This window comes from Balaenoptera acutorostrata, assembly GCF_949987535.1.
Source record: "Balaenoptera acutorostrata chromosome 6 unlocalized genomic scaffold, mBalAcu1.1 SUPER_6_unloc_4, whole genome shotgun sequence".
In the NCBI taxonomy this organism is placed as follows: domain Eukaryota; kingdom Metazoa; phylum Chordata; class Mammalia; order Artiodactyla; family Balaenopteridae; genus Balaenoptera; species Balaenoptera acutorostrata.
The window spans coordinates 16,691-138,586 of record NW_026645493.1 but is presented as its reverse complement, the minus strand read 5'-3'; the positions used below and the strand labels follow the sequence as shown (position 1 = coordinate 138,586).

General features: G+C 40.3%; 2 protein-coding genes across 11 annotated transcripts; one reads left to right on the top strand and one right to left on the bottom strand.

Annotated features, from left to right (window-relative positions):
• Nucleotides 1-1,233: 1,233 nt before the first annotated feature.
• Nucleotides 1,234-20,042, top strand: LOC130706607 (ninjurin-1-like). Of its 2 annotated transcripts, none has more exons than XM_057539295.1 (2): nucleotides 1,234-1,684; nucleotides 19,855-20,042. In XM_057539295.1, exons 1-2 carry the CDS (start codon nucleotides 1,492-1,494, stop codon nucleotides 19,890-19,892), a joined length of 231 nt encoding a protein of 76 aa, XP_057395278.1. In that variant the 5' UTR covers nucleotides 1,234-1,491; the 3' UTR covers nucleotides 19,893-20,042. The 2 variants fall into 2 exon arrangements, with proteins under 2 accessions (XP_057395278.1, XP_057395276.1); XM_057539293.1 differs by lacking the exon at nucleotides 19,855-20,042 and adding an exon at nucleotides 1,808-2,007.
• LOC130706606 (caspase recruitment domain-containing protein 19-like) lies at nucleotides 8,785-110,846 on the bottom strand. 9 transcript variants are annotated; one of them, XM_057539288.1, is made up of 6 exons: nucleotides 110,664-110,846; nucleotides 13,525-13,580; nucleotides 12,567-12,709; nucleotides 10,932-11,085; nucleotides 9,667-9,726; nucleotides 8,785-9,419 (listed from the first exon to the last, which is right to left on the bottom strand). In XM_057539288.1, exons 3-6 carry the CDS (start codon nucleotides 12,675-12,677, stop codon nucleotides 9,262-9,264), a joined length of 483 nt encoding a protein of 160 aa, XP_057395271.1. In that variant the 5' UTR covers nucleotides 12,678-12,709; nucleotides 13,525-13,580; nucleotides 110,664-110,846; the 3' UTR covers nucleotides 8,785-9,261. The 9 variants fall into 9 exon arrangements, with proteins under 9 accessions (XP_057395271.1, XP_057395269.1, XP_057395273.1 ...); XM_057539286.1 differs by lacking the exon at nucleotides 13,525-13,580; XM_057539290.1 differs by lacking the exon at nucleotides 13,525-13,580 and having other exon boundaries at nucleotides 12,567-12,704.
• Nucleotides 110,847-121,896: the final 11,050 nt, after the last annotated feature.

The window sequence follows — 121,896 nt, the reverse complement described above, 5'->3', positions numbered from 1 at the left end:
TGTTATTCTAGATTAAATTTAAAAGACATAATGGAAAAATGAAGACCCCGCCCTTCTGTAGTTCTGTAATTTCCATGGTGAAATATCTCCAGCTGCAGAAAGTAGAGGCTTGCCCTCCCCAGAACCCCCACCTCCCATCCCTGCATCTTTCATGACTCTAGAAACAAGATCTGAATGGCCCCAGGAGGCCTAGTGGCTCAGGGATTCCTGTGGACAAGTGGCCAGGGCTGAGGGGTACAGGTTTGTCCTGGGAGGTTGGGGAGGGGCCTGGCCAGGGGCAGCTTGAGGAGGGCAGATGGGCTGGATACAAAGAGGAGGCCTGGCAGCTTAGAGCTGGCTTCAAGTGAAACAGCCGCCCCAAGAGGTAAACTCCAGTCCTGGGAGGGGTCTTTGTGGCCTGGACTCCAGCCTTGGAGGCAGGCCTTCTCCTGCCTAACTACCCTCCCCACTCCTGCCCCAGGAGAGAAGAGCCTATCCAACAGGGGGAGTCAGCTCTGGGTGGGGCCTTGGGGCATGGAGGGCACTTGGGAGTGACAGGGGCCCTGGCCTTGAGGACTGGGGATGTTCTCAGGCAGAAGTGAGGGAAGAGGTATCAGAACTTGTGTTCCTGTTTTATCAACGTGAACGTGAAGGCAGAATGAGCCCTGGAGGTCGACTGTGCAGCATGTCGTGACCAGTACAGCACTCTAAGGGTGATATTAGTATTATCACAAATACTAATAATAAAGGGTCAGGAGAAGACTCTGGATGTGTGGTGGCCTGGATGTGGTGATGGTGTCACGGTACACATTTAGCTCCAAACTCTTCAAGTTGTTCACATTTATTATGTACAGCTTTTTCTGTGTCAATCACACCGCAGAAAAGTGGTTTTAAAATTTTTTTTAATAAAAATTAAGGAAGAAGCTGAGCTCAGTTGCATTGTAGAATGCAGAGGCATCTATTGAGCACCTGCTGTGTGACTGCACAGCTGGGAGATGGCCTGGGTGGATCGGCCATCCCAGGAAGACTTGTTGCAGGTCTGGGCGAGTATGCAGGAATCTGGGATCCAGCTGCCGTCACGTCATTTCCCGCCCTGGCACCAATCACCTCCTGGAAAGGAGGGCAGGCAGGGGCACGCAGGGAAGGCTACCAGACGGCCCCGCCCATGGCAGGCAGACAATTGGCGGCATTTTCCCATCTAAAACCAGGGTGTGTGCTAAGGTTGTGTTTTGTTTCCTTTCTCTTCCAGGACTTGATTCGTAGGGTGGGTCTTGCAGGGGCTGCACAGCCTTCTCTGGGCCTCTTGTTCTATTAATAAGCACTTCCCTTTCGAGCCCTCATCTGGGCCCTCACCTGCTGATCCGATCAACCCCCACATCCCTGGGAAGGAGACCAGGCTCAAAGGGGCGGACACCAGGGTGGGCCCAGGCCTGCAGCCCCCTGCCACAGAGCCCGGGCTGACCACCCCCCTCCCTGCAGGCACCCCGCTGGGGCAGGAACCGGCCCATCAACATGAACCATTATGCCAATAAGAAGAGTGCGGCAGAGAGCATGCTGGACATCGCACTGCTGTTGGCCAACGCCTCCCAGCTGAAGGCTGTCATCGAGCAGGGCCCTGGCTTCGCCTTCTTCATCCCCCTGGTGGTCCTCATCTCCATCTCCCTCATGCTGCAGATTGGTGTGGGCGTGCTGCTCATCTTCCTTGGTGCGTGCCTGGGCAGGGGGCCCCAGCAGTGGGAGGGCCCTGGGGTACCCCTGCCCCACGGTCAGCTGATTCTGCCTGCACGCACCCTGGGATGCGTCACTTACCCCACTGAGTGTTTTCCAGGCCCTCACAGAGCTGCAAGGAGGCCCCGGCCCTTCTCACTAGGCACGTGGTCCAAAATGTAGCTCCCATCGTGGCCCCCAGAGGGACCCCCATGTCTCCATCTTTCCACTCACCCAAGCTGAGGACACAGGAAAATGTCATAACCACTCTCTGCTCTTCTGAGTGTCTGAATGTCCCATAAAGAAGGTTTTTAAAGGTGATCCACACATGGGATGAGGTCCATGAAGAAGCAAGACCAGCAGGTAGGCAGTGGGTGGACACATGTTCCCAGAGGATCCAATGAACCTGGGGCCACCCCAGCCAGAGGGGTCAGATGCAGAGCTGTGCAGGTGGCTGGGCCCTGGGAGCAAGTGGTACAGAGGACCACCCCTCCTGCCGCTCACTATGAGCACATCTTACCTTGGCTGTCTTGTTATTGCCAGGAAGCAGCAGAGGTCAGGCTCCCGGCTGTGAACCTCCCCTACCACCTGGCCCTCATGGTGGGTCCAGAATGGTGTCCGGGCCCATGCCCCCAGGTCCAGCCCTGCCCAGGGCCCAGCACAAGTGGATGCTGCCCAGCCCTACATGCCTGGTGTAGCCTGAAGCAGTCTGTGGCCTGTGGTGTGGGCTGGCTGGCAGCCATACCAGACGGATGCCAGCCTGTGTGGACCATGGACGTGGCCAACAGATGGCCTAGTTCCTCCTTTGGCCAGGACAGGAAGCTGGCCCAGATGTGGCCAGAGGTTAAGCCCCAGATGGCTAGACTGGGTCCCTGGTCACCAAGCCAGGCTGGCCTCCACGGGTGCTAGGGGCATTGGGGACAGGGCATGACAGAGGGTGGGTCTGTGCATCCCAGCCCCCTACAGCCCCTGCCCCAGCTGCTCCCACAACAGGTACACATGACAGCCCCCCACCTGCCCACCCACCAGCACCCAGGCTCATGTCTCTACAGTTCCGGCCCCCTGACCCTCACTCCAGATGTATTCCTGTCTCAGGTCCATGGCATGTGCTGCTGCCCTCTAGGGTCAGGGCTGTGCCCTGAGGTCTTCCCCACTGGCCCTCCTGACTACCACTGCTGGTCACTGTCATGGTGGGCCATTTGGGTTTACTCTGCCTTTGGTGCCATTGGCTAGCGTCACTGCCCACAGTGTCCCCCTGGGGCCCATATCTGAGCCCTGACTACCCTTGCACCGTCTGGCCCAAGACCAGGGCTGCTCCCTGAGAAGGAGGGTCCTGCCCACCAACTCCCTGAAGGCTGAGGGAGCTCTGCCTGAGCTGGGGGAGGAGGTGGACCCCTACTCATACTTGCACTTCTATTTGGTCTGACCTGGCTCTCCCACCGGTTGCAACCACCCACAGCCTATGTCCCCAGCACTGTGTCTGACATACAGTAGGTACTTAGTAAATATCTGCAATAGATTCACTCCTCCTCGAGTTCCGAGCCTTGTGCATGTGTCACAGTGGCCAAGGGATGGACAGAAAACCGAGGCCCAGAGAGCGAGTCAGGGCCAAGCCAGACCCAGGGGGTGTGACAACCCTCAGGGAGTCCTCCTAGACCCTAGCACATCCACTGCTTGTTAACTACCCCCTCTGCCCTACCATGCAGCTGCCCCACCCGGGGACACTTCTCTGCCCTCCCTGGGGATGGCAGAGACCCTTAAGGAGTAAGAAACAAGGAAACATATGTGCCAAGTTGGAGGACTCCACAGAGGGACACACAGGGAAGTCGAGAGCTGGGGAGCTCTCAAGACCGATGCTCTAGGACCCAGGACCGGGAGGGAGCCCCAGGAAAAGACAGGCTGTGGTGCACGAGCCCTGAGGCCACGTGAGCTGGGGCTGGCTTTGAAGGAGTGTGGGGTGGTCAGTGCAGCGGAGGGGGCAGTCATGCAGAGCTTGTTGAGCAAGCTCTGGGGGGACTGTGTGCTTAACCTTCTTACTGTAAAAGATAGAGAGATGATGGCTGATGGATGGATGACGAAAAGATGATAGATTGATGGACAGATGGATAGATGATAGATAGATGATAGATGATAGATAGATAGATATAGATAGATAGATGATAGATAGATAGATAGATAGATGATAGATAGGGGTAGGGATAGATGAGTCATCCCCAGGTCACCCCTGGCAGAGTCACCAGATGAGGAAGTAGCTCTGTGCCAGTGGAAGCCCAAACAGGACCCCTCTGTCCCTCCAGGAACCCTTGTTCTTGTCTCCTCATTTCTCATGTCCCCTGCATGTGTCTGAGGACACCACAGTTTATTCCCACCTGGCTCAAACCCTGGGAGTATTCTAGGTCCGTTTCACTCTACACGTTCTCCTTCCCTGACTCTCCATCCCCACTGTCCACCCTTCAAGGCCATGGCCCACTTGACCTGGGTGGGGGGAGGACAGGGTGAGTCAGGGGGCTCTGAGGAAGGTAGGCCAGGATGGGATGGGGGCCAGTGGACCAAGAAGGTGGACTTTTGCTGCAGGATTGGGTCATTCCTCCTTCCCACACCTGCCACACCCACCTACCCATTTCCCTCCCCTCTTAGGTGCCTTCTCTCCCACCTGCCTTTAATTGAACTTAATTCCTCTTTTCTCACCACATTATTTATAAAAATCAAGGAGCTGAATGTTTTAACAGTTTTCTTCCTTTTCTCTCAAGTATTTATTTCAGGGGAAACTAAGCTAAGCTGCTGGATCTGTGTGTGGCCCAGGGAAGATGCCCCATGGCAACAATGCCCCCCAGGCCCTGCCCCAGCCCTTGGTGTCCTCAGAGGGGAGATGGGGCACCAGTCCTGCCTCTAGGTGGAATAAGAATTGAGGTCCCAGCTGCCACATGGCCAGCGATGAGGAAGGGCCCCTGCTCCGTGCTCCCAAACCCCCATCCAGTCTACAAGACTGGGGTCCCAGAGCCCAGACAGCAGGGACCTGACCCAGGGCTTGGTCAGGCCTGGGGTTTATGCAGAGGTTTTGGGGGCACAGGGTGAGCAGTATCTTCTCTGAGATAGTCCCCAAAGCACTGACCTGGCGAGAACTGGATATAACAACCCCGGATTCCAACAGTGTCAGCACCCCCACCTGGACCCTGTGTCCTCCCCCCAGAGGGAAACCCTGCATTGTGCAAATTGCAGTTGCATTTCTGGTTCCACAAACCACCCCGTCCTGTGACCTCATCCGGCCTGAACCACATCACTGCTGGCAAGAGTATCTAGGGCCCTAACTCCCTCCATCACAGGACCACTACTCTTCACACACACGCCTTCTTCTTCACAGACACACTTCTCCCAAATGCCCGCATCACTTCCGTCCCTCCCATCCTCCTCACACCCTCCCTCATTCCTCTCCCTACACATGGGAGTTCTTCCCCACCCCAGGCAGACTGGAGATGGGAGGCATCCCAGCACTGTGGTAGCCAGGATGAGGAACTACTCTTTTCTTACTAGAGTTTTGGGGGGACTTTCCTGGTGGAGATGGCATTTTACCAAAGACCCAGGTTGAGTAGATGGGGGGTGGAGGGCGGATGGTTAGTGAAGAGTGTTCCAGCCGAGGGAATAGCATGTGCAAAGGTGCAGAGGCTTGGATCATGGGCAGTTCCAGTTGTTGAGCTATGGAGGTGGGGACAGGGGACAGAGGGTCAGGGGGCCAGCAGGGGAGATGGTGGCCCATGGTGTCTTTCACACCCTGATGAACTTAATTCATTCCAGGTCATGGTCACTGACTGACAAGGTGGTTGGCAGGGCATGGCCTCATGCAGGGAGGTACTGTGCCTAGACATGGATGCCCCATTGTTCTACCTCCCTCAGTCCCAGCCCAGGAGTGGAGGCATTGCATGGCAGCGACCAGCCAGGGGCAGGCAGATGGGAGAGGGGCCTGGCTGCTGGTCTGGGCTGTTGTTGCAGACTTCAGCTGCAGGCATGGAGTCCAGGCACAGTCGGGGAAGGGGCCGTTGAGGCAGGGATCCACGGAAGGGTCCAAGAACAGCCTGAGCTCGGGGGCTGCTTTGGACCTCCAGGGCAAGGCCTTGGTAGGTCATGGATGGAAGGAGAAAGTCAGCAGTCTCAAGAAGTAGCCCAGCTCGAGCCAAGGGAATAGGTGTCCTGGACTATCACAGCTCACCAGACGGGTCCTGAGACCTGGGACAGGCACTCACTGCCCCTCGCTCAGGGGATGGAACCCTGCCACAGGGCCTCACAGGTCTCAGGGGGTGGACAGTACCCAGGCCTTCCCTGCCACAGGCCTGCGGGGCCACAGTGGTCTCATTTACTTTTGCCCAGATGGCTCTATCACCTACAGTCAGGCGTCTGTCACCTTCACCCAGTAGTGCCCTTTACCTAGTTGTGTCTGTCACTTTCACCGGGCATGTGTCACTTTTACCCAAGCGTGTCTGTCAGAGAGCAGGACAAGCATCAAAAATACCCCAGGCATCTGCCCAGGAAGCAATTACCCTCGGAATCACAATCTCGCTCGCTCACAATGGGTGGAGGGGCTGCAGACTGGACAGGACATGCTGGGCTGGGCCTCAGGAGTCTGCTGACCTCGAGAACCCCTGCCACCTTCTGAGCTCAGAGTCCAGAGCAGGTGCAGGGACTAGTCCCCTGGTCTGGCTGGCCAACCGGGAAGGTGGCCTCCAGTCAGTCTCTGCTGCAATAAGAGCCAGTTTACATGGGGATCTGTCTGCAAGAGATCTGGAGTGCGGCGGTGCACGTTCACAGCCCTGAGGCTGGAAGGGAGTGGGCACGTTCACCGCATCCCTAACCCTGGACTCTGAACAAGATCAAGAGGAACCTTCACAGCCATTGGGGGATCCGTTCAGCCCATTCAGCTCAGGGCGGCACCTGTGTCCTCCCCGCTGACCACTGGCCACTGCACTCCTTTCACCCAATGGGAGTCTGTCCCAGAGAGAACATGCATTAGCTGTGCCTTCCAGCAAAGTGGTAAATTCATGAAGCAATTTCCAGAGAACAGTACTTGGAGCAGTGCTATCCAGCTCAGGATAACCATGCTCAAGGAGGGGTCCCAAGGTTGTGTCCCTTTTTACAGATGGGTAAACTAAGGCTCAGAATTTGGAGACACACACCCACAGCCTGCAGTGCAGAGGTGGAGGAGCGAGTGGGAAGCTGCACTGTCCCGGGCTTCAGGGTAGAAAGGAGAGCTCTTATGCCTGGCTCTCCCTTGCCCTGGCCCTCACTTTAATGGCTGGGCATGCAAATGAGTGAACTAGCCCACAAGCTGGCTGAATGAATCAGCCAGAGACCATGTCCTGAAGCTGATTCCTCTGCCTCCCATCTTGTCTCCTTCCCACATGCCCTGAGAGGCTAAAACCTGGGAGTGGAACCCTTCCTGGGGGCCCAATGGTAGCGTCATTCCTGGAGTCAGGCTGTGGGTTCCTCCAGAAACCCCCTATGGAAAATGCAAGCTCATGATGATTCTTGGGTTGACAAACATACTTCTGTTTCCCCAAAGAGGCTGGAGAGGGAGGAGCTGACGGGATGGGGGCAATGGGGAGAGGAACCCATCAGGGGCCAGGCCCAGGCCCCGGCAGCCCATGGCTAGTGCGGTGCACGTGTGTCTCTGAGCATTGTGCACGTGTACATGTGCACACTTTTCGTGTATGTGTGTAAGCCTGTGTGTGCACGTGCACGCGCGTGGGGAGGGCACTCTTGGCAGCTGTGTGGTCCTGGGCTCTGAGCTTCAGCTTCCTCATCAGTAATGAGGGTGGTGACAGGGGTCCACATAAAAGACAGGTGCCAGACAACCACAGCCTGCAGGAGGGTAGTAGGCACTGGGGACTTGGCTCACAGGGCCCCCAGAGCCAAAGGCAGAGCACCCTCTTGGACATGTACACTCACCCTCTTGTGTCCACGAGGGACATTTCCATGACGAGATCCTACGCCTGAGGCCGGCAGGTGAGACAGATAGGTACAAACACCCTGGTCAAGGGGACAGGCCCATGTCCCCAAGACAAATACAGGGGCTCAGCTCTGAGGAGGACAAGGTGCTGGGTATGGCCAAACCCCAGGCTGTTGGGGGAAGGTGTGAGGAGCCAGAGCCCAAGACTTCAGATGGCACAATTACATTTTTCATCTCTAAAAGTTCTAGAAGTTTTTGTGGACTCTTTTTTTTCTGTCTCAACCTCCTCTCCACCTGGGATCAGGGACAAGACTTCGTACTTATTTCTAGGCTCTGACCACATCCGTGTCAACTGAACCCTCCCCAGACCCGCCAAGCGCAGGTCATCGCCTCCCAGGGGGGAGGGGCTCCATTTCCAGGATAGTAGTCTGCGGGGCCTCGAGGGCCCAGGAGCTGGGTGTTGGCTCTGGTGACTGGACAGAGACAAGGGGGATGATGGGGGAGGGGGTATCTCCTTGGGACATGTCACAGGAAGGGAATGAAGACGGTGGTGGAGCCTCTCATGCACTGGGCCCCCCTCTCCTGGCTGAGTGATCTCTCCTTTCAGTCTTAGATTCTTCATCAGGAAAGCAGGGGCAGCAGCCCACCTCCTGGGGCTGCTAAGAGGAATCAAATTAACACATGCTGGTACTAGGTATCGTGAGGCATTTGGCTGGCGCCCCTCCATGGCCCAGGGCTCGGGTAACAGAGCAGCCCAGTGGGCCCTGTCCCTCCTCGCCACCTGGGGCTGAGGGCTAGGGAAGGAGGGAAGATGGGCAGGGGCAGGTGTGGGGACCAACAACACCCAGGCAGGGGATGGCACGAGGGGTTCAAGGTAGGGAGTTCTGGAGAGAAGCAGTGGAAGGCGGCCAGGGAGGGAGGGAAGGGAACACGTGGCGGGGGATATCTGGACGTGGGCACTGGGGGACACAGCAGGGGTCATCTGGGGCAGGTAGCCCACATGGAGGGGTGAGGCCCAGGCCCACAGGGGTCTGAGAAGGCGGCCTGAGCAGGACCTGGGTCTTGGGTTGGACTCGGGAAGCCAAGAGCCCACAGGGTCAGCCCCAGCTAGACATGCTGTCATGTCTTGTGTTGGTATCATCTAGAAAACACTCCTGAGAGAAGGGATAAGACTCAAACGTTTAATATTGTTGAGCACCTCTGTACAGTGAAGGTAAAGTGCTTGTTACATAAGTTATAAACAGTGAAACGTAAACACTTAGAAAAGCCTGCCAGCCCCAGGGCAGCAAGCAGCCAGGCGGGCAGGGCTGGGATTGGTCAGAGCCCCCCCAGGTCATCTGTGAGGAAGGTCAGCAGGAAGCGGCTGACGTGCCTGTCGACGATGACAGGGGAGAAGCCCAGGACACGCTGGGCCCCTGGCAGCACCTTGGGGTCTGGAAGACAAGGGGGTCTCAGAACCCATCGAGAAGGCGCCTTCTCTCAGCCTCATGGCATTGCTAGCCCCACACCTGAGTGATGTGGGGTCCCCATGCCGAGTGGGCCTGCTTGCCACTGGCTCCCCACACAGGACCTTGACAAGGTCAGCATGGCAGGAAAGGAACCGCAGGGCTGCCACGCTGGGCCACAAGTAGGGGGCCTCAGGTGTAGGCCTCCGTCCATCCGGCAGGGCTCTGCCCCATGGTCTGGAGAGGACTGGGCTGAGGCTTGGCCAGGCAGCACCCATCTGGGGGGCAGCAGTAGACGAGGAGTGCCAGCCCTGCGGCCAGGCCGAGACAGGTCAGGAAGGCCACGGGTCCTGGGGAGAAATGCACGTGAGCAGCTCCCCGAGCCCAGGAGGGCGGGGAGGGGTCCAGAGGCCTCGAGAGACAGGCTCACACCCTGTGCTGTGGTCAGCTGGGCAGGGACGTCCCCAGTAAGCACCCTGAGGGGGTCTGTCCAACAGGAAGCCAGGAACAGAACCCGACTTGGAATGGAGAAGCCCCCGAGGCAGAGATGGAGCCCTGGGTCGGGGAACAGAGAGAAGGGACATGGGAGGCGGTTACCCCTGTCACTGAGCTCACGGCTTGCGGTGCCCGAGTCTAGCTCTGTGCAATCTGAGTTCTCTGGAAACAAAATCACAGGGTGCAGTTAGTCGTGGCTGGGCCAGAGGGTAAGGTGGTTGCCCCGCCCTCGGGAAACCAAGGGGGCTGTCGAGCCCCCTCCCCCAGACCACCCAGGCTTCTCAGGTTGTACCGGCGCTAAGCCCTCCAGGCTGTGTTTGGGGGGAGTCAGCGCCAGGGAGGGAACCCTGCACAGTTTTGTGTCTTCTCCTTTTGTCCACTTCATGAGAACTTGAGGACCATGGAGTAGGGGGTTCACTGTTCCGTGGCAACCACAAGGCACCAAACACAGCGCAAACACCTGCCTGTCCAAAGTCTGATGATGTTGATGTGAGGGCAGGGCGCTCTTTCTCTTTCCCCAGACCCCACTGGGGCTCCCCCTAACCAGCCAGCTGCCAGACAGCCCTGAGGGCACCCTGGTAGGTACTTGACTCCAGGCAGGGCTGTGGGGTCCTGACAGCTGTGGTGACAGGATCGTCCCATGCTGGCGCTCAGGGCTCAGTCCTGCCAGCCTGTCCTTGGGGCCAAAGACACTGGCCCCAGGTCCAGCTGAGTGGCCTGAGCTGAGCCACCTCTTCCCTCCCGGCCTGCAGCCTCTCATCCGAGGACTGAGGGACAGTAGCCACTCCTCCTGGGGACCTGGGTGCAGAGGCCTCAGGACTGAGCTGCCATCCCCGCTTGTACCTTCCCTGCACCCAACCTGGCAGCTCAGAGGATCCCTCGGGGCTCACAAGCCTCCCGGGCCCACAGGCCAGACCTTCTAAACCAAAACACATGTGTCTTGGACCAGCCATCTGTGTTAGAAACTGTTCTACAGAAACAGCCATGCCATGAGGATCTACCTGGGCAAAAGTGGACGCAACCTGCGTCGTGGGGGTTGGGGGGGTCAGTTCACTCAAGGCTGGTACAGCCTTCAGCTGCGAGCTATTTCTGATCAGAAGTGTAAGGGTTCCCAGATTCATTAGATTACAGAGGGAAAGGCAGAGCTGCATGCAAGAGATGCTACCTTTTGTGTACAAATTGGCACAAGAAAAAGGGAGACAGAGGGACAGAGGGACAGAGAGACAGAGAGAGGGAGACGTGGAGACAGAAATATCTATATTGTCTGAAATACTCTGAGGGCCACACAAGATGCAACCAGAGGGCAGTCTCTGGAGAAGGGCTGAACAAGAAGATGCCGAGGCCTGGGGACTGGGACACGCACTTACGCAGGGTGTGCCGGCTGGGCAGGCAGCTGTGCAGGGGCTGGGCATGGATGTACAGGGCCCGGTAGAACTCCTGGCAGTCCCGCTCACCGCTCCGCTGCAGGTGGCCCAAGAGGTCGCAGAGACGTACTCGCAGAGATACCTTGGGGTTCCGGAACTGGAGGAGGAAGGGGCACAAGACAGGTCAGGCTGGAGGACTCTGGGCTCAGCACCCAGCCCCAGCTTCCTCAATGGCTGTGATACCATCTAGGTGCTTGGAACACCCACGGGGAGGCAGCAATTGCTACCACAGCCTCATGCACTCCCATGTGGCACCCAAGACTGTGCTGCATGGCCACTAAGCCTTGCACTCCCACTGGAGGCCAGGACAGGTCAGCAAGAAAGATGGCGGTGACATTATTCCAAGTGTGGACATTTAGTGGCTTGCTGACTTGGTTTTCCCATTTGTAAAAAGGGAATAATAAACCCACATGGTAGGGTCATTACAGGGAATCTCTGAGGTAATGATAATTTCTAGTGGTTTACACTCTACAGGAATGTGATTCAAGTTTTAAAAAATAAATCAAGGATTAAGGAGAAAAAAAGGGTGGCTTTTTTGATGTGGTTGACTGAAAAATATGTGGTTGTAAAGGTCAATGGACAGGGTACTTGGCATTGACCCCCAGAACCTGGAGGCTATGGCTCGGTGCTGCCACCTGGTGGTGGTGTACCATGCTACAAGGAACTAGAATCAAACCACAAAGGTACAGAAGCTGCAAAGCAAAGGCAGATGTGCAGCAGAAGCCATGGGTACCTATGAGGAAAGGAACTGTAGTTTTGTGTGTGGAGTTTCCTTTTTCTCATGTAAACATCTGAGCTTTTCAAATTGTTTTTTACAATGAATGTGTATTCAACTTTTAATGACAAGATATAAATTTGAGCCCCTACTTTTTAACTCACTGTACTACTTCTGTAACTTAAGAAGCATCTGGGCCAGTAGCAGGGTCTCTGTTGATTCTAGTTCTGTTGAGGATCAATCTCACCTGTCCCTAGGAGAGACCACCAACCCTCCAAATAGCCCTGCACGTGGCACTGTTACTCTGTGCCAAGGCAGGAAGCTCAGCTCCAAGAGGAGAAGGACTCGCTCAGTCACCCAGATGGGAGGCAGGTCCTGCACCCCAAAGCCCGGGCTGGTCTCTAGCACCCACCCCAGCCCCACGGGGGAGCCAGAGAAGTGGGTGGGGCGAGCAAGGAGCACTCACTCTCACCCAGTGTCCCTGAATAGGATGGGCCAGATTACACCCAAAACGTTTGCCCACTTTGAACTTTTGGAAGATGCAGAGTAAAGAGCCCTATGGCACTGGGTAGGGCCTATCTGGTATCCCTGATCCCCTCCCACCCCAGCACTCCCCCTGTTCCCCCTTCCAGGTTTGTCTCATGTTGTGGCATGTTATCACATGTCTCCTGTGATCCTCCCAGCATTTCTGGAAGGGGCCAGAAGGCCTGATGGCATATAAAGAGACTAAGGCTCAAAGAGCTGATGTTCTGGGCCCAAGGTCACCCTAAGGAGACAGGTTTTCACCACCAAGCTGTCCTGCCCCCCGCTTCTCCCAGCCCAGAGAGGAAGGGATGGGAAAGCAGCCTCAGGTTCCTTGGCACCTTTTCCGCATCCTTGTTGCTGAGGATCTGGGGGTAGTAGCGGTTCAGCTGGAGGATAATCCTGTCCACCTGCTGCTCACTCAGGCGCCCAAGGCCTGTGAGGAAAGGCATGTCCTAGACCAGGCGGTCACAGTAGGTCTGCTCTGAAACAGAAGCAGAGAACACAGAGGGAATGAGCCAGCTCAGCCCAAAAAGGGGGTGGCGAGACCCACACACCATGATGCAGCCATGGCAGGGACCCTTCGCAGCAAGGTCCCCATGCCGACCGAGAGGTGTACCAGCTGTAAGCACCTGGACAACTGCTGACATCCCAGCTCACGCACAGCCCAGAGTTCCCCCATGTCATGCCAACACCCTTGCCAGAAAGTGGGGTGGGTGAGTGCAGTGATAAAGGTTCATAGTGCTCAAAAGCAGAGCAGAGCCTCTGGCTCCTATCTTTTATGCCTGAGAGCTTATCGCAAAAAAAAACTCAGAAGGGCGAAGAACCTGCTGTCTGTTGGGCTCCCTCAGTGCCCTCTGGAAATAGCCAGGCCCGAGGAAGAGCACAGGCAGCCTGGAGAAGGCCCGATCTCGAAGCTCCTACAGTCGCTGTTGTCATGGGGACAGGAGACACAAAGACAGGAGCACAGGGTTTGGAATGGCCTGTGCTGGCATGGCCACCAGACACAGTGTATCTGCAAGGCCTTGAGAAGCTGCCACCAACAGCAGACCAGCATGCTTGCTGCCCAGGAGGCTGGGGAATGCCTTTTCTTTTGTTTTTTTCTTTCAGAATCACCATTAAAGCATCACTGTTGCACTATCTTTCCCATTAAGAATGTCCCTTAGAATGACAAGTCTTTAAAGGCAAGGGGTGGGGAGAGGTCGGTAGGCAGTTGACAAAGAAATCTCTGAATCTCTGAGGGAGGGTCCCAAGTTCCTGCAGCACCAGCTGCCTGAACAAGTGCACCACCATACCTACCTGTGGCACCTTGTCCTGTTTCCTGGTGGACCCAGGGGATGGGGGGGCAGGCAGAGCTGTATAGGAGGAGAGTTTCTGTATGTGACTGAAGTTAAGTTGGTATCAATTCAAATTAGATAGTTGTAACTTTAGGGTATTATGTATAATCCTCATGGTAACCACAAGGAAAATGTCCATAGAATATACACAAAAGGAAACCAAAACGTGTTACTACAGAAAATCAACACAAAAGAAGGAAGGGAAGAAATGAAGGAAAAAAAGCTACGAGACAGACAGAAAACAAACAGCAAAAAGGCAGAAACAAGTTATCCCTTATCAGTAATTACTTTAAATGTAAATGGATTAAACTCTCTAATCAAAAGACATAGATTAGCGAAGTGGATTTGTAGTATCGTGATTTATAATAAGAAATACATATTTGGTCTTTGTCCCAAGTCCTGGCACACAGTTTCTAAAACCCAAGGAATTTCCTAAGTGATGAGAGCTGTGAAGGTGAAAGGATAGCTTTTGTTACTCATAACAATCCCTCTCCAACCTCATCTGACTTTGTATTAATGAGGTGATTTTGGGAAAGCCCCTAAATAACCACAGGGTGGGAGCTGATTGCCAGTGGAACCAACCACGTAATTCGAGGGGTGGAACTTTCAGTCCTCCCCATCTCACTTCCCCTTGCAATGTCTGGGGCGGGGAGAGGGGCTGGAGGTTCAATCAATCACCAGTAGCCAGTGATTTAATCAGTCATGCCTACCTAAGGAAGCCTGCATAAACCCCCCCAAAAACGGGGTTTGGAGCACTCTAAGTTACTGAATATGTGGAGGTGCTGAGAGGGTGGCCTGCCTGGGAGGAGCATGGAGCTTCCATGCTTTGCTTCTCACATGCTTTGCCCTATGCATCTTTTCCATCCGGATGCTCATTTATATCCTTGAAATATCCTTTGTAACAAACTGGCAATAGTGTTTTCCTGAGTTCTGTGAACTATTCTAGCAAATAGGGTCACAAGGAGAGGGTCACGGGAACTCTGATTTACAGCCAGTCAGTTAGAAGCACAGGGGACCACCTGGACTCGTGATCGGCATCTCAAGTGGGGGCAATCTCGTGGGACTGAGTCTAAAGTTAACCTATGGGATCCGACGCTATCTCTGGATAGATGGTGTCAGAATTGAATTAAATTATAGGACTCCCAGTTGGTGTCCACCAAAGTCGCGATTGGAATCTCAAGTGGGGGCAATCTCGTGGGACTGAGCCTAAAGTTAACCTATGGGATCTGACGCTATCTCTGGATAGATGGTGTCAGAATTGAGTTAAATTATAGGACTCCCAGTTGGTGTCCACCGAAGAACTGGAAAATTGCTTGGTAGGGGAAAAAACCCACACATTCCATAACCAGAAGTGTCAGAATTATTGAGAAACATAAGCGTTGTATGTAAGAGTAGAAGAGAAAATGAATTTTTTCCTCTCAGGATTTAAAAAACATGATTTAACTATATACCGTCTTCAAAAGACTCACATTAGGTCTAAAGACAGAAAAAGGTTGAAGGTGAAAGAATGGAACAAGATATTCCATACAAATAGTAACCAAAAGAGAATTTACATTGCTATACTAATATCAGAAAAAAATAGGCTTTAAGGCAAAAGCTGTTATGAGACAAAGAAGTACATTATATATTAATAAAGTGATCAATCACCAAGAAGTTAGAACATATATGCACCAAATATCAGAGCCCCAAAATATTTAAAGCAAACATTGGCAGAATTGAAGGGAGAAATAGAAAGCTTTATGATAATAGCTGGAGACTTCAACAGACCACTTTTCAATAATAGAATAACCAGACAGAAGATCAATAAGGCAATAGAGGATGTGAACAGCCCCATAAACTAATGATACCTAACAGACATAGACACAACACTCCCCCCAACAATGGCAGGATATACACTCTTCTCAAGTGCACAGGGAACATTATCCAAAATAGACCACAAAACACAGTTAACCATAAAATGTGTCTTAATATATTTTAAAGGACTGACATAATAAAAGGATCTTTTCTGATCACATGGAATAAAGCTAGAAATCAATAACAGTAGGAAAAGTGGAAAATTCACAATTATGTGGACATTAAACAACAAATGCATCAAAGAGGAAATCACAAGAGAAATCAGAAAATACCTTGAGAAAAATGAAAATAAAAATACAGCATCCTAAAATTTAAAGGATGCAGTGAAAGCAGTACTGAGAGGAAAATTTACAGCTGTAAATGCACATACTAAAATAGAAGATCTCAAATCAATAACCTAATGTTACATCTTAAGGAACTAGAAAAGGAAAAGCAAACTAAACCCAAAGCTTGTAGAAGGATGGAAATGATAAAGATTAGAGTGAAGATAAATGAAATAGAAAAACAATAGAAAAATAGAAAAACAAAACCAAAAGTTGGTTCCAGAAAGATCAACAAAATTGGCAAAACTAGGGAGGGAGATGCAAGAGGGAAGAGAAATGGGAACATATTGTATATGTATAACTGATTCACTTTGTTATAAAGCAGATGTTAACACACTATTGAAGGCAAATATACTTCAATAAAGATGTTTAAAAAAAAAAAAAATTGGCAAAACTTTAGCTAGATTAACAAAGAAAAAAGAGAGGAGATTCAAATTACTAATATCAGAAATATTACTATGAATTTTACAGAAATAAAAAGGATTATAAAAGAATACTGTGGACATTTATACCAACAAATTGGACAACCTAGATAAAATGGACAAATTCCTAAAAACACACAATCTACCAAAGCTGAATCATGAAGAAACAGAAAATCTGAAAGGACCTATTACTAATAAGGAGATTCAATCAGTAGTTAAAATGGTCTCAACAAATAAAAGCCCAGAATCAGATGGCTTCACTGATGAATTCTACCAAACATTTAAAGAACTAATACCAATCCTTCTCAAACTCTATAAATAAAGTTACCATATGATCCTGCAATCCTACTCCTTAGCATATATCTGGAGAAAACTCTAGTTTGCAACCCAATGTTCATAGCAGCACTATTTACAAAAGCCAAGACATGGAAGCAACCTAAATGTCCACTGACAGATGAATGAATAAAGAAGATGTAGTATATATATATATATATATATACACACACAATACAATATTACTCAACCATGAAAAAGAATGAAATAATGACATTTGCAGCAATATGGTTGGACCTAGAAATTATCATATTAAGTGAAGTAAGTCAGACAGAGAAAGACAAATATCATACGATATCAGTTACATGTGGAATCTAAAAAAATGACACAAATGAGCTTATTTACAACACAGAAATAGACTCACAGACATAGAAAACTTATGGTTACCAAAGGGGATGGGGGGGATAAATTAGGAGTCTGGGATTAACATATACACACTACCATGTATAAAATAGATAAACAACAAGGACCCACTGCATAGCACAGGAAACTATACTCAGTATTGTGTAATAACGAATAACATAAAAGAATCTGAAAAAACTATATATATATGTATGTACATATGTATAACTAAATCACTTCTTTGCTGTACACTTGAAACTAACACACACTGCAAATTAACTATATGTCGATTAAAAAACTTAAAAAAAGGAATAAAATACTTAGAAATAAATTTAACCAAGGATGTGGAAGACTTGGACACTGGATCTACAAAACATTGCTGAAAGAAATTTTAAAAGACACACATAAATGGAAAGACATCCCATGTTCATGGGCTGGAAGACTTAATATTGTGAGTATGACAATACTACCCAAGGTGATCTAGGAATTCAATGTAATCCCTATCCAAACCCCAATAAATGTTTTTTGTTTTTCATCCTAAAATTCATATGGAATCTCAAAGGACTTTTATGGCCAAAACAATCCTGAAAAGGAAAGAAGGTGGATGACTCATACTTCCTGATTTCAAAATTTACCATAAAGCTACAAGAATCAAAACTGTGGTACTGACATAAGGACAGACATAGAGACCAATGTAATAGACTAGAAAGTCCAGAAATAAACACTATTTTGAGTGGGGGAAAAAAAAAGACTGAAGACAACCCACAGAATGGGACAAGTATTTGCAAAGCATATATCTGATTAGGCATTAATATATATAGAGAGAGAATATAAAAAGAACTCCTACAATGCAACAACAACAACAAAATCCTATAGGGCTTCGCTGGTGGTGCAGTGGTTAGGAATCTGCCTGCAAATGCAGGGGACACGGGTTCGAGCCCTGGTCTGGGAAGATCCCACATGCCGCGGAGCAACTAGGCCCGTGAGCAACAACTACTGAGCCTGTGCGTCTGGAGCCTGTGCTCCGCAACAAGAGAGGCCACGACAGTGAGAGGCCCGCGCACCGCGATGAAGAGTGGCCCCCGCTTGCCGCAACTAGAGAAAGCCCTCGCACAGAAATGAAGATCCAACACAGCCAAAAATAAATAAGTAAAGAAAGAAAGAAAGAAAAGAAAAAGAATATAAAAAAAAAATCCTATAAAGTAACCAATACAAAAATGAGCAAAAGACTTGCATAGGTATTTCTCCAAAGAAGATGTACAAATGACTACTAAGCATATGAAAAGATGCTCAACATCACTAGTCATTAGGGAAATGCAAATCAAACTACAATGAGATAACCACTTCATACACATTAAGGTAAAATAAATACATGGAGAGAGAGAGAATATGAATATGAGGATGAGGAGAAACTGGAACTCTCATGCATTACTGGTGGGCATGTAAAATGGTGCGGTCACTACGGAAAACAGTATGGCTATTCCTCAAAAAGTTAAACAAATACTTCAGCAATTTCATTCCTGGGTACACACTCAAAAGAACTGAAAGCAGAGACTCAAACAGGTATGTGCACACCAAGTTCAGAGTAGCATTATTCACAAAAGCCAAAAGGTAAAAACAACCCAAGTGTCCACGGACAGATGAATAGAGAGACAAAATGTGGTATACATACAATGGAATATTATACAACCATAAAAAGGAATGGAATTTTAAAACATGGATTTGACAACATGGATGACTGTGAAAACGTTATGCTAAGTGAAATAAGTCAGACACAAAAGGACAAACGTTGTATGATTCCACTTACATGAACTATCTAGAATAAGCAAATTCTAAAGACAGAAAGTAGAATAGTGATTACCAGGAGCTGGGGGTAGGGGAGAAAGGGGAGTTATTGTTTAATGGGCACAGAGTTTCTCTTTGGGATGATGAAAAGTTCTGGAAATGCATAGTGGTGACAGCTTCACAACATCGTGGATGTATTTAATGCCACTGAAATGGTTCAAATGGTAAATTTTATGTTCTGTATATTTTACCACATACATACATATAAAGGTGAATGGATAATATATTAAACTGTGGTTCAGTTTAGTAAGTTACAATGGAATATAATTCAGTGATAAAAAGACCTATGAAGTCACAAAAAGACCTATGAAGTCACAAAAAGACATGGAGGAAACTTAAATGCATTTTGCTAAAGGTTAAAGAAGCCAATTTGAAAAGGCTATATACTATATGATCCCAAGTATATGATATTCCAGAAAATGCAAAACTATGGAGAACAGTAAAAAGATCAGTGGTTGCCAAGGGTTAGGGAAGAGGGAGGGATAAATATGTAGAGCACAGATTTTTAGCCAGGTAAAACTACTTGTATGATACTGTAATGGTGGACACAGGACATTACGAATTTTTCAAAACTCATGCAATACACAACACAAGGACTTTAGTTAGTAATACCTAAAGTTATTAATATTCTATCAACATTGGTTCATTAAGTGCAACAAACATACCACACAAATGCAAGATGTTAATAATACAGGAAACGGGGTGTGGGGACCCTCTGTGCTATCTGCTCAATTTTCTATAAACTAAAAATGTTCTAAAAATAAAATCTATTAATTAAAAAGAAATCCTCTTTGGAAATTCCGTAGCTGAATTTTAAAGAAAAAAAATGAGAGTCACAGAAAGCAGATAAATTCTTGGATTGGGTGGGGTTCCCTGGAAAGGAGCATGAAGGAACTTTCTGGAGTGATAGAAATGTTCTGTCTTGATTAGGCCTGGGCTAGTTGTTCCATGGGTGCATTCATTAGTCAAAACTTATAGAATTATTCACTAAAAATGAGTGTATTTGTAAGTAAATACTACCTCAATAACGTTGATTTTTTAAAAATAGGGTCATTGAGGTGGAACAAGTGGGGCCTCCTCCCTGGTTTCTTCCATGAGGCCAACTCAACAGACTGTCTTTCTCATCTCTCTCTCCTGATGCTACCTCCTCCTGGATGGTCTTTTCTCCCCCAGAATATGAATTTCTAACTTCTGATCCTCCGAGCCTCTGAAAGTCAACCTTGAAAATGGACTTGTCAGCAGCTCCAACTTGGTGAAGAAGCCATGGACAGGGATGCAGAGAGACCTGCCACCACCACAAGGCAGGACCCTCCTGGCCACCTGGCTTCAGCATCTACAACCTCTCTGATTAAAGAGTTAACACTGGCCATAGTTCATGGAGTGTGCCCCATGCTTGGGCATTCTGTGGGCTCTAGGCATACAGATAATCATCATTCTTCCATCAGCTCTGCTACACAAGCATGACTACCACCCCCATTTTCAGAAGAAGAAACTGAAGCACAACGAGTAGACTTATCTAAGACCTGCCTGAGACCTCAACCAGCCAGGGAGTGATGTATCGAGGTCAGGACCCAGGCACAGTATTGGGGCCAACTCTAGACATCTAAATTTTCTGCCTCTCTAATCAACCTACTAATTAACTATGCAATTAGCTGCATCATGTCTGTTCCTGGCCAAGCCACAGGCTGTCTTGCCCAGCACTGCCAGGGTGTGCACCTGTGCACAGAGCCAGCACACACTAAGCACTAGGGAAGTTTGGGAATGAATGGACGTAGGTCCAAGGCTCAAGGGCGAGGGCTGTCAGTGGATGGTGGCCAGCATCTTGCAGTGGCTCCTCCTACCCTGCAGGCTGCTAGCCAGGTGGTGCCTCCATCGCCTGCAGCTGCCAGTCACCTGGCACGATGGCACAGCCTGGGGGCCAAAGCTCTGGGCTCTGCTGTGCGCTGTGCTTCCTGCGGTCTTTGTGAGCTGTGCACACAAACCACACCCAAGCAGCCATTCAGAGGCATGAGAAAGCACAAGAAAGGAAACCACTTTGGTCCCAAGTGCTGATAAACAGTCCCAGACAGTTTTTACAGGACAAAGGAAGAGGAATGCTCTGGCATAAAATTCACCAGACCTTCACCAGCAACCTCTGCTAAGCCCTACCTCCCCCATCATCTTGCCCTCCTGGCAGCACCACAACCATAGACACCCCCCCCCCCCCCACCTGTTAGCCTGGCTTGGCAATCGAGGCCCTGTGGGAGCTGGCCTCACTTGCCCTCACCGGGCCTCCCAGGCCCCTGAGCCATCCCTGCACAGCAACCCCCAACTGCAGTGTACTGCCCAGGATTCCCGCCCTTGGCACAAGAATACCTGTCCCTGTGGTTTCCGCCTGGCTAACTCATGCTCACTGCCCTCCCGCCAAGAGACCTTCCTGAGCTCCCCTGCCGCCCCACCCCAAACAAAGTCCAGATGCTTGGACCTCAACCTCCCCTCCCAAATTGAATCTCCCAGAATCCCCTCCTGTCCCAGTGCCCAACCTGGCCTCAGGCATGGAGTTGAGATGGCGCACTCCCCAGCACACCACAAGGCAGGGACTGGTTCTGCAGCAACAGCAATTGCTGCAGTGACACTCGGCCAGTGCTGGCCCTGAGCAGACGCATCAGGCCCCACACACTCACTCTGCAACCCTTTGTAGAGGCCCCAGAAACAACACGAGGCAGGTTCCTGTTGGTGCATGGAGACAGTGAGCCAGGAACTTGAGGCCCGCAGCCTTGCAAGCCTGCCCATTTGACCCTCCCAGGCCTGTGCTCTCTGGGCCCCAGTTCCCCATACCAAAAATGAAGGGCTCTGAGGGAAGGGGTCTCTAGAGGCCCAGGACACAGAGATGGCAGGGAGAAAGCGGATTGGTGGGCCTGGGCAGGGTCTAGTCCTGGCTCTGCCACTGACTGCCCCAGCGGTCTGGGGCACCTGCCCAACCTGACACTTTATTTCCTCATCCACACATAGAGATATTCCACTTTTCCCCATAGAGCAGTTCTGAATGGGAAGCACCTGATGCAAGACCATGTGCACAGTAGGTACAACAGACCCTGGAACAATGCGGCGGTTGGGGGCGCAGATTCCTGAGCAGTCGAAAATCCACACATTACTTTACAGTCAGCCCTCCATATCCATAATTTTGCATCCAAGGATTCAGCCAACCTGGGGTCATGTAGTACTATAGTATGTATCGAAAAAAAATCCACATATAAATGGACCCTCACATTTGAAACCTCAGCTCAAAGGGTCAACTGTACTCAGAAACAGCAGCCACAGATAAAAGAATTCAGAGAGATGACAGGGGAATGCACAGCAGCTGGGGTCTCTTCTGGCTAAGGTTGGGACACTGGTGTCCTGGAAATCACCAGGTTCCTGCCCATGAAATCCTACTTGTGTGCAGGACTCAGGCTGGGACTCCAGTGAGTGCTGGGGAGAGAACAGGGGCTTCTGGGGCCTCCCTGACCCCGTGGGCCACCCCTAGGTAACTTCTACCTCATGAAGCAGCCTTACCATGCTGTCATGGGCTCTGTCACCAGCCTGTCTCTGTCATGGAGCTTCTCCTGCAGGGAAAAATCCATAGAGAAGGGTCACCCTGCTCAGTTAGGGTCAGGAAGGTGGTGGGCGGGTCCCCATTCGAGAGGCCCTTGGCGGATGGCTGGGCTGGAGAACCCATCCTGGGAAAAGAAGGAGGGTACTGGGGCAGTTCAGTATGGGGCACAAAGCCTTCGGGGACCGAGTCTGTGTCCACAATTCCCCTGGGCCTGTCGCTGGGCAAGGGGTGCAGCCTGGGAGGCACCACAGAGTCCCACGGGTACCACGCACTGCCCAGGTATGCACCACCTGTTGGGCATTCTCCTCAGGTGGCTGTGAGGATGGAGTGTCTATATTCCCTGATAGAAGCACAGTAGAATCATTTTTACTTTCACCTCCCACTGTCAGGCCTCAACCCCCTCCCCCCCCCCCCCCCCCCCGCCACTGCCCATGCAGCATCTCCCCACCTACAGACGTGCACTGGTCCCTGCCCTCCCGGAACCACCCACGACGTGGCCCCCACCCACTAGAACCTTCCATGGCCTGACCTGGCCTCACCCCACAGAACCATTCCAGGCCTAGCCTCTGTCCCCCAGAACCCTCTAGGGCCTCACCTGGCCTCGCCCTCCAGAACCCTCCAAGGCGGGGCCCCCAACGCTCAGAAGCCTCCAGGACATGGCGTGGCCTTGCCCAACAGAACTCTCCAGGGCGTGTCCATGGCCCCCGCCCCCAAGAACCCTCCAGGACCCGGCGTGGCCTCGCCCCCCAAGAACCCAGCCCCGGGCCGCGAGCTGCTCTGCCGTCGTCTAGTCGACAGGACACTCAGTCACAGGCAAGGTCACTCGCCGCCGCGAGGAGCGGCCCCCGGTGTGGCATCGGGACACCCGGACCCTATGGGCCACCGTGGCCGCGCGCCCGTCCTTGTATGGCAGGCACGACCCCGGACCGCGCTCACCTGTCATGGCGCCGGCACGCCGTGCACCCAGCTGGCCCGGCCAGTCCCCCTGCCGCCGTCAACCCTCTGGCTGGCCGTGCGCTGCCCGTCGACCCCTGTGACGGTCGCCCGCTCTTTCCCTGTGAGCCCCGCCCCCGGCATCATCGCGGCTAAGCCCTAACCCCGCCCTCACTGAGCCCGCCCCTTCCCGATAGGCCCATTCTGTAGCGTCCGCTGCGTAGCCTCGAGGGCTCTAAATCCCCATCCCTCACTCGAGCCCCGCTTCCGAACGCGTGGGCTACGAAAGCTGCCGAGCCCTTAGCCCCTCCCCTCACTGGGCCCGCGCGGGGCATCGGCTCTGTCACCGCGAGAGCTCTAAACCCCGCCCGCATTGAGCCCCACCCTCACGGACATTAGCTCTGTCGCTGCCACAGCCCTTGAGCCCCGCCCCTTGCTGAGCCCGGTCCTCATCAGTTACTGGGCCTCTAGAAGCCTTAAGCCTTGAGCCTCGCTCCCGCCCGCAAGGGGTACCCTCAGCTCCGCCTCTCACTGAGTTCCGCCCCCGCTGTCCTGGGCTACGTCACCACCAGATCCCTGAGCCCCGCCCTTTTCCACGCGGCCCCGCCCCCGCCTGCGTCGATGGCGTCGCCGTGACCACTCTAAATGCCGCCCCCATTCTAGCCCCGCCCCCTCCGGCGCCAGCTAAGTCGCCACGCAGCTCTGTGTCCCGCCCCTCACGCGAGCCTCACCTCCATCGCTCGCACAACCTCTATTATAGCCTATGTTCTCCTCCTTGGCCTTTCCCTGCTTTGGACCCGCTCAGTCTTGGCCTCCCGGGGCGGCCAGGGTCCGTGCCCGTGCGCAGACCCCACCCCCACCCCATGAAGGAACTGGAGGATGGGTGCAGCTGTCGGATGGAAACCCCAAAACTCTTGGGCCGAGTCGTGGTGGTCACCACACGGGAACCATCCCCGCTCCGAACACTGAGAGTGAGTCTGGCCCGGCTTACTGGAAAAGCCCCGCCGGGTCCTACCCCAGTCCGTGGGACAACACGGGCAGTGCCTGCCTGCGGCAGGAGGGCCGTATAGCATGACCTGGGGGTGCACTAGGGGAAGTCCAAGCCTGCTCTAGGTCCCACGGCCCTCCTCCTGGAGGGGGCCTCCTGCCCACCAGTGGAACTGGTCTGACCCCCCCTCCCCCATTACTCTGCATCCCTCATGCTGGGTCATGACTCTGCAGACAAAAAGTGTTGCCTGTGACATCCCAGTAAACATAAATGTTATCCACTATTAAGCCATTAGGCACTGCAGCAACCCCCCTTGAGGGGAATTCAGGATGAAGAAAAACAGGATACAGGCCCCAGATAGTTGAGATGCATATCTAAGGAATAATTTCAATAAGCCCAGATTCTTGTATCTTCCCAAACAGAAAAGCACTAAGATCATTAGCTTGACATGTCTGTTTTTGTGATTAGTAATCTTTTGATGTTCGACTACATGGGTTTTTTGGGGTTTCTTTGGGGTTTTTTTCTTCAGCAAAAACTCTTGTGTATCCTGGCTCCTCCTTAACTCTTTGAAACTGTCAACTGAAAAAAATGCACAACCTAAAAGTTGAGAATTATGTTTTATTTGGTAGACTTTCTGAGGACTTCAAGCCTGGGAGGTAGCCTCTCAGATAGCTCTGAGGCACTGCTCCAAAGAGGTGAGGGAGGAGCCAGGATATATAGGAGTTTTGCAACAAGGACCAGGTAGTTGGAACATCAAAAGATTACTGTGTAAGACTTCCCTGGTCGCGCTGTGGTTAAGAATCCTCCTGCCAATGCAGGGACACAGGTTCGAGCCCTGGTCCGGGAAGATCCCACATGCCGCGGAGCAACTAAGCCCGTGCACCACAACTACTGAGCCTGCTTTCTAGAGTCCGTGAACCACAACTACTGAGCCCACACGCCACAACTACTGAAGCCCCTGCACCTAGAGCCTCTGCTCGGCAGCAAGAAGCCAGTGCAGTGAGAAGCCTGTGGACCGCAATGAATAGACCCCGCTCACAGCAACTAGGGAAAACCCGTGCGCAACAGCCCAAAAATAAATAAATAAATAAAATTTATGTTTAAAAAAAAAAAAAAGATTACTGTTTCTTAAAGAAAACCAGGTATCTCAGGTTGATGAATTTAGTGCTTTTCCTTATATGGGAAGATGCAAGAGTCTGGGCTCATCGAAATCATCCCTTTGATATGCACCTTACCTATCTATGGCCAGTATCCTTTTCTTTCCCATCCTGAGTCCCCTGATGGTGCACCGCTGGGGTTGGCTGCAGTGGCTGAGGGCTTGGGGGGTAAGGGGCAGCCTGTTTGTCTGCATCCTGAGTTCCCTCAGCGCTCTCCATAGGAGGCAGTGGTAGCGGCTGATGACTGCAACATCCTTTTATGTTTACTGTTATAGCAGGCAACATTTTTCATTCACAGAACAGTTCCTCAGAGCTACCTGAGAGGCTGTCTCCAGGGCTATAGTCCTCACTAAGGTCCCTGAATAAAACATAACTGGCAACTTTCAGGCTGTGTGTTTTTTAAAAGTCAGCGGCTCCTAGCATTTACTTCTCTCTGTTCCTTTCACTTTCTAGGAGTAATGTCAGTGGCATAAGTGTGAGATCTAGATGGACAGGGGACACAGTGAGGAAGGGGAGCTCCTAGGCCTGACTCTTTCCTGGGTGGCCAGCATTCCATGCCACTCCCACCAAGGGACAGATAGGGAAACTGGCTCAGAGCAGCAGATTTCTGGACCTTGCCCCTGTTCAGCAATGACAGGGCCTCCGAAGTACAGGATTTGCTAGAGGGACCCCACTCCCTGGCAGACAGGCCCTGTGCCCCTCGGGATGTGCATGCCAGGCAAGCTAGGGCACGGGATCCCCACCCTGTGAGTGGCAGGCAGACGCTCAAAGGGTCAATGGGTGGGCCCTGGGCACTCCCCTCCCCAGATGGGGTGGGGGGTGTGTGCAGTGTCTCCCTCCTTGCGCACTGCCCCACTGCCACTGCACGATTCGGATCGAAAGTGAGCACTCAGGAAGTTGGGCCATGTAGGGTGGGAGGGCGGGCCTCCTGGGGACCCTCCCCAATCTGCTGAACTCTGTGGGTCTCACATGCAGAGGGAAACAGATGGCCCTGTGTGGACTTACTGGTGCGAACTGACGTTGCTCCCCACCTGTCCCTAAACATCCGGGATGCACTGACCCTGACCCTCACCCCCACCCCCACTGCTTTCACTTCTGACTTTTGCTTCCATAGAATTTTGTAATCCTGGCATGCTTTATGTGATCAGAAAGTAAATACAAGTTTAAGTCAGGTAGGGAGAGCTCGTCCCACATGGTGTCTGCACTTGCCACTTGCCTGATCTCCTCAGGGCTGCCCTCCCCTCCAACATGTAGGCAAAGTCAAAAAGCAAACAAGAAACTGGGACATGTTAGCAACTCATCTCCCTAATTAATAAAGAGCTCCTAGAAATCAGAAAGAAAGAAGTCAACATTCCTATATTCAGAAAAAGAGGAAATGCCTAAGGAGCTGCTCAATTTCATTCATAATAAGAACATCGTGTGCCATGGTTACAACTGACACAAATCCAAGATCCTGATCAGACCTTCTGTGGACCAGGCCATGGGAACACCTCACCACAGGGCACCACCACAGGCTCCCCATCCTGTCCCCCCAGGCACTTCCGGCTACCCATCTCCCCACTAGAGTGTCAGTTCCTAAAGGCAGGGCCATGTCTACTTTGGTCACAGTGCCAGACTTACAGCAGGTGCTCTGTAAATGCACTTAGAGCCTAACTAGATGAGCTGAATAAAGCGGCAAGCACAGGCCAGAGGCAGGAGGAATGCAGTGTGTCTGTGGGCTGAGAAGCAGCCTGCCTGGGTAGAGCTGACCATGCGAAGGGTTGGGGTGGGTGATGAGGGGCCTGAACACTGAGGAGGTGCAAGGGCATTCTCCTCCCACATTCTCATATGGCCAAGGGCCACAATTCATTCATTCAATCATTAATTTACTTAATAAATATCTCCTAAACACCCGCCATGAGCCCAACCAAGAGGTAGATTGTCACTGGGAGAGCAGAGGAGCCCTGATCCCATGGAGCTTCCATCAATAGCAGCAAAACACATCTGAGTGCAGGTGCTGAGTGTTGTGAAGAGCAAGAGGCTAGAGGCTGCCTGGGGAGGCTGCCAGCCTCCAAGATGGCCCCTCACATTTTTACTGAACTCAGGTTTGGCTGCTCACTGCTCAAAAGTCAGTAATTGAGGACCAAGTGTCGATAGAAAGAAAAGGTGCTTTATTCTGAAAAGCCAGCAATCTGGGGAGAAGGTGAACTCTTGTCTGGAGACCAATTCCAAAGATTCTGCTCAGCCATGACAACTTTTAAAGGGAAAAAGGGGAAACGACCTCAGTTAATCATTAATGTAAGAGGTCAGATTCATCGTCATTTTTCCATTGCGTGCAGACCTGCTGACTTCTCCTGATCTTCCTTTGGATGCTGTCTTGCTCACATGGTCCCCCTAGAATTGGATGTTCTCTTGCCCATGTGGTCTGCCTTGCAGATGTAGCAAGGGTAAGATAGAGCTAGAGAGTCAGTCATTCTTTAACTACGTAATTCTTCATTCTTACTCCTTTTAATCCAGGAATGAACACATTAGGCTAGGCATTGTGTACATCCAGTAAAGCAAAAATCAGGAGCTGGGTTAAATGTTGCCTAGTGATCTCATCTTTCTGATTAAGGTCTGAAGAAAACAGGGATGAACAAATGGAAAAGGGGCAAAAGAGCTGCTTGCAACATACTGCGTCACACCCCTGTGCAGTCTCCTCCACAGAAAATCAGGCTAGTCTTTGGTGAAATGTGGCAGAGGTGATGATGTGTGACTTCTTTGGCTGGGTCGTAAAGGGGATTGTGGTTCCTTCCTTTCTCTCCTGGATCACTCTCTCTGGGGGAGCCAGCTGCCATGTCATGAGGATGCCCAAGCAGTGCTGAGGAGTATAGGGAGGAGCTGGACCCCCAGCCAACAGCCAGCATCAACTTGCCATGAGGGAGTCCCTGGCTCCAGTCAAGCCTTCAGGAGAAGGCCTGGCCAACATCTGACAGCAGCCTCAAGAGAGATCCAGAGACACAGCCACCCTGCCAAGCCTCACCTGAAACTGTGAGAGATAATAAATGATGATTATTGTTTCGAGCAGAAGGGCGAGGTCAGGTGGTGACAGGCAGGTCACACAGGGTAATACAGGCCAGGCAGCTGGGAGCGGACAATATGAGGGTTATGAGCTGGGGAGGCGGGTGGGGGAATGGAGATCTGCTCTGATTTATCTGTTCTAAAAATAACCCCCTGTACACACAAAAGTATTGAAAGCAGGGTCTCAAAGAGATCTTTGCACACCCCTGTTCAAAGCAGCATTATTCACTGTAGCCAAAAGGTGGAAGCAACCCAAGTGTCCATCAAGGGATAGATAGATAACCAAATGTGGCATATACATAAAATGGAATACTATCCAGCCTTAAAAAGGAAGGAAATTCTGACACATGCTACAACATGGATGAACCTTAAATACATTATCCTAAGTGGGATATTACAATTTATAATGAGAAATATATATTTGGTCTTCATTCCGGTTTCTAGCACAGTTTCTAAAACCCTCAAAATTTCCTAAGTGGTAAGGTAGCCAAAATTCAGTCTCTGTACCCTGGTACCGAATTGAATCGCAGAAACAGAGTTTTGGGTGAAGTAGAAAAGAATAGCTTGTTGGTGAGAATGTAAATTGATACAGCCACTATGGAGAACAGTTCCTTAAAAAACTAAAAATAGAACTACCATACGACCCAGCAATCCCACTACTGGGCATATACCATGAGAAAACCATAATTCAAAAAGAGTCATGTACCACAATATTCATTGCAGCACTACTTACAATAGCCAGGACATGGAAGCAACCTAAGTGTCCATCGACAGATGAATGGATAAAGAAGATGTGGCACATATATACAATGGAATATTACTCAGCCATAAAAAGAAATGAAATTGAGTTATTTGTAGTGAGGTAGATGCACCTAGAGTCTGTCATACAGAGTGAAGTAAGTCAGAAAGAGAAAAACAAATACTGTATGCTAACACATATATATGGAATCTAAAAAAAAAAAAGGTTCTGAAGAACCTAGGGGCAGGACAGGAATACAGACGCAGACGTAGAGAATGGACTTGAAGACACGGGGAGGGGGAAGGGTAAGCTGGGACGAAGTGAGAGAGTGGCATGGACATATATACGCTACCAAATATAAAATAGCTAGTGGGAAGCAGCCGCATAGCAAAGGGAGATCAGCTCGGTGCTTTGTGACCACCTAGAGGGGTGGGATAGGGAGAGTGGGAGGGAGACACAAGAGGGAGGAGATATGGGGATACATGTATACGTATAGCTGATTCACTTTGTTATACAGCAGCAACTAACACACCATTGTAAAGCGATTATACTCCAATAAAGATGTTAAAAAAAAAAAAAAGGAGGGCTTCCCTGGTGGCGCAGTGGTTGAGAATCTGCCTGCCAATGCAGGAGACATGGGTTCGAGCCCTGGTCTGGGAGGATCCCACATGCAGCAGAGCAACTGGGCCCGTGAGCCACAGTTGCTGAGCCTGCGCGTCTGGAGCCTGTGCTCCGCAACGGGAGAGGCCGCGACAGTGAGAGGTCTGCGCACCGCGATGAAGAGTGGCCCCCGCTCGCCGCAACTAGGGGGAGCCCTGGCACACAAACGAAGACCCAACACAGCCAAAAATAAATAAATAAATAAATTAAAAAAAAAAAAAAAAAAAAGGAAAAGAATAGCTTTATTGTTTTGCCACGAAAAGGGGGCCACAGCAGGCTAATGCCCTCAAAACTGTGTCCCAACCTGGAGGAGATAGTGAGTTTTATAGTAATGGTTCAAAGAGGAAAGTGTGATCATCTTCTGGATGAAGCCCTTCACTTTAAACCGTCTCAGTATTTGCTTCTGAAGCCCTCACCATGCACAAGACACAGAACCCAACACACACAAACTGTACTTGCTCTCTCAGGCACTTCTATTCTCAGCTGTTATGACCGGGAATTATAATCTGCTTTTAGTGGCATTATACATTTTTAATTAGTCTAGAATTATTTATTGAGAATGTCATGATGAAAATGGCCAGAATATTCTAAAATTTATGGTGTAGGACACTGCAAAGACTTAGATTCTATTACATTTACCCATTCAGGTCTCGGTTTACATGTGTAGAAATAACTGTCCTGATTATCAAAGTTGTCTCTGAGGATTAAATATGAATGTATTTATAAGTGTTTTAGACATCATCAATTGTTATTTTTAGCTCTTGATCAGAAACTGCCACTGCCACAAAAATGAACTGTTTTCTTTAGTTTGTAACTTGAGGAAATATAGACAGATGCTCAAAATATTTTTAAAATGAATACATTTCTCAGGTCTTTACTCCAGATTAAGTTGCTCCAGCTGCTGCCCTTGTACCTGCTACTGATTTATCTCTCTCTTATATTTAAATATTAGGAGTTCTCCTATTTTAATGGCAAATGCCAACTGCTACAGAAAGCTTTTTTTAACCCCTCCAGCTGGACGGCACAAATTGATTCAATATGTATGTTGAGAATCTGCATTGTGCCTGACCCTGTGGCAGGGCTCTGTATTCTTTTTCTGGCCTTCCTTAGTATGTTTTCTATGCTTTCTTTAGGAAACATGTCCTGTTCCCCCTCAAATTATTTACTAAAGCACATGTTTCATTTCTTACTGTAGTGCATGAGTTCCTGAAAGCCAGACTCTGTGCTTTAATTTATGTTTAGATTTGCTGCAACATCTTTTACAGTATTTCACAATGAATCCTTAATAGGAAGCCCCTGAATGTATCAGTGAATAAATGGATAAATCAATGTGATTCCTTAGCTTCATTTTTTCCTGATATTTCTACCTCCAGGCATTGCTCTGTTTTTATTCATTTTCCAACATATTAGAGTAACACTCTTAAAATGTAGATTAGCCTCATGCAATACAAAAACATTTCTTTACCAAGGTCATTTTTATAATTAAAGTAAGTTTCCTCCCACTTTTCTGACAGTGTCCTCTTTCAGGCTTTTCTTTCTTAGCCTACTCTTTAAATTTCAATGTTTCTTAGGGTTCTGCCTTGTGAAATTACTTTTGCTTTTATTCCCATAATTCTCTGAGAGTTTTCACCCATTCCCATTTTCAATTATATTTATTTAAGAATGAATTTCAAATCTCTAATTCAAATCCAGATTCTTCTCCTAAATCTTTCTGTTTATCCAACTCCCTACAACCCAGGATCCCTTGCATGATCCAAGGAACATCCTACACAACATGTCAAAGTGGCAAATCATCATCTCTGCTATCCCCCAGCTCCCCATTGCTCTTCCTTTTCAAAGTCTATTCTGCCAGGGAATGACACACAGACTCGCCAGTCAGTTGCCCAAGACAGACCCCGAGGCACCTTTCCTAACTCTGTATTCTCCCTTTCCTACTGTTAACACTAATATATTAATATATCTCTGGAATCCACTCACCTCACTCTACTCTCAGTGATACTTTACTACTTAAGGCCATTATCATCTCCTTCAAATACCACATTAATCTCTACTAACTATAGTATTGTATTCCTCTATGATAGACCCTGATCTCCTATCATTTACCCCACTAGAGCCAAGGAAATGTTCCTAAAGATAAAATCTGATTATGAAGCTCCGCTGCTTAAAAGCCTATCACAGGGTCCCTACTGTGCTTAGAATAGAGTCCAAAAGCTTTCTGTGGTTTACAAGATCCTATGTAATCTACCATCTATTTAATTCTATTTATCTATTTATCTTCCCTCCTTACCGGTTTCCCCCAACGATGCTCACAATTTCTCCTAGTTCCTGGAACACATCCTGCCACACCACATGTGAACCCCTGCCTGCTCCAGGCTTCACTCCCACCCCACCAGATCATGGACCCCATGTCACTCTTGCACTCTCTGTACTCCTGATGTACACTGGGTTCTCCCATAAACGTAGCTCAAGTTCTTTAAAGTACTTCTTGTTCATTATTGCCCACGTTCTTATGCTTTTCACTTAGTCTTATCTCTATCTTCTATATTTACATTATAGAGTTTTTCTTAAAACACTAATTGGTACTGCATGATAGTTACACTTCATTGTATCTGCAGACACATTTGTATTGTTATTTGCTCAGTTGATATATGGTTATATAATATATATACAAAATAATTTAAAAAACATAGATTCCTTATGAACTCATATTATTGGGCTCACACAGACTACTTAATGATTAATTGTGGTTAGTATCAAATACATTGGTTTATAATTTCAGCAATTCACCATTTAACAGTTTGGAAAGGGCATTTTTAAAATTATGAGAGATATACCAAGTAATGAAATGGCATTGCATTTCTGCCAGGGAGTTTTCTTAGACATTGAGAATAAATTTTAATTGTAAAATAATTATAACTTTTCAAATTAACCTATTCTGGAATTTAGAATTTCCATCTGTCATTTTAAGATACATTCAATCTTAAGTACTGAAGGAACCCTTGTTCGCTTCCCTGAGACAAATTGATGATCATATTTTCTACCACTCAGCATTTCATAGCATAATCTTATGCAGTTTTATAGGTTCAGAATAATTTGCACAAGTGTATATGGCTAAAAAAATGAGTAAAGATGAAAATTTGTACATGTTGCCATTTTCCTCTTTTCTTAGTTTAGGGTAAAGCTTCTCTATTGTCTTGAATAATTCAGATTTCTTTTTCTTGCAGAAGAAAAACGAGAAAGGTGATTCAAACTGAGGCAGACTAGGCATTTCCAATTGACAGCTATAACCTTGTGTAACCAAATCCATCAGAGGCATCCTGTTATAGATAAAGTGCTGAATGTTTTCATTTCCTTTTTTTGTAAAAGAGGTCAGAGTGTCCAACTGGCAGTATCTTGGAGCCCAAGGGAGGTTTGTAATGTTATTCTCCATCTAGTAAGATGTATTAGGACTCTTTATTGAAACACAGAACAAGGTCTTGACATTTTTTGACTTTTTAGAAAATTTTATTTGGAGATAGAGTAGAAAAATGCCTACCAAACTAAAAGTAACTAGAACATATCTGTCAGGCTTACACATTTTGTGTGCTGTAAATCCTAGAATATGTTGAGTTGAAAATATTTAGTAAGATTAAGGAATCGCAAGATATTTTCACCTTGGTTCAGTAAGTCACTAATATATAAAAATACATAAATATAAATATCTTTTTGAATAAACTTTATGCCATTAAATTACTGAATTGAATGCATATGGTATATCAACATTACTAAAGAATTGGATTGACAGATGCTTTTTATTTTAGTCACAAAGAAGGTATATGATTTCAGTAATAGGAAAAGTTTTTTTTGTTTTTTTTTTAAAGCTCCCGTTAATCACAACACCATGGAGAAAGTTTTCAGGATTCATTTCTACGTACACATGAAACACTCAAAGTCAAAATGCTATTTTAAACTAATGAGGAAAATCAGGACAAAAGAAATGTTGTTTTGAATCTACCAAAAAAAGGATACAGGAGGATCAAGATCACAAAAATAACTAAAGGCGGCATTGCTGAGATAAGAAAATCAGCATTATGCCCTGCAAAGCAGCAGTGCCCTTGAAAATTTAACAGCTTGGATTAACTATATCTACTACATGGTGACTAACATAGAAATCCTGAAAACAATCTTTATTCTTTTATAGGAGTGCTGGTTATAACTGTTACCAACATGTGAGTCTAGAAATTCATTTCATGGAAAAGAATAGCAATATGCTTCCCAGAAAGAAATCACCTATTTTTTTTAATAGGCTGATTGAGAAAGAAGAATTAGGGAAAACGAATTTCTAGAACTTCCTCCCAAAAAAGGATCATTATATCTGTTCTAATCTGATAACGCTTGCAAAATTTCAGCATGTTAAGATGGAGAAAAATGCTATTATAAACATTTTGGTTTCATCTTTTATCCTCATCTTTCTTTTAAAAAAAACTTTCCAAAGCTCCCTTTTGCATCTTATATTTCTCAGTTAAATTTTCAGCACTGTCAATTAGTTGATGCTACCCCAGGTGGTGTATAATTTGTTTTTTTTTTTATAGTAAATAGGATTAATATCTATAAATTAATTGAAGTTATCATGTTGGCTACAAAATTCTAAGCACTCCACAGGCAATTTTGGTCCAGAGCTCCCAATCTTAAATACAGCGCTATAAATGACATTGCTTCTTTGGGATGTGTGGTTTCTTCGATTTTTGTGATAGGTATTCTGATTGTACATATTGTAAAACTGTTGTTCAGGAGTGAAAGTCACTTAGCTTGGGAGTGAGTCTGGAGATCAAAGAGACATTTTTGGTCTTTTTTTTTAAAAGTATACACGAGTTCCTGTGACCTAATAAATTATTTTTCACTTTGTGTAGAGTGGCTCAGGGAAGAGAAATAACTGAAATTGATGGTAATGCAAATTATTGGAAAGTAAAGAGGTCAGACAGGTGATGATTTCTAGCTAGAAACTTCGCTTTTGTATTTTAAAGACAATTAACTGTCTGAAGAACTTTCATAAATTTTTCAGTATTTATATCCTTGAATTTATGGAAGGTAAAATGAACTGTAAGTGGCATTTGCAAATTTTGTGAAACTTGAAGGTCCCATCAATATCAAGTTTATTCTCTCTCAAGCCATCTTCTATTTACTCCCAGATAAGCTATATTAATCTTTTTTATTCTTGTCACCTTGTTTGGATTTTCCAGTTTCCTTCAGTTTTTCAAATCTTATCCATCTTTACCTCCCAGCCTTCATTTTTATTTTTCCTTGGCTCCAGGAAAGATGAATTACATGGCTAAGCATCTCTCCATTTTTTACTGAGAACCTCATTCTCTGAATGATTAAAAAACAACATTTGCCAGAAATGTGTGTGGTGTGTGCATGTGACCGTGTATTGATTTCTACGTTTTTTCCCCTTACTAGATTATAAGTCCTTTAAGGGCAGTGTCCATATTGCATTTTTCTCTACTGCTCAGGCTGGGGATGCTGCTGGTAATTTCTAAATATTTTTAAATGATAGATTTATAAAACAAGTAGAACTTGGGTTATCCATCTTAATGAATCCTACTTCAATGAGTCAGGATGAATCTCACCAGGGTAGAAGCAACTCTCATTTTAAATTCAACATGATTTTAGTATTCAACAGTAGCTTTGCCTTGACCTTTCCTTGTAATTGCCTGAAGACATCCTTAATGATTACAGGGTTCACTCTGAGGCATTCTACACTAGTGTCCCATAAATCATTGATCTTAAGAGTAAAAAACTGAAAAACTAAAAAGTTTGCCACTTTGTTTTATAAAAGTACAATGACTGGGTGATTCTATCCAAAATCAGAGTGGGTGGGTGGGTGTGTGATGGTTAATTTTATATATGTCAACTTGTCTGGGTCATGGTGCCAAGATATTTGGTCCAACATTGTTCTGGATGTTTCTGTAAGGGTATTTTGGGATGAGATTAACATTTAAATCGGTAGACTTTGAGTAAAGTAAACAATTTGATACATATTTGTATTGCAAAATGATTACCACAATAAGGTTAGTTAATGAATTCTTCACTTCCCATAATTACCATTTTGTTGCTGTTGTTGTTATGATGAGAACATTAAAGCTCTACTCATAGCAACTTTAAAGTATATGATACAATATTGTTAACCATAGTTACTATGCTGTAATTAGATCTCCAGAACTTATACATCTTATAACTTAAAGTTTGTACCCTTTGACCAATATCTCTCCATTTTCCCCACCCCTCAGCCCCAGGCAACCAATTTTCCAATCTCTCTCTGAGTTCAGTGTGTTTAAATTTCACTTCTTATAAATGAGATCATGTGGTATTTTTTGTCTGTCTGACATATAAATTAGCATAATGCCCTCAAAGTCCATCCATGTTGTTGCAAAATGGCAGGATTTCCTTCTTTCTCATGATTGAATATATATATATCACACATTCTTTATCCATTCATCTATTGACGGACAATTAGGCTGTTTCCATATCTTGGCTATTGAATAATGCTGCAATGAACATGGGAATACAGATATCTCTTCAGATAAGGATTTTATTTAATCTCCTTTGAATATATACACAGAAGTGGGATTGCTAGATCACATGGTAGGTCTATTTTTAATATTTTGAGGAATCTCCATTCTGTTTCCCATCATGGCTCTACCAATTTACATTCCCACTCACAGCACATCAGGGTTTCCTTTTCCTTGCTTGATTCCTCTGGCTAGGACTTAACAGTACTGTTTTGAATAGGAGTGGTGAGATTGGGCGTCCTTTGTTTTATTTCTGATCTTAGAGGGAAAGCTTCAACCTTTTTTACTCTTGAGTATGATGTTACCTGTGGACTAGTCATATATGGCCTTTATTATCTTGAGATATGTTTAATCCACTTTGTTGAGAGTTTCTATCATGAGGGATATTGAATTTTATTGAATGCTTTTTCAGCATCTATTAAGATGATCATATGATTTTTATCTTTTATTCTATTAATATCATGTATCACATTTATTGATTTGCTTATGTTGAACCATCATTACATTCCAGGAGTAAATCCCACTTGAGCATGGTGTATGATCCTTTTAATGTGTTGATGAATTCAGTTTGCTAATATTTTAATGAGAATTATTGCATCCAAATTCTTGAGGGCTATGAGCCTGTAGTTTTTTTTTGTTTGTTTGTTTTTGTTTTGTTTTTCTTTGTAGCATCCTTATTTAGCTTTGGTATCAGGGTAATGCTGGCCTTGTAAAATGAGTTTGGGAGTGTCCCTTTCTCATCAATTTTTCTGGTAGTGTTTGAGAAGGAATGGCATTAATTCTTCTTTAAATGCTTGGTAGAATTCATCCATGATATTATTTTGTCCTGGACTTTTTGGGAGGTCTTTGATTACTGACTCAATCTTCTTACTTATTATTGGGCTGTTCAGATTTTCTATTTCTTCATGATTCAGGTTTCTTAGCTTGCATGTTTCTATGAATTGATCAATTCCTTCTAGGATGTCCAATTTTTCACATAATATTCATAGTAGCGTCTTGTAATCCTTGTGATTGTGATTATGTTATATAAGTCTCCATCTTTGAGACTGGAGAGACAGATTCTCTTGTTGGCTTTGAAGAAGTAAGCTACCATGTCGTTAGAGGGCCATACAGAGAGAAGCTGATAAGTGTTGAGAGTGGCCCCCAGTCAATAGCCAGCAAGAAGATGAGGGCCTCAGCCCTACAACTGCAAAGAACTAATTTTGCCAACAACCTGAATGCACCCTGAAGAGGGTCCTGGACTCAGATGAGAACACAGCTTAGCTGACACATTGATTTCACCCTTGTGAGACCCTGAGCAGAAAATCCAGTTGTACTGAGCCTGTAACACTGACCATGGAAGCTGCGATAACAAATGAGTATTCTTGTAACCTGCTAAGCTTTAGTAATTTGCTATACAGCAATAGAAAACTAATACATTATGTAAGGACTTTTTCTAGCATTTGCTTTTTAGAGCACTAATTTCATGCATAAATTATCAGGAAAGGAAGATAAGATCAGCAATTATGTTCTAGATCATAGTTCAGACATGATTAAGGCAACAGCCTATGTTGTTTGGTGATTAGAGCCCACATTCCTGAATCAGATCTCTGCAGTCTGAACCCTGGCTTCACCAATTAGTAACTCTTCCACTTTGGGAAAATTGCTTAATTGTTATATCTTTCAGTTTCCTCATTTAAAAAATGGGCCTAAAAAAAAAAAAAAAAAAAAAGGGCCTAAAATAATAACATCCATATCACAAGGATAATTAATTATTAAATGAGATAAAACATGAAAACATTTACAAAGTCTTTCAAATTGTAAAATACCAATAAATTAGTGATTATTTAGAAAAAAAAGGAAACTATGTCTCACCCAGATAAGCCAGGTAAAAAATGAACAGGGAATTACAGGGGGCAGGCGATAAGCAGGTAAGAAAAGTGAGGATGACTGATAGATATTCTTAAAAAAAAAAAAACTGATAAATAAGAATTGTAAATGACTAACATTGAGGGTTGTTATGGGCTGAATTGTGTCCACTCAAAATTCATATATTGGAGTCCTAATTCCTAGTATATCAGAGTGTGTCTGTATTTGGAGATAGGTCTTTAAAGTGGTGATTAAGTTAAAACAAAGCCATTAGGATGGGCCCTAGTCCAATCTGACTGGTGTCCTTATAGGAGGAGGAAATTTGGACATACAAAAGGACTCCAGGGATACACACACAGAGGAAACACCATGTGAGGACACAGTGAGATGATGGCCATTTGCAAGCTAAGGAGAGAGACCTCAGAAGAAGACAACACTGCTGGAACCTTGATCTTGGACTTCTGGCCTCCAGAACTGTGAGAAAATAATCAATTTCTGTTGTTTAAGCCACCTAGTTTGTGGGACTTGGTTATGGCAATTGGAGCAGACTGAGACCAGGATATGTGATTTCTTCTTCACTTTGCCTCTCCAGATGCATTCCTCTCTACCCTGCTCTGACCAACAGGCAGCTTCATCTCTTCCCTGCTTCATCTCTGAATTTCTCGTTGGTGTCAAGGCTCCAGCTCTCACTGGACTCCTATCTTTTCTTTGACCCTTCCCCTTGGATATTAGTAAAGGCCTTCTGCTTTCCTGAATTTCTTGGTGCCTCAACCTCCCATGTTTGTTTCTTTACAACATCTCACACCACCTGAGATGATCAGAACCTGACTAAGAGAGAGGGGAAACTTAGGTATGTGGAGTAAGTGGTGGGCAGAGAATATAAAGATAAAATGCCATTTGGGGAAAACGGGTACAAGCAAGTAGAATAATTGTCTTAAATTGGTGGAACTGAAGGGGCTATCAGTAAGGAGTTTATTAGCTGACCTGATCCATGTGGGGAGATAATGAATTATTGAAAGGCAGCAAAAAGAGTTCACTTTTGCTCTCTCACCCCACATTTACTCCTTAGATTTTGTCATGAGTCCCAAGGCTTTAAATATCATATAAATATATATATGTACAAGTATATATGTGCATATATATGTACATGTGTGTGTACTTAAGACTTATATCAGTCAGGGTTCTTAGCAATGAATAATAGAACCAAGTTAGCTAGTTCAAGGAAAAAAATATTACAGGATATATAGTTGCTCAAGGAATCATCTTTGAGACCTGAGAACTAGGCTTGGAGGCTTCCCCTGGGCCCTAAACCACAGACTTCTCTAGAGGATAGACCACTACAGCCACACCTGTGCTTACACTGCCATCCCTACAGGCACTGTGGGTCCTCTTGGAGCTTTTTCAGGCTTCCTCTGTCTCCTACACTTCCCTCACTTGGATGGATCCCCTCAGCATCTGCCTCTTTGTCATGATCAGTTCTGTGGTTTAGGGGGTCTCTCTATTCTTCCAGCACCCTAAGTTCATTTCCAGAAAGTCATTCCCCTTTTCTTGACCTGACTCACTCCTTTAAATCTCCCAGGTCTTAGATCAAACATTACTGCCACAGAGAATTCTTCTCTGAACATTTTAACTAATATCTGTGACTTAGCCGGTGATTCTCCATCCCTTTATCCTATTTTTTCATAGCAATTATCACCATCTGAAACCATATGACTTTATTTTTTGTTTATTATTATTATTATTTTGCCTATCACTGCCTGAATATTTAACTTCTATTAGATCAGTTCTAATAGGTTAGATTACGGTTCTTTTCTGTCTTGTTCAGCTCTGTTCTCCCAGCTCTGAGAATAGTGCCTAAGATGAATGGATGCTCCCAATATTTTGTTGAATGAATAAATGAAGTACTCTAAAGGCCCAGGGGAAGCAGTATCCAACTCTGGTCAGCTGCCTAGGAGTGAGAGAAAGACTTCTCATGGGTGCTAACATTTGAATTAGATTTTAAAGAATCAGGAGTTTTTTCAGACAGAAATAGAAAGGTTATCAGGGAGAAAGTAACACTTGCACATAAGCCCAGAGTGATGAAAGGCACAGAGTGAGATGCTTAGTGAGTAGCTCAGGGTGCTGGGAGCAAAGAGTGCATGTGAAATAGGAATGGCCGCCAAGAGTCTAAAGGCAGCTGGCGTCCAGATTGTCAAAGTTCTGTACATCAGGTTTAAAGTGTATTTGTTTGACAGTAGGACAAAAGATGAAAGTCTTTAAAGCAGGGGTCTGATATGGTCAGATCTGTTTAAAGGCAGTGATTCTCAAAGTGTGGTCTGTGGCCCCATGGGAGTTCCTAAGACACATTCAGGGGGTCTGCAAAGTTAAAACTTTTTTTTCGTAATACTGACATTATTTGCTTTTTTTTCACTGGCTTGCTATTTGCACTGATGGGTAAAAACTCCTGGTGTCTTAGCCCACATGAAGTTAGGAGTACCAAATAGTACTAGTAGTCTTTATATTCTTGCAGTTAAAAACAAAGATCCAGTGTCACTTAAGAAAGTCCTTGGTGAAATAATACAAATTATTGATTTTATTAAATCATGACCCTTGAGTAAATGTTTTTTTCATATTCTGTGTGGTAAAATGGGAAGCATACATAAAGCAGTTTTTATGCAAACCATAACTGTCTCAAGAAAGAACTTTTTTGTTGGAGTGTCTAGCTGAATGGGTTCACGGAAAATAATTTTTGCTTGAAAGAATAACAGATAATAAATATTGTTACTCATGCTTGGGTATTGACATATATATTGCAAAAATGAATGAAGTGAGGCTGTCACTTCAAGGAAAACAACTAAGAGTATTTGTTGCAAATAATAACATTTGTGTTTTCAAAGAAAACTTGGAATTTTGGAAAATTTGTATTTGCCTCTGATAGCCTAATGGCTTCCTAATACTTAAAGTCATTTCTGATGAGATCAGTGGGATTGATGAATGCTGTTTTATTGATATTTTATAATGAAAAGTGTCAACATTTCAAAGATTGGCATAATTCAATGAATTAATGTTTTCCAAATGACTATTTCATTATGCTAGAAAAAACTGTTGCATGGTTAAAATCCTTTAAAATGCAAGATAAATCAATGGATTTTAATGGAAAAGATTATAAAAAGTTACCTGATATATTTTCACATTCTTTAATTACATCTAACCTTTAAGACTCTACCTCTTATTGAGTTTTGATGTAATATCAAATAATATTTATAATTATCTGAAAAAACTAAAAAATATTCTTTTTTCCAACTACACAGCTGTTTAGTCCATATTCTCTTCATATATTTTAACTAAACAGAACTCAACAGACTGAATGCAGATCTAGATTTGAGAATTCCAGTTGTCTTCTGTTAAGCCATATATTAAAGAAATTTGCAAAAAGTAAGATGAGGTGCTTTTTGCTAATTTTTTTTCTTTTGGAAAACATAGTTTTTAGTTATGTTAACATGGGATTAATGAGTTATTGTTATTTTTAAATAAATTGGTGACTAAATATTTTATAAATGTTTCAACTATAATTAATTTCTAGTACAAGCAATCTTCCATTTACACTGTACTATGCTAAATAAAACCTAGGCACCCTGGAACTCTGTCTTTGCTTTTTGCACAGCCTGGTGATAACTCAGGTAAAATCTCTCATATACTTGAGTTAATGTGGTAACATATGAAGTAAGGACCATCTGTAAATATTGCTAACCCACACAAACACAAATTCCTTGGGGTCCTCAGTAATTTTTTTAAGTGTATAAAGTAGTCCTGTTACCAACATTTGAAAACTGCCATTTACAGAAAGATATTCAGGAGAACAATTAGATAAGCATAGCCTGTTTGTCAGGAAAGTAGAGAGGAGGCTGATGGGGTAGCTACCCCATCACCCAGAAAGAAAACAAAATCATTAATTACCACTGTTGCTTTAGGGATAAAGAGGAAAGACAGGATTTGAGAGACTTTGAGGATGCTGATTTGGTACAAATATATTGTGAATGTCTGAATTTTTAAAGCTGGGTTATTAGGTGAATGATGAGAATGCTATGAACTCAGAGAACCTTTGTTTTTTGAGGGTTTTTTAAACTTTCTTCGCACAAGATTTTTAACATATTAAGCCTGACAGGATTTTTTTTTTGATCCAGTTACTGAACTTGCTGAGGCTTCTCTTGAAGAAATATGACAACACCAACTCATTTGGTAGACTCTCTTGTTGTGTGTGAGCAAGAATTTTAAGCTGGTATTAATTTAAACAATTTCTATTTTTCCCCTATTTTATTGGGAAATTCTGGGTATGTAGTAAATATGTAGAAAAAGTTAAAACTTAACAACTATAAGATTTTTAAAATTTTAGGGCAATGTTTTTAAGCATATTCTAAAAGGAAAAGTTAAAATTGGGCTGGGACATGAGGTAAAGAGTAATGTTTCTATGGGTGTTATTTTTCCCCCTCAGTGCCTTTGATTTACAGTCTTCAGCCTCAGTCACAGTCTGTTGCAACTGTCCTGGTCCCAGAAGACTGCTCTCCCACGCTTCCTCTGGCCATCTGGAACAGCCTTTCTGCACCTAATTGACTCCATGACTCTCTTTTCCCATTTCTGAGCTTCCTGTTTCTTTTTAATCTATGACCTCTCATCTTCCTTCTAATAAAATAATCACATTCTTTCTTCTCTTTTCAAATGCTTAGTCATTCCCTGACTTTAATGTGGCTATTTGTAACCTTCTCAAACCTCTTCCTAGTAATAGCTTGAGATGTCACCTATGAAATACTTTCTCATCAGATTCTTATGGTTTTATGTGAATTCATGGTCACTGAGTTAAACTCGATATAAATGATGGCATGAAATAGTAGCAATGTTACCCGTTGTTTGTTTAAGCCAATGTGCAAAGCATGGAGGACTAATCCTACCTTATAATTTTAATGTAGTATATAGTTTACAAGGCATGTTTATCACTAGTATCTTTTTGGAACTCACAACAGCTCTACACAGAAGGCAAGGCAAGTATTACAATGTTAATACTATTTCCTTATTTATAAAAGTAAGTAATGAAAAATTTCATGATGACTAAGATCATATTTTGCAGTCCCTAAGACTCAGGTTTTCAGAGTCCTGCTTTAGTGTTCTTTTCCCTAGTTCATGACATTCCCAAGAAACGTAGAAATTGTTTAAAATGAAATGGATGAAAAAAGCCAACCATTCAGTAAGGTACAGGGCAGTTTTCTTTACCACCTATAAAATGTATTATTTAAACAAACAAAAACTCAGTAATTTAAATCTCTTCTTTTCATCACTCTGGTTAGGTCATCAGCCCTAACTGGTGGTCTTCTAGTAGTTTCTCAGCACCTAACATTCCCAAAGGTGAGTCAGATATTAAGAGAAGAAATGCTAAATATATGGAAATGGTTCAAAGAAAAATAATGACACATAGATTGGAGAAATTTATGTATAAGATTAAAGGAGCATGTGTATTTAATTGGCTAAGTAATAAATAATGAGGAGCAAAAGAGGAATGTTTGTTATAAATATTTGAATGGTGAAAACTCAAAAAGTTGGTAGAAATAATAAAGAACAATCAAATAAGTCTATCTATCTATCTTAGTTGGATAAGTCTATCTCTCTTAGTTGGGAGAGAACAATGAAATCATCAAATAATGCATGATAGATAATGTTTACTATTTCCCCTAGGATATCATTATTTAAAATAAGCTATCAAAGAATTGGGTTTGAATCATATATAATATCCAAATCTGTACATCCTTCTGTCAGTTTTCTGGTCAGTATATTTGCCTTGATGACATCTTTCTCTTGTGGACTCCTGAGACCACAGGAAACCCTGGAAAACTGCTCTAACAATGCTCTCACTTGCTAACATACCTTACACAAAGTGTTACAAAGTTTTACAAATTCAAGTTTAACTAGTGGGACACAGCATGAACTATAAGTCACTAAATGTTACCAAGGTACCAATCTAAGGGGCTCTCTTCCTTATCCATGTACTCTTGGGCCACTATATTGGGAACCATGTCACTTCCTAGAATAAAACATCACCTATGGAATCATTGGGATATTCGGAAAATATATGCTCACTCATTGAACACTTCAAGGAATGGAATGAGAGTGTCATGTGCAACACTTCCTCACACGGCTTGCTGAGCTCAACTGCCAGGTGCAGCCGTTTTGCATGACAAACTCTGGTCTGAAGCACCAGGTACAAGGCCTCTACACTGCACCATATGAGCAAACGAAACTAGGTGAAGCACAAAGGAAAAGGGAAAAAGAGAAAGGAAAAACATATTCCTACTATTAAAGTTAAAAATTGGGGAGGAGAGACAAGATGGAGGAGTAGAAGGACTTGAGCTCACTTCCTCTCACGAAAACACCAAACTCACAACTAACTGCTGAACAACCATCAACAAAAAAGACTTACACCTACCAAAAAAGGTATTCTACATCCACAGACAAAGAAGAAGCCACGAGACAGTAGGAGGGGCACTTTTGTGATATAATCAAATCCCATATCCTCCAGGCGGGCAACCCACAAACTGTAAAATAATTATATTGCAGAGGTTCTCCCACAGGAGTGAGAGGTCTGAAACCCATGTCAGGCTCCCCAGCCTGGGGGGAGGTGGGGTTTGGCATCAGGAGGAGGAGCCCCCAGAGCATTTGGCTTTGAAGGTGAGTGGGGCTTGAGTTGGAGCTCCACAGGACTGGGGAAAACAAACAGAGATTCCACTCTTGGAGGGCGTACACAAGCTTTCATGTGCACTGGGACCCAGGGCAAAGCAGTGACTCCATAAGAGCCTGGGCCAGACCTACCTGGGGGTTCTTGGAGGGTCTCCTTGTGAGGCAGGGGTTGGCTGTGGCTCACTGCGGGGGCACGGACACTGGTGGCAGAGGCCCCAGGGAATACTCATCACAGTGAGCTCTCCTAGAGGTCACCATTTTGGCACCAAGACCTGGCCTTACCCAACAGCCTGTAGGCTCCAATGTTGGGACACCTCAGGACAAACAACCAACATGGTGGGAACACAGCTCCACCCATCATCAAACAGGCTACCTAAAGTCGTCCTGAGCCAATAGCAGCCTATAAACAAAGCCCTTGACATGGCCCTGCCCACCAGAAGGACAAGACCCAGCTCCATTCACCAGGGGTCAGGACTGGTCCCTCCTACCAGGAAGCCTGCACAAGCCCCTGGACCCACCTCACCCACCAGGGGCAGACACCAGAACCAATCCTGCATCCTGAGAATGGAGACCACAAACACAGAAAGTTAGACAAAATGAGACATCAGAGAAATATGTTCCAGAAAGAAGGAACAAGGTAAAACCCCAGAAGAAGAACTAAGTGAAGTAGAGATAGGCAATCTACCAGAAAAAGAATTCAGAGTAATGATATAGTAAAGATGATCCAAGATCTCAGAAAAAGAATGGAGGCACAGACAGAGAGGATACAAGAAATGTTTAATAAAGAGCTAGAAGCTTTAAAGAACAAACAAACAGAGATGAACAATACAATAACTGAAATGAAAAATACACTGGAAGGAATCCATACCAGAATACATGAAGCAGAAGAAAGAATAAGTGAGCTGGAATACAGAATGGTGGAAATCACTTCTGTGGAGCACAATTAAAAAAAGAAGAATGAAAATAAATTAGGACAGTCTAAGAGACCTCTGGGACAACATGAAATGCACCAACATTTGCATTATAGGTGTCCCAGAAGGAGAAGAGAGAGAGAAACGGCATGAGAAAATATTTGAGGAAATAATAGCTGAAAACTTCCCTAATATGGGAAAGGAAACAGTCCAGGAATCACAGAGAATCCCATACAAGGTAAACCCCAGGTGGAATACCCCAAGACACTTATTAATCAAATTGGCAAAAATTAAAGACATAGAGAAAAATATTAAAAGCAACAAAGGAAAAACAACAAATCATATTGAAGGGAATCCCCCAAAAGGTTATCAGCTGATTTTTTCAGAAGGAACTCTGCAGGCCAGAAGGGAGTGGCATGATATATTTAAGGTGATGAAAGGGAAAAACCTACAACTAAGAATACTCAACCCAGCAAGGCTCTTGTTCAGATTTGACAGAGAAATCAAAAGTTTTACAGACAAGCAAAAGCTAAGAGAATTCAGCAACACCAAACCAGCTTTACAACAAATGCCAGAGAAACTTCTTTAGGCAGAAAAGAAAGGGACACAACTAGAAACAAAAAAAATCACAAATGGGAAAGCTCACTGTTAAAGGCAAACATACAGTAAAGGAAGGAAATCTTCCACACACAAATATGATATCAAAATTATCGGGGCTTCCCTGGTGGCGCAGTGGTTGAGAATCTGCCTGCTAATGCAGGGGACACGGGTTCGAGCCCTGGTCTGGGAAGATCCCACATGCCACGGAGCAGCTGGGCCCGTGAGCCACAATTGCTGAGCCTGCGCGTCTGGAGCCTGTGCCCCGCGACGGGAGGGGCCGCGATGGAGAAAGGCCCGCGCACCGCGATGAAGAGCGGTCCCCGCACCGCGATGAAGAGTGGCCCCCGCTTGCCGCAACTGGAGAAAGCCCTCGCACGAACCGAAGACCCAACACAGCCAAAAATAAATAAATAAATAAATAAATAAATAAGAAAATCCTTTAAAAAAAAAAAAAAAAAAATTATCAATCATGAGAAAAGGAGAGTACAAGTGCACAATATTCACAGCAACTTTAAACAATCTTGTACATATATACATTGCTCTTTCAAAACATCATGGTAACCACAAACCAAAACTCTACAATAGATACACACACAAAAAAGAAAAAGCAATCCAAACACAACACTAAAGATAGCCATCAAATTGCAAAAGAAGAGAGCAAAAGAGGAAAGGAAGAAAAAAGACCTACAAAAACAAATCCAAAACGGCAATAAGTATACACATGTCGATAATTACCTTAAATGTAAATGGATTAAATGCTCCAACCAAAAGACATAGACTGGCTGAATGGATACAAAGCAAGACCCATATATATGCTGTCTACCAGAGACCCACTTCAGACCTAGGGACACATACAGACTGAAAGAGGGGATGGGAAAAGATATTCCACGCAAATGGAAATCAAAAGAAAGCTGGAGTAGCAATACTCATATCAGACAAAATAGACTTTAAAATCAAGACTGTTACAAGAGACAAGGAAGGGTACTACATAATGATCAAGGGATCAATCCAAGAAGAAGGTATAACAATTGTAAATATATATACACCCAACATAGGACCACCTCAATACATAAGGAAAATGCTAACAGCCATAAAAAGAGAAATCAAGAGTAACACAATAATAATGCAGGACTTTAACACCCCACTTATGTCAATGGACAGATCATCCAGACAGAAAATCAATAAGGAAACACAGGCCTTAAAGGACACATTAGACCAGATTGACTTAACTGATATTTATAGAACATTCCATCTAAAAGCAGCAGAATACATATTCTTCTCAAGTATACATGGAACATTCTCCAGGATAGATCACATGCTGGGCCACAAAGTGAACCTTGGTAAATTTAAGTAAATTGAAATCGTATCAAGCATCTTTTCCAACCACAATGCTATGAGATTAGAAATCAAGTACAAGAAAAAAAAAACTGTAAAAAACACAAGGACGTTGAAGCTAAACAGCATGTTACTAAATAATCAATGGATCACTGAAGAAATCAAAGAGGAAATGAGAAATACCTAGAGACAAATGACAATTAAAACATGATGACCCAAAACCAATGGGATACAGCAAAAGCAGTTCTAAGCGGGAAGTTTATAGTAATACAGTCTTACATCAGGAAACAAGAAAAATCTCAAACAAACAACCTAACTGTACACCTAAAGCAACCAGAGAAAGAACAAACAAACCCCAAAGTTAGTAGATGGAAAGGAATCATAATGATCAGAGTAGAAATCGATGACATAGAGATGAAGAAAACAACAGAAAAGATCAATGAAACTAAAAGCTGGTTCTTTGAAAAGATAAACAAAATTGATAAACCTTTAGCCAGACTCATGAAGAGAAAAAGGGAGAGGGCTCAAATCAATAAAATTAGAAATGCAAAAGGAGAAGTTACAACAGACACCATAGAAATACAAAGCATCATAAGAGACCACTACAAGCAATTTATGCCAATAAAATGGACAACCTGGAAGAAATGGACAAATTCTTAGAAAGGAATAACCTTCCAAGCCTGAACTGGGAAGAAATAGAAAATATGAACAGACCAATCACAAGTACTGAAATTGAAACTGTGATTAAAAGACTTCCAACAAACAAAAGTCCAGGACCAACTGGCTTCACAGGCAAATTCTAGAAAACATTCAGAGAAGTGCTAACACCTATCCTTCTCAAACTCTTCCAAAAAGTTGCAGAGGATAGAATACTCTGAAACTCATTCTATATGGCCACCATCACACTGATACCAAAACCAAAGATACCACAAAAAAAGAAAATTACAGGACAATACCACTGATGAACATAGATGCAAAAATCCTCAACATAATACTAGCAAACCAAATCCAACAATACATTAAAAGGATCATACACCATGATCAAGTGGTATTTATCCCAGGGATACAAGGATTTTTCAATATATGCAAATTAATCAGTGTGATACACCACATCAATAAATTGAAGACTAAAAACCATATGATCTTTGATGATGGCCATTGCAGCTCTATTTACAATAGCCAGGACATGGAAGCAACCTAAGTGTCCATCGACAGATGAATGGATAAAGAAGATGTGGCACATATATACAATGGAATATTACTCAGCCATAAAAATAAACGAAATTGAGTTATTTGTAGTGAGGTAGATGGATCTAGAGTCTGTCATACAGAGTGAAGTAAGTCAGAAAGAGAAAAACAAATACTGTATGCTAACACATATATATGAAATCTAAAAAAAAAAAAAAAAAGGTTCTGAAGAACCCAGGGGCAGGACAGGAATAGAGATGCAGATGTAGAGAATGGACTTGAGGACACAGGGAGGGGGAAGGGTAAGCTGGGATGAAGTGAGAGAGTGGCATGGACTTATATATACTACCAAATGTAAAATAGATAGCTAGTGGGAAGCAGCTGCATAGCACAGGAAGACTAGCTTGGTGCTTTGTGACCACCTAGAGGGGTGGGATAGGGAGGGTGGGAGGCAGACGCAAGAGGTAAGAGATACGGGGATATATGTATATGTATAGCTAACTCACTTTGTTATAAAGCAGAAACTAACACACCATTGTAAAACAATTATACTGCAATAAAGATGTTAAGGGCTTCCCTGGTGGTGCAGTGGTTGAGAATCTGCCTGCTAATGCAGGGGACACGGGTTCGAGCCCTGGTCTGGGAAGATCCCACATGCCACGGAGCAGCTGGGCCCGTGAGCCACAATTGCTGAGCCTGCGCGTCTGGAGCCTGTGCCCCGCGACGGGAGGGGCCGCGATAGAGAAAGGCCCGCGCACCGCGATGAAGAGCGGTCCCCGCACCGCGATGAAGAGTGGCCCCCGCTTGCCGCAACTGGAGAAAGCCCTCGCACGAACCGAAGACCCAACACAGCCAAAAATAAATAAATAAATAAATAAAATCAAGTAAAAAAAAAAAAAAAAAAAAAAAAAGATGTTAAAAAAAAAACCATAGGATTATTTATTTAAAAAAAAAAAGACAAAAAAAAAAAGAATCCAAATTGGAAAAGATGTTTGCAGATGACATGATACTATACATAGAAAATCCTAAAGATGCTACCAGAAAACTACTAGAGCTCATCAGTGAATTTGGTACAGTTGCAGGATGCAAAATTAATACACAGAAATCTCTTGCATTCCTATACACTAACAATGAAAGATCAGAAAGAGAAATTAAAGAAACAATCCCATTCACCATCACATCAAAAAGAATAAAATAATATAATCTCCAAAATATACAAACAGCTCATGTAGCTCAACATCATAAAAACAAACAACCCAGTCAAAAAATGGGAAGAACACCTGAATAGATACTTCTCTAAAGAAGACATACAGATGGCCAAGAGGCACATGAAAAGATGCTCAATATCACTAATTATTAGAGAAATGCAAATCAAAACTACAATGAGGTATCACCTCACACTGGTCAGAATGGCTGTCATCAAAAATTCTACAAACAGTAAATGCTGGAGAGGGTATGGAGAAAAGGGAATCCTTGTACACTGTTGGTGGGAATGTAAATTGGTACAACCAGTATGGAGAACAGTATGGAGGTTCTTTAAAAAACTAAAAGTAGAACTACCATATGATCCAGCAATCCCACTCCTGTATATATATATGGAGAAAACTATAATTAGAAAAGATACATGCACCCCAATGTTCATTGCAGCACTATTTCTAATAGCCAAAACATGGAAGCACTCTAAATGTCCATCAACAGAGGAATGGATAAGATGTGGTACATATATACAATAGAATATTATTCAGCCATAAAAAAGAATGAAATAATGCTGTATGCAGCAACATGGATGGACCTAGAGATTATCATACTAAGTCAAGTAAGTCAGACAGAGAAGGACAAGTATCATATGATATCACGTATATGTGTAATCTAAAAAAATGATACAAATGAACTTATCTACAAAACAGAAACAGACTCACAGAAAACAAAATTATGGTTACCAAAGGGGAAAAGTTGGGGGGAGGGATAAATTAGGAGTTTGGGGTTAACATAAACACACTACAATATATAAAGTAGATAATCAACAAAGACCTACTGTATAGCACAGGGAACTCTACCAATAATCTGTAATAACCTAATGGGAAAAGAATCTGTGAAAGAATTGCTATATGTATATGTATAACTGAATCACTTTGCTGTATACCCGAAACTAAGACAACATTGTAAATCAACTATACTCTAATAGAAAATAAAAATTAAATTATAAAAAATAAAGGAATAGAATGAGACAATCAGTTTTCTTGTTCTTGAATCAAGTTCACATTTTTGTATTTTTTTTCTATGTGCTTTTACTTTCTCCTTTTCTCTGACTTTTCTTGTGCTTGCCAGAAAGTGATATTTGAATTTTTCTGAACCTATTATTTCCAAATACTCAGCCAACCCTTGTTTCAGATTACATTAGCTGGTAATGTAATCCTCTTGTGTTGTCTTGTGGTCTTCATGGATTGTGTATTTTTTATAGTTACGTGCATAGGGAACTAATTTTGATTAGAATGGGGGAATGATGTAATAACCTTACAGTTTCTGTGTTTACCTTTTTGTCCAACAATTTTGATGTTGTGTATGCTGTATAAATAGATGTATTCACATTTTATTCCAAATTGATTGTACTTGGCCATACAACAATATGATCATGAATTTATGGAGTGCCTATTAAGTGACATGCCCTATTTTACACACTGGAGATACAGAAGTAAATCAGGTGCATTCACTTCTCCATATTAGCTCATTGTCTTCAAGTTTCAAGAGCACTTATCACATCATGCTACCACTATGTGTCTGAGCTAGACAGAAGCATTGTATGTCATGAGAAGATACAGGATAGAGCAACTAACCCAATCCAGGTAACAGAGAAGTCTTCCTTGTGTAGAATACACGGTTTCTGTAACACCTTTCATTTATCTAAGAAACACTTTCTGGCTGACAAAATGTATTCTCATTTGGTCATTTTGAAAATGTTTGTGGCATAGAGATTATTCATTGCTATGTTTTGCCCTTGAGAAAGCAGATGTATGACACAGTTTATGAGACTAGTTTAAGGTCACAAAAAGGATAAGGCAGTGAGCCTTAGGCCTGTATTTTCTGTCTAGGAGTACAAAATTCTTCTATTGTGCCACGTCTAGAAGCCATTCTCTCTTGGCATTTTTAGAGTCCATGCTTTTATCACGGCAAAAGATAATACTGCTTCTCAGAGGCCTTCATCTAAATGAAAACTGAAGAAAATAGTTTCCATCTGTAGCTCACATTTTCACCAGAGGGGCTGCTGAGAAGTTCTTTAGCATTACTAGTAGGTACATTCTAAAGAAAAATTGTGCAATTTCCATCCATTTTTCTTTCATTTACTTTGGACTCACTCTAAGAACATCATCTACTTTTCTTTATATGTACCCTGACATCCACCTTAACAAAACATTCTGTCCTGTCCTTTCTGTTATTAATTCCTCTAGTGAACTGGTACCATTTTTTTTTTTCATTTTTCCATTTTGGGTAAATGTGTACTTATAAAGAAAGCCTAGAGGGAGATTTGCTTCTGTACAGAATAAAGACAGACAAGCTGGCCATTATAGCTCTATGCCTGCCTAGAGAAATGCATCAATCATTTTCTAAGTAAGTGAGTAAAAATATATAAAAATTTAGTTGAAAGGACTGTACTTAGTATCTGTTTATGCAAGTCTCTAATCCCTCTAATGTTTCGTTATGTCCCTGTTGGAAGAAGAGAGAGCCAAACAGTTGAGAGCTGTAACTGACTGGGCAGATGGAAGTCTTCACTTTAAGCTTTATAAACACCTGTTTTTGAAATTGGAGACCACTATTTTATATTCCTTTTTATGCAATATCCTCATGTCTGTATTCTTACTCGTAATGTCCAGAGATTGCACCCATTGGAATATTCAGTTTTTCATCATGGAACCTGACGTCCTGAACTGTCACTGAACAGTTGGGTTGAATGTCACCCACACCCTAGAAGAGAGATTAAATGGCATTTCAAAACAAGAGCTAAGTGTCTGTGGCAGCATAGGTATTTCTCAGTGGCTGACAGAATGATGTGACTATAGATTGCCTAAGTGAAACAGATTCGGTAGAACAGTTTCAATTCTGTACCCAAAGAAAGAGTTTGGACCAAATGCAGCCTCATCAAATGCAGTTCAGAGAGTTTGAAAGCAGGTGCAAATGTAGGGGAACCAAGAATTGTAGACCATGTAATTATTTGAAAATGTTCATCATCCAATGCACTTTGAAGATTATAGACAGGGGCTAGCCTTGTTAAATAAGTTACGATTTAAAAAATTGCATTTTGGGCTAAACTCAAAGGAGGGACAAATTTTCACTGTTGTGCTTTGCTTTAAAAATGAAATTAAATGCACCGTGTGGCAATGTAATAGTTTACATATGTCATTAGGGCAAAATTTTATGTTTTCCTAATTTAATTAGCTGAAAAGATAAAACTAGAATTTCTCCAATTTCTTTACGAATCTTGACTTTGATTTAAAATTGTTTTCTCCCATGTCAAAAGATGTCTTTAATTATTTATCCATTCAACAGATATTTGTGAATACCTGATAGTTGTTTATCCTCCCTAGAAAATATACCAACACAAACAAACTGGTGATGGTGAGAACCACCTACATTAATAAATGGTTGTCTTCCTCCCTTGAGAATAAAATGAGCTGAGTGAACTTATCAATAAGTCCTAAAATAACAAAGGAAGTGAAAGAAAATTATACCTATCATAGTCTGCTATTAGCATGAATATCAGCTAATATCACCTTATTCATCAGAGGAAAATTCCTGAGATGCTTTTTTACCTTCTAAATATATGTCTATTGTTTTGCCTTATTTTCATATAGAAGCCAATTTAAAGATTCTTTAGGCTTCAATGAGCAGAAGTCTTTTGACTCATGAAATAATGTCAATCCACAAAGCCAACATTTCCCAGTATTGTCATTCATTAAATGCACGGTAATGAAAACTGAGACTGGGTTAGGAAGGAATAATTTGAAGACAGCAAAAGAAACATCTACCTCTACTCCGACCTCCCAAAACACAGAACAACTGTTGTAGGTGAAAATTTCCCACAGCCTAAAAAACAAAACAAAAAAACCTACTCTTTAATTTAAAAATGTGAGAGCCCAAAGTGTACCATATATTGCTCTTGATAGAGAGAAAGATGGTGCTCAGCTTCACTGCCTGTACACTGTCCAGGCTCACCAAAATATAACTTGTTGCTCTGAGGAAATAGGTGCTCTTCTATATTGCTAGTGGGGATGCAAATGATTCTATACCTATTGCAGGAAAGTTGGTAATGTCTAACAAAACCATATTTGTCTTTTGATACAGTAACCCTGCTTTTAGAAATTGATCTTGAAGATATACCACACCAACAATGCAAAAATATGTGTGCACACATATATAATCCCACAGACATAGAAAACAAACTTATGGTTACCAAAGAGGAGGGAGGGAGGAATAAATTAGGGGTTTGGGATTAACACATACACCCTACTATATAGATCACCAAGGACCTACTGTATAGCATGGTGAATTATACTCAATATTTTGTAATAACCTATGAGGGAAAAGAATCTGGAAAAAAATAGATACATATGTATGTATAACTGAATCACTTTGCTGCACACCTGAAACAAAATATGCACACAGTGGAGCACTATACAGGCATGCAACAGAATGAGGAAGGTCTCTATGAACTGATAGAGTGTGAGTTCTAGGAAAAATTGTTAAATTAAAACATAAACTTTAAAAGTTCTTATATAGTGTTCTAGTCTTCATGTAAGAAAAGGAAATATCGGAAGAACGTGTATCTGTTTTTCATTTCAAAGAGAAACTCAGGAAAGAAAATAAAGATTGAGGTTAGGTGGTGGGAGTAATAGTATTGAAGGGAGGGATTGACACCTCTGAGGCATCTTTTATTACATTTTTGAATTTGAAAATATGTTAATACCCTTTAAAATAAAAAAATGAAATAAAATCAATAAACATAGGAAGGAGTGGAACAAAAAATGAAAACAAACTGAAACAAATGTTAATCCTGTTTGTATTGCAAGTGAAGACTATACCCAAGCTGAAGGGATAAAGAATTCATCAAAGGAAGGAGAGAGGAAGAAAGGAAGGAGAAAGAGAGGCAAGGAGGGGAGAGAGGAAGAAAGGGAAGGACACAGGGAGGGGAGAAGGAAGACAGAAAAATAGAGAAAAGAATGAATCCAAGTAATTTGTGAACACAGTATTTGACTATATAATATCAGGGGCGGGTTGGATGCAGCAAAGGGAAGAGTTGGTAAGGAATCCTGTATTTATTGCAGCGTGCTTGTTTATTGCAGTGGTACAGGTGAAGCAATTCTGAACTATTTTGCATCTAATATTGGATTGAACAAATGTCACTGTATTGATTTTGCTGGGAACCAGGGTTCTCACTGTGAAGACAGAGATATTCAAATATAGAATGGGGGATGGTATTCCTGTGGATAGGAATTGAAGGATTTGTAAGATTTTATATTTGTATGTGCATGTGTATATTTATATGCACATGTAAGTATATATATGTTACTATATTTGTATTATGTACATATGTATTCGGGTATTTCTTAGATAAGTCCACTGAGATGGCCCAGAAGTAAAGACATCCAAGAGCAGTGGGCATACCTGGTGCTGAGGTTTTAGTCTCTAATACTATTCCTCACTAAAAGGAACAAAGACTTCAGAGAAAAAGCTTAGTTCAGGATTGGGACAGAGAGGGGACAAGATGGTAAGGCTCATTTTGCTATAACAGAGTAAAGGAAGTGCCACACAAATGATCAGGGAATGTCACAAGGACATAGAAACCAGCTTAAAGGGGCTCCAGCTAGCAAATTTAGGACAGTATGAACATCAAAATAATTAAATACAGTAAAAAAAAAAATTAAATCATGGAAAAATAGGAATTCATGTCCATACCAAATATGAACAAGATGAATAAGCACATAAATAAACAGAGTAGAATGGAGGGTTCTTGCTTACAACAGAATGTAATGGTTTGCTGACAAATGCAGAATAAAATCATTATTTTGTAACCATCAGGCTAAATTAGATCAAACAAGATTCATCAATGAATGCTAAATCAAGGGAAAATTTTGATGAGGATCAAGATATGTACATGGTCTTACGGTATCTCCCCATGGACTACTTATTAGCTGCAAGAAGAAAAAACAATAATTATACAGTGAAGAAATCAAATAACACTTAGAGCAGGTGGATCACAATTAACATAACTAACAAGAGACAGGTGGTCATATGTGGCTCCAGATGTGACGCCCTGAGAAGGACACAACTTCACTATTCAATATCCCAGCAGAGAATGCATATTCTGAATTTAATCATGACGAAATATTAGCCAAACACACAAGGAGAAACTTTTTTTTCAAAGGGAGAGGCTATATTCTTCAAAATACGTCTACAGATAGAGCAAATACAATAAGGTAAAATGCTAATGACAGGTGCACTGGGTGAAGAATATAAGGGTGTTCTGCATACCATTTTTAGTTTTACAAAGTTTTATTACCTTGACATAATTTCCAAATCAAAAGTTAGTGAAAAAAGTATAGTCTGGTAGTCAGTACTTCCTGTTCACAGACAAAAAGCTGAGCAATAATAGAGGATTTTTCTTGACTGATCAAATTTCTCTCTGTAGACACGAGAAGAAAACCAGAATGGCCTGAGATTAGAGACAAACCAATCTGCCCAAAGATAAGAATTAAAATAAACAAATTGAAGAATGATGCTTGAAGAAAGTTATATATTTAAGCTAATGGAGAAGAATAATTGAGGGAAATTCTGATTAATACTGTGATAGAAATTTTTGAAAAGGTATTAAAATTTTAGCAGCTATTATGTAAATAGAATAATCAGAGCATAAGAATATAATTCCTGGAAATCCAACATGTGTTTGCCAAAATGAAACAGTTTAATAGGAGACCTAGAAAAGAGACTCAAGCAAATCTTTTATTTCAAAGAACAAAATTTCAGAGATGAAAAATCTAAGAGAAAACTTAGGACATATGAAGTAACACGAGAAACACAAGAAAATACATGAAATTTAACCTTCTTCTAATAGCTTTCCCAAAAAGAGAGAACAAAGAAAATTAAGATGTATTGTGAGACTGGGAGAAGAAATCAAAGAAATAACAAAAATATTTCCCATATCTGAAAAAAGTTTCATAACCTTGAAGACATCTACTGAATGGCTAGTACAATAAGTGACAAAAATCCACATCTAGACATATCACAGTCAAACTGTAGAACACAAGGAGTAAAGAAGATAATAAAAACTTCTGAAAGAGATATAGAACAAAGAATGTACAGATTTCATATAAAGGGCAGAAAATCTTTCATAAGATATTAAATTAGCAAAAGATACCAGAATACAATGTAGCAGTGCCTTCAATATTTCAGGAGAAATTAACTTGTATTATTCACCCTTAAATCATTAAACAAGAGCATGAGACAATAGTTGTATTTTTTAACAATTCAACTCCTTTGAATCAATTTTGAAATCTCAACTTCAGTAAAACTGATAAGGAGAATTTAAGTAAGAGTGTTTCAAGAGACTTGGGCAACAAGAAACAATAATTAAACTAGATCAGGAATTAAAATAAATTCCAAGATTATTTCCCTGCATAAGTTCCAGAAAATAAGTTTATGTTCATAAAGTAGATTACATTATACAGAAGCACAAGTTTCTTTAATCAGTAAGAAAACATAACAAATAAGTAGAAACTCTAGGTAAATGAAAGACCTATGCAGGACGTTTATAGTCTAACCTCAAAAAAAAAAGATGACACAAATACATAGTATTAATATAGGAGAGCAGTTGTATGAATGGTGATAAATGCACAGTTGTGTAAACCAACACCACATTCAATACACAGAACTCTTCCCTCACACCCAAATTATTCACTTATCCTGTCCATCTTTAGTCACCTACTTTCCCACCCTTAATGTCTAGAAAACACTGATCTTTTCTCTTAAAATTTTGCCTTTTCTACTTATGCTAAGTGAAGTAAGTCAGACAGAGAAAGACAAATACTGTACGATCTCACTTATATGTAGAATCTAAATTTTTGTTTTTTAAAAAAACCCAACAAACTCACAGAAAAAGAGATTAGTCTTGTGGTTACTAGAGGCTGTGCGTGGGGGGAGGGGGAATTGGAGGAAGGTGGTCAGAAGGTATATACTCCCAGTTATAAGATACACAAGTGCAAGGGCTGTAATGTACAACATGATGACTATAAGTAACACTACTGTGTGATATATAGGAAAGTTGTTTAGAGAGTAGCTCCTAAGAGTTCTCATCATGAGGAGATTTTTTTTCCCCTTTTCTTTTTACTGTATGTCTATGAGATGATGGATATTAACTAAACCTATTGTGGTAATTATTTCACAATATATGTAACTCAAATCATCATGCTGTACATTTTAAATTTATACAGTGATGTATGTCAATTATTTCTCAATAAGAATGGGAAAAAAATTGCCTTTTCCTGAATGTTGTATAAACTCAATCATAGAATATGTAATCTTTTGGGTCTGGCTCCTGTCACTAACCATAATGTACTTGAGATTTATGTCTGTTATTGCATGTAATGAGTCTGTTCTTTTCATTGCTCTATAGGATGGATATACCACACAATTTGTCTATCCATTCACCAGCTGAAGGACTTTTCAGTTGTTTCAAGTTATTTTGAGTAAAGCTGTTAAAAATATTTGCATACAGGTTATTGTGTGTATGTGAATTTTATTTCCCAAATGATTGCTGATGCTGAGCATTTTTCATGTGCTTATTTTATTTGCCATTTGTATGACTTTGGTGAAGTGTCTGTTAAAATTTTTTGCCCATTTTTATTGGATTGTTTTCTTATTGTTGAGTTTTGAGAGCTCTTTATGCTGAATACAAGTCCTTGGTCACATATGTAACATGCAAGTATTTTCTTCTAGTGTTTGGCTTGTTTTCTTTCATTTAACAGTGTCTTCCAAAGAGCAAAACTTATAATTTTATGAAATCCAAGTTTTCATTTTTTTTGTGTCAAATAATTGTTTGTCTAACCCAAATGTAGCAATGTTTTTTCCTATTTTTTTTCTAAAAATTTTATAGTAGCACCTTTTACATTTAGCTCTGTGATAAATTTCAAGTTAATCTCTGAATAAACTGGAAGGCATAGGGTTCATTCAGAGAAGAGATTGAGAATATTAAGATTAGATGATATCAGACCATGAGTTCTAGAGGTCACTATGGAAAACTTTGAGAGATTGAGGAGGAATGGAGGTTCGATTTGGATTAAAGGGTATAAGAGATACAGCTAAGGAAGAATCCTCTGGTAAGTGACCACAGGGTGAGCTGTGTTTCTTGTTTTCATTGTGTCAACTATGAGGTGAAGCATAGGTAATGATGGTCATTTATAGATATTCATGTGTAAGGTGATGAGTGCTGGGATGTTCTAGAATTGGTTTGTGTGACACCACAGATCATCTGTGTCATGCCTAAGTCCTCTGCCTGAAGCCTCCATCTATCCTTTCACTTCCTAGCCAGAAGAGTTATAGAAATGGCTTGTGTCATTCTTTTGGTCATTTGCCAGATGGATGCTACTTTTATTGCCACCATTACCTGTAGAGAAGCCCTACATGATAGAGTTGTCAACAGTAGACACAGAGAGGCTCTCTGCTCCTCAGTGGTTAACCTCAGGGCATGGTCACACTTGGCAACAGCAAAGGTATTAAGCCTCTGAGGGGAGGAAAGTGTTTTCATAAAGAGTAAAGGAGTTCCCTGGGAACCTTATTTAGTCACTTACTGAATGGAGCTGTTGAGGGGCCTGGACCATACCCTCTGGAAACTCAGCCAATGGCTGTGTGGAGACTGGCAAGCATCGAAGTGGACAATAGTATCAGAATGTTCATATGTAACCAAAGGGAGACACAAAGATACGTATATGAATGATGCACCTTTCCAAAAGAGCAAATAACATTTAGGGAGAAAAATATTACAAAAGAAGAAAGAGGGTGAGACTCATGTCCCATTGGAGTATAAGTTGAAACAAAACTTCTGCCCAAAGAAGAAGTAACCAGTGTATTTTGGTGAGTTTGGCCAGCATTATTATTTAAATTCTTTGCACATGGAACACTCTCTAGGATAGATCACATGCTGGGCCTCAAAGCAAACTTCAGTAAATTTAAGAAAATTGAAATCATATCAAGTGTCTTTTATGACCAAAACAGTGTGAGATTAGAAATCAACTACAAAAAAAAAAAAAAAAAAACCAAAAGACTGTAAAAAACACAAATACATGGAAGCTAAACAATATATGCAATATTATTAACCAACAAATAGATCACTGAAGAAATCAAAGAGGAAATTTAAAAACCCCTAGAGACAAATGAAAATGGACATGATGATCCAAAACCTATGGGATGCAGCAAACACAGTTCTAAGAAGGAAGTTTATAGCAATACAATCTTACCTAGAAGAATCTGAAATAAACAACCTAACTGTACACCTAAAGCAACTAGAGAAAAAAGAACAAACAAAACCCAAAGTTAGTAGAAGGAAAGAAATCATAAAGATCAGAGAGGAAATAAATGCCATACAGATGAAGAAAACAATGGAAAAGATCAATGAAACTAAAAGCTGGTTCTTTGAAAAGATAAACAAAATTGATAAACTTTTGGGCAGACTCATCAAGAAAAAAAGGGAGAGGGCTCAAATCAATAATGTTAGAAATGAAAAAGGAGAAGTTACAAAAGACACCACAAAAATACAAAGGATCATAAGGGACTACCACAAGCAACTATATCCAAAAAAGAAAAAAAAAAAAAATTCTTCGAAGTGGTCTATTTGCTGACATGCCAAGATTTATGAAAGAGGACAGTGAGATAAAGCATATTCTTGGGGTAGAAAAGTTGTTAGAAATAGATAAATGTATTCAATGCTAATAATTCCCAAAGATCCATGGTAAATATTTTATCAAGGTGTACTTGGCCTTTATTTCATCTCATTAACCCTAATACAAAAGTGATTTCTAATGCTAAAAAAAATTGAGACACAATTATATGTTTCTAGAACTGCATTATAGTAGAATTATGATCTGTTTGCCTACATTACTTTTCTATTGCTGTGAACAAGGTATGTCAAAATTAGCAGTTTAATTATAATGCCTGCTTATCAGCTCACAGTACTTACATAGCAGGTCTGGGCTGGAGGTAGCTGGCCTAAGCCTCAGGGTTTTAGGTGGAAATCAGGTGCCAGCAGGACTTTGGGGAAGAACCTGCTTCCAAACTCAGGCTGTTGGCAGAACCAGCTTCTTATGGTTATAGGCTTAGGTCCTGTTTTCTTGCTGGGTGTTGGCTGGGGTGCTTTCAGATCTTAGATGGTGCTGACATTCCTTGCCACCTGCTTCCCCCTCCAGCCTCAATATTTGAATCTTCAAAGCCAGAGACAGAGAATCTCCCTCACATGGAATTCCTCTTGCAGTTTGTTTCTTTAAGTGCTCACCTGATTAGGTCAGGGCCAAGGAGGATCATCTCCCTTCACAAACCTCATCACAAGAGTGATAAGTCAACATATTTACGGTTCCACCCACACTCAGGATGGAAGAGATTGTAGAAGAATGTGAGTCACTGGGGTCTCCTTAGAATATGACCCACTACACTGAATCATATATGTAGGGTACTGGAGCAAAAGATAATTATTTTTATAAGTTCATTTAGAGCAAAGAGAAATTCATTTTAAGTTTTCTAAAGCTGTGTGAGAATACTGGGGGTGAATCATGCCCAGTGAGATTCCACCACTGTGGGTCAGTCACAGTGGAAGCCTAAACGGCATTGTTTTAGTAGTTCAGGGAAGAAGATGGGTCACTAAAAAGAAACAGAAGATAATTCAGGTATAAGATAATTACTGTATGTAAGTGAAATTAGAAAAATACAAAAATCATTGTTTTTTGTGTTTTTCTTCTCTCCTGATTCTTTCCATTCCACTTTTTGTTGAGACGTTCACTGAATCTGGCTTCCTGAGACTTGACATCTCCTTCAAAAGGATGTCTTTTATTGAACCATCTGTGACTAACCCAATGTTAACTGGATAATCACTAAAAATGGGTTAAGGAGGGCTTATGAAGATGCCTCCTTTATGCCAAAATAAATATTTTGATAGAGGCCTTTAAAAACTTAATCAGAACATCTGAATTTCTTGTAAAGGTAATGGTGATGATGGAGCTGGAACCTGATTTATTAAGTAAACTGGACTCAGCTTGATGCTAGAAGGAAGCAACATAATTATTTTTTATATCTGCTATTTTTAATCAGCTCTAGGGGATGTACCTTTCCTCCCAGAATGAAATGTAAGACAATCTCATTGCTTTTCTTGACATCTTCAAACAATATATTAATGGCTATACTTTTGAAATAATAAAAAATTCTTCCAGTCCGTATAATATAAAAACTACAAACTATCATCCATCTTAAAACCTTCTCTTGAGATTTCAGACGATTTGTGGTCCAGTTATTATTGTTCTATAATAAATTACTTTAAAACTGATCTGTCTAAAGCAACTATTTTATCTTGCTTATTGCTTTATGGATCAGGAACTTGGAAAAGACTCAGCTGGGCAGTTTTCACTTGGACTTTTTTATGCAATTGTGGTTAGATGCTGGCTCTGATAGTCGCCCTCTGAAGGCTCACCTGGATGGATGGATGTCCAAGATGGCTCACTCACCTGGCTGGCAATTGATGCTGCCTATTTTCTGTGTGCTCAGCAGTGGCTGTTGAAAAGGATGCCTTTATTTAGCTATTCCATGTGGCTTGAAGACTGAGCAATTGTTTGGAGTTCAGGGTTCAAAAAAAAAAAAAAAAAGGAATATCCCAGAGGAAACCTGAAAGCTGCATTGCACTTATAACTTAGCGTAGGGCATCATATAGCTTCACTTCTGCCAAATCCTTTTGATCAAAAGAGTCATAAGCCACGCAAATTCAAAGAGACTGGATATATTACTTCTTGACTGGAAGATACCAAAGAAATTTGTGACCATAGATTAAAACTATCACAGCTCCCTTCTACAAGTAGACATCTTGCTCACCAGAACCACGTATATTGCCCTTATATCAGTGGAAGGTCAGCTGGCTCCCAGTGCTGCCTGTCTCCTCTCTTTAATCCCCTACAACCAGGTCCCAACCATCCCAAGGCTTTTAACTTTAGATCTCAACAGATGGTTAGGTATCAACCTACACATTCACAATAATTCAGAGGTTGCAAGAGAAATCCTCTAAGCACTTCTTTTGGCTTTATGTGATGGAGAATCACCCTTCTCCCATGGTGTGTGTGTGTGTGTGTGTGTGTGTGTGTGTGTGTGTGATTGTGTGTATACTGAAACTAGTATACTAACAATCCTTTCCAAAGAAATCTGAAGGACTTTTTTAACCTTCATGTTGATCTTTACTAATATAGGCTTGAGTGGTGATGGGCTAAGTGTCCCCAGACTGTTTCAAAGTCTCTTATCATCCTATGAACTAAATCTGGCAATCCCCTGAAATACAAACAGCATTAAATGATGTATTTCAGTATCATATAACAGATCTATACTTCTAATTATCTAGGTACCTTATTTTTTACTTATGCAGAAACCTACAAAATAAAATATTTAATACTGCCTCTTAATAATACAACACTTTTGAGCTCTAGTAGTTTTCTGGTAGCATCTTTAGCATTTTCTGTGTATCAATGAATCCAGTAAAGTTGCAGGATACAAAATTAATACACAGAAATCTCTTGCATTCCTATACACTAACAATGAAAGATCAGAAAGAGAAATTAAGGAAACAATCCCATTTACCATCACATCAAAAAGAAGAAAATACCTAGGAATAAACCTACCTAAGGAGGCAAAAAGACCTGTACTCTGAACACTATAAGACACTGATGAAAGAAATTGAAGATGACACAGATGGAAAGATATACCATATTCTTGGATTGGAAGAATCAATATTGTCAAAATGACTATTCTAACCAAGGCAATCTACAGTTTCAATGCAATCCCTATCAAATTGCCAATGGCATTTTTCACAGAAATAGAACAAAAAACCTTAAAATTTGTATGGAAACACAAAAGACCCCAAATAGCCAAAGCAATCCTGAGAAAGAAAAACAGAGCCAGAAGGATCAGGTTCTATGACTTCAGACTATACTACAAAGCTACAGTCATCAAAAGTACAGTACGGACACAAAACAGAAATATGGATCAATGGAACAAGATAGAAAGCCCAGAAATAAACCCATGCACCTATGGTCAATTAATCTAAGACAGGGAGACAAGAATACACAATGGAGAGAAGACAGTCTCTTTAATAAGTGGTGCTGGGAAAACTTGACAGCAACACATAAAAGAATGAAATTAGAACATTCTCTAACTACATACACAAAAATAAACTCAGAATGATTCAAAGGTCTAAATGTAAGTCCAGACGCTATAAAACTCTTAGAGGAAAACATAAGCAGAATACTCTTTGACATAAATCGCAGCAATATCTTTTGGATCCACATCCTAGAGTAATGAAAATAAAAACAAAAATTAAAAACTGGGACCGAATTAAACTTAAAAACTTTTGCACATTAAAGGAAACCATAAACAAAATGAAAAGACAACGCACAGAATGAGAGAAAATATTTGCAAACTAAGCGACCAACAAGGGATTAATCTCCAAAATATACAAACAACTCAATATCAAAAAACAAAAATCCCAATCAAAAATGGGCAGAAGATCTAAATAGACATTTCTCCAAAGAAGACATACAGATGGCCAAAATGCATAAGAAAAGATGTTCAATGTAGCTAATTATTAGAGAAATGCAAATCAAAACTACAATGAGGTATCACCTCACACCGGTCAGAATGGCCATCATCAAAAAGTCTACAAACAATAAATGCTGGAGAGGGTGTGGAGAAAAGGGAACCCTCCTACACTGCTGGTGGGAATGTAAATTTGTACAACCACTATGGAGAACAGTATGGAGGCTCCTTACAAAACTAAAAACAGAACTACCATACGATCCAGCAATCGCACTCCTGGACATATATCCAGAGAAAACCATAATTTGAAAAGATATATGCACCCCAGTGTTCACTGCAGCACTATTTCCAAATAGCCAAGACATGGAAGCAACCTAAATGTCCAGGAATGGTTAAAGAAGATGTGATACATACATACAATGGAATATTACTCAGCCATAAAATAGAATGAAATAATGCCATTTGCAGCAACATGGAAGGATCTAGAGATGATCATACTAAGTGAAGTAAGTCGAGAAGGACAAATATTATATGATATTACTCTCATGTGGAATCTAATTTTTAAAAAATGATATAAATGAACTTATTTGCAAAATGAAAACAGACTCACAAATTTCAAAAACAAACTTGTGGTTACGAAAGGAGAAAAGTGGGGGGCAGGGGATAAATTGGGAGCTTGGGATTGACATACACACACTACTATATCTAAAGTAGATAATCAACAAGGACCGACTGTAAAACACAGGGAACTCTGCTCAATATTCTGTAACAACTTATATGGGAAAAAAATCTGAAAAAGAATGAATATATGCATATGTGTAACTGAATCACTATCCTGTACACCTCAAACTAACACAACATTGTAAATAAACTATACTCCAATAAAATTAAAAAGAAAAAAACATTTTTATCTGAAGAAAGCATTGCTAAAAAATTTGGTGCATCTTCTTTTCGCCTCAAAAACAGTTTCAATGTTTTGTTATTTATGATAGAAAGATCCACATGAACTTCAGCAAGCAGAAGAGAAGGCTGTCAACCACTCGAGTTGCCCAATGCCAGGAGTTTTTTAATAGGCAATATCTTAATAGAAGCTTAGATATACTTTTTTATTTTTGCCGTATTAATATAAAAGTTTATTAGAGGTCATGCTGTGTAATAAATGACTTATCATTATATTGGAGATTTATTTGAAATTAGAATAAGCCTGGAAGTTCATATCACTTATTTCTTTTCTAAAAATTCAATACAGACTGCACAAGGTATGGAAGCAGGAAGTAGTCAAAGAGCACTTCGCAGCCCCAATCTGTACAGCTCCCTAGAGGTTTAGAACATATGCCAAGGAGACTCCACAGTTTATATTGATCACATTAACCCCTTGATACATAAAGGCAGTCATATTTTAGAGTAGTTGGTTTAGAAGAACTTGGCACTAATAAAGAAAAAAAATGTACCTATGCAAGAAATAGTTTTCAAACTTTAATTTATCTAGAAAATGTATCATGTATTATGCAAGAACTATGAAATGATTCCTAGAAAGGAATTCACAGTGAGCAACCTTAAAATGCTTGCAAAGCAATGGAAAACACCTTCAAGTTAAATGACAGAACTTGTTCCTCCTGGGTTCCTAAATTCTTATTATTAATGTGACATTGGACCTGTATGAATAATTTTTAGTGTTGCTCCATGCAATACACTTTGTGTAAGAGAAAGAGGTGTGATTCTATCTTCCTGAGATTTGACCGTAGAGGGTAACACACTATTGGTAGCTCATAAAGCAGAACGCCTCTGCTGATGGCCATAGGCCTCTGGAGAATGGGCAGAGGTTGCTATTATCATTCAGCAGGCAGATTTGATCATCATCAGTCTTATTTTCTAAGAGCATGTCAGAATGACTGAACAGATTCCTACACAGCAGTTCCCTTAAAGCTCTGAGAGGACACCAGTTGGGAGATCCATTTGAAGAGAAGAAAGAAATCTGCAGTTGTTGTTGGCATTGTGAAGTAGCTATGTGTCACTTTTATTCACTTCAACCCTACTGGATACTATTGTATCATGGTATGCAGTATTCACGGCTACTAAAAAATATTGCATCAGAATATAAACGTGGCCAAGTCCTTTATTTCATGCACAGAATTTTGTTGCACAGAGATAGATAGCAGGTAAGCAAGATAGCTTCTGTCTTCTAAGGCCTGTAAAGAAAGGTTCCCAGAAGAGGGATTGCTTACCAGTCTTCCTCATCTGGAAATTTCCAATTCAGAGAAATATTGGGGTTGGGCAATTTAGGTATAAGGAATAAAACCTACAAAGGGTAAGAGAAAGTACGGAGAAAAAATTGAAAATAATGTAACTAAAGCCAGATACAAATGAAAGATGTATTAAATCATAAGATCAACGTATGTGAGAATTAGGCAGAACTCAAAAGTCTTTATGGAAATCTGTTTTGCCATGAATTGGGGGTCATGCATAATGCTGTGTGTCTCAACTGCACTTTCCTTCAGAGTACAGTAGGTAGAATTCATCTCACTGTTGCATTTTAATGGTCCTAAGGGATTTGCTTAAATGAATGCCTTCTACAATAACTTTCAGCAGTTCCTTCATAAATAAAAGCTTATAAATTATCTTGTGCTGCTTCAAAAGTATTTGTATACTCTTAAGTTGTTTAGACATTTCCCAAGTGGTCTACTTATGTAATATTGCTTTGTAGAACATATATTTCCTTTGCAGAATACTCAGAAGAAAAATTTGGTCCAGTTTATCTGTCCAAAGTATTATAAATGATATCTAATGGGGGTCTTATGAATTATTATATACAATTTCAGTCATTTAAAGTTAATGCCTGGGATAGTAAGAGAAGTTTGAAAGCCAGTTTCTTATGGGTATATTTGAACTGAGTAGTGTGTGTATGCATGTGTGTGTGTGTGTGTGTGTGTGTGTGTGTGTGAGCAATTTGAGAGCAAATTTTTATTCATTATAATGTTATTTGAATTTTTCTTTTCACCTTGTATTTCATCTTATTCTTATTTTTCACATGACACCTACATGGGAATAGTGCAGTATAATGTAGGAGGTATGAATTTTTAATCACAAAATTCAAGTGTTCAAATATGTAACTTCCTTTTATTTCTATAACTGAACTGAATTTGGTCTGGTTTATTCATCTGTGCTTGAAGGATGTCTGACATAACAATACCGTAGACTAGGTGGCTTATAAATAACAGACATTTTTTCTCACAGTGCTGGAGTCGGGAAGTCTGAGACCAGGGTGCCAGCATAGTTGAGTTCCGGGCAGAGGCTTCTTCTGGGTCACACACTGCTGAGTTTCCCCTGTATCCTCACATGGGAGAAGGGGTGAGGAAACAATCTCGAGTATCCTTTATAAGGGCACTGATTCTATTCATGAGAGCTCTGTCTTCATGACAATCACTTTCCAAAGGCCCCTCTAAATACCATCTCATTGGGGATTAAGTTTCAACATAGAATTTTAAGGGGACACAAACATTCGGTCTATGTCAGATGAGAAATGTAACCTTATATAATCAAAGTAACTCACTAATTTTTAGTTAAAACCCAGTCTCAAAGGGGAAAGGAAGGGGGAGGGATAAATTAGGAGTTTGGGATTAAAATATGGACACTACTATATATAGATACCCAACGAGGACCTACTGTATAGCACAGGGAACTATACTCAATATCTTGTAATAACCTGTAATGGAAAAGAATCTAAAGTGATCTGAATCACTTTGCTGTACACCTGAAATTAACACATCATTGTAAATCAACTATATTTCAATTTAAAAAAAAAAGGAGTCTATTTGGCAGTACGTGATCAGAAAAATGTTTTCTCCTCACTGATCCCTCTCCTTCTCCTTGGGATGGCATAAAAGTTCTGGCAGTGGCCAGGGGTACGATACATACATTTCATGTTTCATGGTAGAGATGCACCTCCACTGACCTCAGTTGAAATGGATATTTCTGCACATGATCCTGGTTGTGTCCTAGCATCTATTGCCTGCATCTGTGTTTCCACTATGGCCTCCAATTTCCAGATCACACAGTTTGTTCTATTCTTGTCTTGTCTCTAGGCTCTTGCTGAGCACTGCCTCACTTCTAGGCAATGATAGTTTATGAAGAGTTCATTTTCCTCTGCATAAGATTCCTTAGATTCTTGAATATTTTAATGAGAAATCTGATTATCCAATAGGGGCCTATAAAATAGATTCAAAACATATGACCACATAACTTTTTTTTTTTTAATTACAGAGGTTCTTGCCAGGCATGAGGAAATTCAGCTTCTTATAAAAAAAATGGCAAGATTTACAGTTATAGAAGGAATTAAATGATTAACACTCTATCATAATAGGTAAAAAAAAAAAAAATAATAATGCACTGGCAAAAATAAATAATTAAAGGAGGCAGGACCTCCTGAATGGCAGAGTAAGAAGATTGGTGGACTTTCTCCTCAACAAAACAATTTTACTTGTGAAAATTATTTTAAACAGAAAACCAAACCAGCAATTATTCAAGGTCTCTGGAAGTTATCCTAATGGCAAACAGCAGACGGAGAAACAATCATTAAAGAAAATCTACTAAATCTCAGTAAGAACATAACTGTAGAACATAACTGACCCATGATCTAATCCCTTACCACCACGAATGCCCCCACCTCTGCAAGCTTTGCATTACAGAAGCTCTACCCTGAGTGTTCTACAATTAGCAGGTGAGGACTAAGAAGATGGGGCTCTCTCTCTCTCTCCCCCATTATCCAGTTTGGGGATATGATTTCACCCTCACAAAGGCAGGCTGTTGGGTTTTCTCATCCCCTCCTGTCGCCTGTTGCAGAAGGTCTACCCCAGGCAAGTATGACTCAAATGACTAGGTATCCATTCCCCTATCTATCCCCTACCCATGGAGCAGAAGCTCTACTCAAAATGTTGTGGGGTGAGAATAAAGAGGCCCCAGTGATCTCTACCTGAGATTGGTTGCAGGGTGGAAATTCCATGTTAGAAGAGTCAAACTGAGAAGACTAGAAGTTGTCACTGCCCCCATCCTATGACCACTCAGTGAAGATATCACTTCAGAAAAATTTAGCTCCCCCCCCAACCCACCAAGTTTCAGTGGAGTAGTTCTGGTGTTCTGTCCAGAATAAAGGCAGGCCATAGAATTGATGGAGTCTGAATTTATTTGAAATAGAGCATGGAGAACTTCATGCCTAAGGGTATTGGAGGTTTTGGTAGAGAACAATTAAGAGAAGGCTGGTAGGGACTTCCCTTCCAGTCCAGTGGTTAAGACTTCACCTTCCAATGCCAGAGGCGCAGTTTCAATCCCTGGTCGTGGAGGTAAGATCCCACATACCTCGTGGCCAAAAAAAAAAAAAACACAACATAAAACAGAAGCAATATTGTAACAAATTCAATAAAGACTCAAGAAAAAAAAAAAAAAAAAAAAAGAGAAGGCTGGTAGCTCCATGATACAAGCAAAATGTTAGAGCAGCCAGAAGTTTACTAAACTAGAAAAGAATAACAAACTAAAACAAAACTTGGAAGAAGGAAAGGAGATAACAAAGATCAGAACAGAAACAAATAAAACAGAGAATAGAAAAACAACGGGAAAAAAGAAAAAAAACAATGAAACTAGGAGTTAGTTTTTTAAAAAATAAACAAAATTGCCAAATCTTTAGCTAGACTTAGCAAGAAAAAAATAGGACTCAAATAAATGAAATTATTAATGAAAGAGGAGACATTAAAATTTATACCACAGAAATACAAAGGATCATAAGAGACTACTATGAACAAGTCTGTGCCAATAAATTAAACAACTCAGAAGAAAATGATAAATTCCTAGGAATGTACAACCTGCCAAGAATGAATCATGAAGAAATAGAAAATCTGATCAGCCTCACAATGAGTAAGGTGATTGAATCAGTAATCAAAACCTCCTCCCATAAAAAAAGCCCAGGTCCAGATGGCTTCACTGGTGAATTCTACCAAATATTTAAAGAAGAAATAATGCCAGTTCTTCTCAAATTTTCTAAAAATTTGAAGAGCAGGGAAAATTCGCAAACCTATTTTACAAGGCCAGCATAACCCTGATGCCAAAGCCAGATAAGGACACTATAAGAAGGGAAAACCACAAGATAATATCCCTAATGAATATAGATGAAAAACTCTCAATAAAGGCTTGCAAACCAAATTAATCAGTACATTGGAAAGATTATATACCATGATCAAGTGGGGTTTATCCCTGGGATGCAAGGATGGCTAACAGAATGAAATTAATAGAATAAATGATAAAATCATCTCAACAGATGCAGAAAAAGTATTCAGAAAATTCAACATCCTTTTATGATACAAACTCTTAATAAAGTAGGTGTAGACTGAATGTACCTCAACTTAATAAAGCTCATACATGACAGTCTCACAGCTAACATCATACTCAATGGTGAAAGGTTGAAAGTTTTCCCTTTAAGATGAGAAACAAGACAAGTGTGCCCACTCTCACTACTCCTATTCAAGCATTATACCTTAAGTCCTAACCACAGCAATCAGGCGAGCAATCTGAAATTAGTAAAATTGTGTCTGTGTGCTAATGATGTGATCTTGTATACAGAAAAATCTTAAAAACTCCACCAGAACACTCTTAAAAGTCATCAATGAATTCAGTAAAGCTTCATGATACAAAATCAACATACGAAATTTATTTGTGTTTCTTTAACAATAAACTCTGAAAAAAGTAAACACTCTCATTTACAATAGCCTCAAAATAATAAAATACTAAAGAACAAATTTCACCGAGGAAATGAAAGATCTATACACCAACAATCATAAGACATTGATGAAAAGCATAAAGACGCAGATGTAGAGAATGGACATGAGGACATGGGGAGGGAAAGGGTAAGGTGGGATGAAGTGAGAGAGTGGCATGGACTAATATACACTACCAAATATAAAATAGATAGCTAGTGGGAAGCAGCTGCATCGCACGGGGAGATCAGCTTGGTGCTTTGTGACCACCTAGAGGGATGGGATAGGGAGGGTGGGAGGGAGACACAAGAGGGAGGAGATATGGGCACATATGTATATGTATAGCTGATTCACTTTGTTATAAAGCAGAAACTAACCATCGTAAAGCAATTATACTCCAATAAAGATGTTTAATAAATAAATAAATAAATAAAAATAAAGATATCCCTAGTCACTTTAATTATGTGAGAAATATATTCCCTTTGTTAGTTAAGCCAGATCTAGTCACTTACAACAAAAACAATCCTTACTCAGCACTCATTTCTATCTGCCTTGAATTACGGTTACTAGTATCTCCTCCACTTGACTCCAAGTTCCTTGAAGGTAGTTATCTCTGAACCCTCCAAACTATCCCAACACTATATGTTAGTGTAGCATAAAGAAGCAACCCCTCCAAATTAAAAAATAAATAAATGAACAAATCCCATGTTCTTGGGTCATTAGAGTTAATATTGTTAAAATGTCTACACTACCCATAGCCACCTTTAGATTCAATGCAAGCCCTGTCAAAATTAGAACAGCAATTTTCACAAAAATAGATGAAACAATCAGTCGTGAGGATACAATTAAATTCAAGCCTTCATGCATATTCCTGACGGTAAAGAAAATTGTGCAGCTACTTTGGAAAACAGTTTGGCAATTGCTCAAAATGTCAAAATGTTAACATGTGACCTAGCAACTACATTTCTATGTATGCAGCCAAGAGGAATGAAAAAATATGTCCATGCAAAACTTGTACACAAATGTTCATAGCAGCACTATTCATAATGTACAACAAACAGAACATCCAAAATGCCCATCAACTCATGAATATATAAATATAATGTGGCATTTCACACAATGGAATATAGTTCAGCCATAAAAAGGAATGAATATGGATGAATCTTGAAAATACTATGCTAAGAGAAGGAACCTAGACACAAAAGACCACATTTTTTTATAATGACTTTTACATGAAATGTCCAAAATAGGCAAATCTATACAGACAGAAATGAGATTAGGTTTTACGTACACCTGGGAGATAGAAGAGTAAAAACAGAGAATGAAATTCAATAGGTATCTTTTTGAGGGGAAGAAAATATTCTAAAATTAGATTGAGGTGATAGTTGCATAATCTTCCGAATTTACTAAAATCATTGACTTACAAACTTTAAATGGGTGAGTTGTATGGTATAAAACTTACAGGTCAGCAATACTGCTTAAAAAAGTGAGTAATTCAAACATTTGATGCTAACATTTATGGAAAGTTCTCACATGTCCCTCACTTTTCTAAGAATGTTTTAATAATTATTTAATCCGGACAATAATTTTTATGAGGCAATTATTAATATCTTCTTCAATTTACAGGGCAGGGCAGCACTGAAGCTTACAGCACTTAAATAACTTGCTGAAAGTCAGACAGTATTTAGGTGTTCGGGTTGGAATCCATACCCAGGCAGTCTGGCTCCAAATTTCTTGCTTTAAACACACACTTCTGCTGTATTATATTGCTCAGAACTTACATTCCTATTCTGTTCCTGTTACTTACAGAAATCATAGAATTATAGTAAGATTTCTGGAGATTATGTTGTCTTCCAGCCAAAGCTAATTGGGGCAAGCACTAGTGTGAGTATACCCTGCCCCATAGGGCCTTCTGGCCTTTGCCATGACCTGAAATGTTCTTACCCTCCTTGCTCTAATTTAAATCCTGCTCACCCTTCAAGGCCAAGCCCAAAGTGTTCTCCAGGATCACTCCTAGGCCAGTGTGGTTTTTCCCTTTCTTGTCCCATAATGTTCTTTATATGCCTGTAGTACACCACTTTTCCTAGTACATTATAATTATTTGTTTTCATATCTATTTTTCTCATTAGAGTCAAAGTCTCAAGACTAGGGAACACTGCTGTTTGCACTTGCATCCTTCAGCATTGCTGTTTGGAAAATAGCAGACATGCAATAAACACTAATTAAATGAAAGAAGGGAGAGAGGCTATAGAAGAAATAGAATAGATATTAATTTCCTTAACCTTGCAGAATTTCAGATGCAGTTAGAAAATCACACACCAAATAGTGAATAACTACTCATGCAACAGAAAATCTAGGTGAGGTGGGCAGTATAGTTTTGAGGAGGAGCCCTGAGATGTGCATTTCTAGGCCATCTAATATACATTTAAATCATAGACTTTGCTTCTGGACAACATTGTAGTTTTTCCAGCAATTAAACTTCATCTTCCTTCATAATTACTATGCAGCCAGGTGTTGATGCTTCATATTAAATAGTAAAGTCAACCTCAAGCATGTCATTATATCTCTGAGCCAAGGTCAGAATTCTAAATGTTTTGATTTGCCAGTTCTATTTTAAAAGTATGTTACTCATTCAGATACAGGTTGAAGATGCCAGGGTTTGATCCCATTGGCATACCATTTGGAAATGGATATCCCAGACACTGCCTGGTTTAGTATTTTGAACTAAAGCCTGCTGGCCTGGGAATGTCATTACTTCTGGAGAAAATGATTCACCTGTGTGACTTTTCAATCAGCAAATTATTTAAAAAATAAATCTAAAAAGGAAAATATTGTTCTTGCCAGGATGAGCAAAACATTTTCTTCTTTTATAGTGTGTAACTGAAAAAATCTGCCAAATGCAAAGCCTTTTTTCCAAAAGTAATGAGAATATATGACTTAGATATAGTCAAACCCATTTTTTTTTCTTCTTGGTATTGAAGCCATATACCTTTACGTTAACTCTCAAGTCACTTGAACATGTTAGGGGAATTATCAGTCAGTTGCTAAACAGCATATCTGATCTGCATTTGCCCCAAAGCATTAGAGTTGCCTAAAAGTCATTGCATCTGGCCAGAATCCAATGTATTCTAGAGATATAATTTGCATGGTGGTAGTATCAGGACTCAATTCCTCTAAAAGCAAGCATGATTCAATGCAGAAAAAATCATGAGTCGATGTGAAACATGGAGCTCATTGACACAAACCAGGCATTTTATTTTCATTCAAAGTCTACTCTGTTTTATGAGGGTGCATGATAAATTTGACTTCAAGAGAAATCACAAAATTATAGCAGAAGTATTGAGATAATGTACTCTCCTCCCCAGCCAAAGATATGTCTAGGTGATGGTTATGTACGCCAGGGATGTGTTAGAGATGTTAACTTAAAAATTTAATTTTAGAGGTTTTTAAAGCAGATGAAGTGAGAGGAGGACAGTTTGGCATACAAAATAAAAAGATCAATAAAAACAGGCATGATAACATGTGGCTTTGGGTGCTGACAGAGGGGAATTGGGTGGTGATCAGAGATGAGGCAGAGTGGTAGGAAGGGAATGGATAAAAGACATTATGTTGTGTGCCCTGTTAAGGAGTCTGAACTTAATTCTTTAGGTATGGTAAAAACCTCAAAAAGTTTGTATGTAAGTAGAATAGAAGATGGTGCGGTCAGGGTTGCATTTTATGTAAACCATTCTGGCAATGGTGTAGAGCCAGACTGTTAGGAGGCAATAGAAAGAGGCCCAATAAAGATTATGAAGGTCTGAGTGAAGAGGAAAGTAGCGGGATGGAGGGGAAAGAATTGACATGAGAGACTGGAAGTAGATTTATCGGACAGGAGTATATGGTAGGTGGGATGAAGAACTTCTGAGGAGGTGATTGGTGGATGGTAGCATTTTCACTGGCCTCCTCTACCTTATGTTTATATTGACTAGTGGGATCATTTGTTTTTACACTGCAGATTTTGAAGAAAATGTGTTTTCTTACATAATATGTTCCTTGATTACCTGGAATCATGAAGAATCTCCAGAGTTTCTTTGACATGTTCATTTGTTCAACATCAAAAGTCGTTATAGGATCAAGGAAATTGATACATGACCAAAATTTAAGGGAGCAATGTTTTGGAGATATATAATCTCTATAATATATAAGCATGACGCTCTCACCGCCCCCCCCAAAAAAAAGTGAACAGAAATCTAATTCTTTTGACACTCTGCTTATGATTTCAGGAAAGTGATGTTCAGATTTTGTGCTTTTCATGATATAATATTTAAAACCTAGCACAGCAAGCCATAGCACACAAGATAACACCTTGCATCAGGCAATCTTTATTGTTATACTGAATTAAAACATATGATTTTCATCACCTTCAATTAATATTATCACTTAGCCTTACTTTAGTCATCAACAAAAGGGGTGGGGCATTTTTATAAGATAGTCTTTAGGGTCACTTTTAATACCATAATATTATTTTAGCATTAGATTCTGAAAAGCATCACTTGGCAAAGTAGCATTTTACCATCTTAGCTTAGGATGCTAAGGTAACATTAAAACAAATCTTCTCTCTTTCCTCAAATAAAATTAGATATGTGAACATTTTGTCTGTTGTAACCTCTGGTGAGAAATAGGTTTCCTGGTAATTTTTAGGGTCTAAGCAGATGTACACTGCTATATTTTTTAAGTGTAGGAAGTAAGTATGTCTGAACAACATATCCAGGTTTACTCTCCTTTGTAATTGTATCTTCATTCTTGAAGTTGAGAGATTACAGACACACTGACACATTGTGCAACACAGTAGTGTTGAAATTGAGAATCACTTTGGTTCACTGTTATTCCCCCAACCCGAGCAAAGAAAAAAAAAAAAAAAAGATTTCCAAAGACGCTACCACTGTATAGGTATGAAATAGTTATGCCACGGGTGTGAATTTCCTCAGCAATAGATAAGACTATCAGCAATGAGGTCAACTTTAAATGTTTGAAATGTCACAAAACTGGCCTTGGAGTAATTTTTCAAACATTCAGAATTTGGATGTTTATTTTTCTAAATTGGCCATGAGTGGCTTCCTTTTTGCAAACTAGACCCATGGAAAGTTTCAATTTATACAATCACTTTCTAAGTTATACATATGCAAAAATAATCAAAGAGTAAGAACAGCATTTTCCTTTCATCCTTGCGTAACTTAAAAACAGCAATGCAGGGGCTTCCCTGGTGGCGCAGTGGTTGAGAATCTGCCTGCCAATGCAGGGGACACGGGTTCGAGCCCTGGTCCGGGAAGATCCCACATGCCGCGGAGCAGCTGGGCCCGTGAGCCACAATTACTGAGCCTGCGCGTCTGGAGCCTGTGCTCCGCAACAAGAGAGGCCGCGATAGTGAGAGGCCCGCGCACCGCGATGAAGAGTGGCCCCCACTTGCCGCAACTAGAGAAAGCCCTCACACAGAAAAGAAGACCCAACACAGCCATAAATAAAATAAATAAAAAATGAAACTTAAAAAAGAAAAACAAACAGCAATGCAAGTTTGGCTCACACACCACGCAAACTTTCACCTTTTACTGGAGCCCATTAGATCAAAAGGATAATGTTACAGAAAGATGTGATGGATGGAACAGGCTGTCAAATAGTGAGTTTGCTCTTTTTTTCTTCTAATTTTTGAGAAGTCCCTTTATTAAAAAGAAAAAAAAAAATGCTGTACTTTAAACCACCATAAGTGAAGCCAAAGACATCTCATATATGTGTAAAACTGGTAAAAATTAAAGTAATGATGAAATTAAAAGAATTCACGTTTATAAACCTAAGAGGGGGTACATTTTGAACGTTTAATGTTAATATATGAGTTATAAAGATTTATCCTCCAATTATTATTTTATTTTAGTGTCATGAAGTGTGTTTTAAAGTGAAAGTGCTATTTGTTAAGCTCCCCTGCAGCTTCTATGTTCTGTTAAGAAAAGCAAGATAACCAAAAAGTAGAGCCTCGGTCAGCATCAAGCAGAGGAGCAGAAGCATTTTAATAAGCTGGATGTTCCTACTTCCATATTTGGCTCCTTGTGATCCCTTAAAATGGCATGTGCACTGTAACGTGGTAATTTGGTGTCATGCAGAATTGAGTAAAATACTCTGGTACCTGACTTAAAAGAAGTAAATATCTCTGAAAATAAGCCATAGAGATAAAAGAATAAGTTTCTCTTTAAAAGTAAAGATGAACACTTCATTTACTATGAAAGTAATTGACTTATGGCCAGTTTTGCAAAGTCTAGGGGTATGTTTTATATAAAACAGTATATACTTGTATATACATGTAAATCACGACTATAATGACATAAAGATTATCCTTAATGCAATGCTATTGATATGATTGCTACTTATTTTTAAAATAATATTTTACTGACCTGAAATTAGTAAGGAATTAGATGTTTCAAATAAGCTCTTTAAAAGTAATGGACCACATCCTTGGATTCTAAAATAACATTTATATTATATTTAATAGACTGTATATAATAGAAATCTTTCCAAAATCTAAATGCCCATACTACTGATCAATGAAATATCTATTCTCCTTGTTATAGTAGGCACATAACTGGACTACATTTCTTAGCCTTACTTGAAATTAAGTGTGGTTATTGGCCTTAGTTCCAGCCAGTGGCACTTGGGCAGAAGTGACAGATGCCACTTCTAGACCTACCTCAAACAAAACTCCCCTTACACTCTTTCATTCTGACTAGAAGAAAGAGGACCTGCCAACTTTGGAAGCCAAGTGTTGAAGGTGGAGGAGGCTTTGTCCCAAATTGACTCCATGGAGGAAGGTCACCCCACCACCCTATGTTCCAGCCTAATACTGTTACATAAACATGAAATAGACTTCTATTGTGTTTGGACCATTATACACTTTGGAGTCTATTTGTTATTGCATTTAGCCTATCCTAAGTAATACATCAATACATTTTAATAAAAAAAATCCTGAACATAACATTTTTTGTTGGGGTCATCATCAAATACTCTTACAAAATGGCCTACTTCACACTTTCTCCTCCTACCACTAATGTCCCACACTCCATCCCCATTCTGGCTCTATGATGGTATGTTTACCTCATGTTTCCTTGAGAGTATAGAAACAGACTGAAATTCCCTTATCTACACACCACGTTAAACTGCCTCCTTCCACACATTTCTATTCATGTGTTTCTTTCTTTCCTGTTTCATTAATAATAAAAAATTAGGACTTCCCTGGTGGCGCAGTGGTTAAGAATCCGCCTGCCAATGCAGGGGACATGGGTTCGAACCCTGGTCCGGGAAGATCCCACATGCCACGGAGCAACAAAGCCCGTGCACCACAACCACTGAGTCTGCGCTCTAGACGTGAGCCACAGCTACTGAAGCCCGTGCACCTAGAGCCCGTGTCCGCAACAAGAGAAGCCACCACAATGAGAAGCCCTTGTACCACAACAAAGAGTAGCCCCTGCTCACTGCATCTAGAGAAAGCCGGCGTGCAGCAACGAAGACCCAATGCAGCCAAAAATAAATAAATTTTTTAAAAAAATTAATAATAATAATAATAATAAATTAAAAGAAGCAATTAGATTTTGTGAAAAAAGACTTAACAAAATCCGTTCTTTGGGCCTGAGAATTTGAACTTCATTTAGCTCTCTAACTTTGTTCCTCTGGTAACTGATAAAAATGCTATGTTAACCATATTATCAGGCAGTACTGCTTACGACGAAAATGTCCCCCGAACTACATCTGGATTGAATGTAACTTTCATCCTTCCCGTGTGGTGGCTCTTGTAACTGGTATGTCTTCTGTGCAGTCTCTGGAATTGATGTGTATAGAATTCTTATAAGAAATATTAACTTCTGTGGGACATGAATCTTTTAAGTTAGAGTGACTCCTGCACCTCTTGATGTGAACTCACATCCCAGCCGTCAAGCTGTGATCTAAGATGAGGACAGCTTCTGGGAGGTTCTGTGAACTGCCACATGGGCTGCTGCAGGGACTTTTTAAAGGAATGCCTGTTGTTGTCCCCCTATAAAGCTGTCATTCTCACCTATCTCTCTGAGCAGTCCAGTCCTCGTGTGGCCTGTGGTAGTCCTGTGAATCCGAATATTTAGCTGAAACCAAGAAGGTCCTTAGTGGGCTGTGCCTATCTCTAATCCAATCCCCACTCTCTGTTCCATTAGCCCAGCAAGCACCCCTCCTCTACTTCAGCAGAACTCTGGAGGCTTGTTCCCTTGGGAAGGTAAACAGGAGAGCCTCTGGAATAGGAGAAGTTAGACAGTTGTGTGTAGGAGTACTGTACGAAAACAGGGTGTTGGTATTTGCAAACCAATTCCTAACTAAAGGTAACAACTTAATTCTACATTTGTTAACACTCAACCTAACTTAAATTTAAATTCCAAAAGTATATACTGTACCAATTACAGGAACTTTTTCTTAAAAGGCTATTTTTAAAAATGGAATGTATCATATAGCCATGTATACAAAAAGAGTTTGATTTACAGGATGCATGGAAATATGGATGTTAAATAAAATATATAAATAAACAGTATGATTTTGACTAACTAAATTATCATCTTAAATGGTCCTCAGCCAAACGAAGTGAATTCAGATAAAGAGTACTATTCTAACTGTAAAATAAAATGAAGAAAAAAAAAGTAACAGGATTTATAAAAGAAAGATGAGTTGCATGCTTTTTTATTCAGAAGAAGTCATCTGATTTAGGAATACACTTACACACTTTATATAGGTATACATATATATAGTATATGTATGGATACATGTGTGTATCAGTATCCACTTATTTAAATAGGCATATGAATATGCATATATTTGCATGTGTTTCATGAAATGCCAAGTCTAACATATTCCATGTAAATAAATGGATTTTTATTTGTCCAAATGGTTTTATAATAAATTAAAATTATGTTTCTTTGGGTACTAGAGTATCAGTTTGAAAAAAATAAAAGCCACAGTATTTCACGGCTCCAATCATCAGGATGTAGAGTCTATATCTCTACCTATAGAATTGTTCCTTGGCCATGTGTCTTTAATTGGTTAGTGGACCTTAGCAAATGTTATGCAAGCAATATTTTGAAAAATACTATCACCTTGGGGCTTTCCCACTCTTGCTACTGCAAACCCTGAGACCATGACAGGCAGAAGCCCAGGCTAGCCCTCTGCAAATGAGAAATCATGTGGAAAGACCTAGATATTCACGTTCTCCCAACCATCCAGCTGAGAACCCAGACCATGAGAACTACCCGGAAAGTCCACAGAACATTGCAAAATCATAAATATAAACATATATTGTTTGAAGTTGCTAGGCCTTAGGGTAACTCTCTATACAGCAAAAGATAAGATAGAGACATACCTAGAAACTCAGTGTTGCCAAACAAAATATAAGACATGTGGCATTAGATGTGGAACCAGGAAGCAGGAAGAAGCTGGAAAAGCTGTGAATAAATTGTTAGTAAGCTAGATAGAACAATGGGTGGGAAACACTTAGTGAAGTCTGGAAAAATGGCATGGAAATGTCTACAACAGACTGGAAAAATAGCAACCCATGTTATAAAGCAACAAAACAATTGGCAAAGCTATTGCCTGTAATAACTTGGAAGACAGAAAGTGTACCTAATCAACTTTTGGATTTTGGATAATGAAATCTCCAAACAGAATGTTGAAAGTATGAGTGGATGCGTATGGTTGTGTATGAGCTGAAGAAAGAACTATTCAGTTTGCAAGAAGAACTTAGAGGAGAGGAGCCAGCGTTTGCATGGTTGGAAAACAAATCAGTCTCCCTAGCTTGGAAAAAATAATTCTCAACATGAGACAAGATGGAGAGCCAAAGGCAAAATCAAGGATCCACTATAAATTCCCTTGTTAAAGTCCTCTGAAAGACTTAGCTAGATTAAAGGTCTATGAATCTAAGGTTGCTGCACCATGCCAATTTGACACCTGGCCCAGAGTAGAAAGAGGCTTGTCTTTAAAAGAAATGAAAATGTGGCTTTCAGGGTGTGGAATGGACCTGAATCAGATCCAGAAGAAACCAATCTTAGCCTAAAAACATAAACATAACTCAAAATGAAAACTAAAATGGCCATTTGGCCCTTAAATTTTTTACTCATAAGAAGCAGAGTGAGAAAATTTCTCAGCTGCAAATATAGACCCTTTTTTTGTGCAAAAGGAAGGATATCTCAGAGAGCAGAGTCAAAAGCCAGAGGATGAAGCCAAAAGCAGTACGGAACTGTGGTATTGAGGAGGCTCTCCTAGGACAAGAAGTGGTCTCTAATCAGGAAACATTTTCTGCCCCTAGAATAGGCTGAATGTCAGAACTGCTACAAATCAGTGACTGTCATGCTCTTCTTTTAGAGTGGCAGTATCTGTTGTAGATAACCTCTCTCTGTGTCAACACTGTATGTTGAATGTGTGTAATGCATATAACTTGTCTTTTAAGTTCACAGGTTTCTGGATCAAGAACTCCATCCAAGGTGCCTCCTCTGAATCTAGAACTATCTACTCATTAGATGAGACTTTTCAGGGCACTGGGATGGGTAGAGGTTTACTTTATCTGTGGGTGGAATGGGACTAATTAAAGCCAGAGAGCCAAGTGAGCTAAACTGAAAAAATGCTGACAGTATTTCACAGGAAGTTGTAAAGTCTGCTCCTCCATCCCTTGAATTTCAGTTTGGCTGTGACTTGCTTTGACAATGGCATGTATGTAAAAAGGACGCAAGAAAACGCATACAGTGGGATTGCATACTGGGGCTTCCCCTCTTTTGCTGTTGGGAATCCTGGGACTATCATGCAAAGAATCCCAATTTAGCTTCTTGGAGATGAGGGACCACAAAGAGAGAGATGTCCCAGCCACTGACAGAGGAGTTTTAGCTGAGGTCTCCGTCCTACGAGTGAGGCCATCCGAAACCACTCAGCCCCAGCTGATCCAGCCCACATATCCTACTGAATTCTGAGCAGTAATAAAGATGGACTATTTTAAGCCATTAAAATTTAGGGTGGCTTGTTATTCAGCCAAAGACAGTGGTAATCTATAGTCTTCATAAAGTAATCATAATCATAATTTGTCTTAATTTTCACAGTGCCCTTATTACTGAGTTAATAACATAGCTGCCCAAGATTAGTAATTTATTAATTTGCCTAATTTAACTATAACTGGAATTTCTTGAACTTACCTTTTTCTCACTGCTTACAACTAACAATTGGTCACAGAGCCGGTGGAATCTCTCTAGGATGAAGGACGCATTTCTCTAAATAGGCCTGGAAGAGACTCTGAACGGAAGGAGGAAGAGAGCGAAGCCAGTGCATGTGCCATGATGATTCTTTGAGAGCCCAATGATGCTTGTTCCTAGCCCTGTAGAGCTCCCACTTCTTGGCTTTGGAAAGCAAGGCAAAGCACAAACTACTCTTAGTGACTCTGTAGGCTAGAAACAGTTGCTAGAGGTGCCAGATAATTCTTGAAGAATGGATGCTCATTTTTAAGAAGAGTTGTCTAATCCCTTGCTACTCAAAGTACTGTATGGTTCTCAGACCAGCAACATTGGCATCACCTGGGAGCTTGTTAGAAATTCAGATTTACAGACCCTACCCCAGACCCACTGAGTCAGACTCTGCATGTTAACATAATCCCTGGGGGACTGTATATACATTAAAGTTTGGGAAGCATTGGTCTGTTCTCTGGTCAAAAGCATACAGGTCATTCTACTAAATGTACTCAAAATTTCTCCAAAACTACTCACTGAAATGTTATGGTCCCTCAAACTCAGAGCCCCTCTTTGTTGCCACGAAAACCATGAAGTCATAAGTGCATCCTCTAAAGTCAAACAACTCCAAATTTCCCAGGGTGAATCATATGTAGTTGAAAATGTTCTATCAGTTTTGACTAAAAAAACAGCAATTTTATAGGGATCAACCATGTACTTTGAGAAGCATGATACAGTACAAAGGACATGGGCCTTAGAGCCACGCTTGTCTATGTTAAAAATACCCCAGTTTCTCTACCTGTCTGTTATGTGACCTTGGGAAAAATTACTTAATCTCTTGAGTTTCAGTTGCCTCACTTGAAAGATATGGATAATAATTGTTTATTCACAACATAATTAAATAGGTTCAATAAGAAAATATATGTGATTATGCCTAATGTAATGGCTGGTTCATGGTAGAAACTACATTAGTATGTGTTTTCCTTGTGACTGGGATTTGGCTGCCAAAATGAAAAAAACCAGTAAGACATTTAAATCAATTTGAAAAATGACTATTTAGGGGTTCTGAGTTGCTGGTCTCAAGGTTTTAAGGCAGGAAGTGATATTTGAATACTCAAGGAGGTATTTCCTTGTGATCCCCTAGTGCTTTTTCAGTTGTCATTGGGTACTTAGGAAGACCCTTTCACCCTCTTTTAGGATATCAGGTCTCTAGCTGATTGTTTTTCCAGGTTGTACAAAAGCATGCCCCACTGGTCTGAAAGAACTGAATTGCTTATTCTTTTTCTTATTTTTTTGCCCTTCAGCAATGTGACCTGCCTTTTAGAGTGTTAGCAATGAACTCAGAAAAGAGTTGACACTGCCAGCTGTGGGTTCGGATAAACGGATTTGTATTAATCCACTGAGTAATTGGGAACATTTCATCTAATAAGGCATTTTGCTTAGCTCATGCCAGCTGACCGAGGTGAATACAAGATTTGCTGTATCATCTGCTTAGAAGAATAAATTTGATTGTGAACATAACTTCCATGGTGTCATACTATATCACTGAAGAAAAACTGGGAAGTTAGGGGCTGACCTGAAAGATACAACAATTTCGACTGAATTAATGTCCCACTGAGATCTTCAAACACCATTCCCCAGAGGCCAGCTTCAAGCATTACTAGAGCAATTACATTTCATATTAGACTGTTTCACGCAAGGAATGAAATAAAATTGTCTATTCATTTTATAGTTTAAACAGACTTGAAATGTAGCATGAGGGAATCTTTTTCTAATCATCCATACTAACAGATCCCACAGAGTGACATGTTAAAGAAGGAAAAGTCAGAGAAGAAGATGAAACATAAAGGAAAAATATATGCAATTGAATTTTAAAACTCTCACTTTCTGCAAGTTATACATAGAAAAGCAGAGAATATCAGCATTAGGATCCGGCAGAAATACAGGCTGGCAAGGCTGTACTTAATGGGAAATATTCTATTAGTGATCATCAATTGCATTTTGCATGGGCTTCCAGTAACATGGTACCTTTATAAATATGTATTTTCAATCTATAATTCAATTATATTTACAATAAGCCTTGTTTAGAGAAAATTTACTACTTTAGAGCTCATGGAAACAATATAAATCTGTGTTTATTGATGAAGCAGGGCTGTAAGTGCTCAGGAAGTCCTTAATAAAAAGATATCATCATGTGTAACATATGGGAGCATCAACTGGTCATATAAAATGTGTTATTTACCAAGATAAAAGTATTATCTACAACTGTAGTTTCCACAGGTGAAAAAAATGTATAAAGCACCTACACTCACATACTCTGGAAGGACATTAAAACGTGTTTGAGTCACTACTAGGGGAGGCACAGCGTATGAAGATCTCACTTGCCAGAGCCAAAATGAAGTTTATCCTCACATTCTGGCCTATATAATAAAGAGACAAATCATACTGTGGTTGGCAGCAAATTGGAGCACAGCCATGTTATATGAATTAAGAGTGAACAAAGAGAAGTTACTTAGAGAAAAGACAAAACAACAAGGCAACCAGAAATGGCTCTTGAAAATGCACATGGACACCATTAAATACACTCGTTTGGCTCTTATGTTTGGACTCAGAGGCACAGAAGAGGCCATTCAGGTTAGTCTAATCAGCTGCTTTTCTTGATGAGAAAGTCTAGTTTTAAAGTAGTTACAGGCTCAAATTGCCAACATCATTTAAGATTCCTGGGTTCTACTCCCTGCTCTGAAATTGACTTCAACATTTTTATTTTTTCCATTAAAATTCACTGATAATAATAAATACTGGATAGTTACAGACCCCTTAGTTTCGTCATATCATCGCTTCTCATACACACCAGTGTCACAATTTTTGTCATATTCACATAAATTCTATCTTAGTACTTATTCAGTATTGTTAATATTTGTTCTTCAAATAATTATTTATATTATTTTGTCATAACTGCATTGTGAAAGTTATAGATCTGAGGTATGTTATGTGATGTTTAAAAATGAATATATATAATTACATTATTATTATGATAAAGAGATTCATTTGGTTATAGTCTGTAATCATAACATGTATCTCACTTTGGGAAACACTGTCATCTACTTCTGTCTCCAACAAATATTTATTGAACTATTACTCATGACAGAATGCTGTGTTAGGGGCTACGTTGGAAGATACCTAAAGACATATAAAAATATAGTCTAGGTTTCTAAAATTTAATAGAAGATAGAGGCATGTAAACAAATGGCGTAAAGGAGGAAAGAGGAATGGGGACAAGTGCTAAGTTGAAGCCGAACTTGACAAATGGGCTCAAGGTTGTACATTTGAACACCGCCATTTCTGTCCATGAATGTCGTACACTCTGTAAGGTGGCCCAGAAAACAAAGCTATGGAAACTGGAGTGAATGGGAATCACAATTCCTTCCTAGGGAACAATTATGAAAGAGAAGTGTCCTTTTCAGTTTTTACATATACTATTTGAACTTTGTTTTAATCTTATCTCAATCTACAATTTTATCTAGCTTTGCTTATTGCACCATAAATGTACCATGTCAGGGTCTCTTAGCAGGTATGACATTCTACAGAGAGGTGCAAGCAGAATGAAAGAAAACTGAAAGCCCAAAGCCAACTAATGTTTCTAAGTTGCAGAGCTCCATTTGGGAAAAATTCCCTCTGGACACCAAATCATATTTCTGGGGCAATCAATGTTTTTAATTAAAAACAAGCAATCCACATCCACTAAGTTTGACACATTTTGATCCTTTACATGTTAATTCATGAAGATGGAACTTCAATAGGTTAATTATTTTGCATCTAAAGATTCTTGTTCTCTGACTCAGCCAGGTTCCAGACTCTGCTTTACAACTATTAGAGAAAGTGGAAGTGACATGATATATTTTTGTTGCAAGAGCATATGCCTTCTGGTTTGTGTCTGCAATAAATGTGGACACAAGATCAGCCCTGTTCCCATACAAAGAGCAAATGGGTCATTATTGCCTCAGACAACTAAAGTAATGCATGAGCCCGGTTTACCCTGCAGTGTACCTTTTTTTAAGGTGTACATAAGTGGGAGCCGATGGGAAGATACTTTGTCCTTTTTGCCGCTTCTCCATCAGCAATTCTTTCATTAATTCTACCAGTGCTTGTGCTTGAATAGAGCCATGAAACAAACCAAGAACAAAGATATTTAAACTTTGAACATGACTGGGAGCTGTGGTTGAATTTTATTAAGGCACATAGAGTTTAAGGTGGAAATAAACTTCAATAGATACTCATGGTGGAGCTAGGAGAGAAAATCTTCCAGGGATGCCAAGCCTTCCATGAGAAGTTGCTGAGAGAGTGAGGGGGAGAGAGGGGAAGAACAGAGGGATGGCTGGCTCCAGCCGTCTATGGAGCAGCTGATTCTCTGAAGTTTCTCCAGCCATGGATGCCTCACAAACACAACAGAAGCCACACTTCCCGGGTAATTCTGGATACCATTGGAAAGGGTTGTATTATTCTACCAAGCAATGATGCCACTTGTTTTCCTCAGAGTGCTGCTGAATTTAGAGATCACTAGAGGAAAGTTCTATATTTGAAAGGATATTCCTAGCCAAAGCTCTCACCCTATGAAATACCATATCTACCCTCGTTCAAAAGGCAGAGACTCCACTGACCTCCAGGGCACTGGATACGTCTCAATAAGTTGATCAGCCTGTTGACTGATGGAATTTACTAGCAATATGTATCTCCTAGAGAACGTTCAGAGGAGTTTAAGTTTGGGGTTCTATCTAGTTACTGCTGTTTTTCTAGCATGCTGATTATGTTGCTGTTTTTAATTATGCAAATGTACCCAGAGGCTTTGGCAGTAGGCAAAGGCTTTGTATAAACATGAGTAGACATGAACACATACACATCCATCCTGCTGCTGTCTTATCATCTCTTTGTGTGTATGATTTTTTTCAGTCCACTTCCATGTACAGCATTACCATAGCAATTACACACACATGCACACTATATTTTGCATTTTCTAAGAATTAACCCTCCAAATAACAAATGGGAAGAGAGAGAGAGAGAGAAAGAGAGAGAAAGAAAGAGAAAGAAAGAAGGAAGGGGAAGGAGAGAGAGAAAGAAAGGAAAGGAAAAAAAAGGAAAGAAAAGGAAAGGAAAGGAAGGAATGAAGGAAAGAAACACCTTTCACATATTCTTATTTGCCACTTTTGCCACTGTAGTACTTTAGGCATCATTTTTCCTTTCTCAATGTTTTAAAGATATTAGGGCCTCTCCATCAAAGGCTTTTTAGAGTATAGGATTCCTAAGAAGGCAAGCCCTCATTGAATCCCATCCAAGTCCCAAAAGAACTCATTAATAAGTTGTCTGAGTAGTAAGGCTATTTCACTGCATGGTTTATGGGAACAGCCTCTCTTTTAGGCTGTATCTGGATTTAACTGTAGACACCACATTCCAGTGTGGTAGCTGCCCAGGCAAGTGTGGCAGCTCTCTCAACTGGCACCTCTTCTTTGCCTTCCTCATTGGATACTAGGGCCAGGATTCCTAGTAGGAATGTCCTTGCTTAGGGTGGTTTTCACAAAAACAAACCCAAAATAAAACAAAATTTAGCTCTTACAGAGCTCACAGTTCCATGTCTAGAAGTAGATGAATTGATTTCTGGATTATCCATTGGATTGTCCATGCATAGGAGCAGTTTGTTTATAGCACCTGCTTATCCACTTTCCAATATGTCTGTCTTCAGGTTGAGTGACATTCACTATTCTTTTAAGTGTCCAGGATATCAAGCTGCCCTCTGGCTCTTTAGGATGCATGTACTTTGGGAGGCCCTCCTTATAGGTCACTCCATCCACAGATATCTCTACTCCAAAATTACTTGCCCTGTGTCTTCTTTCTTTAGTTTCATGGCCTATGACTAGATAGCCAATTGGATGTTAATTTAAACAAGAATCTTAAACAAGAATTATAATTGTTAATGTCATTACCCTACCCAAATAGCAATTATAAATTTTACTGCCCCTTTGATGGCAAATTATAAGAAACAACGGAATTTCAGGAATGTCAGCATGTATAGTAGGTACCCTAGTTCATGGAGTAATTTTAGAAATGGGAAGAAGGCAATGGCTTCTTCTGATTCTGTCCCATCTAACAACTGATGTTTAAAATTCAACAGCTTATCCTCCATAAGCTTAAGAATTGGAAGTAGAATGTAAAGGATACTACTTAATTCAATGTTCTGAACCTTGAGTCCACAGAATCCACAAGACATTCATGAATGGGCATCAAATGTGTAAAAATATTACATCTTTATTTTCACTAATCTCTAGCTAAATTTAGTATTATCTTCCATTATTTACATGTGCAACATGCACAGTAGTATTAGCAGAAATTGCAACTTTGTAACCAATAGAAGTTACATGTATTTTCATATCATATTATGGTTGTTGCAAATATGGCAAAACATGGTTTTCCTTCATCATTCCCTAGAAATTATAATCATTATTAGACTTGCTACCAGAACTTTATTAGTGTGCTAACTAAAGTACATATATATTACAGTTTTAAAAAATATTTTGGTAACTGTATTTCAATGTAAACTATTTCTTTTATATTATTATTTTAAAATAATTTAAGAACATCATTCTGAGAAGGGGTTCCATAGGCATCCACTACACTGCTGAAGTGGTCCATTGTACAACAGTTTATTGAACCATTGTTTTAAATCATTATTATTCATTTGCACCACAGTACAAAGAAAGGATCTGGAAGCAATTTTCACAGTTAAGAGGCTACTTCACACGTGTGGTGGCAGAGGGAATTCATGGATGAAAAACAAGGTTCTAAGAAGTTGGGGCCATCAAAAGGCATAGTGGTATACTTCACTGTGTACATTTTCTATAGGGCAGAGGCCCCCCCAAATTATAGGGAAACAACTTTTAGACACACACAATAAGATCAACCTTTTCCTCCAGCTTCCTTGTTTATCCTGCCATCCCTCCTCTCTAATACCTATTTTGATCATCCTATTGTTCATGATGCTTCCACCATAGGAAGGTAGAAGAAAACAAAACAGAGATTAAGCTAGAAGATTTACAATCATGAGAGTAGCATTGATGAGATGCTAACATGGAAATTAGAATAAAATAGCAACCTAGAAATATTTTGCTATCTATCCCTGGGTCCTGGAAACTGAGTATATTTTTCCAGGAGGAACATTAGCCTCATAAGCACCTTCCATATATCCAGGGGACCATAACTCCATTTGTACTTTCAGGCTAGTGAGACCTAGGAAAAGTTGAATTTCTTTAGCAGTCAAAGTCCATTAAGACTCATCCCCCTTTCTCTACATCTGTGTCTCTATTCCTGCCCTGGAAATAGGTTCATCTGTACTATTTTTCTAGATTCCACATATATGCGTTAATATACGATACTTGTTTTTCTCTTTCTGACTTACTTCACTCTGTATGACAGACTCTATGTCCATCGGGGAGGGTGGGATGAATTGGGAGATTAGGTTTGACATAAATACGCTACCTACCATGTGTAAATAGACAGCTAGTGGGAACCTACAGTATAGCACAGGGATCTTAGCTCGGTGCTCTGTAATGACCTAGATGGGTGGGATGGGGGGGGGGTGTGAAGGAGGTCCAAGAGGGAGGGGATATATGTACACATATAGCTGATTCACTTTGTTGTACAGCAGAAACTCACACAACATTGTAGAGCCTGACTCATTCCCCCCATTCATCACGTAGATCCTCAATTCCCTTCTCAAGTGCATTGGATTATATACAGGCACTTCCAGGTTAATTATCTGGCACCCCTGTCCAAAAACAGTTTGCCAGCTTCAGTTATCTCTTGAGGTTGGGGCAGCAAGGAGGAATTGTTTTCAATTGTTAAGAGCGAAGTCTTTGGAACCAAGTGACAACATTTACACAATAGTGGACAAGGTATTTAATCTCTGCCTAGGCTTCTGGACTTGTAAAACTGGGACAATAGGAGTGCCTGCCTCGTAGGATGTTGTGAGGATTCAGTGAGGAAATAGGTGTAAATAATTGAAATATTGCCTGGCACATAGTAAATATTCAGAAAATGCTATTCATTATTATTATTGCTATTATGCCTGCCCTATTCTTTCCCACCTTCTCTGGCTCTCTCTCATTTAGTACTGCTTCCTGAAAAGCATCTAGGACTCCTACGTTTCCTACAGAAAACCAGGGTTGGCCGCTCCATGAGAACACTGATAACTGTGACCAGGTCTTGTGTTCCAGGCCCCGAGAAGAGAATGTCATTGATGAATTGGGGACACACTGGTTTCTGCACAGAATATGGATCTTACCTCTGCACCTCTCACACCTGTTTCCTAGGCACAAAAGCAATGTAATTTTGGGCCCTCTTAAATAATTTCCCTTAAGCATCAGTGAGAACCCTTTCTCTGTGTTTCATATTTCTTAATTATAAAGTGGGATAATAGCATCTGCATTCTATGATTTTCATAAAATTTAAATGTAGAGTATCTAACATCTAAACCAACCTCATTTCTTCTTCTCAAACTTAAGGTACGAGCAGGCTGGATCAGAGTTCAGAAAGCATCTATCCTCTATATCAAAATCAACGTTTCTCTAAAGCAAAACAACAATTCCTGTGGTTCTGGATGTTCAATTGCCCCACTAATGTGAAAGCAGGGAAGTGCAATCATAGTATTCATTAGGCTGAAGATACATATTCTTTGTCACTCTCCCCAATGATTAATTTCTCATTTACTTTCTATTTGTCTCTCTTTTATAAAGACGCTCTTTCTGTCTTCTGGAGCCAAAGGCAATACTATCAAGCCTGACTATGTTTTATTTTCTTGATAACTCCAAATAAAAATGATGAAGATACATTTTGGTTTAAACCAGAATATTCCAAATATTGAGCAACTGCTCAAGCAATTTCCTATTAGCTCGTATTCATTTGGGAAATCATTTATGTATAAAAACAATCTTAGATTGGTTCAAGAGGGCAGAGTAGAAGGAAGTGCACTCACTACCTCTTGCGAGAGAACCAGAATCACAACTAACTGCTGAACAGTCATTGACAGGAAGACACTGGAACTAACCAAAAAAGATACCCCACATCCAAAGACAAAGGAGAAGCTGCAATGAGATGGTAGGAGGGGCGCAATCACTATAAAATCAAATCCCATAACCGCTGGGTGGGTAACTCACAAACTGAAGAACAATTATACCACAGAAGTTCACCCACTGGAGTGAAGGTTCTGAGCCCTACGTCAGGCTTCCCAACCTGGGGGTCCAGCAACAGGAGGAGGAATTCCCAGAGAATCAGACTTTGAAGGCTAGCAGGATTTGATTGCAGGACTTCGACAGGACTGGGGGAAACAGAGACTCCACTCTTGGAGGGCACACACAAAATAGTGTGTGCATCAGGACCCAGGGGGATGAGCAGTGACCCCATAGGAGACTTAACCAGACCTACCTGCTAGTGTTGGAGGGTCTCCTGCAGAGGCGGGTGGTGGCTGTGGCTCACCTTTGGGACAGAACACTCACAGCAGAAGTTCTGGGAAGTACTCCTTGGCGTGAGCCCTCCTGGAGCCTGCCACTCGCCCCAATAAAGAGCCTCTGGCTTCCAGTGCTGGGTCACTTCAGGCCAAACAACCAACAGGGAGGGAACTCAGCCCCACTCATCAGCAGACAAGCAGATTAAAATTTTACTGAGCTCTGCCCACCAAAGCAAGAGCCAGCTCTACCCACCACCAGTCCCTCCCATCAGGAAACTTGCACAAGCCTCTTAGATAGCCTCATCCACCAGGGGGCAGACAGCAGAAGCAAGAAGAACTACAGTCCTGCAGCCTGTGGAACAAAAACCACATTCACAGATAGATAGACAAAATGAAAATGCAGAGGGCTATGTACCAGATGAAAGAACAAGATAAAACCCCAGAAAAACAATTAAATGAAGTAGAGATAGACAACCTTCCAGAAAAAGGATTCAGAATAATGATAGTGAAGATGACCAAGGACCTTGGAGAAAGAATGGAGGCAAAGATCGAGAAGATGCAAGAAATGTTTAACAAAGACCTAGAAGAATTAAAGAACAAACAGAGATGAATGATACAATAACTGAAATGAAAAATACACTAGAAGAAATCAATAGCAGAATAACTGAGGCAGAAGAATGGATAAGTGACTTGGAAGACAGAATGGTGGAATTCACTGCCATGGAACAGAATAAAGAAAAAAGAACGAAAACAGCCTGAGAGACCTCTGGGACAACATTAAACGCACCAACATTCACATTACAGGGGTCCCTGAAGAGAAGACAGAGAGAAAGGACCCAAGAAAATAATTGAAGAGGTTATAGTTGAAAACTTCCCTAACATGGGAAAGGTAATAGCCACCCAAGTCCAGGAAGTGCAGAGAGTCTCATACAGGATAAACTCAAGGAGAAACATGCTGAAAAACATAGTAATCAAATTGACAAAAATTAAAGACAAAGAAAAATTACGAAAAGCAACAAGGGAAAAATGACAAATAACATAAAAGGGAACTCCCATAAGGTTAACAGCTGATTTCTCAGCAAAACTCTACAAGCCAAAAGGGAGTGGCACGATATATTTAAAGTGATGAAACAGAAGAACCTACAAACAAAATTACTCTACCTGGCAAGGACCTCATTCAGATTCAACAGAGAAATCAAAAGTTTAAAGACAAGCAAAAGCTAAGAGAATTCAGCACCACCAAACCAGCTCTACAACAAATGCTAAAGGAACTTCTCTAAGTGGGAAACACAGGAGAAGAAAAGGACCTACAAAAACAAACCCAAAACAATTAAGAAAATGGTAATAGGAACATATATATTGATAATTACCTTAAATGTGAATGGATTAAATGCTCCATTGAAAAGACACAGGCTCGCTGAATGGATACAAAAACAAGACCCATATATATGCTGTCTACAAGAGACCCACTTCAGACCTAGGGACACATTCAGACTGAAAGTGAGGTGATGGAAAAAAGATATTCCATGGAAATGGAAATCAAAAGAAAGCTGGAGTAGCAATATTCATATCAGACAAAATAGACTTTAAAATAAAGAATGTCACAAGAGACAAGGAAGGACACTACATAATGATCAAGGGATCAATCCAAGAAGAAGATATAACAATTATAAATATATATGCACCCAACATAGGAGCACCTCTATACATAAGGCAAGTCTAACAGCTATAAAAGGGGAAATCGACAGTAACACAATAATAGTGGAGGACTTTAACACCTCACTTACACCAAACGACAGATCATTCAGACAGAAAATTAATAAGGAAACACAAGCTTTAAATGATACAATAGACCAGATAGATTTAATTGATATTTATAAAACATTCTATCCAAAAACAGCAGATTACACTTTCTTCTCAAGTGCACATGGAACATTCTCCAGGATAGATCACATCTTGGGCCACAAATCAAGCCTTGGTAAATTTAGGAAAATTAAAATCATATCAAGCATCTTTTCAGACCACAGTGCTATGAGATTAGAGATAAATTACAGGGAAAAAAACGTAAAAAGCACAAACACATGGAGGCTAAACAATACATTACTAAATAACCAAGAGATCACTGAAGAAGTCAAAGAGGAAATCCAAAAATAACTAGAGACAAATGACAAAGAAAACACAATGATCCAAAACCTATGGGATGCAGCAAAAGCACTTCTAAGAGGGAAAATTATAGCAATACAAGGCTACCTCAAGAAACAAGAAAAATCTCAAATAAACCATCTAACCTTATACCTAAAGGAACTAGAGAAAGAAGAACAAACAAAACCCAAAGTTAGTAGAAGGAAAGAAATTATAAAGATCAGAACAGAAATAAATGAAGTAGAAACAAATAAAACAATAGCAAAGATCAGTAAAACTAAAAGCTGGTTCTTTGAAAAGAAACAAAATTGATAAACCTTTAGCCAGAGTCATCAAGAAAAAGGGGGAGTGGAATCAAATCAATAAGATTAGAAATGAAAAAGGAGAAGTTACAACAGACACCGCAGAAATACAAAGCATCATAAGAGACTACTACAAGCAACTCTATGGCAATAAAATGGACAACTTGGAAGAAATGGACAAATTCTTAGAAGTATAACCTTGCAAGACTGAACCAGGAAGAAATAGAAAATATGAACAGACCAATCACAAGTAATGAAATTGAAACTGTGATTAAAAATCTTTCAATAAACAAAAGTCCAGGACCAGATGGCTTCACAGGTGAATTTTATCAAACATTTAGAGAAGAGCTCACACCTAACCTTACCAAACTCTTTCCAAAAATTGCAGAGGAAGGAACGCTCCCAAACTCATTCTACAAGGCCACCAACACCCTGATACGAAAACCAGACAAAGATACTACATAAAAAGAAAATTACAGACCAATATCACTGATGAATATAGATGAAAAACTCCTCGACAAAATACTAGCAAACAGAGTCCAACAACACATTAAAAGGATCATACACCATGATCAAGTGGGATTTATCCCAGGGATGCAAGGAGTCTTCAGTATATGCAAATCAATCAATGTGATACACCATATTAACAAATTGAAGAATAAAAACCATATGATCATCTCAATAGATGCAGAAGAAGCTTTTGACAAAATTCAACACCGATTTATTATGAAAACTCTCCAGAAACTGGGCATAGAGGGAACCTAACTCAACATAATAAAAGCCATATATGACAAAATCACAGCAGACATCATTCTCAATGGTGAAATACTGAAAGCATTTCCTCTAAGATCAGGAACAAGAAAAGGATGTCCAGTCTTGCCACTATTATTCAACATAGTCTTGGAAGTCCTAGCCATGACAACCAGAGAAGAAAAATAAATAAAAGTAATCCAAATTGGAAAAGAAGAAGTAAAACTGTCACTGTTTGCAAATGACATGATACTATACACAGAAAATCCTAAGATGCCACCAGAAAACTAGTAGAATTAATCAATGAATTTGGTAAAGTTGTAGGATACAAAATTAATGCACAGAAATCTCGTGCATTCCTATATACAAACAACAAAAGATCAGAAAGAGAAATTAAGGAAGCAATCCCATTCATCATTGCAACAAAAAGAATAAAATGCCTAGGAGTAAATCTACCTAAGGAGGTAAAAGACCTGTACTCAGAAAACTATAAGACACTGATGAAAGAAATCAAAGATGACACAAACAGAGAGATTTACCATGTTCTTGGATTGGAAGAATCAATATTGTGAAAATGACTATACTACCCAAAGCAATCTACAGATTCAGTGCAATCCCTATCAAATTACCAATGTTATTTTTTACAGAACTAGACCATAAAATCTTAAAATTTGTATGGAGACACAAAAGACCCCAAATAGCCAAAGCAATCTTGAGGGAAAAAAATGGACCTGGAGGACTCAGACTCCCTGACTTCAGACTATACTACAAAGCTACTGTCATCAAGACAATATGGTATTGGCACAAAAACAGAAATATAGATCAATGGAACAGAATAGAAAGCCCAGAGATAAACCCACGCACTTATGGTCAATTAATCTATGACAAAGGAAGCAGGATAAACAATGGAGAAAAGACAGTCTCTTCAATAAGTTGTGCTGGGAAAACTGGACAGCTACATGTAAAAGAATGAAATTAGAACACTCCCTAACACCATACACAAAAATAAACTCAAAATGTATTAAAGACCTAAATGTAAGACCAGACAGTATAAAACTCATAGAGGAAAACATAGGAAGAACACTCTTTGACATAAATCACAGCAAGATCTTTTTTGATCCACCTCCTAGAGTAATGGAGATAAAAACAAAAATAAACAAATGGGACCTAATGAAACTTCAAAGTTTTTGCACAGCAAAGGAAACCATAAACAATATAAAAAGACAATCCTCAGAATGGGAGAAAGTATTTGCAAACAAATCAATGGACAAAGGATTCATCTCCAAAATATACAAGCAGCTCATGCAGCTCAATATTAAAAAAACAAACAACCCAATCGAAAAATGGGCAGAAGACCTAAATAGACATTTCTCCAAAGAAGACATACAGATGGCCAAGAAGCACATGAAAAGCTGCTCAACATCACTAATTATTAGAGAAATGCAAGTCAAAAGTACAATGAGGTATCACCTCACACTGTTTAGAATGGGCATCATCAGAAAATCTACAAACAACAAATGCTGGAGAGAGTGTGGGGAAAAGGGAACCCTCTTGCACTGTTGGTGGGAATGTAAATTGATACAGCCACTTTGGAGAACATTATGGAGGTTCCTTAAAAAACTAAAAATAGAATTACCATATGATCCAGCAATCCCACTACTGGGCATATACCCAGAGAAAACCATAATTCTAAAAGACACATGCACCCCAATGTTCATTGCAGCACTATTTACAATAGCCAGGTCATGGAAGCAACCTAAATGCCCATCGATAGACGAATGCATAAAGAAGATGTGGTACATATATACAATGAAATATTACTCAGCCATAAAAAGGAATGAAATTGGGTCATTTGTAGAGATGTGGATGGATCTAGAGACTGTCATACAGAGTGAAGTAAGTCAGAAAGAGAAAAACAAATATCGTATATTAATGTATATATGTGGAATCTAGGAAAATGGTACAGATGAACTGGTTTGCAAGGCAGAAATAGAGACACAGATGTAGAGAAAAAATGTATATACACCAAGTGGGGAAAGCGGGGGTGGGGGTGGTGGTAGGATGAGTCGGGAGATTGGGATTGACATGTATACACTAACATGTATAAAACAGATAACTAATAAGAACCTGGTGTATAAAAAAATAAAATAGGGCTTCCCTGGTGGCGCAGTGGTTGCGAATCTGCCTGCCAATGCAGGGGACACGGGTTCGAGCCCTGGTCTGGGAGGATCCCACATGCCGCGGAGCAACTAGGCCCGTGAGCCACAACTACTGAGCCTGCGCGTCTGGAGCCTGTGCTCCGCAACAAGAGAGGCCGCGACAGTGAGAGGCCCGCGCAGCGCGATGAAGAGTGGCCCCCACTTGCCACAGCTAGAGAAAAGCCCTCGCACAGAAACGAAGACCCAAAACAGCCATAAATAAATAAATAAATAAATAAAAATTAAAAAAAAAAAAAAAAAAAAAATAAAATAAAATAAAAATCAAAAAATAAAAACAATCAGGATATAAAGCATATTTTCTAAAGTTTGTTTTATTAAATATTCCTCATTTCACCTTGAAGAGTTGAAATTCAATTTGAATCTACAAGTATTTATTGTGTATTTCATATATGAAAGATACTGTCAGGTGCAGTGTAGAATATGCATAAGTAGTATTTGTAGAGCATACTATCAGATAGATTAGCAAAGTTCTAGGAAAGATCATTATTATTGCTATTTTGCAGATGATCAAAGTGGGTCTCAAAAAGGTTACAGACCTCATCCCTAGTCCATCACAGAACTTCTATGTGCCAGCTATGTTTATCAAACCCAAGTCTTTTGATTCTGTATTCCTCATGCTTCCCAAGAAAACATCAAAGTTCCATTCTAGCCATCAATGAACATAGAATACATTAGGATTATATAGGTCACTCTGACACCTGACATAATAAGTTACAACTGAAGTTCAGAAAAATTGCTATCAAATACAGAGGAACAAAACTTTTCTAGTGACTTAGAAAGGCATCCTGGAAAATGGAATTTTATCTGGTTTGAAGGATTATTTGTGATTTTTAGTGTTAGGTATAACAGGACTTTGCAGAGAGGAGTAATTTTCTTGGTCTAGAGCTTTGCGAACATCAAAAGCTTTCTTCAGAAATAAGTCTGCTTGATACAGATTGGGAAGGGCTGTTAACCATTAATGGTAGTACCTCCCATTCTAGGTACTTCCAAGTAATTGACACAAAAAAGACCTGGTGATGTTTAGAGATGCAGCAGAACAGCATTCCTTATGACTTGGCCCAGTACAGAACATTCTCAGTCTTTCCGGGGCACCCTAAGCCTTATCATCCCACAGGCTCCTCACTTGTTTTCCCAAATCTGTTGATTCAATCCCATAATACGTATTTGAATGGTGTATTAATCTTATAAATGCAGATCTACAGAATGATACTAAGGAGCAGGGAAGGAAGCTGTTTAGGAGAGTGTTGATCTAGATAAGGACATCACGGTGTTTTACAATCCATAATGAGACCTTATCATGACCTTGACACCTCTGGTGATACATCACCATACATCCAGAATCCTTCAGTTTATTCATGGAAAATATTTGCTATTACTTTTGATTCTTCCTTCAGTCTTCCTGTCACCTAATCCAACACCTTTTTGCTTTGCAATTAGTCTTCCTTGTGTTTTCTGCACTTTCCTTTATTCAGGAAGTATTTAAAACTACTGTTAAGGTACACAATTGGGAACAGCTTGACCAGAGTTGGGCTTTAATAATATTTTTCTTGCACACCATGTGGATTCAAAGAAAGAATTATAATAAGATAGATCCTCTTATTGATATTGTTTCCAAGACAGGGAAGACAATTCTTAACTAGATTATTATTAGCAGTGATAGAAAGGAAAGGGAGACATGTAAAAGACAGCAAGGAAGTATAATTTACTTGCATACTATTTTACAAGATTCAGCACCATAATGCAGACCTACCATAGGAAGGACTCTTAGGTTTGGAGCCTATCTGACTGGAACAGCAGCTTCTGCAAATGGAGATTATGGTGAGAAATAGGGGCATATATAAGGAGAAAGTAGATGGTTATTGACATAGGATTCTTTAGCTGAAGGAAAGAGTAAAGGAGAGAAATGAGGTCTGAAGGCAAATCTTAGGGGAGATTTAAGATAAACATGAGGGACAGGAATAGGAGGTAGCAAAGGAAAAGTCAGAGAGATGGGGAATAATTCAGTGTTCTAGAGTCCAGCAAAAAGGAGAGTGAACAACTAGATACATGCTGTAGAGAGAGCAAGTGTTTGTGACGAATGAGCCACTGGTAACTTCTGAAAGAGAAGAGCAATAGGAGAGTAACGTGGCTCGAAGCTACCCTGCCTAGCATAGAACAGGAAGCTGGAGCTAAAGAACCAGTAGTAGACCCAGCGCATCCCTTTCATTGTGAGAACTTCAAATGGTCTGATGCCATTGTTCTTCCTGACTATATTCCCTCCATATTATCTCAATAAGTTAATAATCGTATTGAATGATAACCTAACACTTAAAAAATTACCTTGCATCGTAGGAATTCAGCGTGGGAAAGATTGCATTTGATGGCTTATCTTGGATTTGGATTGAAAGATAGCCTCACAATAGGAAAGTAAGATTAACCATGAACGATTCTAAGTAACTACTTAGAAGCAGAAGGTGATCTAGTGACATGGCGGCCCATGTACACGTAGGTAAGTTTATTTTCCAGTCACCTACTTTACAACTTCTTAAACTTATTTCTTATTTTGTATCTGCCTAATGCCAGCCAGACAAAGCAGGGTGGTCACAAAATACACACCATCACCATATATCCAAAAGCTCTGTGAACAATATGCATGTTCTGAGACCAATCAAACTCTATTAAAAGAAAAATTGAATGGACATTCTAGTAATCCTCAGTACTCGTACATCCTGATCTTTTGATAAAAGGTATTAGTTTTCATTTTGGTTGTAGATAATCTATCAAGGATGGCAGCAGTTTCCACAATTTTCTCTTTGATCTCCTCTGCAGAGCTAGAATTCTGGATTACTTTTACCAGGGACAACGATTTAAACACAGCAGTGTTGAGTCAAGCATTACCCTTTCATTGCCAACTTGCCATATGGGAAACATATATCTTTTCTTGCAGTGCATTAAAGTTTTGATCAAATGCATGCCACATTAAATGTTTGCAGCCATATACTGAATACATTTTGGCTATTTAAAAATCAGCCAAGATTTACAGTATAATTCCATTGCTGAAGTTATCCGTGACAAAGCCAGACAAAGCCAAAACTCCTCATACTTATAGTAAAGTGTAATATATTATGTTTCATTAAGACATCCAAATATGAGGTACATTAGGGTTCTGGGTGGCATGCGGGGTACAAGATTTTGTAGGTTGCAATTCCTTCTGGAAAATCTATCATTTATAGTATATAAAAATCTCCTGCTTCTGTCTGTGAATGTTGACACAACTGTTGGGGCTTGCGCTCAGGCCTGGAATGTCCCACAGCCGGCATGATGCTGTAAGCAGCAACAGGAGGAAGTTCACTTTCCCTTTGTACATTATGTGAGAGTACATAAGCTTTGTCTCATGCTTAGAGATAACTGAGTCTGCTCTCTTTAAATTATTTATCCACCCACTAAAGAAGGGCACTAAAAATATCTTGGGGTCGTATGTTCCTAGAAAGAACAGTGACTCCTTTTAAATAATTATGTTTATATTTGAAAGCTTTTCATTCATTTACAGATATTTATTGAATACTATGTGCAGGCTAGACATTAGGGACATAAAGAACAAATTCTTCAATGTCTTGTTTAACTCTTTGTCTTTCTGTCTATAATAGGCAGCCTATGCTTATTTAACTCATTTCATCTTTCCATCAAGATCAACTTCTCAATTGCTTTGTTTTCCATTCTGGGGCACTTTTCCCTTTATGGAAATATCTCCCATGTGTAGATGGCTGGAACTTAATGTCAAAGGGCAGGTGTGTTTTCTGTTTTGGTCCATCATACGCGCACATCCATATTTCATCTTGGACATCCGTATTATACGATATGCTCATGCCTTAGTGTAACCTTGGCTCACTTCCAGTGTTGCTGCTTTCTATTTTTCAGCACAAAATCTCTGTGGTTTGGCTTATTAAGTCCCAGATGTATTCGTCTGGACTCTTTCCCTCAGGAAGCCTGAGGTCCCAGGGTGGTAGTGTCTGAGACAAATGCTCAAAATTTCCTGGAATGAGTCCTGATTCTGGCTTCATGATGCTGTCACTTACCCTTCATGGAGAGCTATCGCTGCCAGGTCATTATTTCCCTGCTGAAGCCACTCCCTGCAATTCTATTTGGGAGGCTTCATATCCCAGTTTTCTATGAGGCATCCAGATGAACCAATTTGAATTTCATGGTTGGGGAAATTTATTCATGAAATCTGGACTTTTGCCTTGATGTTGTCCATTGATCTTTAGGTCTTTAAACAGATACGGTAGTCCAGAAACTATTGCTTAATTATACTCTTTTGGGAGAAGTGAGTTGAAAGGAGGAGAGGTGCCCGTCTCAGAGAGCCCAGAGAACAGAACTTCTAGGTAGATACTTATAGGGTATCACGCTATTCACAGAAAAACGACTCATATGGATCAAAATAAACATGATAGTTCTTTAGTGTAGAGACCCGATGGAACCCAAGTAATAAGCTGGGAAGTGCTAACCTGCCCTTCAATACGATATTGTTCTGAAGTCCTAAGTGGTATTATTTCTTTATCCCTCCACTTTTTTATCTTTAAAGGTAGAATAAAACAAATGAGCTTACAGAGTTCCCAGGGGCAGAAAGGAGGAATGGAAGATACACTATTTCATAAAGGCAGGCGGACTGCCCTGCCATTCCTACTTCCTCACAAATACTGTGAACATGGCAACTTTTCCCTCTTATGTAATGTGTTGAGAGACTTCTCAAATTTAACACCATGCAATGTTTCATAAGATTTGCAAGTTTATTTCTCAATCCTGAATTCTTAAATCAAAAATGTGTTAGTTACGACATGGTTCCCAAAGTTGAAGCGTCAGGCATAGCTGTTTTGCACTGGGAACTCTGGTGTGAAGCACTGGGTTCAAGGCCTCTGCACCCTGCACCCTATGAGCAAGTGAAACTAGACTTAAAACCAAGGAAAAGAAAAGCCGTGTGGAGGAAAGGCTCTTGGTGCTCCAGCCAGGCATCAGGGCTGTGCCTCTGAGGTGGGAGAGCCAACTTCAGGACACTGGTCCACAAGAGACCTCCCAGCTCCATGTAATACCAAACGGTGAAAATCTCTCAGAGATCTCCATCTCAACATCAAGACCTAGCTTCACTCAACGACCAGCAAGCTACAGTTCTGGACACCCTATGCCAAACAACTAGCAAGACAGGAACACAGCCCCATCCATTAGCAGAGAGGCTGCCTAAAATCATAACAAGGCCACAGACACCCCAAAACACATCACCAGACGTGGACGTGCCCACCAGAAAGACAAGATCCAGCCTCATCCACCAGAACACAGGCACTAGTCCCCTCCACCAGGAAGCCTACACAACCCACTGAACCAACCTTAGCCACTGGGGACAGATACCAAAAACAACAGGAACTACGAACCTGCAGCCTGTGAAAAGGAGACCCCAAACACAGTAAGATAAGCAAGATGAGAAGACAGAAAAACACACAGCAGATGAAGGAGTAGGGTCCAAACACACCAGACCTAACAAATGAAGAGGAAATAGGTAGTCTACCTGAAAAAGAATTCAGAATAATGATAGTAAGGATGATCCAAAATCTTGGAAATAGAATAGACAAAATGCAAGAAACATTTAACAAGGACATAGAAGAACTAAAGAGGAACCAAGCAATGATGAAAAACACAATAAATGAAATTAAAAATACTCTAGATGGGATCAATAGCAGAATAACTGAGGCAGAAGAACGGATAAGTAACCTGGAAGATAAAATGGTGGAAATAACTACTGCAGAGCAGAATAAAGAAAAAAGAATGAAAAGAACTGAGGACAGTCTCAGAGACCTCTGGGACAACATTAAACACACCAACATTCGAATTATAGGGGTTCCAGAAGAAGAAGAGAAAAAAGAAAGGGACTGAGAAAATATTTGAAGAGATTATAGTTGAAAACTTCCCTAATATGGGAAAGGAAATAGTTAATCAAGTCCTGGAAGCACAGAGAGTCCCATACAGGATAAATCCAAGGAGAAACATGCCAAGACACATATTAATCAAACTATCAAAAATTAAATATAAAGAAAACATTAAAAGCAGCAAGGGAAAAAAAACAAATATCACACAAGGGAATCCCCATAAGGTTAACAGCTGATCTTTCAGCAGAAACTCTGCAAGCCAGAAGGGAGTGGCAGGATATACTTAAAGTCATGAAGGAGAAAAACCTACAACCAAGATTACTCAACCCAGCAAGGATCTCATTCAGATTTGATGGAGAAATTAAAACCTTTACAGACAAGCAAAAGCTGAGAGAGTTCAGCACCACCAAACCAGCTTTACAACAAATGCTAAAGGAACTTCTCTAGGCAAGAAACACAAGAGAAGGAAAACACCTACAATAACAAACCCAAAACATTTAGGAAAATGGGAATAGGAACATACATATCGATAATTACCTTAAATGTAAATGGACTAAATGCTCCCACCAAAAGACACAGACTGGCTGAATGGATACAAAAACAAGACCCATATATATGCTGTCTACAAGAGACCCACTTCAGACCTAGAGACACATACAGACTGAAAGTGAGGGGATGGAAAAAGATATTCTATGCAAATGGAAATCAAAAGAAAGCTGGAGTAGCAATTCTCATATCAGACAAAATAGACTTTAAAATAAAGACTATTACAAGAGACAAAGAAGGACACTATATAATGATCAAGGGATCGATCCAAGAGGAAGGTAAAACAATTGTAAATATTTATGCACCCAACATAGGAGCACCTCAATACATAAGGCAAATACTAACAGCCATAAAAGGGGAAATCGACAGCAACACAATCATAGTAGGGGACTTTAACACCCCACTTTCACCAATGGACAGATCATCCAAAATGAAAATACATAAGGAAACACAAGCTTTAAATGATACATTAAACAAGATGGACTTAATTGATATTTATAGGACATTCCACCCAAAAACAACAGAATACACATTTTCTCAAGTGCTCATGGAACATTCTCCAGGATAGATCATATCTTGGGTCACAAATCAAGCCTTGGTAAATTTAAGAAAATTGAAATCGTATCAAGTACCTTTTCCAACCACAACGCTATGAGACTAGATATCAATTACAGGAAAAGATCTGTAAAAAATACAAACACATGGAGGCTACACAATACACTACTTAATAACGAAGTGATCACTGAAGAAATCAAAGGGGAAATCAAAAAACACCTAGAAACAAATGACAATGGAGACACGACGACCCAAAACCTATGGGATGCAGCAAAAGCAGTTCTAAGAGGGAAGTTTATAGCAATACAAGCCTACCTCAAGAAACAGGAAACATCTCGAATAAACAACCTAACCTTGCACCTAAAGCAATTAGAGAAAGAAGAACAAAAAAACACCAAAGCTAGCAGAAGGAAAGAAATCATAAAGATCAGATCAGAAATAAATGAAAAAGAAATGAAGGAGATAATAGCGAAGATCAGTAAAACTAAAAGCTGGTTCTTTAAGAAGATAAAACAAAATTGATAAACCATTAGCCAGACTCATCAAGAGAAAAAGGGAGAAGACTCAAATCAATAGAATTAGAAATGAAAAAGGAGAAGTAACCACTGACACTGCAGAAATACGAACGATCATGAGAGATTACTACAAGCAACTCTATGCCAATAAAGTGGACAACCTGGAAGAAATGGACAGATTCTTAGAAATGCACAAACTGCCGAGACTGAACCAGGAAAAATAGAAAATATGAACAGACCAATCACAAGCACTGAAATTGAAACTGTGATTAAAAATCTTCCAACAAACAAAAGCCCAGGACCAGATGGCTTCACAGGCGAATTCTATCAAACATTTAGAGAAGAGCTAACACCTATCCTTCTCAAACTCTTCCAAAACATTGCAGAGGGATGAACACTCCCAAACTCATTCTACGAGGCCACCATCACCCAGATACCAAAACCAGACAAAGATGTCACAAAGAAAGAAAACTACAGGCCAATATCACTGATGAACATAGATGCAAAAATCCTCAACAAAATACTAGCAAACAGAATCCAACAGCACATTAGAAGGATCATACACCATGATCAAGTGGGGTTTATTCCAGGAATGCAAGGATTCTTCAATATACGCAAATCAATCAATGTGATACATCATATTAACAAACTGAAGGAGAAAAACCATATGATCATCTCAATAAATGCAGAGAAAGCTTTTGACAAAATTCAACACCCATTTATGATAAAAGCCCTGCAGAAAGTAGGCATAGAGGGAACTTCCCTCAACATAATAAAGGCCATATATGACAAACCCACAGCCAACATCGTCCTCAATGGTGAAAAACTGAAACCATTTCCACTAAGATCAGGAACAAGACAAGGTTGCCCACTCTCATCACTATTATTCAACATAGTTTTGGAAGTGTTAGCCACAGCAATCAGAGAAGACAAAGAAATAAAAGGAATCCAAATCGGAAAAGAAGAAGTAAAGCTGTCACTGTTTGCAGATGACATGATACTATACATAGAGAATCCTAAAGATGTTCCCAGAAAACTACAAGAGCTAATCAATGAATTTGGTAAAGTAGCAGGATACAAAATTAATGCACAGAAATCTCTTGCATTTCTATACACTAATGACGAAAAATTTGAAAGTGAAATTAAGAAAACACTCCCGTCTACCATTGCAACAAAAAGAATAAAATATCTAGGAATAAACCTACTAAGGTGACAAAAGACATGTATACAGAAAACTATAAGACACTGATGAAAGAAATCAAAGATGATACAAACAGATGGAGAGATATACCATGTTCTTGGATTGGAAGAATCAACATTGTGAAAATGACTCTACTACCCAAAGCAATCTACAGATTCAATGCAATCCCTATCAAACTACCACTGGCATTTTTCACAGACCTAGAACAAAAAATTTCACAATTTGTATGGAAACACAAAAGACCCCGAATAGCCAAAGCAATCTTGAGAACGAAAAATGGAGCTGGAGGAATCAGGCTCCCTGACTTCAGACTATATTACAAAGCTTCAGTAATCAAGACAGTTTGGTACTGGTACAAAAACAGAAATATAGATCAATGGAACAGGATAGAAAGCCCAGAGATAAACCCACATACATATGGTCACCTTATCTTTGATAAAGGAGGCAAGCATATACAGTGGAGAAAAGACAGTCTCTTCAATAAGTGGTGCTGGGAAAATTGGACAGGTACATGTAAAAGTATGAAATTAGAACACTCCCTGACACCATGCACAAAAATAAACTCAAAATGGATTAAAGACCTAAGTGTAAGGCCAGACACTATCAAACTCTTAGAGGAAAACATAGGCAGAACACTCTATGACATAAATCACAGCAAGATCCTTTTTGACCCACCTCCTAGAGAAATGGAAATAAAAACAAAAATAAACAAATGGGACCTAATGAAACTTCAAAGCTTTTGCACAGCAAAGGAAACCATAAACAAGACCAAAAGACAACCCTCAGAATGGGAGAAAATATTTGCAAATGAAGCAACTGACAAAGGATTAATCTCCAAGATTTACAAGTAGCTCATGCAGCTCAATAACAAAAAAACAAACAACCCAATCCAAAAATGGGCAGAAGACCTAAATAGACATTTCTCCAAAGAAGATATACAGATTGCCAACAGACACATGAAAGAATGCTCAACATCATTAATCATTAGAGAAATGCAAATCAAAACTACAATGAGATATCATCTCACACCAGTCAGAATGGCCATCATCAAAAAATCTAGAAAGAATAAATGCTGGAGAGGGTGTGGAGAAAAGGGAACACTCTCGCACTGTTGGTGGGAATGTAAATTGATACAGCCACTATGGAGAACAGTATGGAGGTTCCTTAAAAAACTACAAATAGAACTATCATACGACCCAGCAATCCCACTACTGGGCATATACCTTGAGAAAACCATAATTCAAAAAGAGTCATGTACCAAAATGTTCATTGCAGCTCTATTTACAATAGCCAGGACATGGAAGCAACCTAAGTGTCCATCATCAGATGAATGGATAAAGAAGATGTGGCACATATATACAATGGAATATTACTCAGCCATAAAAAGAAATGAAATGGAGGTATTTGTAGTGAGGTGGATGGAGTTAGAGTCTGTCATACAGAGTGAAGTAAGTCAGAAAGAGAAAAACAAATACAGTATGCTAACACATATATATGGAATCTAAGGGAAAATAAAGGTCATGAAGAACCTAGTGGCAAGACGGGAATAAAGACACAGACCTACTAGAGAATGGACTTGAGGATATGGGGAGGGGGAGGGGTAAGATGTGACAGGGTGAGAGAGTGGCATCGACATATATACACTAACAAATGTAAAATAGATAGCTAGTGGGAAGCAGCCGCATAGCACAGGGAGATCAGCTCGGTGCTTTGTGACCGCCTAGAGGGGTGGGATAGGGAGGGTGGGAGGGAGGGAGATGCAAGAGGGAAGAGATATGGGAACATATGTATATGTATAACTGATTCACTTTGTTATAAAGCAGAAACTAACACACCATTGTAAAGCAATTATACTCCAATAAAGATGTTTAAAAAAAAATGTGTTAGTTACTAAATGTTAGTTAGTCATTTGCATGTTACTAATTGAGTTAAGCCTAGGGTGAGCTTCATAGAATGAAAATACATTTAATAGTGGAACGGGGAAAATGTTAGCCAAATCATGAATCCTTTTCCAAAGATAAATTAAAGTGTTATGACAAGGCTCATGTTACTTTAACTATGCTCTCAATAAACTATTCAGTAGGCAGGCAGCAACCATAACCTGTCAGTTGTTGTTTTAGAGCTGAAAGACCGTTATTCCCTACCTATAAAATATATAAATGTATATGTTTGGGTGGATGGTTTTATATGGAAATCACATTAAAGGAGACTGATATACAATTCAATAATCAACACACAGTCTCAACTGCAGCAACCACAAATGTCCAACCTCATGCCGATGGGAAAAATAACCCTGCTTCCCTCCCACTCAGATTCCCCTATAAAATACATGGAGAGAAGTGTGTCTTCAAAAGAGGAATGGAGAAGGGTGTGGCAAAGAGAACAAGCAAGGCACACATGGCAAAGGAAAATGTATCTGTCAAAATACCAAAAGGGAGATTCATTCAGAAGACAAAAAGGCAGGGAATTTGTTTAGACAGTCATATTTTTAAAAGAAAAGAAAAGGGAAGGGGAGGGAAAGGAAAGGAAAGGCAAATTTATGTGGGCCCTTTCCATCTGTTTATATTGACTCCATAGAAAATGCTTGACTTTTCTTAACAAAGATGAAGTAGAGGGTACACAGTGGCAACATCTGCACAATGTCATCACTGGTGCCTCACTGGGCACAGGGTGCCTCCAAGGATTGCTGAGTAGAATCATTGCTGCCCATCTGATTTCCCTGGCTTGTACCTTTCCTCCCTAACAAGTGCTTCCCTCTCTAGCTCTGAACACAAAAGCTGTTCAATACATGCTGGCTTATTAGTTCTGTCCCCGTCACTTTCCAAATCACCTGCCCAATTATCTTTCTTCCCTTTCGTCCTTTCTTAATTTACTCCATCTTGAATAAGTCTCCACTTAGGCCATTTGAGTTTACCTGTATTTAAGAAGAGCTCAGAAATAAGCTGTCTAAAGACCACAATCACATCAAGTTTTCTTTTCATGATACCTGATTCATCCCAGTCATATATATATGTATATGTGTGTGTATATATATGTGTATATATATATATATATATATATACACACACACATGTTCTTTAAATCCTATACAGCTTTGCTGTAATATTGTTTTCAAGACTCTCTTTGTTAAGTACCCGGTAAGGCATCTGAACTAGTGTGGCCAAGAGAATAGTTTCTCTTCCTTTTTCAATAGCAAGGTGGCCCTTGCTATTGTTACCCATTATCAGTCTCTAGTGTTTGTGTTTTATTGTTTTAAGACCCTTGCTATTTTTTGGAACTCCTGAGTATTCACATGCGCATTACATCTGAGTTCCTTTGGCACAATCTTTGTTAGGTGATATCTGTGGGAGTTTGCTTCCTTAGATATAGACCACCGAATGCAGGGAAGAACTGCATTCTGTCTCATCTCTTTCTCAGTCTCCACTCTGGGTGCTCTGTGTTATGACAAACATGTTTATTTTTTGCTTTGTTTGATTGGAATTTTTTAGGTTAAACATATTTTCCAGAATAGGAAAATTATGAATGTCATGAGATTTTTTTCTTTTGTTCTTTTATATCTACCCAATCCCTCCTTACCTTAATCTACTTATACAAGAGTTTGAGGATAGGCATGATGAGATTGGGGAGTGTAGGGGGAATGCTTTTGTTTAACAGTTCTATTCTCCATGACATGCAGGCTTCAGATCCACTAGTACAGCGTCATTCTCATAACCAAGACAGTTTGAGCCCTAATTTTAAGAACTCATCTGGAAGAGATTTGCATTTGTTCAAACTTCTAGAGTTTTGTTTGTTTGTTTGTTTGTTATAACCAGCATAGCAAATAAACATATGAAAAGATGCTTAACTTAGTCATTAGAGAAATACAAGTTAGATCACAACATACCGCTAATTCACCAGAAGAATGGCTGAAATGAAAGAGGCAGATATTACCAAGTGTTGACAAGTTTGTAGAATGGCTGGAATTTTCATACACTATGGGGTGGGAGTATAAATTGGAAAAAATTACCTTGGAAAAGCATTTGGTAACGTCCACCATGCAGAATGTTTGCCTACCACTTGACCTATGATCCAGTCCTAGGTGCATCCCCAAGAGAAAGACATGTTTAATCATGTTATGACAATACTATTTATAATAGCCTCTACGGAGAACCTAACCAGGTACTTTGAATTGTATTCATACAATGGAATGCTATACATCATTAGGATGAACTAACTATTGCTTCAGGCAATCATATGGATCAATTAAAATGTATAACAGAGGAATGAAAAACCAAAGCCAAAAAATAAACAGTGTACTTTGAGAAACAGAAAAAAATTAATCTATGTGTTAGAATTCAGGATATTAGTTACCTTTCAGAGAATAGTGCCTGGGAGGAGATATGAGGTGACTTCAGTGTTGCTTGTAACGTTCTACCTCTTGATCCAGGCGCTGGTAATACGGGTGGGCTCATTTTGCACATAATTAGACACAACAAGTTGTATAATTACAATTTGTGTGCTTTTCCATTGGTATATTATACTTCAGTAAAAATTACCTAAAAGAAAACAAAAGAATTTAGATGTTAACTAATCATGTCCATTAACTGTAAATAGAAGGTAACTTGATAAATTTTAAAAAATAATGTTTAGCATAATGATACTGAGGCCATACGTTTTTAAACACAGAAGAACGAGTGAATAACACCAGTAACTAAATATCTTAAAAATGATGTTTAAAATAACAGGCACAAAGATATCAAAATGAATTATATTTTATATTTTTCAGCATTTTGAAAGAAATTGATTTTCACTTCATTCTTGAATCTTCTATGTTTTTCCTATTCTGCAGGGAGAAAATTGAAGTAAAACGATATTTTCTTGGCTCAGGATCCTTAGAAAGTCACTAGGAACGGAAAGTAGATTAGCCTCATAGTCTTGGTGGCTTAGCAGAAAATTTCAGAAGTCAAAGGGAGTTTGAAAGTAAACCTTTACTGCTCCCCCCAATTTAACATGTTTGCCAGCCCATACTCATGCTGTTATCAAAGTGGCTCATTTTAAATTCTTTACACATACATGTAATGAATAATATAAAATTCCTCTACCTTCAAACCGTGACATTGCTGTCTGATTTACCAAGGTTCAAGGAAAAGAAGAAACCACTTAGTGGTGAATAAATCAGCCCAACTAAATCTTTTAATTTAATCTGATTCTGTTGCAGTCACATAGATATGACAGAAATGAACTCTTATAAAAAAGGAAAAATGACAGTAATTTTAAAATGGTTTGTAAAACAATTGTAAAACATGTAGAAAGAATCTCCATCATTTAGAAAATGAAAACAGCCTTGCTATTTCCATCAATGAATAACTGATTGATTGCAAATGATACATTCCTATTATTAATGAAACCTGACAATTCCATTAGACTAATATACAACAACTGCACGTTAATTCTCTTGATGAGCTTATCATTCAGTTTTTCCAGGGCTGAGGAATGCAAAACGAAAGCAAGAGTATTTAGAAGGTGAAATGAAGGTATAACTTTAAGGATTAGAAACCTGTTTATGTTTCTCTCCTCCTAGATCAAATGATAAAGAAGAGTGTTAGGGCTTCTAATCTATATGGAGTTATGCTGTCAATTCTCAAGTAATCCATTAAACAGTTTTTACTGTTTGAACAGCTACATTTTAGTCAGTTGCTTTATTGAATATTAGTCCACTCTTTCTAATTCTCTGGAGCCAGGTGCTTAAACCACCCAAACAAATCTGAGACCAAGAGCCCATGAGACTAAACTCTGTTTTATCCAATTTAAAAAGAAGAACAATACTCCCCAATTTACGATCTTCTAAGTAATTTGGTTTTAATAGGTTGATTCTGTGAGATTCAATAACTCTCTGTCCTTGAGCAAATTACTCTACCACTAATGAGGACTGGTTTTTGCACTTTGAATACAAAAGTGTATTGAGACACTGAAGTAATGATACAAGGTCATATCAAATAACAACTTATTTCCATATGGCTAGATCTGTGAGGGTCCAAATAAGAATTCTATTAATTGCAGAAAATATGAGGAAAACACCTGTGCAAATGAAACTACCAAATACAGAATTTGAAGAATACCAAATTTATTTTGCAATTTATTTAGCTGTAAAAGGTAAAATATAAAAGCTTAATTATATGCATAAGTGACAATTCCAAATGATTCTTATATATGTCAATCTCCTTTGAGATATATCTATATATTTGTTATTTTAATGGAAACAACAAATTAAATTTACTGAAAATGTATTTTAGGGAACCAATTACTTACTCATTCACCCTCTTGAAAAAATAGTTGCTAAATACTTGTGCTTTGTGCTAAACTCTTTGGGAGGAAAAATATCAAGTGAGACTTCAACTCTCCAAGGAGTTTAAAAAGCATTAGTGGAGGGCTTCCCTGGCGTCGCAGTGGTTGAGAATCTGCCTGCCAGTGCGGGGGACATGGGTTCGAGTCCTGGTCTGGGAGGATCCCACGTGCCGCGGAGCAACTAAGCCCGTGAGCCACAACTACTGAGCCTGCGCGTCTGCAGCCTGTGCTCCGCAACGGTAGAGGCCCGTGACAGTGAGAGGCCCGCGCACCGCGATGAAGAGTGACCCCCGCTCACCGCAACTGGAGAAAGCCCTCGCACAGAAACGAAGACCCAACACAACAACCAAAAATAAATAAATAAATAAATTTATTAAAAATAAAGCATTAGTGGAGAAAGACTTTTAATGTTGCTTTTTGTTGTAGATTGAATTTATTTCTCTGTTTCATTGTTAATATAAAGGACATAGAGAAGTATTTTTTAAATCTACGGAAGTGCAGAGAAAGTAGAGATCTCATGTGAATGGAATAATCAGAGATGTTTCCAAGGAGGAGTACATCTGAACCAGGGGTTACCAACATAAGGGTCTACAGGGGACAGGGTCTACATAAGGGTCTACAGAGTGACATAAATGAACAAAGTGGGTAAGCCATTTCTAAGAGAAAGGGAAGTGGCAGAGACTAAGGAAAAAGGGAGAGTGTGTGTTCTTTTTAAAGGGAAAACCTTTCCTTAGTTTTGGCTAATTATAATCCTTATGTGGCAAAGGCTTCTGATTTCTCAAGAGAAGCCACAACTCTGGATTTTTAGGTGCAATCTCCATCCTTTCAAATTTTGAAAAATTATATATATATGTAAACATAAGTTATACATATGTTATATATTTGTAAAATTATATATAATATACAAACTGATTGTATTATTTATATAAACTCATATATGTGTAAGTGTGTGTATATACACAAACACAAAAACAATCAGTTTTTTAAAAAATATACCTAAAGCCATATTTGACCTACATACAATTTCCAATCTCAACACTGTATCATGGCTTTGGTAAGATGGCTGAATATAAAAAAAAAATGGAGAAGAGAGAGCTCTCTAGGAGAAAAAGTCCTATGGGGAAGGGCGAGGGAAGGTCAGTTAACATTAAGAGGTCTCAGTTGACTCGTGTGTGTGTGTGTGTGTATGTTTATTTGTGTTTACATATACAGTGGAGCCAGAATTAGATATTGATGGCAGAACACATGGTTATTGACTACCATAATAATGAGTTTGGAACTTTTTTGAAAGCCCTAGAAACTGCCAAAAGGTCTTCAAGAAAGGAGTGACTCCGTACAATTACCTTGTAGGATTTACTAGATTAGAGGCTCAAAACACAGAGACCTCTCAGCTTCCTACTGTACTAGCTTAGCAATAAAGTGACTGCAGCCTGACCTGAAATAGTAACTAGAGCCATGGAGGGGAAGGAGTGGACGGGAGAGACACTGTCACGGAACAGGACTTGAAAACTGAATAGATGTAAGGAGAGGTTTAAAAGGAGATTACAAGATTTATTCTCAAATTTCTTGTCTTTTTGCCTTTGAAGATGTAGAGCCATTAATGTTAAGACAAAAGGCTATGAACTGGTATAAGCAGATATTTATGGATTAATTTTAAGAAACATGTTAAAGTGGTAGTGTTTACAAAGTCCTCAAGTCTAACTTTGGAGACATTTTGAAATCAGTTTTAAGCCATAACTGAGGTGGAAATAATGTGAACACATTATTTTATTTCTTATTGTACTTAAAGATATGAATACAATTCTTTTTTTTTTTTTCAATTAAATTGAATTTTAAAATTCTGATTGATTACCTTCTAAGAGACAGACAATGAGCGCTTATGCAAACAACTCACACTTCCAATTTGGTTTTGAGAAGGTCTCCGTTACTATAGATAAGCCTAGTAAAATATGACCCTTAAAAAATTAACTAAACATTATGTTTTGAATTGTTATCTCTGTGGGGTACAAAAAGAAGAGTATTCATTTTTGTCATAGCACTTTTGAGATAAATTCCCATGAAAGTACTTTTTTGGTCAAATGGACTCTTCTGGATCATTTTTGGCACTTTAGACTTGGGACCAAGCAACTGTAATGCCTCAGAGAGACAGTGCTATCGTTGAATGTCCTAAAATGTCAGGTGGATCGATGAGCAACTGGAGTAGTTGTGAAGCAACTATTTTATTTTGAAAAAGAAACTGAGCTTGCAACAGATAACACATCTACAATCAGATGACTACAAAAAAATTGGTCATATCGACCTAATATTAGTGTTTTTCCAAACTCTGTATTATATAAACTTTGCTCAGTTGGGAAAGCTGAGACTTTCTGATTAATTGGTTATTGTATCAGAGTCTAGACAAAATATGTTTTTTTTTTCTTTTACATTGTGGTGAGCACTCAGTTTCTCCTCTCAATCTGAAAACATTCGTGTTTCTGTTTTAGTTACCTTCTGGAATTAGTTATTTGACACTTTCTTCTCTTTGTTGTTCTACTTCCTAGATTTTTTTAAACTTTGTCTTCCAGAATTTCTTCTGATCTTAGTTGTTGTTGTATTGTTTTGTGTATTCAGTTTCAAGGGAATTTTTCTTATCAAAGTACTCTTTTTGCAGGTATAGCTCCTGTTCCTGTTTAATGGATGCAATTTAGTTTCTAAGGCTATTACATATTTTTTTCTTTTTTGGGGGGGGCACGTAGTTTTCTTCTGCTATCTTCAATGACTCTCTCTTTTCTGATTTCTTTCTTTTTCTTTTGCTTTTTTTCTAACCTTTGTATTTCATGTTAAAAGCTTTGTTTTAATGTCTTGTAATCCTTGACTGTTCCTTTATATTTAACAGGAAGTGAAGCACTGCAAAGATGTTTACAAATTCTATTTGCATAGGTGGGCTTTGTCCACTGGTGGCTTTATTGTAGAATAAACTTGTTTAGCCATTTCATTTGGAAACTCTAATTACTGGCATCTATAGATTTTGTCTCTTGTCCCAGTCAGTTTCCTAGAAAAGTCTTTAGTCCAGAGATAAGCAAACTTTTTCTATAGAAGTCCAGAGAGCAAATATTTTATACTTTATCAGTTAGATAGTCTTTGCTGTGACTATTCAATTCTGTCATGGTAGCACAGAAACAGACATAGACAATACAAAATGAAGGATGTGGCTGTGTTGAAATAAGACTTTACTATTATGCAAACAGTTAGCAGGCCATGGTTTCCAACCCCTGTTCAAATCTCCTGCTATGGGGTATCAACTTGAGTGCCAAGGTTGTGTCTAGTGAAAGAAGGGGACCAGAGGCATGGCCACTTAACGTGGTCTTTTAATAAATCCCTGTTTTCATTATGATATCCCATCCTCACCTGTAACTTGTGTTCTCGGGATTAAAGTGTTTCTACCAATCCCCAGAAAGTAAATTTCCAGTCTTCGGCTGTGAAGAGTAGTGGGGAGCAAGCAACTTTACAGAGTGTGGGATATGGTCTCAGAGGCATTCAAACAGTACACCTGTTTTCAGCATGACCTATTCCGCTAATATCAGCTGTACCTGGTGCCTTCAATCCTGAGCCTTTCCAGGGCTCTATATCACAAATGAGCTTGGAGCTGCCCTCCCCCATTGCTGGTTTACAGTTTTTTCTGATCTACATTACCATCTGTAAGTCAATAACATCCATCCAAATGTTTTCTGGTTTCCAACATTGCGTTGCTGTATTTGTCTCTCCTGTTTTCTTTGTACTTTCAGGTTTTTACTTTTCAAAAATCCTTTAACTGACATTTTAGTAGAGATTCTGATGGGATTAGCAGTGAATATGTGTGATGAGTGTTCCAAGTTTAACTGGCCGTCTTCAGAAAATAGATAGATAGATAGATATTCTGATCTTTGATATTCTGGTCTTAATGTCATCCAATTGCAACTGTAATATCATTACAAGCAAGAGCCTACTTTTACATGTAGGATTACTTGATACTTGATCTTGAAGATATTTCATATCTCTGAAATATGAGATGGCAAACTACAGTTTATAGTTTTTACTCTTTCAATTTCCACAATTCCCAAGTGAAAAAAAAGATTGCTTCAAAGTAGGATAAACACAGTTTTATATATTCACCCCAGTTAGTTTTATATATTCTACCTTCCCTCATGCCCCAGGTCACTAAAATCCCCACTTTCCAATACTTTCATAAAATGAAGTCAATAACTTTATATCTTTTCCACAGGCTATTCCCCCAAATATGAACACTAGGCAGGTGTTCACACTCATTTGATATTTAAATAGAATGAATAAGCATTCATTCTACTGTGGGAAACCTTGAGCCCTCCTAATGCAGCTTACACATCTCTCTCCATCTTTCTTCTCTATCCTATTCCTCTTTTATGCTCTCTGTCTTATCTCTTGATTCCTTTTCTATGTCCATTCTTTTTTTTTTTTTTTTGGCCGATCATTATTATGACTCATATTAGTTTTCTATTTCTGTATAACAAATTACCACAAACTTGATGGCTTAAAACAACACCCATTTATTAGCTCACAGATGTGCAGACTTGAGTAAGCTAGGCTGGATTCTATGCTCAGGGCTAAAATCATGGTGCTGGCTGGAGTCTCTGGGAAAGAATCCACTTTCAAGATCATTTATGTTGGCAGAATTCAGTTCTTTGCAGTTGTAGGACTAAGGTCTCAGTTTCCTTGTTGGCTGTCAGCCAGGGGCCTCTCTCAATTTCTCAAGGCCATCACATTCCTTCTCACTTGACTGCATTCATCTTCAAAGAAACAATGGTGTGAGTCCTTTTCAGGCTCCATGTCTCTCTGACTCTCTTTTCTGCTACCAGTCAGAGAAAGCTCTCTCCTTTTACCGACTCATGTGATTAGATCAGATTGACCTGGATAATCTCCCCACCTCAAGAGCAACTAGATGATATAATATAAGCACAGGGGTGATATCTTGATGCATAAGCAGGTTCTGTAGATTAAGTTAGGACATCACTGAAGGGTCATTTTAGAAATTCCACCTATTCCACACTTCTATTCATTCTATAGAAGTGCCACTGGCAGCAGGAGTATATAATAGGTTTTACTCAAAGTTTGGGTTAGCAGAGAGGACTGAGTTATAATTCAACACGTAGAATTGATTAAAATAGAATATCAGGTATCATTGTCCTGAAAAACTTCTTCCCTATTCCCTGCCTTGGGGAATTTCTAGATGGCCTTGCCTTCAGTTGGGTCCCACCCTCCAGTGCTTTTGTGGGACATCTCCTTTTCTTTTCCTCATATCTCTATTTCCAAATTTAAAGTATCTCAGTGGTTAGATTCTCCAGTTTCTGGATAAAAACTTCCAGATTACTGTTTACTTCCACCAGCAGAACACTATACTTACAAACTCTCTCAGAGACAATTCTCAGACTGTTGGGCAAGTGAGAAAATTCACTTTTCATTATCTAAATATGCCTATTAACAAAGTGAACATTTTCTTCCTAAAAACGACTCTGCTTTTTTCTTATCCCTACTGTGTCAAACCATTTATATGTTCTTATTCTTACAAACTCTTACTCTTATACTCAGGTTTTTAAAAATTAGTGAACATTAGATAAAATAATACATGTAAACTACTCAGTATATTCTCAGAAACATAGCTAGAATCAAATGTTGGCAAACATTTTTATTGGAGATAGAGTGGAACCGTGGATCATTTAGAATTCCTCAATTAGCATCATTTAAAAAGCTGCCTATATGTAAGGGTGTAGAAATGCATTAAAGCCAGGCAAATAGATGATAAAAGTCAAAACCAAAAGCAACAAAAACCATAACTCTTTGAGCAAGATCTCTAGCAAGGATTAATGTAATGATCTGGTCATGTTTCACCATTATGTGAGTAGAAACAGCTAGGCAGCCAGTAGAGAGAACACAACTGAACTTAGTTAGACTCTCCTGTCTCACTAATTGAAGGTTTTTGTACACCCTCAGGCCAGAGACCTTGTCTCCTGTGTTTTAGGCAATAAGAAGTATGCAGTCAATGCTCGATAAGTAATAATAATTAATATTGACTCTCACTCCCTGGGCAGTGCTTCCAGTATTGATGATGTCAGTCAGGATTATGTCTCCCAGGAAAACATGTAGGATAAATTTCCTGGCTGGGCCCCAGTTAGAAGCAGAGGAGAAAAAGGAACTGAAGTGTATTATGCAATAAGTCACAAAGCTCAGGAAAAACTATCACAAACACAGAAGGATACTCAAGTCACTTGTCCTCCTGTCTTTTTGACCTCTTCCCCTTCTTTTAGTTGATGTATGTTTAATTCATTATGTAATCAACACCCATAAATCCATAACTCAACCCAAGAAATAAAACAATAGCAAATAATAAACAAATTACCTAACAACAGGAAAACAGAGAGACAGACAAAGAGAACTGATGCTTGCCAAACTTCTGGAGTTGGCTTTGGAGACCCGTTGCTATGTGAAAGTGGGCAACACTTCGGTGCCTGGATGCTGAAGAGAGCTGGGTAGGGGAGATACCGATGAGGGATATAGGGAGGCAGGGGAAAGAGGATACTCCCAGGAGCTAGAGTAGCAGCTACTTACCAACTAGTATGGAATTAGTTCAATCACTTAACAGCCTCTCTCCAGAAGTAAGCACTATTGTGAATTTTATATCATTATTCTATTATGCACATATATAAACACTCATACCCACACACACACACATTTTCCATGATTATTAAGCATTTTAAAAGAGAATATCTTTCAGTAAATTTGTAAAGGACATTAAATGCAGGAGTTTTTATGTAATAAGGAATACCTCTCAGTTTAATTTAAGAATCCAATAAATATGTTTTAGAGCTCTGTTAGGTATGCCGGTAACTGGGAAATGGAATTTTAGGGGACATCATTCCCCCAAGTTCAGTGAAAATGAAACAAACAAAGAAAAAAATAGACCAACTATATCTCTATCTATCCATCTATCATCTATCATCTATACATATACACTCTCAGGTTTCTTTTAGTTTGAGATCTTTCACTTTACTAATTTTGATCAATCATCAGTATTTGATGACCTCTAGGCCTCCTCATATCCATGTATTGGTTTGGAGAATGACTAGATTAGTGAACCAGCTGAGAAGATCAGCACCTAGTCCTCCCTATTTTGGTCCAGTCTTCTCAGTGGAAAGAGCTGTCTGGATACGAACACATTCATAAGGTCATCCTAGGGAATTCAAACTCACCTTACAATATGACCATTATTCAATCAGCAATGATCTTTGTCACACAAAAATATATCAAATACTGGTTTTATTTCTGTTAAAATTAGTTAAGAAAAGTAAATTTTCAGAGTGTTTTTGTGAAACTGAGAATCAGAATAGGCCTTTCTTAATAAGTTAGTCCTAGAGATCTGAAGTCAGATATTTGTGGGGAGAGCCTCTATAATTATTTTGAATTTTTGTTGTTGTTGTTGTGAACCTTATGGTTCTTCCATGTCCTTCTCTGTTAACATTGCCATCACATAGAATTAGTTTCATGCCTGAACTACTGCATTCCAAGATGGCAAACACAGCTCCATGGTCAATTCTCGCTTCACTAATGGTAACTCTGATCACATAACAGATGTGAAGCTTAGAGAATAAATATCCTCCATCAGGACCAACATGCTTTATTTATGTCTATATAATATATATACATATATGTATATACACACACACACATATATATCTAAAAAGATAATCACAGAAACCAGTTTCCATTTTCTGATCCAATATCAGCTAACTGCTGATTTTCCTTTGAAAGCAACAGAAATAAGCATTTCAAATCAGTGTTATTATAAATATCCAAAATGTATGATCATTTTGAAGAAAATACTCTGACACTTCACATAACTTCATTTTAATTCTCAATAAGTCTATCTTCTGACTTTTATTTTGCAGTCAACATCCTGTATTCTGATATGTAGAGCTGAGAATATGGGCGATAGTGGATATTGAAAAGTAGATAATACGAAAAAAGCTAGTGGAGTAAATTTACATAAAACATGATAAAGTGAATATTTACCCAACAAATTAATTACTAAAATTTAGTTTAAGGTACACTTAAGATATAGAAATTCTTTAATTTGCCAAATACTTCTCTGGCAAGAACTCGGTTGTTTTTGATACTTTCTTTCTATAGGCCATTGTAAACATTTCTTGCTTTGTTTTCTCTCCACTAATTAGTCTTTACATATCCAATGATATTTCTCAGGATAACAAAGTGAGCTAATCTTTACATTTGAAATTTCAACAACCAGACTAAAAAAAGCTCAAGCAACTTTCCATTAAATAACTTCAGGCCAAGAATTCAGGCATAGGTAACTTATTGTTTACATGCTGTATCCTGCCAAATTCTGGATATAGATTTAGAGAATCTGTGATAGAGAAATCCTTAAATATTTAGCAATTCAATTTCAATTGTAATTTGGGGGGAGGGGATTTGTATGTGATTTTTTCTAAATTAACTTTATGAGAAAATCATACCTTCTTGACTTTCAGTATAAAGAATAAAGAATGAGTAAAGAATGTTAATGAGGTTTATACTAAAGCTTTGTTTTTGAGGATTTTTTAAAAAGAAATCTTGCATTATTCTTATTTAATCTTCCTTACTTTGATGATTAGCACAATTAAGTTAACCAAAAAGATCAAGTGTGTATGCATCCCAAATTCAGTCAATGCAGTTTTCTGCTGAATTTCACTCATTGCCTTAAATTGAGAACTGAGGATGAAATGCCTGAGAAGCTCTGTTCCCTTCTCATGGCTGCCACTCTTAGAAGCCTGGCCATAGCAACAGTTTACCTGGCAAAGACGTTCCGAAAACATTGTGAGTTGCCAGACTCTTGTCCCCTCTTCTGGCGTTTTCTTGTGAATTGATTTATTTATTAGCACTAGGCATGCTTGCTTTTTAAAATGAGGTATGTTAGTCATTTTGGGAGCAGATGTGTATGACCTCCTGACTCTAAACCCAACAAGTTACAAATGCTCTTCCACACCCACTCTGATAAACTATTATTTTCTTAAGTCAGTGGCTGAGTTCTGCATCTACTGAGTCAAAAGAAAATGATGTATGTTTTCCCTTCTGGAAATTTCAATATATGGCTCTTTTCTGCTTCTCCATACATTTCATTTCATTTGTTGAAACTAGATAGAACATTAAGTTTTAAATGTTTTTTCAATTTATCAGGAAGAAATCATTTTACAAAATATATATTTTATGGTTAAGG

What these genes read in the sequence shown, in the direction of transcription:
- LOC130706607 (XM_057539293.1), top strand. Translation starts at nt 1,492, where the DNA reads ATGAACCATTATGCCAATAAGAAGAGTGCGGCAGAGAGCATGCTGGAC. An exon ending in CGTGCTGCTCATCTTCCTTG is followed by an intron (nt 1,685 to 1,807) that starts GTGCGTGCCTGG and finishes AGTGTTTTCCAG; the next exon opens with GCCCTCACAGAGCTGCAAGG.
- LOC130706606 (XM_057539284.1), bottom strand. Translation starts at nt 110,773, where the DNA reads ATGTGCAAAATGAGCCCACCCGTATTACCAGCGCCTGGATCAAGAGGT. An exon ending in CAGGCACTATTCTCTGAAAG is followed by an intron (nt 11,086 to 110,663) that starts GTAACTAATATC and finishes TTCCTCCTCCAG; the next exon opens with TTCCGGAACCCCAAGGTATC.